The sequence below is a fragment of the Syngnathoides biaculeatus genome, chromosome 5 (genome assembly GCF_019802595.1).
Source record: "Syngnathoides biaculeatus isolate LvHL_M chromosome 5, ASM1980259v1, whole genome shotgun sequence".
Classification (NCBI taxonomy): Eukaryota; Metazoa; Chordata; class Actinopteri; order Syngnathiformes; family Syngnathidae; genus Syngnathoides; species Syngnathoides biaculeatus.
Genome location: NC_084644.1, coordinates 30,662,650 through 30,774,092, shown reverse-complemented (window position 1 = coordinate 30,774,092; position 111,443 = coordinate 30,662,650). Strand labels below are relative to the sequence as shown.

General features: G+C 41.6%; 1 protein-coding gene across 6 annotated transcripts; it reads left to right on the top strand.

The window, feature by feature from the left end:
• The first annotated feature begins 11,568 nt into the window (after positions 1 to 11,568).
• grik5 (glutamate receptor, ionotropic, kainate 5) lies at positions 11,569 to 110,611 on the top strand. 6 transcript variants are annotated; one of them, XR_009795042.1, is made up of 22 exons: positions 11,569 to 11,682; positions 45,069 to 45,230; positions 48,241 to 48,405; positions 55,858 to 55,955; positions 56,992 to 57,157; positions 69,816 to 69,994; positions 71,772 to 71,825; positions 76,515 to 76,673; positions 77,141 to 77,293; positions 78,836 to 78,919; positions 81,196 to 81,300; positions 85,076 to 85,183; positions 91,284 to 91,487; positions 93,519 to 93,632; positions 94,570 to 94,679; positions 94,791 to 94,964; positions 95,740 to 95,905; positions 98,239 to 98,464; positions 100,874 to 101,002; positions 101,583 to 101,749; positions 107,050 to 107,179; positions 107,274 to 110,611. XR_009795042.1 is itself a non-coding variant. In XM_061820028.1 (21 exons), exons 2-21 carry the CDS (start codon positions 45,119 to 45,121, stop codon positions 107,065 to 107,067), a joined length of 2,691 nt encoding a protein of 896 aa, XP_061676012.1. In that variant the 5' UTR covers positions 11,569 to 11,682; positions 45,069 to 45,118; the 3' UTR covers positions 107,068 to 110,611. The 6 variants fall into 6 exon arrangements, 5 of the variants coding, with proteins under 5 accessions (XP_061676012.1, XP_061676010.1, XP_061676008.1 ...); XM_061820028.1 differs by having other exon boundaries at positions 107,050 to 110,611; XM_061820026.1 differs by lacking the exons at positions 107,050 to 107,179; positions 107,274 to 110,611 and adding an exon at positions 105,799 to 107,036 and having other exon boundaries at positions 101,583 to 101,704.
• Positions 110,612 to 111,443: the final 832 nt, after the last annotated feature.

The following is a 111,443-nucleotide window of genomic DNA, read 5'->3' as shown; positions in this document are numbered from 1 at the left end:
TTTTGCTAATTTGCAGCCCCAAATATCATAAAATGTGATTGAACCACAAGCAGTTCATTTGCCAAGACAAATATTTCAACAGTCATTTGATGTTTTTGATCTATGAGAAAAGAATACAAAGTTGGGAGTATTTTATATTAAGATAGGAATTTTATTCCACTTTTATGAAAAACGTTTAGACTAAATTCAAGCCGATAGATGTGGTCTTGTCCGGTCCTCGGTCCTCCTGGGTATTTAGCCCCTGACTCCTGCCTTCTTTTTTGTGTCTGATCTTTCTTTCACCGGTGTTACTTTCTTCATGTAGTTTTGCCTACTTGTGTTACTCTATACATCCCTACATCCCATAGATATAATTAAATTCTAAATCTCACTCCTTGTTGTGTTTTGAGTTTAATAAGCCTCTGTATAAAAAACTCGTATTTTATAAAAGATAGCAACATTTCGATGATATGACTGAAAGGTTGATGCAAAATTTTATACTGCTATAAAAGGTGACGTGGTGGCCTTTAACAGACAAAATAATGTCAAATCACTCTAAACCGCAAGCAACGCATAGGTTGACGTTTTGACAAATTTATTTCTGAAATAAATGTTAGTGAAACGTCAATATAGTGCCACCTCTTTCTCACTGATAGATTTGTACAAGGAGGTCCTTTCAATGCTGTGGAAGCTCGCTGACCACAGTGACCTGAGCTAAAAAATGGGACTGTAAAATGAAAAGAAAAGCCTACTAGAACTTCTGAACTTTATTTGGAGGTGTCAGACACACTTAAAATTGTGGCTCATATGTTCTGATTAATTCTAAATACAGCACCACCCCAGTTATTAGAGGGTCTGCACAGTCAGGCAACTATACTCTCTGTTTTTTTTTTTTTACATTTTTTACATCTCCCTCCCTGAAACATTTCATTTTTTTCCAACTGAGTTGTACGGGTTATCAGTCACATTCATGATAGGAAACATTTTCATATGATTTATCTTGGTCTCAGCGGTTTTTATATTCCAACAGCATGGCATTTGAACAAGGGTGTGTTGACATTTTCCGGGCTGTACGGATATCCGCCGCATATCTCGGAGCACATGTGTTGGCCCCTGCCGACGGCCCCTGCTTTTTAAAACTCTCCTTCCCCCTGACGAGACTAACGTCTCCTTTCATGTCTCCTTGTTTGCTCCACGGTTCGAAGCCAGTCCTATAGTTTTGTCACGTTTGGACCTAGCTCACTCACCGGCATGTCTTTCAAGCCGTAGAGGAGTACAGTGCGGCTGTGTAGTAGCGTGGCTGCGGTAACGCGCTTGTTATGCTGCTCATGTCACAGGAGCAACAGTGAGAGAGGCTCCCTTGTTCTGAAGCACCGTGTCTCATTTAATGGCATAATTCAGGCGGGGAATGGAATCCATCGTGTGTGTATGTGTGTGTTAGAGCCATTGGTCAGTCATGGCAACCAGCATAGCAACAGGAACCTGTGAAGGACATCGGGAATAAATGAGTTAGATCATTGGTGGGGCTGTTTTGCGCTGATGGCATGCTGCAGTCCTGCCTGGATCACGACGCCATCTTTGTTTACTGAAATGAACGTGTCATTTCCTTACTGTGTTTATGTCACCCACTAAAAGCCTTTCCTAACTTTTATTGATCCAAAGCACCCATTTTTCACGAGAAAAACTCCATGCCACCAAACTGACATGGCAAATAAAGTATCAATACTGACATAATTGTCATTTTGTCTCATGCTTCTCATAAATTTATGAATTCAGTGTGCTATTTGGGATGGTGTAGTTTGTTGTATGAATGGCAACACCTACTGCACTTGCGACCAACCTTGAAGAAGCAGAAAAAAATTGAATGTTTTTCAAGATACCAGTCATTGTTCGGCCAATGTTTTTACATTGACTTGCAAGCAAAAATATGAGATGTGAGCGCTTTAAGGTGGCAGTGAACTTATCTTACGACAACGAGCACCAATTCGGCAGATAATGAACATTTCAAAATAGGGCTTCAAGCTCTTTATCGCCGTTGTTAATCTATCTGTAAAACAAAAACAATTACATGTTGAAAATGTCCAGATAGCTTTGAATTAGTCTGTTTAGCTTAATGCTAACAGACATTGAAAAATACCATAGAGGGGCTAAGGAATAGCATCAGTGTTACAGTATGATAGCACTTTAACAGTGTATATTGGCGTTTAGATAAAACCCGATTTATTTAAGAAATAAATTTAGAAGAAAGGGACCACAAAACTTTTATGAGTCTCATAATCTAAAATTTGTTACATTTTATGAAAGGAGCATTGTGGATGACAGAGGCTTACTTAAACTCAAAGCACACACAAAACGCAACAGAGTGGAATTTTATAGAATATTTAATTACATCTACAAGAGATCTGTAGGGAAACATAAAGAGGCTACCTTAAAAGAAAATAACACGAAATGGAAATCGAACACTGTGTTGCTGGAAAAAAATTGAAAATGTGAGTATTTAGTATGTTCAGAGAGGGAGAGAGAGTGAGAGAGAGAGAGATTTTGTGTCAAGCTAGTAATTTCCTTGATACTGTATATTAGGCACTAATATTATTCATTCGAGCAACAATTATTGTGTGGTAGTCACAACCGTAGAACAGATAGTTGGTGAGAATTGTATTTCTTCTGACATCTCAGGAAGAAAACGAAGCAGGTTTAGTTGTGCAAAAACGTGGAGAAAACTACAACAAAAACAAAAGTGGCAGAAGAAGAAAAACTGTTGAGGCGAGCTCAGTTCTTGTTCCCAGCTGTGTGCGTGACCTTTACAGGATGCAGGTAGTTTTCGACCAATCACCACTAGAAAAAAAAAATCAAATCCGCGTGACTGGGATCTTCGATCGAAAACACCTCCAGCTAAGTTGAGGAGGGCGTTGCCGCATGTGGTGGCGCTGTAGGCACCGGAGGACAAAAGAAAAGGAAGTGGCGAGGGGGGGTGGGACAGCCGAGTTGCTCTAAGGAAAAATGAGAGCAGGACAAAAAAGAAACGAGAGGCAGAAGTCAGAGGTTAAATACCAATGGCCGTGTCTAAGAGGATGAAGGACCGGACAAGAACATGCCCATTGATTCAAATTTTGTCTACAAACTTTACAATAAAAGTGGTGTAAAAATCACATTATAAAATACTCCCAACCTCGAACTCTTTACTGATAAATCGAGCCTATAGAATGATTGTTGAAATTTTAGTCTTGGAAAAATCAACTGTATATGTTTCAATCCCTTTTCATGGTCCTTGGCTTCAAACCAAGACAAATAGTTCTGAAAGTCTCGCAGCCGCACCTGTAAATCTGACACATTGAGACAGACATCTAGGCAAACATTTGGAATATTTCTGCAGAGTTCATGAAATACCAAAATGGACGTTTTATCTCAGTTTGACACAACTTTGAAAAGAAGTTTATTTGTTGCAATACTCGCAAACGCAAATGAGTGGTGCTTTGCGTACACATTTGCATATCAGGCAAATATTTCAATTTGTTGAACTGTCCTTTTTGGCTGCAAATTAGGTTAGCCTCTTTTGAGCAACTGTCAACAATTATAAAGTTAGTAAGGGTTTAAATATGGGGAAAGTTTCTATATATACTTTCAAACAAAGATTAAGGGTTTCAAGACAGGGTTGAGGTTTCAAGCAAGGGTTGAGGATTTCAATTACTGTTTGAAGATAGGATTGGGGTTTCAAGTCAGGGTTTGTGTTTGGAATTGTGGTTTCAAGCCAGGGTGTAGGGTTTTAAACAAGGGTTAGTGTTCAAGACTGGGGAGGGGTTCCGAGTGGCTGTTAGGGTTTCCGTGTAGTGTTGGAAACCAAGATGAAAATTGTCCCTTTTGGCTGTAAATTAGGTTAAGGTCCAGGTCTTCTATTGGTTGTCTCAAATACGATAATAAATAAATAATAAATAATATAAATAATGTATCAAGGAGTGACAGTTTATCAAGTTGGGGGATTGGCAGCTGGGTTAGAGTCGCTACACAATGGATATTTGAGGAAAACACATGTACACAGATAATACAAGAATACTCACAGATATATTACTGCGGCTTACTGAGGAGGAACTATCTCCATGTATGTCTGTATCATACGTGGGGCCAATGTGTGCACACCAGAAGGACCAGCAGAATGTCCAGTGAATTGAAGCAAAAACTGCAAAATTCTTTAATTACTTAGTTAAAGTTAAACTTGTATGTCAAGGCACCACTGAACTTGATGTTCATGCTCTCATTAAAAAAAAAAATCTCTCTCTCTCTCTCTCTCTCTCTCTCTCTCTCTATATATATATATATATATATATATATATATATATATATATATAAATCAAACGTTTTCTCACCAGTTAGTATTTAAGTATTTTCTTTCTTCGAGTACTTACCGACTCTTGCTTAAGTAATTGTTTAAAAGGACAAATTTCTACTTTTCCCTTATTTTGTAGTAACAGTAAGCAACTATTATTTGACTACATGTTTTGACTCCCCTACCCAGATCTGTTTGTCTCTATATGGTAATCCAGGCTGTTATTGGCTGGCATCCATTCCAGGGTGTACCCTGCCACTTGACCACATTCAACTGAGATAAGCTCCGGCCCACCTTTGACCCCAAGGAACGTAAACTCGATAGAAAAGGAACATTTAAAATGGAAAAAGACATTACAAATGAAGAGTCCTACCCAAGTAATTGGTGCCCCTATTATGTAAAAATGCCACCCCTGTTGTAGGTGTCCACTGGAGAGCCGCGAGGCCTTTGCTTGAGTCTCTTGCTCTCCACACATACAAATGTTGCGACTGGAGGTCGTTGACCTGAACGCATGGTGTGCTTATTACGCTTTGCACTTTCGCACATCCGAAGCCCGGAGTAGAACCTGAGGGGAAACTTCATCTAGTGTCAACCTGAGAATAAAAGTGTCACCAAAAAAAAACCAAAAAAAAAACTGTTTGAAAGAGATGCGCTTCTTCCCCTTTGATCGAATATGGCTCTTACTGTATCATCCAAGTTCCGCTGCAACCCATTAGAGAAAGTAGGACAGAGCTGATGACCATATTTGGCCGGGGGGCTCAGTACCCCCTGCAGCCATCTCGCCTGCCAGGCCACTGATGCTCTGCCGCTCTCGTTGCCATCGTTCGTGCCTCCTGCACAGCTCTCCTCAATCTCAAGTCCCATCTCCAATCTTCTCCTTCATTTCTTTAGATACCTCCGCCAAGCATAAACACCTTTTGTTGTTTTGGCCGCTGAGGTATTTAACCTATAACATTTGAATTCAAAGCATACTCAATGCAGCACTAATTATTTCCTTCAAACTGCTGGTCCCTACCTAGAAATCAAGTGGGATGGTCTACTTTGTGTATTCCCAATGTTTGACGTCATTTAACAAAGTAAGTTTGTGTAATTCATTTTCATGACTCAACCTCCCCTGCCTCTGAGTGCAAATGGTAGACCCCAGTTGATTCCCAAAGTGTTAGTTTGCCATCTCCATCAACAAGAATATAATCTGCTAACAAAGACACAAACCCAAATACCAAACGTGAAACAATCTTGAAACCCTAATTTGAGTCCCTAACCTCGTCTTGTAACCCTGATTTGAAGTGCCTCCCCTGGCTTGAGACCTTAACACTTGTTTGCATGAAGCACTGATTTGATCATTCCTTTAAAACCTTACCCAGGCTTTAAACGCAATTCTGTCATGAAAATATAATTTGAAAGTCTAACCCTTGTCCAAACCATATCCCCTTGCATAAAACCCTAACTTGTAACCATAATCTTTGTTTGAAACACTGTCTCCTTGCTTGAAAACCTAATCAAGCCTTGAAGCCCTACTTCAAACCCTTGTTTTGTAACCCAAACTCTTGAAAACGCTAACTGAAAACCTGAACACAGACTGGGAACCCTTCCCCAGTCTTGAAACCCTAATTCTAAACACAAACCCTGATTTCAAACACCCAATCCTATCTTCCATCCATCCATTATCTACCACTTTTCCAGGTCAGGTCACGGGGGAAGTAGCTTCAGCAGGGATACCCAGACTTCCCTTTCCCCAACCACTTCTTCCAGCTCTTCCGGAGGGATCCCGAGGCGTTCCCAAGCCAGCTGAGAGACATAGACAAGGACAATCCTATCTTGAAACAGTAATCTAAAACCCCAATCCTGTTTAAAAACCCCTAATCCTTGCTGGAAACCCTATCCCTGATCTTTAAACCCTTACGCTACAATCGTTGACAGTTGCTCAAAACAGGCTAAATCATGTCAGAAATGAGCCACATGCTGCTTCACCACTTCTCCTAACCTTTATTCCCTTTTGTGCTCCGTAATCAGTTCAGACTCATGACGTGTTTGCCAATTCACTAATGCGTGCACACCGTTCAATAAATGTTTTATTGTGCGCCCGGGTGGATGCGTTTTGTTCACCGACAAACACACACATATTAGCATAATTTGCTGGAGCCTGTTAAAGCTGGCGTGCACTCTCACTGCGTCCTGGCAGCAGGTTGGGTGAATTCTTAAATGGTGGGGGTAAAATGGCTGGCAGGGATCACCTGGCCCGCACGCCTGCCGATCTCCCAGTAGAGCGCTCGACTCGAATCCAGATCGAGTAAAGAGGTCGTGAAGGAATATAGAGTAATTGCCCCATTCTCCGGAAATTGAGGAGAGGAGAAAGGCTCCATCTTGTGCCCCGGCTGTAACATTCCCAGCGAGCCGGCCCCCGCCGTCTTCTTCAGACTGCAAGGAAATGGCACAAGGCCTCCACAATGCGGCACGTTCTGGCACAGACGGCAGCGTTTTGAATTTCCCTTCGCTGGGAATCAAAGGAATCTTGGGACCGGGCCATCTGGGAGCGTCTCTTCCTGAGGTGATTGGATTCCACGGAAGTTTTAATAATTACTTCCCTTGGAATGTATTCATCTTATCTTAATTAGCTAACTATGTTTAGCTCATTAGGTTTTATTTTATTTTTTTATTTTTTTTTGATGTTGTTGCTGACTACGGCTTCATAATTTTGTCACAAAAGTCAAACTGCTTGATGAAAAGCAGTAGGGATTTACTTTCCTTAATCTATCTCTTAATACTACCTGAACCCAACCGTGTCGAATTACTATAGATAACGTAACGTTTTTCAACATGTTTAGCCAATAAAGATGATTCTGATGATACGAGAATAACAAAACAACAATCTTTTGTTTGGTTTGGTTGTTCTGTTGTATTTCTGATACACGTCTTTTTTGTCTACAGTATACTTGTGATTATCTTTAAATAAAGTGTCCTTAGTGTTCACGAAAGCGTTCCTTTCCTTAGGATTCACGGAAAATAAATTTAACATTATGAGCAGAATCACATCGTTTTCAATTTAACAAGAAAGGAGTCTAGTGAAAGGCAATTAAAGAGTCAGTCATTTAAAGCCTTTGACCCGAGGTATGTGCTTCCAAGCCCAATATATTTTACAAAGATCACCTCACCTTTATTGCGCTGCCTGTAGATGAGAAAAGACATATGCCCGAGTTAAGCTCTAGAGTTTGATGACTCATTTTAGGATGTTAAATTGTTAAACGATTGAAAATATTAATCACAAAGGCTTGTGTTTACATAATTGTTTCAGTAAAAGTCATTCTTGTGTTCCCAAGAGAAAGCAGTGCTCTTCATATTATCTGCTAATATTATAATAATGAAAAAAAAAAGTATTTTTGGTGTAAAAGTTAACAGCAGGAAAAGAACCTGCGCCTGGAATGTTTGGAAAATTCAGTTTCCAAAACCAATTTCACTTAGGACTGTGAAATTTGGTAGGCATGTTTATCATGGTGTGCCCAGGAAAAACATCTCAAGAAGTCATGTCCAAAAGGGTACTGGTATTTGTCATTTATGTTTGAATGGGCCATTTTTGGGCCATTTTTCCATTCCATCTGTTCATTCTTTTAAACCAAAATTGTCCAACAGATTTTGTCTTGGGGTTCCAAAAGATTAACCTCATACGCTAGACAGATGGCTGAGTCAAAATTATGAAGAATTTTTCTTTCATTGTTTGATGACAGAATCGATACATACTTTGTAGTAATTTGTGCTTATCATTCTTCACACACCCGGAGTTCATGCTTTGATTAAATAAGATAACCTTGATTCCGCCGCAATGGGGGAATTTGCAGATACTAGAAAAAAGCATCAAATGAGAAAAAAGTCCGTTTTACAAAGTTTGGGTTGTTAGTCATGAAACCTGACCATGCAGCAGGGGTCGCCTCAAGGAAGTCCCTTTCATGCTGGTTAACAACGCAATGCTGTCAGCTGGTCCATCTTTTTGGCGAGAGGTCGAATAGGTCAATGATAACAGTCGGAAGGACGGGCTGATATGGTCTTCCCCTTGCTCGATAGCCCGTCCCGCTACCACATCCCCGTCTCGTCCTTTTTGAGCTCACGGGACCTGTCAGTTTACGCTCCGGGAGCCATCGTAGTGATAGCATGGCGTACCAACAGCTGATTCCAGCTGCAAAATACAAGAACCGTAGCTCTGAGCAAGCCCAAAGCGGGCATCCATGCTTAGAAATGTTCAAATAAACAAGGTCCAAATTATGGAAAAAAAAAAAAAGAATAGTGCAATAATAAGATCCAGCTTTCTTTATCACAGCACCATTCATCAAAATAACGCTGGCTGAAAAGAGGTCTAGTGAGGTGTACCGACGGCTCGGCTATCAGCATATTTGTGCACACGTTCGACAATCTGCCAAGGGACGTTTGAAATATTTGTCGACATTTGTATTCAGCGGAACATTTGTCCATGGAGAACATGCAGATCTTGGGAGCCTGCAAATTGCGGTGAAAAGCGAATATTTGTTCAGCCTGTTTGGGATTTGTGCATGTGTTTTGCCAGCTATTGCACACAAGTATTAGAAGCATATAGTGTCTGTATGAATTTCTGATGGCTGTTTGTGGGACCAGTTGATCCGGACAGCAGATGGTCTTGTGGCAGACAGGTCCTGACCACGATGTTGCTTTGTTTTAATCTGCTGTCTCCTGCCAGATTGGCATTGCAAATAAGAATCTCTTCTCAGTTGCATTACTTGTATGAATAAAGGTAAAGAAAAAAAAGTTTCAGGGTAATTTAATGTGCATCGGGGGTATGGGGTATGGGGTACCGAGCCCCCTGATACGGGCTGTTCGGTCCGTCTGCGACTGGTGTCAGAGTTTCGAGTCGGACTCGTTTCCAGTTATTAATAATAGTTAATCAGTAATTCATCATTAATACCAATTGGGAGGGTTTTAGTTTTATTGACGGAACGAGATACATGGTTAGATACATATTGGTGGTTACGCAGTGTTTGTGTACTAATATTTATTATTTTAAGGGATGTCTGTCAAGAGTTGAATACCAATTTTTGTTAGCTTGTCAATGGTGTTTTTCGTTCATTGCCTTTTAGCTTTGAGCTAACAACAAAGAAAGATGCTGTCTGTGATTTGAACATTCAGTGGGTATCATGTTATGTGTGTTTAGTTTTTCCAGTGAACTTAAACTGGAGTGTCATTAAATGACTTTAAGCAAGCGGCATTCACTGTTTCTCCTTGTTACTACGTGACGCATTTTAGCAAGCTAGTGTTGGGATCATGTGGGATCTGCATGTCATCCGAGTGCTGCTGGATTAAAGTGCCAGAAGGAATGGAGCATGGAATGGGTTGCTTGTAGAAGAGTGGTCAAATCTGAGATTTTTGATCCAGCCCAATCCCATTTAACAGTCGTTATTTTGCAGACGTCGGAACCGTTTCCATTCTCAAAGATCGGACTGGGACATTTTGTACCACCTGTTCTTAAACATTTTAATTTAAATGCCAACAAGTGCGAAAAGCAACATCTAAAGAGTGAAATGTATGTTGTGTTGGAGGGGGCGAGACGGTGGCTGGCATCCAACGGTGACGCTGCATGTGTTTTGATGTGATTATTACCCATCTTTTTATGTATTCCAGACGTTGTTTAAAGTGTTTGGCTTTTTGTGCGCATGTGCGTGTGTTGTTTGTTTGCCGTTATCACCGCAGCCCAGATGGACGAAGCCCTTTAGTGGCGCGTTAGCCGTGTTTAGCATGAAGATTGCCTGGCCCCGTGTGATCACCCCCCCACCCCCAACCCACCGCCACTTCGTTCTCCATGCCAATATGTTTTGCCATGTGTGAGTGCGTGTGTTTTGGTGCGTGTGCTTTCAGTCAGCAGGTGGATGCACTTGCGTTTGCAGACGTGAGCCGTTAGGTAATCACAAATCACTCTGATCTATTCCCGAACCTCTGCCATTATATATAGCATTATCCTCTCTGCCACCCACTCTCCATTCTTTCTCTCTTTCCTCATGCACTTACTCTATTTTCTACCTCCCCTCATCGCAGTCCTTCAGCTCCCGCACTCCCACACTCACTCCATCGGCCTGTTTGCTCATACAGTATATTTTACCGCTCCCCGTTGTTTGTCTCTGCTCTCTTGACATTTCATTGTCATCTCGCATCTCCTTCGCCGCTCTGTCACCCAAAATTACACCCCATCAGTGTTTTACAGAGCCCCCGCTGTCTTCGACATCCCATGTTTTCCTGCCCCTCTACACCCCTGTTTTGCCTTCCATCACATGTGTGCGAGCAGTATTGATTCCACGCTCCTTTGACAGGCACAGTAATGGACGACTTCAAGTGTGTCCAGATGTGTGTGTGTGGGGGGGTGTGTGTGAGGGATGGCAATAACTCCCCTGACCAGGCGGAGGGCCTGCGGGCACAGTTTTAAAAAAGAAAAAAAAAGAGAAAAAAAAGCAGGCAGCATGAAAGATAGCAAAGTTTGACAGGGCGCATTTTAAGGGCAGTGAGCCAAATGTAGGGCAACTTTCAAATCACAAGCCCCTCGCACCTCGGGGAAGTCGACCAGCCGTGGAGGAAAAAAAAAGAGAGACCCCCTCTGCACTGCACCGCTCGGGCGCCCTCCAGGCAATAAAACAAATGAGTAAACTCCTGATATAGCGACTGACGGTTGGCGTTTGTTGTTGCCAAATAGTGAGTTGCTCAATAATCAGCCACGAGTGGTGACGCGGCGCAGTTAAAATGCTAATTCAATTAAACCAATTGCTTTTCTATCACCCGCGACATTCAGTGCCTACCCAGATTTGTTTTGTACAGATTATTGTGGAAAAGTTGGGCAGTTCTCATGATTACTGCAACCACAGAATCCCCACTAGAAGTCTGATATTCATACTATTAGATTAAGTTGACCAAATGGCTGTTTGTAACTTCCACTTTTCTAATCTACAAAAAGCTACTTTCCTCTAATAATGGCCTCCACATATTGACAACACCCTCATAAATGAGTGCGTGCCACCCCTGCCATCACCCCCCTCCAGCCATGCCAAGCTTTGCTATAATTTAATCAAAGCGTCAATCGATTTATTTCATCCACTAACCGTGAGATAAATCTAAAAGAGAAATAAAAACAAGAAAAACTGTTGCTTATTTGCATTTAGCTGCGTCACTTCCTGTGAAAGTACCATATAGCCTACATACAAATGTGAAGTGAGCTGACTGCTTTCTAACTTATCATAGCATGTGACACCTCCCTGGCAATATCTGCAAAATTCATCCACTTTGTTTCCAGACCACAGGCACACAATGCTTCATACAAGGCTCCGTTGGTTCAGCTGGCATTTGAAGAATGTGACCCGAAATTGCGCAAGCGCTTGTAGGTAAAACAACGTTTGATTTAATATTTAATTTACTCAATGCCTCCCATTGAATGCTTGTTTTGAAATCCTTCATGTTGTGAGTGTATGCGTGTGAATGTGTGCGTGTACCTGTCGAAGTGAACTTTTTTACGGCACTTTTTGCTTGAGCTTTCCCTCTTTGGTCAAGTGCCCTTCAAATGTTTGCTCTAGCTCACAATTCAGCTTTATCATGATCTTTATCTCAGGGAAAAATCAAATCTTGCAATATTGTGGGAAAGCTTACAGTATTGGAGGAAGGTTGGCAGCACAGGTGGTGCAAAGAAGTGAAAAAGAGACTTCATAAAACATACCGTGAGCTTCTTAACCTGTTCTAGGTTTACATTTGTATACAATGTTTCCAAATTGCTATTATTACTACAACAATAATCATGCTATGCCCACAATAACATCATGCCCTGTGGGTCAGATGGTGGCATCATCAACAATCGTCTCTGTTTCACCGAGTGATTGTGACGCCACACTCTGACAAATTTAGGACATCATATAATGGACCTTTCCGACTGGCGAACTTCAGCTCCGCCCCCCTTAGCTACAGTTGCCATGCCCCACAATGAACATAACAGGTTTGAACTGGATCCTCTATCGTGTATTCCAGATAATATTGGGGTATGTTTTTTGCCAAATGCGTCGGACTTGTCCAAGAGAGTTCTACAGAGAGGTCTCAACTATTCCACGCAAGGATATGTACACGGAATTAAGATTTTGGACTGAGCAGGACGCAATGTCAGAGTTACAGGGAAACATTGGCGATCGATGCAAAAAGATTTGACGCCTCACAAACTTCATATTGAAATCTAACAGGATAAAATTGTGGAATGGTACTGAGTTTGTAAATCAGGGTGAGTACTTTTTATCTGGAAAGATCACAAGTAATATCATTGTAGTCTTTATAAGTGAGTGGGTGTATTCATTTCACTTGGCTTGTAATGGAACCACTTGCTCTATTTTTAAAGTCCGATGTGATACAAATGGGGCAATAGACATTTCTCTTGCGTCACACCACGCATTGACGTATTACGAACCCGGCATAAAACATTCCACACTTCATTCAGCAGGTCAGTGATACACTAACAAAGTGAAAGTTGTTTTCCTGCAAAGTATAAAGCACTAATAATAATTTAATCAAACTCAGAGAAGACACTTCTCCCTCACTTGCCTTCGAACATACAGCCTTGTGTTTGTTGATATTGTTCATATTTAGTTCTACGTGCGGTCTTCCGTGAGCCTCAATCCATCGTAGACACTTCGTCATCTGTGTTTTAGGCTTTGGAAAATGAATCAACCAGGGCACTTATAACTGAGCAGGATATCTTTCATCAGAATTGCACATTCTCCAAGTGCATCTGAGGACCATTCATTTGTAACATTAACTTTTCAAAGCGCACGCAACTGACAACCAGCATTGCTTGTGTGACAATACGGCGAGAGGGGTGTGTCAAGCCAGGGGTTATGACAATGTGGCTATCTGATTGGCTATTATTGTACGAGTGATTGACAGGTCGGAAAGGTCCATTGTTCCACTCCTTTCAACGCTGCGGTCACATGAGTGAGTCAGCCAATGAGTGTGTTTTTTTAGACGTACACACATTAGGCATTAACGGCAACAAATGGGAGTTTTTTTTTTTCCAGTAAATCATGGTGGATAGGTAAAACTTTGCGAGCAGGTGAAAATGCATCCCCTGTTTATAGTTCACTGAACAAAGACATCTTGGTACTAATTTTTGGGGGTGAATAAAAAGTGCCATCTTTCACTTGTCATTTCCATCATTCATACTGTAGTCCATTTAATAACCAATTAAATAGATTTAATCGTAATATTATATCGTCAACATATGCTCTCCATGTGTTAGCCATGCTGTTTGAATTCATCGGCAGTGTTCCAACAATTGTATTATTTCACGCAGTATGTGCACAAAGTGTTTTATTAATGGCGCATACTCTTAATGCCATCGTGTCACATCCTATTCGTCCCGCAGGCACTTGGTCGCCTATATCGCCCATAATTTCATCGTAATTTGCATGAAATCACGCTGCAAGGTCCGTTTTGTGCACGACTGTTCATCTTAACTTGTTTAATATGGAATGGAAAAAAAGTGGACCCGCAAGCAGGTGATCGTGCCCTACAAATAGTGATTAAACTAAAGCTGAACAAGCGATACTGATGCAAGATGCGCTTGTTTTGCTAATTTTCTGGATTAAGTCGTGCAAGGCCTCATGTACTGTAAGGCACGCTAACCAGCCGCATTATGCATGCGTTTGTTCAGCCAGGGCAAGTCGTTTACCCAACACTGGAGTAAATCAAATGCTAATCCCACATTAAAATATGGCCGCTGCCGCGTAAATGTTCAGACAGATGTTTTCTGTTTGCATGCGCTAGTGTCTATTAGCATAGAGTGAGAGCAGACTCACCATGAGAAAGCTGGAAGGAAACATAATTGACCCACTCAAGGTCACACACCATTAATGTAGATGTACACACATGGCCCAAAAAGTGCACCTGCACATAGAAATACATATTTAAATGCATGATGTTCACCGGGGATAGGGAGCACAAATAGCAGGTCGTAATTAAAGCTCCCAAAATTTTCTTTTTGAAATGCGCTCTAAATGCCTATGCACTGCTACCTTGAGTTATGAGTTCCACAATTTGGGTTAGGGGACAGGACCGCCAATCAGACACTCAAGTGCCCCAGATGGTACAAAAATGATTTGTAATTTTCAAATACAACACTTTGGATGATGTTGATGAGACATCCCCCGCCAACCATCGCCCATTTCCCGCTGACCTTGAACTAAATCTCATCACAGCAGAGATGACACTTGCGCTAGCAGCTCACAGCCTCAAAAATCAATAAGCACCCAAGCACAAAACAGCCGCTGTATTGACCTTTTTTGTTCATTATGATCAAAATACATCCCACAGGCATTTTCTTCAGTTCCGGCTTTAATGGATACAGTTAAACTTTAATTTCAGAACCACTTAAAACTAATTACTTATGAATGTTTTATGAGTATGTTAGCAATGATGTTATCAACAGTTAAAATAAGTTACAGTTACAATTCATTGGTTGAGCAACATCCATCCATCCATCCATCATCCATCCATCCATCATCCATCCATCCATCCATCCATCCATTTTTACCGCTTATCCGAGGTCAGGTCGCAGGGGCAGTACCTCGAGCAGGGATTCCCAGACTTCCCTTTCCCCAGCCGCTTCATCCGGCTCTTCCGGGGGGATCCCAGGCCAGCGGAGAGCATTCTGGAAGTCTTTCTTTATGGCCTCACCGAACTCCTCCCAAGCCTGAGTTTCTGCTTGGCCAGCTCGTACCCATCAGATGCTTCAGCAGTCCAGACATTCCCAGCAGATTTTCACAATACGCACTGGCTATGTCAGATTGGCATCACCACCATCTGAACCAACTCACTACGAGTTGGTGATCAGTGGACAGCTCTGCCTCTCTCTTTACCCGAGTCTCCAAGACATGTGTCCACAAGTCCAATGACATGACCACAACGTCAAACATCGAACCGCCACATAGGGTGTCCTGGTGCAGAATGCACTTGTAGACACCCTTATTCTTGAACATGGTGTTCGTTATGGACAATCCGTAATGCTTGAACATGGTGTTCGTTATGGACAATCCGTGATGAGGATGGAAATCCCAAAACGGGTTCTGATTGTGTTCTGATGTGTGGTGAGGAGGGGGCATTCCTCCCAATCGCACCCTTCCAGGTCTAACTATCATTGCCCACGTGACCATTGGAGTCCCCAACCTCTCACTGTGTGCAACTCCAGAGTTGAACAGAATCCATCCCCTCTCAACAAGACCGGTAGCAGAGCCCAAGGCTTGTGTGGAGAGGAGTCTGACTTTATCTAGTTAGAACTTCTTCCCCTCACACAGCAGCTCAGGCTCTGTCCCTGCCAAAGAGGTGACGTTCCAAGTCCCGAAAGTCAGCTTCTGCAGCCAGAGATCGGCTCGCCACCCACCTCACACAGCAACCGACAATTATTCCTCCTTCGACAGGTCATGGGCCTATGGGAAGGGGGGCCTGCATTACCCTTTCAGGCAGTGCCTGGCCACCAGGCGCCTGCCTTCCAGCCCTACCTCCAGTCCTGGCTCAAGATGTGGTCCCCGGTGATCGACATCCAGACAATGGAAACCTCAATCAATTTTTTTTTTTTTTTTTTTAATGAGTGTCTTATAGCTGTACTTTTCTGGTCCCTAACCCAGGACCCGTTTGTCATGGGTGACCCTATCAGGGTTGTGAAATCCCAGACAATTTAGCTTAGATCAAGTGATCTAGATAAATATATCAATGATCTAAATTAGATAGTGACAGCTTCCTGCAGGGGTGGTTGAGCAACAGCTATATTCATATGCCATAGTAATAATGCATTGTACATTTTCTGTACACACAACTCCAACTTAGTAATAATCACTGCGATGTTTGTTTCACGTTTTGTTCAAAGGAAGGAAATTGATCCTGTCTTGAATGACAAACATTTCTGCAATTCGCTGCCCTCCTTTTGCCCTTGACAGTCAACTTCTCTCAGCTTCATTCGTTTCGCGTCCCCACGGAACCAATTTTAGCAATATCTAGTAGTATTTTCACAGAAGCAAAACTGGGATAGAATTCTGACAAATATTGGTCGTAAACCACTCAGTGAAAAAAATCTAATTGTGAGACCAATTTGATCTCGTTTGATACACCGCTAGTTGAATTACTATAGTCAGTCGGCAATGGACAAATGATCACCAATGAATTCTATTCCCTTAAATTGCTGTGAATTCAACTTTTAATCCATTCTATACAATTACAATCTACAAGAGCCATAAAGCAGTGGAAGATATACTCTGCCTCGGGATTAGCATAATAAAATATGATCTTATAGAAGCACTATTTTTTTTCATTTAACATTCACCATAGTGTAATAGAGTTATGGCGGGTAGGCAGTTAAATTGAAAAACCACAGTTAAAACTGATGAAATCATTTCGCCTTAGCAGAAGCAGAAAAGTCATTTCCCGGTGCGCGGCCTCCTCAAGCAGTGTGACAAACTACACGTCTAAAAATAAAGTGCGCAGGAGAAAAGTCAGGAACGCACCAAGGTCATTAACCGCACGTTGTTTTGAACGTCTAACATTAATAGAATATCAATCAGTTTTCCGTCCAGACCACGACAGGCACCAATACGTTTCCTGCTAGTCAATAAGGTAGACTATTGCTGTCCAATTTGTTGCCATTCAACTTTGAGTATTTTGTAGTTGCAGTTGCAGGCGTACCAAATTTTCAGTCAGGTGAGACAGTGTATGCCCTCAGTGCCGGACACAATTGATTAAGTCATTGGTCTGCCTCACAGTTCTGAGAATCCGGGTTCAAATTTGGCCTTGCCTCAGTAGAGTGTCCGTGGTTTTTTTTTTCCAGTACTCCGTACTTTTCTCCCACATTAAAAAAAAAGCACTGCAGTTAATTCGAAGACTCTAAGTTGCCTGCATGTGTGAATGTGAGTGCGAGTGCTTATTTGTCCACGTCTGCCCTGCAATTGGCTGGCGACGAGTTCAAAGTGTAAACCGCCTCTCGCCCAGAGTCAGGTGGGATAGGTTCCAGCACGCCTGTGATCCTAGTAGGGATAGGCGGGACGTAAAATGGATAAATGTACATTGATTAATTCTAACTCTTTTTAAATAGTTTCCATTTTCTTTATAAACGTTAATTAAATTCACTTATAGCTAGATCGTCAGTGTATACAAACACACACCTGACCTCCCTTGACTGAGATATAAATTCTGAGAATTCCAGACCATTTTTCCACAAATGCATTTGTGAGGTTGCATACGGAGGCTGGTCTAATTCATTCAAAAGTGTTCTTTTGGGGTGAGGTCAGGATTGTGCAGGCCAGCCAAGGTAAGTACGGTAAATATTCAAAGACTTATCCATACAGTTGATAGAAACACAATTAGGGTGCGGCGCTGAGGGTATACATGCACTCACCAGGCGCAAAATTAGGTACGGCTGCAACTACAAAGCATCCAAATAAGATTGCTTCCCATCAAAGTGCCTCTACTCACCATATATTCAAAAGAGTGTCAACACAATGTCATGAAGTGGATAGGGTGTAATAAAATTGACTTGACTTTAACTTGAAAGTTCTAGGCTTCTTCTGCAGCAGCATCAAAAGAAAAAACTCTCCTTTTATCCTGAGGCACAATCCTCCAATCATGCCGGGACCAACCAAACATGCATTAGATGAGATAATTACAACATTTGCCTTGATTTCTCCAAATTGTTTTTTGTTTATTTTGCGCTGTAGCACTTTTAGCCACAAATGAAACCATTCTCCAAAAGCGAAAGGGGGATGAGTAGGGGGCACCACTTTGCAGAAGGGAAAGAAAATCAAAATTAAAACTGCACACTTATGCAAATCCGCCTTTTTGATCATTTCAATTAACGCTATTGAAGTTAAACTGGTGGAAAGCCATTCAGTGGAATGCGCTGAAAGCATTCCGTAATACCTGGAGAGTCGACTTAATCCAACACGGGCGTGATTAAAGGCTTCATTTGCTGTGCGTGCATGTGCGCGTTCCCCTAGCCCCCGCCATCGAGAGACAACATCAGCCACCGACTTCCTCCTCCAATCAACACGATGTAAGAGTTCATGTTAAAACGACTCTTCCCGCGCTCTACATTAATACTCTGCAAATTAACGCCGGGGAGCGCCGTCGCTGGCTCGGCTCGACGACGAGAGAACGTCTCGTCCTACTTATTGTGCCGACTTCGCGCCGCAGTCGCGATGGATTTTTCTTCGGCGAGCGCATTCGAGATGGATTTGTCTCTTGCTCGCGGCAGCCTGAAAACAAACCCGAAATGAACAGGCTGCTCTCCGCGCCGGCAAATTAGCGGAGATGAGAACATGACGCAGAAAGCCTGATTCTCACTCAGCACTGATACAAGCACAATCTAGGAAGTTTATCCCTTTGGAAGTTTTGTGTACATAAATAACACTGAAAATACTAGTATGCGTCAACTATTTTTGCTGTAGATTTTTCAGGTATCTGTACATATTTTTTTTCTTTGAACCTTTTCTTACATGATAACAAATTCCTTAATTTGTACTTCTTACTTGCTCAAAATAGGGTCGTGATATTTTTTCACCTACAACGGATGGCAACACGATGTCCAAAATACCAAATTGGAATTTTTTTTCCCCCACGCTACACTATTACTCGTTTTATTTGTTTTCTTTCCAGGCCAGGGCGCAAAATGTGAAATTAAGGCCGGTGGCCTGACGCGAGCATGTTGCTAAGCTAGCCAACAGGGACCACCCAGTTCCTTTTTTCCACTGATTCGTTGATAAAGTAGCTACAATGGGAATAAATATCTCTGCATATAATGAGCTGGAGGAGATGAAACATAGGTGCTGTGCTTTATTGTATTTTAAGATAACATTTTTGTTGCTAAAAATGCTAAAAATCACACGTTTCCACCACTTTGAACCAACCTGGTAAAGTCACCACAGGGTAGTACATTGCTCTACCTTCCTTTAGCATGTCACGGTGCATCATTTGTCTTGTGTCCTAAATGACTATTTCCTACATTTTGTCAGTCGTTTACTGTTCAACTCTCAGGAAATGTCTTCCTGCTGTCTTTCTGAAATCACTTGGCCACCGCATCTCGTCAATCTATCATCACATCGTGCTGGCGCGCGGATGGAATATTTTTCAATATGGGGGGCAGCAGAAGTTGTACAGGACTGTACACGGCAGCATGTACACGATGAATGCGTTGGTCGATGACGCAGTGTACTCTATTAAATGCAGTGTGAAAAGGCTTTTATAAGGCAGAAGAAAAACACAGACAGCGGAGATGTGCGGGAGCGTGAACCCGGGAGCATTCACGATGTCGACAACCCATTCCGAGAAACAAAATTTTTCCCGTTCAAGGCCTTATTTTTGAGAATATTTGATTTTATTTTATATTTTTATCTGTTCAAGGATTATTTCTGGTAAATGTTACATTTTGTGTCTACCTAAAATCCACCAGCATTTAACCTTCAACAATTCTCCATCTAATCTGAAAAAGCACATACAAGATGTATTTTTACTGTGATCATTATCTTATTTAGCTTTTTTTTTTTTTGGTTTTATCAGTTTTAGTGAGTTCACAACATTAACAAACCTGTGGAAACACCTTGGCATGACAGCCAGCCAATGCTAACCAGTTTATAAATAACAATGTGACATTTAGTAAGATTTTTCTTCTTCTTAGTACGAGCAATGTGCATTATATTTTTCTCAAAAGGGATCATGTATAATAGGAACAATACTTGAGTATGTTCTATCTGCGAATGGCAGATTGCAAGAGTTGAATAATGCAGTTTTATCCACTGGATATATATTAGAAGTAAATGAGTCATTAAGGTGCCTTTGAGACGTTCCCAGTTTACCAAAAGAAAAGAAACATTTTCCGGTGAACTTCATATTCAGTGTATGAAGTAGATGTGATCCTATTGGACATCTGTATTGGTCAGTCTCCCACACTTTTCCTTTAAATAAATCAACTGCAATAACGCCATGTACATGCAAAAAAACATATCTTTGATCTTGCTGACAAGGTGGACATTTTTTCTCATGCTAGCGTTTAATGTGCCTATGGTGGACCTTCACTTAACAAACAGACTGTGTAGTGTTTAACACAGGGGTGCCCAGACTTTTTTACCCCCAGATCTACTTTTCAAGCAGCCAGCCCCTCGCAAGCTACGGTGGCAGGGGGGGAGGGTGGTTAATGATAATGATGATGATGCTGCTGCTGCTCCCATACCATTTTAAGGTTAATGTTATGTTGCCTCCTATATTTAAAATACAGAATTTGCTTTTTGTGCACTCAATTGTCTGTTCTTTCATCCTGGATCAGGTGTGCGAAGGCGGAATTTTAACATTACACACCATCTCATCCCGGACTTTCTAACTTGGCTTTAGACCAGACTTTTCCCGCTTGGAAAAGAGAAAATCTCTTCCAGTTTAACCAGTTTTTCTTCAATTATTCACACACTGCAACAGTCATTGCATCTTAAAACGACAGCATTTCTTTTTTAACTTTCTCCATTAATGTCAAAAGTAAACATAAGCAGCATGTCTAGCTCATCTTTGCTCTACATTGCCCAGACTGTGATGCTAACTAAAGCAGTGGTGGTGGATGCTGTCATTATAGAACACATTGATGGGCTGCGTAAGTACTGTAACATTTGTAAATATGAGTGTACGTCCTTAAGAGTGGGGGGGGGGGGTGAAAGGTAAACTAGGAAAAAGAGAGTGTGGCGGAGGAGTAGTCGTTGTTATAGAAAGTTTTGTGTGCTGTCTAAAAGAAACCAGTTCATTTCATTTCTTACAGTACGTATGTGAATTGTGCCATTGAATGTAACAACCAGTCATCCCTCACTCATTGAATCACATTTCAAAATGCCAAAAACTGAATAGCTGTATGTTATACTTTCAATTTGCATTGGATTTTTTTTTTTTTTTTTGCACAACACAGAATATCTGCAAAGAGACTGCTTCCCTGGTGCACAATTGCGCACGTGCGCAGTTTAGAGAGAACATTGGCTGACATGTTTTTTTTGTTTTTTTTTTTTTTTTTTTTTTTGGACATGCCGTCCCGCGATCGACCAAGACTCCCATCAACGCATTGAGCACCACTGGTTTAACACATCGAATTCATAATTTCTGAAATGTGTTTATATTGCTTTTTTGAAATTTAACCATACCAGGGGCCACGTTAAGCTTGAGCAACGTCCAATTAGACGCAAAAATGATGAAAATGCAAAACATAAGATCACGTAAATATTTATTTAGACACTAGTCACTGTTTTAGCTTCAATTGAAGAAAGAAAAATGCTGGTCGTGTTATCAATGAAAATATCAGAGGGTTTCTTTAAGGGGCAGTTAAGCCATAATGGTGGTGAATGGACATACAAAATTTTGAATGTAATTGAAAATTACAAATTTCATCAAATCAAATCATTTAACCACTTATTACACACACTTTTAAAACTAAAATGAAGGAAATATATTTGAAGATACTGTTGTACTTGTGTGCAAAGTTATTTGGCCACTTATATTAGGAATTAAGAAATGCCACCGTTTGACTACATTTTCATGATGACCGAATGTTTCAAATTAACACCAATAATCAATTGTGTGCACCGTACTGAAGATGTTATAAGCACAAATAGAAAGAAAGCGACATTTTCTGTAGTAGTACGGCAATTTTTCCATTTATCTGTACCAGCAGCCTCCCGACCACCCTCAAACCCCTCCACCGCAGGCGCCACATCAATCCGTCATCCTCGACGCTGTTGCCACGGCAGCAAAAACATGACAACGAGAGTCGGACCAAATGTCATGTGAGTCATTGGGCGCACAATCTGTGTGTGTATCTGTGTTTGTGTGTGCGTAGGCAACGGTCCATGGCTGTGAGATGACAAAAAAAAAAGCCTCCCGCTGGGGGTCTCGCTTGTTTTCGCCGGCCACAGCAAAACTTCCAAATGTGCAGGATCTTGCACTTGTTGATGTCGATGTAGCCCCCTAGCGAAAGACATTCCCGCCATCAGTTGCCATTGTGTCCTTTAAAGGGACCCAGACGTCGTGTATACTGTAGGCCCTGCTGTGAATCCCGACCGCTCGCCATGTCGAGTGTCTGTTTCCCGTCCAAAGAAATTACTCGTTGAAATAAAGGCGATCAAGCAGTGAAAGGCTGCCGATTGATTGCGAGTTCAGAAAGTTTCCTCGACACCTGCCGTTCAGCTACGCTCCATTGGTTCATTTTCCCTGCTTCGTTCTCGTACCAAAACGGATGCATGAGTGTATGCTACAGTGTGTACTGGTACATCTCTCAAGGTTTGGCTGGACCAATCAGTGTCCCTTGAACGTCTTAGATTAACAATGACAGATTGTGAGGAAATGTGCACAGGTTTTGTCACTTAAAGCAGCTTTATCTGATATCAAAAGGTTAGTGAATGTTCCAAGTGATGTGAGCCAAACAATTTTCCCCCCGACAACTGCACTTGTTGACCGTGACCATGACAACAGGGACTCTGAAACGGCTCGGTCTGTCGCTATGGCTCAATGCTGAACAATTTACATCTGCACTTCGCCATGGCTATCTCTCTATACAACGATTTCAAGAGCAAAAGCCTAGGGGGGGAGAAAAGCCCAGCTAACTAGCAGACTGCTTATCATGGGGAAAAAAAAGCTACATTCAGTCTTCTTTGATCATGTACTAAAATATGAGAATAAAGTTCTCACCCTGAACATACTTGAACCAACCAGCCTGCCTCCATTCATGGCATTTCCCCGCATTACATGACTGTCCTTAAATTATTTATACAGCATGTGGGGATAAAATAATTTAGGTTTCTTCAATGTTATCCATCCATTCTCCAAGCCACTTATCCTCACAAGGGTCACAGGAGTGCTGGAGGCTGTCCCAGCTAACTACACCCTGAACTGGTTGCTAGTCAGTCGCACGGCACAAATGGACACCATCACTGAGCGGGAAACGCCCCACCCTCTAAATACTTGTCTCAACAAGTCTGTATTCCTTCTTGGCATTTTCCTGCATTTCCCAAAAAGTCATTTTATGTAAACATAAAAAACGATGAGTACATTTAGTCTACTCTGATGTGGTACTTCCGTGCAAAAAATAAAAAATAAATAAAGGTCTCACCCTCAATATACTTAACTTGTTCCAAACGGTCTGTATCTGTTTTGGCATTTTGTTGCATTTGTCCAAAATAAGCTTTTTATTTACATGTGAAAAATGAAAAAGGTACATATCTCCAATACTATACTAAAATGCAAAAATCAAGGTCTCAACGTTACTAATGCTGAATAGATTAAGTGAACACCCCCCTTACAGTCTTTGATATGAACCCTTCAAGCAAGATCAGTGCAGGAAAATTACCCTATATAAATAAAGTAGTTTGCATTAAAATTGTATCCAATAGGTAATGTGATATGTACTCTATCTTGACAATGTGATCATTTAATAGTGTTTTGAGACAATTTTTATCGACAATTATGAATTTTCAGGGGCGCTGCCATTTTCGCGAGTCACAATACTTACGTGGGCGTATGTGACGTGTTACGTGCTGTTCCAAATGCACCATTATGTGGGAAAGCATTATGCCCAGCACTGATTTCTCGGGTTTATCCTCATCTGATGAAGAAATAGCAGTATTGGTTGATCGGGAAGACGGAGGAATACTTCCATACAGAGCGGCGGAGTGAGCTCGTCGGACTCCACGCAAAGAACCATCTGAATAGTCAATATTATTTACAGCTGCGCGGCTTCGCCTCCCGAACGTTTGTCTCTGTGCCCTGCGATTGAGTGGCAACCAGTTCAGGGTGTACCCTGCCTCCTGCCCGTTGACAGCTGGGATAGGCTCCAGCACTCCTCGCGACCGTTGTTAGGATACCCGGCTAAGAAAATGGATGGATGGATGCATGGATGCATGGATGGATAAATACAGATGAACCTAATGGGTCGACACTCTCTTAGAAAAAATGCACGAGGCTCTCGAAGAAGACCCCTGCAAGCCTGTTTCTCCGAAGAGAAATAGAAAGTTGCAGAAACCTCAGGAGAGACTGTTCAAAATGAGGCGAAGAAAAAAAAAAATCTTCTCGCATGGCCGAGTTTTTGCGACGGGAGCCAGGTTTGCGGGGGGTTGGCATGAGCGGTGTAGGGGGGTTGAGACAAGTGCAAAGAAAGCAGAAAGTAATACTGTCGTGTAATATCCTGTAACAAGAATCACACCCTCCCGCGGAGAAAACATTCCGCATCCGCTGCGACAGGGCTCTCATCCCTCCTGCCACATTTCTTTTCTTTTATTGTTGTTGTTTTTTTTTCTTGTCACATTCGCTGCTCTTTGCTAACACAATGTAATTATAAGATTTTATGGATGCTCCCTATTTGAAACAAACAAATAAATAAATAATAAAAACATCGCACATGCACATATTTCCACACTGCAAAGAAGTCAAGGGGCGAGTGCGGGGTTTGAGGAGAGCCTCCGAGCTGTGATTAAACCACTTGAGCCTGAGCCCCCCTATTGGTGCTTACAGTAAAACAATCACTTCCTGGAATGCATCATCAGCATTTTGATTGGTTTTACTCAAATCCCCTCCTGTCTTCAAGGGCGAATTGCACTTTTGTTCAAAAGTCATTATGCCCTTTCGCATACAGTGCAACTTGTTCCGAAAAGTTGTGACGGACTCTTGGGTAGATTACTTTGGAAATGTTGGTTAACATCGCAAGTTACCCTGTTCAAAATGTAATAATCGTGTAACTATTTCAATTACATTTCCAAAGTAATTCAACTAAGTACATTCAATTGCATTTTGATTTTTCATTTGAAAATCCCATTCATCAATCGAGTCAATCGTTAAGAAACCTCCGCTCTTCTATTTGACCAAACTTGACAGTTGTGATTTCCCTCTCTTATTTACTTTTTTTTTTTTTTTAACTGTTGTCAGGGTATCTGAAAGGTGGAAGTTAAGGTGCCTGGAGTAAAGACTGTAGACAAGTGTCTTACTGTGACACACCGCCTCTCCCCTGACTTGCTGAATGGGTCAACTGCAAAACAAGAGCTTCATGTGGACGTCAATGCCAGGCTTTTATTTATAGTTTAAAAGTTCATTTTGAAGCAGCTTAATGAAGCTCGAACCATGCATTTCCCCCCTGATGGCACGCTAACTACATTGCGTGCACAGCTGCATATGAAGCATATTTCATATGCAGGAGTGCACGCATTTCAAATATAAAAAAAAATTCCCCAACGATTAGGCTCATTTAATTGTGGAAAAAAGGCACGGGACCATACCGGCTGCAGTTTTTTCATTAATAACATACTAAAAATCATGCATTTCATGACAGTGGCCCTTTAAAGAATGTTGGTTCATATGACAACCCAAATCAGTGAATGTTCAATGAAAAAAATGCAACAATTATAAAGGTGAAATCACAAATAACATAAAAGTAATTGTTTTTATTCCCCCCCCCGGCCATATTTTAACCCTTACCTTTTAAACTGATAGATGACTATAATAGGTAAAATAAAAAAAAATCTATATCCCAGCTGCATCGTTAAATATGCCGCAGGGTTGACAAAAAAGGAGCAGCTTGTCGTCGGGAAAATATGGTCATTTCATATATAATCATGGAGATTTCCAAAAGCAACTGTAATTGAATTATACGTTTGCTCCTAGTAATGTAATGGATTCCATTTCCATAGAATGTGTCATTAAATCACGCAATCCAATTACATGTAATTAAAAATGCCTTTACTCCCTAACACTGGTGGCGGACGGATAGCAACGTTTTGAAATTTTTCCACAAGTGTTTGTAATGTCTTATTGAAGCAGCACGGGGCTTGTTTCCCAAAGTAGTTTTTGAACATTCTGTTCCGAGTAACTGTAAACAATGGTATATTTGTGACCTGGAGGCGCTTCAGTGTTTTTTCTAATCTATTGGTGACAGCGTCTGAAAGACCGTGTATATTGCATTCTTTGTCTGCGCTGTGAAATTTCACCTCATTCTTGCAAGAAAAGACAACTCTCGATGTTTCCCAGTATTTTACAGTTATAGAAAAACTATGTTTTAAAAGATATAGTTGTGATGAGCAATTGACCTATGTGTGGTAGTGACTGCAAGATTGCTTAATAGCTTATTGCAATTTGGCCTCTTTTTGCAAGAAACATACATCCTGTTACATACTGTTAAAATATTCCTACTATTACAACAAAAGCAGCATGAACACTGGAGAAAAAAAAACATCTGAGCACAAAGGTAAACACAAACAGTTTTCTAAAGTTCCTTCGAGAGTCTGTGTGTGTATATGCGTGTAGTAGGTTGTGACAACGCCACAATGGTCCCATGGCCCCCGAAATGGACTGACTCAGGGGCTTGCTTTGTCATAGTCATTACCTGTGAGAGCCAAAATGGTGCCCGGAGGGGATCACCAAGGAGACTTGGCAGGCATGGGGATGAAAAGGAGACAAAGCGGAAGCTGACGGAAGAGAGGAAGGATGAAAGACAAGAGGGGTCAAAGAGGTCAGACGTGGGCAAGATGAAAAGAGAAAATGGGTGGGAGGAAGGCTTGGATACTATTAACATCTCCCGTACTTGTGTGGTAGCCACAGTGTGGTTGTAATATAGGCTGCGTCAAACGGATCCATGCCCTTTTTTTCCATTTGATCACATTTACAAGTATTTATTCAAATAGCAGTCATTAAAATCTATTTTGTCTTGTAAATTCTTCACAATATCCTTCGACACATTGACACAAAATTCTCATCTGCATCCGTTTCAATAAACGCTTCCCAGGCCAACTCTTTATTAGTTATAGTCGTATCAAGCAAAGGTTGGGGCTCCTAAAAAGGGTTTCAAGGCAAATGTTTGTGTTTCATGGAGGTTTTAACGTTTCAGAAGTCAGGCTTCAAAGAGGATTAGTGTTTCAAAAGACAGCAGTTTGTGTTTTTAGTCCATTTTATTACTGTTTACAATCAGGGTTAGGATTAGGGTTGAAGAACTCAGTTTCATTTCAGGATTTCAAAGTAGGGTTTCACTTTTGGGCTTCTAGCCAATGTTGGGGTTTCACTTTAAGGTTTCAAGACAGGGTTGGTGTTTGAAAGATAGTTTCAAGCCAAGGTTGAGGTTTTTGAGGCAAAAGGTTTCAAAGGAAGGTTTTAAAATAGGGTTTCTATAATGGTCTGGGTTGTGTAGTTTGGGTTTCAAATAGTGTAATAATTTCAAGCCAGGGTCACTGTTTGAAAAAAAAAAAAAAATGGGTTGAGTTTCAAATCTGGGTTTGAAGGCCAGCGTTAGTTTCTCATAAAAGGTTTCGGGTTTATCATTGTTTATAATTCAGTTTTGATGTTAAGGTTTCGAGTTTGGTTTACGGTTTGCACTTGGGATTTCAAATCATAGTTTTCAGCCAGGTTGTTAAACGTGTTGAGGTTTCAAAATGGAGTTTCAAGCACCTTCCTTTCCTCCTTCCTCTCAAAGTTAAGTTCAAAAGTGTCTTTTGTCTGCATCTTTTGTGACAGTTACGCAATCTTTTCCAAAGGCCCATTTTATAGATGGTTGTAGCACCTGCCAGAATAGTAATGGAATCATTTGAGTTGTAACTATAGCGGCCATTTATCTTGGGGGTACACAACTTGGGCAAAGGTTTTTGGATGCTACACTCCCAAAGAAATATAAACTTATGCTGCTGTGATAAGTCACTGACTTTTACTTTTATGGCATCCACTTTGGCTGGAGTATGAGTGACCAAACATGTTTCCTGGCCTTAGAGCAGTGGTTTCCAAACTTGGGCGTGGATTGTTTCAGGAAATAAACACTGCTCTATAGGCTCTTTTGGACCAAAAGGTGGCGTAAGCAGTTTAAATAATTAATGGTAATGTGCAAACATGCATTCAGCATCAAATTACCACTGATTACTAGTCTCTTATGAAATTACAGGCAATATTTTACCCCAATCAAAGTATTGCCTTCCAGTAATGTAGGTTTATAAAGACTCTTTCATTTTGTTGCCTTCCTGTAGAATAATCAAGTGTTGTTCGGTTATTGTGTTGTCTTCACATGATGCCGGAAAGAAACCATTCTCCATTTCTGGTGTTGCCTTCATCAAGAAAAGGAATAGAGATCATTAATCTCACTGTTAGCATTGTGTTACCTCTGTGCAGAATAGAAAAATAGTGTTTTCCTGTGTTCCTTTCATGTAGCGTGGTTGGAGAGTTTCCCTTTCATGTTACCTTCACATGGCAAAGGAAAAGAAAAGTGGGGAAAAAAATACGAGCCATAAATCTCAATCACAGTGTGTCTGTGTCAAAAAAAAGAGAAAGTTAATTGGCTAGCAAGCTAACAAGCCATCAAGCTTATCCGTACGGTGTTGGCTCATCCAAGAAGTACAACCTCACTTGTCGATGTTACTTGGACGCACACCCAACACAGAGACATCAGGGAAAGTTAACTGTTTAAACCTTTAAGTTAGGATGAATCACAAAATGATCACATTAGTCATGTATTATCGCATATAACTCTCACAGTTTATTATGAACCCGCACGCTCCTTCACCTTAACTGCGGAGGGATGTCTGAAATGTGTTGCTGGTTCCTTATAAGTTTTGTGATCTGAACCCTCTTTTTGTTGAAGCACAACACATTTAAAATACCGTATTCAAGCAAAATATGGCACTATGTGTGGTATAATTGCTGCCTGTGATTAATCGGCATTAATTACAATTCCAAAAGTGAATGATCAGTTTACATCACATTCTCACATGCAGACACCTTCAAAATATATGAATCAGCCATGTGACATGCACAAACTGACACAAACGTCACATTCTTTATCAAGATGGCGGTCAATCATCCATTTAGCAGAGTAGTTGTGATTGATTTTACACTTTTATCAAAGCAACAGCTTGATTAAAAACGTGTTGCAAGTAGATAAGATCAACGTTTCATACGAGCTCAAGTAGGAATCTGTCAAATTTACATGCAAACAATGACTTCACTTTAGAGAGAGGGAATTTACTTCTGATCATCTTGGCAAAAGGCATATTCCAACCCTGTGAAACTGAAAGAAATTCCATTCGGATTGGGCTTGTCTATTCTCCTTGAGGTATTTAAAGGGGAATTCCGGTGGTTTGCATTAACAATGTATCCAATAGGTCATGTAATATATATTCTATCTTGACAATGTGACGTGTTTTGAGGAGATTTTTATCAACAATTATGAATTTCATTTTCCCGAGTCACAATACTTATGTGGGGGGATGTGATGTGATACGGGCCGTTCCAAACGCTCGATTACATGGGACTTCCGTTATGCTCAGCGCTGATTTCTCGGATTTATCCTCATCTGATGAAGAAATAGCAGTATCTGTTGATCGGGAAGACCGAGGAAGTTAGGGTTAAGTTTAGGGTTTAGGGAGCGAGTCCCGGAGCTTGCTCGGCCAGGGAGCTCTTTCCAGGGCTCGCCGGGGAGCTCGCTCCCAGCCAAGCCCCGGAGCTCGCTCGGCCAGGTAGTGAGCTCACGGCGTCATTCCACCCAAAGAACCATCCGAATATTCAACATGATTTACAGCCGAGCGAGATCTGGGGCTCGGCGGGGAGCGAGCTCATGGCTTCTCTGCTCGGGGGAGCTCAGCTCATGGCTCCGCTGCTCGGTGGCATTATTTACAGCCACAGGTTCAAATCTGTATGAAAGTATTCCTCCGTTTTTCCAATCTGCTATTTCTTCATTATATGAGGATAAATCCGAGAAATCAGCGCTGACATAATAGTGTCCCATGGTATCGAGCGTTTGGAATGGCACGTAACACATTACATCCTCGCACGTAGGTCTTGTGATTCGTGAAAATGGCAGCACCCCTGAAAGTTCGTAATTGTCTAAAAATCTTCTCAAAACACTGTTAAATGAGAGAGGAGTTAACATCACATTGTCAAGATAGAGTACATATTACATGACCTATTGGATACATTGTTAATGCAAACCACCTGAATTTCCCTTTAAATGGAGCATTTTCATTCAGTTTGAGCTTCTAAACTGGTTGTAGTCCGAATATCTATGTAAACTCCTGTATAGATTAATCACAATTTGCACATCAAACATGCATATGTAAGATCTGTACTCATGCAGCATTAGTGTGGCCCATTGTTACTGTTGAATAAGCATGTCAGGATAGAAAAGCTTCCCCATCCAACAGTCAGTATTGTTTCCTTGGAGTCGCCGGAAGCACACTTTAGGGAGAATGAAAACATGATGACATTAAATGTTAACCATATCCCACTTAATGCAGTCTAGAGTTTCTGTTCGCTTGTCTTGTGATGTAAGAGCTTCTCAATTCAGCATTATCATTTCACGTAAATTTTTTTTCCCAGCTGCTGCGTAAGATGATAAAATATAAGGCGAGAGCTACGTTGCCAGACGTTCCTGCCCAGATTTCATCCGATTTGCATTGAAGCGTATAATCAACGTCACCGTTCATGCTATTAACGCGTCCGCCCTCCGTTTGAATCTGGTTTTGCATTTTCACGTTATGGTGATTTATTCTGTGCGTCCTAGCTGAGATGACATTATACCTCCGCTGCGCTCAAGTAAACATCAGCAAAAAAAAGTAATTCCAGGCATGCTGCGTGTACCAGCTTCCAGGTAGAGACCACATCAAATGAATAAATCAAGTTCTGCTCCAAATGTTCTCGCTCACCTTCAAGCCTCCGACGAAAAGGCTTCCAATGCCGGGCACGACCATGAGGAGAGATCGAGGATACAAATCTACCACAAAGTTAGACAAAAAGGGATGAAAAGGAACAAAGAGGCAGAAAATGTCAGAGCCAAGAGACAAGCGGCGATAGGGAGATTAGAAAAAGTGCGTGTCAAAAGGGGAGCTGGAGGATTAGGAGATGAAATTCGTGTGAGCAACACAACAGAAGAGAAATATATGCCAATAGTCAGAGAACAGGAAAGCGGTCCACACGTGACGTCTCGGTCCAGGCTGCTCGGCGCTGTCTGGCTTTTTAGGATAGGTTGACTCAAAAACGTATTTGTTCAATCGTAATTGATCCCTATGAGAAATTTAGCTGATTCATCCTTTCATCTATCAGCCATCCATCTCCTTTTCAACTATTCGTTATCCTTGCATCATTTCCATTCGGCACTCACCAGCTCTTCATCAGCCATCTTTCTATTCCTCTGTTATCCATCCACTTCTCTTTTTCCATTTACCTTTCATCCATACATCCTTCCACCATCATATCCATTAACCATCATCCATCCCTCTATCCACATAATCCTTCTATTTACTCTCAATTCATCCATTCAACGTATATCCAAACATCCCGTCCATTCATATTTTTATCCTACCGTTTCTTCATCTGTCATCCATCAATCAATCCATACTCCTATCACCACAGCATAATCATCAGGCCTCACCTCCATCCACCCAGCCGCCCATCCTTCCATCCATTCACCATCTCTCATCCTATCCATTCATCATCTATAATTTGATCGATTTATCCATCCCTCATTCATCATACCTCCACCATCACCAAAACGGCTATCCACCCAATACTTGTGCCACCTATCTAGGCGTACTTCTACCCTTCCATCATTCACACCTTCATTTGCCTAGCATCTTTCTATCAGCCAGCCTTATGTATTTGGGGTCCTGTGGGATTTGGAGTTTATTGCATTGGGCTACACCCTGGATTGGTCGCCAATCAGTCGCAGGGCATGTATCAAGACAGACAACCGATTGCACTCATATTGACATCGTCACTGTGTCGTTTGCGAGTGAATCGCTTTTATCGAGTGATCCCAAGCAGAAAGAAATGAACTAAAGTCACAGAACACATTGTGGTGGACTCGGAAGGTTTATCGTAGTCAGTCCTTCCAAAAAAAAAAAAAAAAAAAGGCCAAAGTCAGCCATGTTGTGACGAAGCCACACAAACGCAGTCGACTAATTGCACGACACGCGCACCGCCGTCACATAATGAACGACGTGGCGGCTTCTCTTTAAATCCAGCAGCCAGCCACTGAATCCGTTCCACTCGCAGATTCAATTACGGGAATGATTCATCCTGTCATTATGACGACTGTCACATTTTGTTGTGTCACACAATAAGGAAGAGAAGGCAAAACAAACGATTCGCCAGACCCCCACCCCCGCCCGACAACCTTCTTCATCCTCCTTATCATCCTCCTCGCCTGAAGCTGCCCTCCTCCATCTGACTTGTTTTTGTCTTTTTCTCTTCGCCCTCCATGCCTCCCTCATCCCATCCTTCGCCTTAGTCTTCATTCATCCTCTGCTCATCTCCTGTGGGTACAAGGCTAGATAGCCTCTCTGATTTTCTTAACCCCTCCCCGCCCTCACCCCTCTGCCGTCCACCTCCTCTTCCATCCTTCTCATCCTTCTCTTTCTCCTCATCCTTCGCCTACCACACTCCCACCTCTCCGTCTTTCTCTCTCTAGATAATTAGGATCTCTCATTTTACGCTTCTCTCTTTCATAATAGGCACTGCAGACGCAATATGCAGGCGGCCAAGTCCACACATACTAAGATGAATGTACCCTCTTTATTCTCTGCTGCATTCACAGACATTTAGGAAGTGGGAATATTTATGTGCTTTTGCCTTTTGTGTGCTTGTCAGTGGGTTGCAGGGTGACTTACTCCATGAAAGGACTGCTCTTGGTCCGCTGTAGAACAAGGGGCACGCAGTGAGCTGTGGGCGGTCATCACGCGCCATGGCCTTGAAACTCCCTGTAGACTGATAGCTGACACAAACAAATACACACGTGAATAAATGCAGCCACAGTCCAAAAAGACTTTTCTTTAAAAAAAAAAAAAATCATGGGTGCATTATACTGCACCTGTAGTGGTGATGGGTGATCCAGTAATTGATACCTTAAAGGTCCACTGTTATGAAATGCATGATTTTTAGTATTAGTTAATAATGAAAAAAAATGGCGACCTGTATGGACCCAGCCTTTTTCACCACAAAACATGATTTTGATGTATATGGCTTTTTGTCACTCGCGCCCTGAAAATCCTCTCAAGGATTTGTTTTCGAGAAGAAACAGGAAGTGACGTACAGGCCAGTAGCGCACTCAAACGGTCTCGTCTGTTTATACTAGTTTTACCTGCTGGAAGGTAGCTCTTTGTTCCTTCGTGTTAGCTAAAATGCAGGCTCGTTGTATTGCTGGATATTGCTCGAACACACGGGAGGATGGATTCGCTCTTCATACTTTTCCAAAAGACCTGGTTCGTTGTGAAAAATGGATTGCACAGGGGCAAAGGACGAGAGGTTTGTGGGTTTCAATTGACAGGTAGGTGTGTATGTATACAACTGCTAAAAAAATACAATACTTGTGGTCGGGACATAATCCGTAAGGGGTGCTAAATGTGTTGATGTGCGCATCGGAAGGGCTCCGTGCAGCAGCCGCTGAAGGACAGGCTCCGCAGGCCTTGTGAATCACCACCTGCCTTGTCGACAAAGGCCGGCTCGGCCTTTACGGCTTTGGTGGCTCGTTGCGGCGTTAAGTTAAGTTTTAAATGGTAAACTACATTAAATCCCAATTAATGTTCTTATCAATAGTGTTGATGATTCACTTGTTTAATAATCCTTCAGGAGGATCTTAAGGACTTTACATGGATTTTTTCTCAAATTACATTTTTATAGTTCATCCACGCATTTTCTGAGCCATTTATCCTCACGAGGGTCGGAGGAGTGCTGGAGCCAATCCCAGGAGGCACAGAAGCAGGAATCAGGGTACACCTTGAACTGGTTGCCAGCCAATCGCAGGGCACATGGAGACAGAAAACTATCACACTAATAATTACACTTGGGGGCAATTTGGAGTCACCTATTCATGCATGTTTTTTGGGAATGTGGGAAGAAATCGGAGTCCTCGGAGAAAACCCATGCAGGCACGGGGAGAACCTAACCTAACCCACACAAAATTCTGAGGAGAGGGATTTGAATAGAATTTTAAGGCAGATGTTCTAGTCAGTTGCCCCAGTGTGCACACACATGGCAAAGCGAGCGCGCTCACTTTAACTTTTATCAGGAATGGCTTTTGAGTTTCGATTCGCCAGTTTGGCGAATGTAAGCAACCTTCGCTTCACCATATCCAGTTAGCCACTGGCGTGGTGGCGAATGACCATTGTGGACCCTGGGTCCGTCCGTCCGTTCATCCATCCATCCATCCATCCATCCATCCATCCATCCATCCATCCATCCATCCATCCATCCATCCATCCATCCATCCATCCATCCATCCATCCATCCATCCATCCATCCATCCATCCAATCTCCCCTTCCTCCTGCATACATGAAGAGCACAATAATAAGAGTATTTGTCAGTGTTCCAGACTGCCACTATATAATTTCCTCTTTGGCTGAGAGGCTTGACGCAAGAAGTAATATATGAAATATAGTGTCATTCCTAATCTACTTTTATCAACATGAACTCACCAAAATCAACTCGTCTAATTTGGATACCTTGAATACATTAGAATAATACAAAGATAAAAGAAGTGGGGAGTGGAGATGCATAGATACACATTGTTTTCCTCCGTTGCAGCTTTTTATAAACGTCTGGTTGCAAGGTGACCTAGTTGTTACACAGTTCTGTGGTCCATGGCTCAAATCTCAGCTCGGATGGTCCTCCTCAGCCTCCCACGCTTGGTTCATTGAAGTTGATATATTGGCCAAAGGTGTAAATATGATTGTGAACGGTCTATATGCTTCATGTGATTGGCTGATGAACAGTGCAGCGTGTACACCACCTCGCTCCAAAATGTCACCTGGCATAGGCCCCAGCTCACCTGTCACGACAATGAAATGCTCCAGAAAATTGATGGATCATGTTGAATGTGAGGTTGAAAGAAAAACCTGAATTTTTATTATGACAATTTTGTATTTCTTTTGTACTTTTTATGTAGTGCAGTCATAATGATTATCATATTAATTTCAGGGAACGTATTGTCTTAGCAGAAACACATAAAAGATATCAAGCAGTACCTTAATAATAGACTCACCCGACAGCTCACTTAAAGACCTTGTCAAGGCATTGTGAAAAGTATTGAAAATGTGCAAAGACTGAAAACAGTTTGGTACCAAATTGCAGAGCTTTAGCATGAAATTTTTCACTTCAGTTGTGCAAATTTTATGGGCAGATCCAAAAAAGAGGCGCAGTGACTCACATCCTTCCCCCACCAGAATAAGTATTGAGAGCCTTCAGTAACTTTGCCCATTTGTACTACAACAGCGTAGCGTGCATTTGACCTTGAAGTTACGCCTACAACCCTAAAAAAATTACATCTTCTGTGAAATGTTATTTGTTATTTTGGCTACAATGTCCCTGCCGTGTTCCCCTATTTGCGGTGCTTGGAGCAAGGCAGAGGCAAACTTGAGGTTTCCACCGCCACATGCCATTCGGCCAGCACCGCTTGTTAGTAGTTACCTGCAGTCTCCGCCCAGCGTGGGCTCTCACAACGGAGAAACTTCAAGGAACGATAACTGTTTGTTACGTGAGCTAGCTCACAAGCTAAAAATCTACCCAGCTAGCAAACTAACAAGCCAGCCATTTTGCCGGTCTGCCGTCGGCTTGTCTAAGAAGTTACCGCCTCACTTGGTTTTGTGTTGTGTGTTTGTGTGTCCCCACAAAACAGCGACTCATCAGGGAAAGTTAACAGCGACATTCAGCTCGCGGCTGTGTGAACCACACACTTTTTAGAGCTTCAAGTTTTGTGGAGTTGTTAACAACACTCTTGTCTGTGGTGTGTCAAGTTTAAAAGGGATTTTTGTCATCCCTTTACAGGGTATTTAATGTCAGCTGGGATATGCACCTAACTTAGGGCATGCGCGACAGAAAAATGGATGGATATCAGAGTAAGAACATAACTCAAAATGCGTAAACGAATTGTAGGTCTCCTTGTTATTGCCGTGTGGGACTTTGAGTCGACATGGACGTGTCGTGAAGAAGCGTGCTTGAACGACTCAATACAGCAACCTGTAGCTGGAGAACCCGAGGATCTGAAATTACAACAATGCATCCTGCCGTCTCTCTTGATCACATCTCTGGGTGGCGTAAGTGGAAATTATGTAAACACGGCGGCACCCACGGAGTCTGTAAACGTGATCTTTTCTCGTACACCTCCTCCAACTCAATCCTCGCTCTCATTTCCACCCAAACACTTTCCAATCTCACCCAGCGCATTCAATTTTGCTTCTTCTATTCCCCGGCCGTCCTCAGTCAATTCCCCTGCTTTCACTTTTCTCTCTCATCTTCCTTGCTTCTCGATCCCCCCTCCCTCATTCTCCCTCCTCCTCCTCAGGGTACAGATGCTGTTATTTTCCCCATCTAATGCTGTCAATAGCCCTCAATAACAATAAAATAGTGAGCGGCTTTCATCCCCTTTAATTGATGAAGGCGTAGAGGCCTCACTCGTAGGGCTCTTATTCGTCATCAGCCTCTTGGTAATAACCAATAAGATGCCCCGGCTCAGACACAAGCTCTCTTTCATGATTGGTTCCTCTTGTCTTTTTGATTGAGTGCATCTGAGGGTTGGCCACTTCGGCCCCCTACTGAGCCACCGATCAATGCTCCATCACGCTTACACACCTTGCGTGCATTCAATGAACAAGTGTGGCCTGTTTGTGACCATTGGGTGTTTTGCGAGCGCAGGGGATGTTTTACATCAGAAAACTATCACAACAAACTAACAAATGAAAATGTAGCAAAAGGTATCTGCAGTGGTACCTAAACTTCTCAAGCCCTGACTCAATTTACTATACAGTATATTAAATCATTGATCCCTTTTAAAATTAATAGAAATAGCATTAATCCATACACTCCCCAAAAAAACACCACCATTTTTTGTTTGGGAGCAGGTTGGCCAGTTAATTCAGTACAAGTCTCTGCTTCTTGCGAGTTTTCTTGTTTTCTGTTTGTATGTTTGTCCTGGGAAAAAAAAAAAAAAAAAAAACAGCAGTAGTAGCTGTCTTTGCCCCGATGTGAGGGCATTACAGTATCTTAATGTTCTTTTTCACTTCACCTCGGCAACAGCATATCTGATATTCACTCTTTTCTCACATTTTGGCTTGCAACACAAAGCAAAGAAAAATATTCCAAGTTTGTAATAACTTTGTGCGTACGGCCAGAATACCACTCCATGGCCAGGATGCAGGAACTAGGCAGGGAGGGGAGGCAGAGTGATTGAGGATTCACATTTATCCAACAGATTCCAAATAAAACATCTAACATGTTCAAACAGGTTTGGACATTAACACGCAAGGGTATTTTAATGTATGTAAATTGAATGTAGGTAGTAAATGTGGGGCGGTATCTGTTGTTGTTTATGTACAGTGAAGAAAATAAGTATTTGAACACCCTGCTATATTGCAAGTTCTCCCACTTAGAAATCATGGAGGGGTCTGAAATTTTCATCATAGGTGCATGTCCACTGTGAGAGAGATGATCGTAAAAAAGAAAAATCCAGAAATCACAATGTATGATTTTTTTTTAACAACGTATTTGTGTGATAGAGCTGCAAATAAGTATTTGAACACCTGAGAAAACCAATGTTAATATTTGGTACAGTACCCTTTGCTTGCAATTACAGAGGTCAAACGTTTGCTGTAGTTGTTAACCAGGTTTGCACACTCTGCAGGAGGGATTTTGGCCCACTCCTCAACACAGATCTTCTCTAGATCAGACAAGTTTATGGACTGTTGCTGAGAAACACAGAGTTTCAGCTCCCTCCAAAGATTTTCTATTGAGTTTGGGTCTGGTGACTGGTTAGGCCACGCAAGAACCTTGATATGCTTCTTACAGAGCCACTCCTTGATTTTCCTGGCTGTGTGCTTCGGGTCGTTGTCATGTTGAAAGACCCAGCCATGACCCATCTTCAATGCTCTGACTGAGGGAAAGAGGTTGTTCCCCAAAATCTTATAATGCATGGCCGTGGTCATCCTCTCCTTAATACAGTGCAGCCGTCCTGTCCCATGTGCAGAAAAACACCCCAAAGCATGATGCTACCACCCTTATGTTTCACAGTAGGGATGGTGTTCTTGGGATGGAACTCATCATTCATCTTCCTCCAAACACGGTTAGTGGAATTATGACCAAAAAGTTCCATTTTGGTCTTTTTTGACCACGAAACTTTCTCCCATTATCCCCCGTTTCATCCAAATGGTCATTGGCAAACTTAAGACGGGCCTTGACATGTGCTATTTTAAGCAGGTGAATGTTTCGTGCCATGCATGATTTCAAACCCTGATGTCTTAGTGTATTACAAAGAGTCACTTTGGAAACGGTGGTCCCAGCTCTTTTCAGGTCATTGACCAAGTCCTGTCGTGTAGTCTGGGGTGATTCCTCACCTTTCTAAGGATCATTGAGACCCCACGAGGTGATATCTTGCATGGGGCTCCACTCTGATTGAGATTGACCGTCATGTTTAGCTACTTCCTTTTTCTAACGATTGCTCCAGTGGTGGACCTTTTTTCACCAAGCTGTTTGGCAATTTCTTTGTAGCCCTTTGCAGCCGTGTGCAGTTGTACAATTTTGTCTCGGGTGTCTTTGGACAGCTCTTTGGTCTTGGCCATGTTACAAGTCTGAATCTAACTGATTGTATGGGGTGGAGAGGTGTCTTTATGCAGCTAACGACCTCACACAGGTGCATCAGATTCAGGATAATACATGGAGTGGAGATGGACTTTTAAATGCGACTAACAGGTCTTTGAGGGTCAGAATTCTAGCTGTTAGACAGGTGTTCAAATACTTATTTGCAGCTGTATCACACAGATAAATCGTTAAAAAAAATCATACATTGTGATTTCTGGACCCCTCCATGAGTTCGAATTGGGAGAACTTCCAATATTGCAGGGTGTTCAAATACTTGTTTTCCTCACATTTGATTTATGTGTCTCTGCTTGTATATGTTGCACACGTGTGATCTCCAGAATAGAGAAACAAAGAGGATGTTACGAAACCACTAAAAGTCCATGTTAAAAAAAAAAAAAAAAATACAATTTGATTATTTTCTTCGTAATTTGACACACTGCAGAGCAAGCCTACCTAAACTGAATGAATTAAAAAATGCAAAGTATTGGCAAGTAGTCAAGACATTCACTCATATCCAGTGCTGTTGGTGTGTCTGCTGAATGTGCTGAAACCACACTCGGCTCGACCTTAACCTGTCAATCAAATACGTACGTCAAGCATTTACCGACACATTCCCATATATTTGAGCTGTAAAAATATAGCTGCTTATATCCTCTGGTGGCAGGATTACATCCCACCGAGTCCGAGTGACGCTTTTCCTAGCCGCGATGAGAGCTGGTATCTGCAGATTAGCTCACCGGCTATCCTGCAAGCTAACAGGTATCCGGATGCAGCAGACCAATGGCGGCGGTGTCTTGATTCACCAGTCCCTCTCTTCTTGTGACGTGTCGTTCCACTTAACATTGACATTTCAGGGAAAGTTTACCATTTATTAAACACAGTTGTACATATACTTCACAGCCTGTGGCTCACACTACAAGCATTCAAGCGTAATATATCCTGCTAGTTATAAACCATACAATGCTTTAAATTAAAAAACATTACGGTAGCCTGGATAACACAAACTATATAACACTTGTAACGTTAAATAACGACATCAAGCAGATCTGTAAATTGGGGCATCTCACGAAAGGGACTTTTTCGGGTTGTAGGCATTGCATGCCAGTTAACTGTGCAGTGGTAGAGGTAGAAGTAGTCGAAGTTGTTATGAATAAGCAACTCACAATTGTGCCGAGTAGCCGCTAATGGAATGAGGGCGCTCAGTTACAGTGTATAGGGTGGGGAACATGCACTCATTTCAGAAGCCCAAGTACATACCTGAGGTTCGCATAATGCCTTGATCAGATTACAAGACAAATTGTAATTCACGATGGTACTTTGTCAGACTACTGGCATAAAATCTTGCTATAGCTCGGTCAGACAGTGGCAACAGTCCACGAAATTTATTATGAAATCACCGTATCCCTTCTCTTACGGTCACTGTGATTTAGCTTGTAGAATCAAACGCTGTTGGGGAGGCAGGTCCAGCAACTGGCTATACCCAATAAAGGAATGGCCTGTCCATTCAAGGGTCGCTTAAAGGTCAAGTGTCATCCCTATAAAGATTCTAAAATAGATATTGAAATGAAAAATACATATAACATTATTCACTTCAATCTCTATACGAAAAAATAAATATGAGCGTCATCCATGCGCAAAGTTACGGAAGTGTCATTCGACATCCAACTGGTCGCCATAATGGCTGTATCGACTGTCCGTGATGTCACCCCGGACATTCGCCATGCTGTGGCCCCTACTATGGGACACGCTCCTTCAGACACGGAAGCTCGTTTCGAAGAAGAGAACATCTCACAATCGAGTGTGCGGGGCAATATTACCCAATTGTTTTGAGCCATATTTAGATGATGTGCAGAACATGGCCAAACCTCCTCCCCGCCACGCCACCTCCGCGTGGCAGTGATAAAACCAATGCCTCCCACGAGCAACGACGGCGCCGTGGCCATACCGCCTCCCCATCCGCAAGGGACGACAACGGTGCGGCCAAACCACCTCCCCGTCCGATCCACTTCGTTGCGGCCCTGCGCCGCGACGAGCCACCCCGGCCCAGCGCCGTGACGAGCCACCCTGGCCGACCGGCGGCCGGCTTGGCCTTGTCAAAAAGGCAGGTGGCGATTAACAAGGCCTGCGGAGGCCGTCTTTCAGCGGCTGTTCATGGATTATGCCCCCTCGCCCCAACTATTGTTTTTTTTAATAGCTGTATACGAACCTACCTGTCATTTGGAACCCACGAAGCTCTCGTCCTTTGCACTTGTGCAATTCATTTTTCACGACGAACCACATCTTTTGTAAAAGTATGAAGCGCAAATCCATCCTCCCGAGTGTTCGAGCAATAGCCAGCAATGCAACGAGCATTGGCCACCACAAAGGAACAACGAGCTACCTTCCCGCTGGTAAAACTAATAGAAACAAATGAGTCCGCTTGAGCGCGCTATTGCCTCCAACGTCACTTCCTGCTTCTTGTCAAAAACAAATCCCTTGAAGGTTTTCATGGCGGGAGTTACAAAAGCCATATATGTCAAAGTCATGTTTTGTGGTGAAAAAAAACGTATGGGTCCATACCGGGCTGTCGTTTTTTCATTAATAAAACACATACATACAAAATCATCAATTTCATTACAGTTGACATTTAAGGTATGTTCACATAGTTTTAGTGTAGCTCATGAGAAAAAACAGCTTAATTACACGTAGCCAGGCATTTGTAGCAGTAGCATTTACATTTCAAAATGTGAATAATGGTCTAAAGCTTTGGTAAACATTGGTTTGTGTACATTATTAAATGTTGACAAAGGCCAACAAGGGAGGCAAGGCGCTTGTCAAAATCCGCAGTCCTGTTGGTTGACGTCAGTGTGCAGTGTGGAAAGCTGTTATCGGAACGTCACACTACATGGAATATTTCCCAAAAAATCAAAACATGCTAGACTTTTCATTTTGGTGTCATCATGCAATTGTAAGGAAAATGGGTTTAACACTATATCTCAACATTTCAGTACTACATCGTTCTCAGTCTTTGAATGTCCGTCATTATCATCAAACATCCATAACGTGTTTACAAACTAATCTCTGAATGCACCTAACGGGGTCTTTAGGTGAAATTGGCTAATTTGTCACACCACACTAATGGGAATTACTGCTCGAGTGACGTGCACGTACACACAGCCATCTTGCAATGTGGTCAAGCTAATCAGCAGTTGTGTAACTCCTGTTGTTTTCCCGCATGTCCATCCCCCCCCAGACCCCCATAAATGTGACACCGGAATTGCACTTAGCTTCACAGTCATTACGTGTGTATGTTTACACACGCACACACTGCATCGATCCAAAACAATGGCTCCCACAGCGTGGCCATTATTTGAAGACGTGTCACGTGCGCGTGCAGATGACGCGCGGGCTCGGTCCTCCGTTCTCTTTGAGCAGGGCTAAGCGTAATGAGGCCACTGCGGCCATCTGCACAGTATGGTGCGCAGCTATTAGCATTACTGCCATGTTTGTGCACATGCTCTTTTTTTTCTTCTTTCCCCCCCCCACACTCTTTGACACAGGACACACATGGAGAAGGAAGGAATGGAATTTGATTTAAAAAAAAAAGGCTCAGCGATTACAACGAAAAATGCAGAGAAATAAAACAAAAACATAAAAATAAAAAAAATGTTACAATTTTGTTGATTGACAGATTTTACAGGGTCTTTCAAAGTGGCCACTGGCACCTAAGGATAATTTATCTTGTAAATTAGTGAATAATGGTAAAGACATACGCACTGAGTTTCATTTGGAACATTTGTTAATTTTACCGATATGATTATTTGAATAAGTCATTCAAAAGGTAACAAGTGTTTCTAAAAAAAAAAAAAAGTGGTTAATGGAGAGAGAGGGGCGGCAGGGTGACCGACTGTTTCGAGCGTCTGCCTCATAGTTCTGAGGGCCAGGGTTCAAATCCATGTCCTCGCCGTGCCTACATGGGTTTTCTCCGGGTGCTCCGATTTCCTCCCACATCCCCAAAACATGCACGGTATGTTATTGAGGACTCTAATTTGCCCGTAGGTGTGAATGTGAGTGCGAATGGTTTGTTTCTATGTGCCCTGTGATTGGCTGGCGACCAGTTCAGGGTGTTATCAGCTTACTGCCCGAAGATAGCTGGGACTGGCTCCAGGACTCCTGGGACTTTGTGAGGATAAGCTCAGATAATGGACGGATGGATGTTTTGATTACATTTGCATTTAACTGCCTTTAAAGAAGTGTATCTCTTACTACTGTGACCTAAAATTTTAAATTAATAACTATTTTAACGTAGGACTTTTAGCATTCTTGTGTGGCACACACTCATAAAACCAAGGTAGTAACGGGGAAAAAAATTGCTAAATTGGGAAAACTTCTTTTTTCTCTTGACTTCTTCGTCATGATAAATCGCGCCGTAAATAAAAATGAGCTGCGTGTCGAAAATGGACACCCTCAGTCCACAGGCAGCGATGGGCAGCTTTCATTCTTTCACCACCCCCACATTCATTTGTCAGGGTCCCACACTGCCCCCGTACCGCTCTTCTGGGGTCAATTGGTGGCTGTGATGCAACTCTTTCAGCTCGTCCATCTGCACTTCCTCTTCTACCTGCCTCCCTCCATCCTTTCTTGTCATGTCGTCAGTCAGGGCCAGACTGTGTCACCCTGTCTGAAGGCCGCTTAGGTGCTCTTGTGTTGTAATTGGTGTTGGAGATGAACCGAGGATTTAACTGTAGCCCTGCAGCAAACGCAGCCTGGGACGACCGAGGAGGTTGTCTTCGAGAGCCTTTTTTGCGTGCGCTTTTATGCGGTGTTGTCTTTGAACTGCCTCGGGAGAGCTCTTCAAGGCTGAGGCCTGTCACTTCCAAAAGACTGACTCTCCGCAGGAGACCCGGCAAGGGAACACGCGTAGCGTATTTCACCGCCAGACAGCCGGCATGCATGCAACTCGTTTGCCTCACTGGCACTACAGTAAATCTCTCCTTCATGGCGCCACAATGAAAGTCAAGTGCAGTCAGAGCGAGGCACTACTTGTTAAACGGCAAACGATTGAAATCAGCGATGGGTAGCCGTTTTCTCCCTTGAGACCGTTTGTGTTAACTCTGAGGGCTATACCACTCCTGCTTGTGAATAAAAATGTAACAACCATCCATTTTCCGAGCTGCTTATCCTTACAAGGTTCGCAGGATTGCTGGAGCCTATCCCAGCTATCTTCTGGGACGAGGCGAAGAACATCCTGAACCGGTTTCCAGCCAATAACACTTAGATTTAAATCTATGTATCGCCTGTTGATATGAAGACTCTTACCTTAAAGTCAGTTACACACAAAATGATTCAATCACAATGTTACAAAGGAATTCACATTGTATTTTTAAGTATTGCATATGATGTTTTTACATGATATTTCAAGAAGTCAGCCAGCACGGTGGCACAGCTGCAGAGGTAGAGGCCTCACAGTTCTGAGGACGAGGGTGCAAATCCTCGCCACACCTGTGTGGAGTTTGCATGTTCTCCCCGTGCTGACATGGGTTTTCTCCCAGGACTCCGGTTTCCTCCCACATCCCACAAATGTGCATTAAATGGAGACTCTAAATTCTTCCTAAGTGTGTTTGTGAATGAGTGAGTGAGTGGTTGTTCTTTTCCATGTGCCCTGTGATTGGGTGGCAACCGATTCAGGGTGTACCCTGCCTCCAGCCCGTTGACAGCCGGGATAGCCTCTGCCACTTCTGCGACTCTCGTGAGGATAAGTGGCTAAGAAGATGGATGGATGTTTACAATGTGTATAAAAAGTGTTATTTTTCAATAAGTTTAGACAGCTTTGAAGTGAGTGAGAGGGGTGAAACGGTCAAAAACCTTTTTATATGGGGTCTCTATTGTGGATTTTCACCTATTCTTTGATTCTTTGGATTTAAAACATGCAGAACATCATTCAGTTTTCTTGGTTTGTTGCTGAACTGCTAATAGTGTTTTCGCTTAAAAGCCTGTTATATACTAATTCAATATGAAGGGTAAAAATGCCCAAAATACTCCGGGTATATATATATATATATATATATATATATATATATATATTTTATTACCTGCTACGCTAGTGAGAATAAGTCTTACATGAGAATGATGATTTATGAAAGAAAACACCAGCCAGTTTGTCCTCCGTATCTGCAGGTGGTGGTACAGGCAGCCAGCAGAACATTCTCCATGAGGAGCAGTAGAAAATGCCGGCTCTGCCAGCACTGTTGCTGTCAATACACATCCTGTTCTTCCTCCTGCTAGACATGCCGCTACGCTCACTCTGTCAGACTCCCGTACTTTCTGCCGTTCGCATGGGTGAGTTACCGCCTTCAATCTTTTCACTTATGTTTTCATGACAGATGTCACCATTGCTGGGCTCTCTCCGTTAAATCAGAGTACTTTTTATTTTTTGTCAGTGGATAGTTTCTGAACTTCTGAACTTGAACTTTATTGTTGACTATGGCCAGGACAGAGAGAAGTGTGGTATTCTCCGGTGGCTGGAATATATCCCACGTTGTTGCAGGGTTTTTCCAAACTCTGACAACGAGGCGCTCTAAAGCAGCCGTATTAGTCCAAGGCCCTGGTCCAAACGCTGAGCATAAAGGCAAACTTTTTCCCCCCTCGTTGCTATTCTGCTTTCTTTGTGTGAAGTGCATGCACTCAAGACCAACAACGAGGCGCTCTAAAGCAGCCACGCCAGCTGTATTTTTGAATGGAAGGTGTAGGCATAACGAGCTGGCTTACTCCATGTTGGAATTGTGCCAGATAACCGCTGATGCTAATGAAGGGGCTCAAGTTCTTCTTTAGTGTCAGAAAGGCAACTCATGCCAGGGCTCAAGTGCGTCATCTGGTTTTAGCCAGGCCCAAAAGTAATCAGGAAAACTTGAAATGGTGAAAAACAGTTCAATGCAGTATTCCCACAATGAAGTAATAAATAATTCAGTCTTTGAAGATATTCAGCATTTATCTTCAAACATGCATAATGTACTTGAAAATCTGCGGGATTCAATTTACCGATAAGCAAAGTATTCAATTGCAGAGGTTCCCATGAGTACCCGCAACCCATGTTTTTGTTGTTTTTTCTTTTTTTGAAAGAAATCCATCAGTAAAATTCTTATTTTGACTCAGGACCATGTTGAAATTCGGCAAGTTCAAATTTGGGTCCTTGCGGAGCACTTAAGACTAAATTTTGCTGCTGCGAGAGCGTTTAAAAAAAGGGCATGTAATCATTTGACCTTTGACTTAAACGACAATGCCTCATCTTGTGTCATTATTTACATTCAGTAACGTTTGTGCTTTGATAAAGGACATTAATGAAAATTGGACGGTTGGAAATTAATCCCTGGCAGTGCTCTCAGAGTAAACTATCCGACTGCTCGAGCGCCGTAAAGAAGCATGTAATTATTTCACCTTTGACTTGACCTACAATCCGTCATTTTGTGTCATTATATAAAATCAGCGAAGTTCACGCTAGTAAGCAATCGCAATCATCACTCCACTTTCCTTGTGACAAAACAATCTCCACAAATGTTTTGGGGAAAATTTGTGGCTGCTTGTGAAGGGGAGTGAAATGATTTATCGTCTCCTGTCTTTATTTAAAATTAGCAAGGTTTGTCTTTTGATAGATGAAAATTGGCCCGTGGCAAAGAGATAAAAATTAAATTTGTGGTTGTTTGAGCGCCATAAAATAACAAAATAATGGGGTCATTACGACCGAAGCTACTGCATAGGGAGGGGGGCGAAATAAAAAAATGTCTACTAATACCCCGCAGGTGTAGTAGTCACTTTTTAGTTTATAGACTTGTTCGTGAGAGATATGATAGGTTCTATATCTGAATCAGCTTGAATAACAGACCTGCTATCTTTAACAGACCTGCTGGTGTTTAAACTACTCTTGTTTAATCACCCTTGCAAAATGTCAGCGCACACAGGAGGGGAGAGGAGAGTTACTTCAGGTCCTCGGTGCTATTTCAGGCGATCAGTATCATTCTTAAATCTGGTTGGGGGAACGGATCAGTGCCTGAAGCAACTCCCCCCCCCCAAAAAAACAACAACAAGGCAACATTGGTAGCGAAAAAATAAAAGCAAAGTTCAAGCAGGAGGCAAGACTGAGCATGAAATATAAATCAAACAAACGAGTCCACAAAGACAGTGAAGTAAAACGCGAGGGTTAATTACAAGCATGGCACAAAAAGTGGTCAGAAAAAATGCAGAATGCATTGTAATACACACAAATATAAAATGGCAACACTCACAAGGAGCCCCTGGAGGCCACAACTCATGCCCGGATGCTAACCTGGCCAAGCAACAGTCTTGAAAAATATTGATCGAGAGACAGCTGCAGATTTTGTGTATCGATTAGTATTTAATAATTACAATACTTCATGTATGCAAATCTTATTGGCATATTTACATATTTTCTATTATGTATGTGTGTGTTTGTATATAATATATGTGTGTGTGTGTTTGCATTATTTAAGACAAATGTGTCAAACCCATTTTTGTCGCAGGCCACAGTGTTGTTCCGGTTTCCCTCAGAGGGCCGTTATGACTGTGAAACCATAAAAATCGTTTATCGCCACATCATATTGACACATGAAATTTATGAATTGCTTTTGGAATCAGAAATCAAGGGTAATGGGCTTTTCAACTATTGTTGATATTTGGTAACGTAAAAACGCTTGCAATACCTCAACATTATGATTTATGATATGGCAATTTGAAATTTTGGTATAGATTTGAACAAGAATCACAGAAGTTGACATACATGATTTGTCTTCGCGGGCCACATAAAATCCCTTGTTGGGCCGGATCTGGCCCCCGGGCCTTGAGTTTGACACCTGTGATTTAAGCTTTACATCACTTATTGGAATTATATTGCCATTAGTGCGGCACGGTAATTCAGCTGTTAAGTGTTGGTCCAGGGTTGGATCCCGTCACCGCCTGTGTGGACTTTGGACATTCTCCCCGTGCCTGCATGGGTTTTCTCTGGGCACTCCGGTTTCCGCCCACATCCCAAAAACATGTAACATTAATTGGAGACTTTAAATTGCCCCTAGGTGTGATTACGAGTGCGGCTGTTTGTCTCTATGTGCCCTGTGATTGGCCGGCAACCAGTTCAGGGTGTACCCCGCCTCCTGCCCGGTGACGGCTGGGATTGGTTCCAGCACTCCCGCGACTCTCGTGAGGATAAGCGGCTAAGAAAATTGATGGATGAATATTACCATTGGTTATTTCCACATAATTTATTCTACATTTGATGCATTTTTAAGTGCAGCCATCCTTCACTGTGTATCTTTTTATCCTTGGCTCTTCCTGGCTCTAGCGGCCATTTTGGACGACCAGTCGGTGTGTGGGCGCGGCGAGCGTCTGGCTCTGTCGTTGGCCAGGGAAAACATCAACAGCCTGATGGAGGGCCCGGCCCGAACTCGAGTGGAGGTGGACATCTACGAGCTGCAGAAAGACTCCCAGTATGACACCACTGACACCAGTGAGTCAATCCCTCGTTCCGCTAAAGAAACACTCAAACGACACAAAATGCATCTTGAAAGTGATTAATTTTGGTGGGGCGAATGCCGTCTCGGGACGTGTACTGGTTTGACATTTGGCCACACCTACATACCATCCTCTTGCTCCATTATACAAAATTAGTCAGGGTTACATTAATTTTCTTGGGTTGAAAATTGGGCTCTGGCAGAAAGCCTGTAATAAAATTTGGTGGCTACTCAAGCGCTGCAAAGAGAGATGTAAGGACTTGACATTTCACTTAATCTACATCATCTCCTGCCATTGTTTAAAATTTTACGTTGATAGAGGAGCATAATGAAAGTCATCAAGTTGAAAGTTGTTCCTGTCAGAGGACCGAGGATAACATTTATGGCTCGTCGGCCGACGCAAAGGGGCATGTAGTGATTTGAAGTACCTCGTGTTGTTGCACCATAATCGCTACCTTAAGCCTAAAAGCAATTCGTAAGGGTTTTGGAAAACATTGCGGATAAAATTGCGGCCGCTCGAGATACAATAATTTCATCTTTGGCCACATCTTACACTCATTGGAAAAATACTGTAGTGTGTTTTTACCTTTGATAAAGGAATAGCAATAAAAATTGCAGTTGAAAAGGACATTTGTGACTATTTTATCCTTTACAACTTCTGCATTATCCCTTGTCATTATATAAACCCAGTACTGTAGTTTCCTTTCTTTGATCAAGGGTAATGATCAAGTTGGGCTTGAGGCCTAAGCGTACAATTTGCGGGTGCCATAAAGGCGCATCTAAGGTTTTATTTCATCTTGTGTATTCATTTAAAATCAGTAACGTTCTTGCTTTCTTAAACAACAATAAGCTTGAGCTAAAAGAATTGGGCACATTTCGAGAGGAAATTTATAATGAAGATTTGTGGCCGCTCGAGGGTCACAAAGAGGTTCACAACATCTTGTGATCATTTGAAATTATTAAGTTTCTTGCTTTTTCAAAGGAGAATTACCCCTAAATTTAACTTCTGCTAAAACTTCAAGTTTTGGGAAAAATTGAGAATAAACTGGTTGGGATGGAATGGGATAGAACAGTACATTATCGTGTGTTGTGATAAAGGATAATAATGACATTTGGAATGTTTCGATGCTATGGCGACCCACCTTAACATTTTGCAGCTACACTGGAAATGTGTTTAGATATGTGGAATTGAGTTTTGCCAAGCGATAAAGAACATTTCAAATATTCATAACTACATTCATCCCTATCCCCAATTGGCATTTAAGATGTCTTCGATGGCCAGCTAAAGATATCTTCACTTCCTCTCCATTAAAGATATCGACATAGGATATCGTGAATCAAGTTCTAACCAGCCAAAATGAAGTTGTTGATGTGTGTAACTGGAATTATAACTCGTCAGAAACTAATTGTAGATGTCTTTAATGAGAAACCCCATATAGTGTACATGAATGTCAACAGTGACATTTGCTCTACACCAATTTACTTTTGTAAAATGCCCCCCCCCCCTTTCTTTTTTTAACCCGGTAAGGGAATTGGAAACACTTTCTCATTTACTTTACTGACCTCGAATCAATTTAGTCTTCAGCGTCTTGCCCAAGAACATTTCTACAGTGGACCGTCTGAACTGGCAGAATTTCAACCACCGACCCTTTGGTCAGCGGATGTCCCATCCTAAACAACTGAGCCACAGCAGTTGCAACTAGGTGAAAGTGAATTACAGATATCCCTCTGTTGTTTCAACTTGTCACGAAGGTACAGATGTCTTTAATGAAAATTCCAACTCGTCAGAATGTAATTAGGAGTAATCCGAAAGACGGTGATATCTACAATGCTAGTTCAGCACAGTCAAACTTAGTTTTTGAATAATGAATCTCCTTAACATGGAGTGTTGTGAAATTAATTTGTGGCTGCTCGAGCGCCGTAAAGGGCCATGTAAAAATTGACATCATCTTGTGACTTCATTTAAAATGAGTTTTTGCTCTGTTAATTGTGTGCCTTATAATTACATGTTAATTACCCTGAGCTAAAAGAAAATACACACATGCACACACACACACACACACACACTTTACAAGTTTGGGAAGGAAAATCTTGAATAAGATTTGTTGCCACACGAGCGCCGTAAGAGATTGTGTCATGATTTGACCTGTGAGCTTGGCTAGCTCAGTCATTGTGTGTCATACATCAGATCAAATCAATTGTGTAATGATAACGCCCAACATTTATACATGATGAAACGTGATCTCAGCTGAAGCCGATGAGGCAGCCGAGGCTATGGGAAGTGGCCAAAAACAATAGAATCCTTGTTATTTCTGCTTCTTTTACTACAGATTCTCTTTGTCTTAAAAAAAAAAAAAGAAAAAAAGAAACCAAGGCTGAAGATGACACTTGAAGCAATAAAAGCGCACCACTTTTTTTTCCCGTATGAGCTCATGCTGATGAGTTTACATGTTCGGAGGAGATCGCAAATGACCTGCCGAGCTGGTCTCATTAAAAGCAATGGACCAGTGCCCCCCAGTAACAGCTGCTCCTGTCTACTAGTGTGCCCAGGGTGGCTCGATAAAATGCTTTTTGATACACTAGATAAAAACAAACCAAAAAAAAATCTGTGCAGGCCCGAGACTGCCTTGCTCTGATTCTGTTACTGTAGGTCCCTGACCCTGCCAACAGCTACTGGCAAAATATCTAGTTGAGCATGAGAAGGCCTGCGTACATATGTGCATGCGTCTGTGTGTTTGTATTTGTGTGTATTTGTGTGTCCTTGAACGATGGACAGGAGACTCTGACAAGCTTGTTTGCTCAAAGCAATTTTTTCTTTTTTTTTTGTGGGTTCTTTGGATCAGAGAAGTTGTCTTACAGCTGCGGCTGTCTGTCGTGCACATAGACACAGATGCTTCAAACAAATACAGTACAGAATATACATTTTCATGTTGCGTGGTGACTGACATTCTGATCGGCACTAGTCTGAATGCACTAAAACAGCGATTCTCATGAGTAAAGAAAATGACACGTAATAAACCTGCAGGTAAGATTTGTTAAGTTGCATAAAGCTGGCACGTGTTAAAATAGAATCTTTAAAAGCCTCATCAATCCTTGGTTAAACACCTGGTACTTTACCAAGGAGCGGCCATCTCATAATGATGACTGCCAAGACTGCCGAATGCGACAAAGAATCTTAGAGTGTCGGCCAAAGACCTACAAAGATCCCTTGCACATTCTAATTGCTCTGTCGACAAATCTACAATGAGTAAATCATTAAACAAGGAGAAAGCTAATGCTGCCTTAAAAAAAAAAGAAAGAGCATTGTCGCACATTTAAAGTTTGCAAAAGTTCACCTAAAGGTTCTGCAGCACAAGTGACAAACTGTTGTATATTTTGTTGCATCATGGTTTCAGACTGCTTTGCTCCTTCAGGCCCTGGATGCCTTATGCGATCATTAACTGAAAAATTAGTTCCAAATTTTATCCAGACATTTTGTCTGAGATCTTCAGACCATCTGTCTGAAGACTGAAGCTAAAAAAAACAACAACAACAACAACAAAAAAAGGATGGGTGATGCAAATGGACAACACCAGAAATAGATCAACAACAGAAGAAAATATGACTTCTAGTAGTCGGAGTCCTTACCTCAGTTCGATTGAGATGCTTTGCCCTGACCTCAGCAGAGAGATTCCCACTAGACAGCCAAATAATTTTGTTGAACTAAAGCAACTTTTTTTTTTTTTAAGGGAAATACTTCTAAATTCCTCCTGACTATTGTGCAGGTCTCTTCTGCAAACAGGTACCATTTGGTGAAGGTTATTGCTGCCAAAAGAAAGTCAACGAGTAACCGTTCTGTGCTGTGCGCTGTCATCTATACAGGACTGCAAATCCTAGTGCTGAACTCATTTATTTATTTATTGACATTCTTTCTTGCCATGGATTGATGAACGCTAAAGCTTTTTGACATATCGTACTTTTTAACCCTTTCCAGCTTCATTGGCTGGGAACCAGTTCCGCGTGTACCTTACTTCATATCCAATGACAGCTGAGATTGGCTCCAGCACTCTCGTGACCCTTGTGAGGATAAGCGGTTAAGACAAAAGATGGATCGATATATTTAGGGCAAGGTATCTTGAACCAAGACCTCCTATATTATCGCACTCTCGATTGGCCGTCTCCTAACTTCAACAAGGTCTTGAAGAAGTCGTCAATCTTGGCTGGGATTAACATACTTAACCTACCCCACATTGTGAATATACCACAAAAACATACAAATATATACTGCAATTGTTTTTGATTCAGCTGACTGTGTTTGTCTATTGCGATTTAGATCAGATCCGGCTCCATTCACGCGAAGGAAAAAGTCCTCTTTTTAAGCTTTACTTAAACTTTCACCCTGCTCTTTTGACTCTAATTACAGCATTCTTTGCCTCATCTTATGAGATAAGAGCGCTTGTTGACCTACAGGCTTCTGTGATCAAATTCAAGCGTGTGCACAATTTGTGCCGCTGAGAAGCTTGCAAGCTTATTGTTGTTCCCCGCCACCTCAACTCTTATTTTCACAGAACTGGACAGGACAATTTGTCTCGGATTGATTTTTCTTTTTTGTTGTTGTTGTTGTTGTTGGTTTTTGTTTGTTTTGCTCTTTATTCTCTCATCCCGCCCGGGGTTAGACCAGGCAGGTCAGAAAGGGATCTCCAAGTAAGAAGATAATCTGTTTTGGATGGGGAAATTGTTTCCTACTGTAAACCCGACGCGGAACTGCGTTACGTGCGCGTGTCTGTTTTCCAACATCTGCTTGTTAAGGCTAGCAGCCAACAGCAGATGTTGGACTTTTTACACATATCCGTGTTTCGTTTAATTGCATTTGTCAGGTGAGCGTGTGAGTAAGTGTGCTACTGCTAGTAATCGATGGACACACACATGCACTTTTTTGTTCACTGCCAATTGTTCAACTTCTCATGGTGGGAAAATGAAAGGGTGCAGACGTTGGGAGTGTGGAGACATTGTTGGGTTGTTAAATTCTTCAATTGAAGCCGGACATGTTAGTCCCTCAAGTAAAATCCAAGGGAGTTTGTATTTATTCAACTGCAAAGACTTCCAGGGTTCGATTAAAGGTTGGGTGGTCATTCCATAAAATGTTTAAAATATTATTGCAAATTTTAAAATAAATCAAAGTAATACTACATCATACATTGTTCCCTTGTTTAACGGGGTGGTTATGTTCCAAAAAATACCCAATACCCAATATATATATATATATATATATATGTGTGTGTGTGTGTGTGGGGGGGGGGGGTCTATAAATGTATATATGTTCAGTTACAGGATGTTTTTTCAGTTACATGTTGTTTTTGTTTATTTTCATTTACAGTGTTTTTTTTCTTTCTATTATGTTTTAAGGCTGTAAAACTCATTTAAACACTAAAAGTTCAAACCTTTGTAGATTAAAAAAAATAAAGTTCACTACTGTATTCTAGACTGAAGCCAAAGTTCAAAACATCTTATTGTGTAAAACGTTTATTTGAGAAACAAATATATAAACATTCCTCCTTCCATTTTCTTCCGCTTTATCCAGGACCGGGTATAAACATTTTCCTATAAAAAGAAAAATACGATAGCTTTTAGAAATTACATATTTAATGATCAGCCTATGAGATTGGCCAGACAAGAAAGGATCAATCGCAACTCAGGCATATTTTAAAATTCCTCTGGCCAGTTGCATCTTGATGCAGGTGTCTTTTTTGTGAGGAAAAGATATAGCAGTGGGAAGTTATTGGTGCCCTTTTTTTTCTTTAGGGTGAGAATATTCTTATAAACAGACATGCCTCCTTCGGCTATGTTTGAGAACTGTAATGAAGGAAACATCAAAGGGCCCCACTCTTGAGCAGCTCACTGAAGTTCATTGGCCATGGTTGTCAAGCGAGCAAGTGTTAGTCCGTCCTCCTCATCTTTCTCAACACTTGTGTCGTCGTCGTCTCCTTCTCCCTCATCCTCGCTTGGTGGCTTTGTCATCTCTGCCTGTCTTCATCAGTCAGCGACATTTTGAGATTGACTGGGAGAAAACGTTTAAACATACAGCATTAAAGAACGACACACCTAGCATTGGACAGTTATGTAAATTAAGCAAGATGAATACATTCTGTACTTAACATGACACTTGGCATGGAGGAGATTGATTGATAATAGTCTACACTCCATTAGTCAATTAGGACGCACAACACAATGCGGGTTTTCCCTTAGCAAATCTGGATGCAGAACACAACATGCATTCATAGGATGTTAAAAATGAAACCCTGGTACACACACAAAAAAATTACACAACACACGAAGAAAAAAAAAGTCAGTTGTAACAGCGAGGCCGTGTTAAGTGAACCGCGTTGGAGCGAGGGAACACTGTCTTGCAAAAATATACAATGAGGTGAGGTACGATGCCTATTGAAAGGAGTTTTGAGTTATATTTTCAGTTTCAACACAATGAAAGGTTTCAGATATTATATACAATGAATACTCGGTTCTCAAACGTCTCTATTTTCGAACACAATCGGTTTTCAAATAAAAATTTTGAGATTATTTTGCTTGTTTTCAAACAAAAATTGGAACTCAGAACTCCCCCGACAAAACCCGAAAATAACATAATGCGCACGGCCAGACCAGCTGACCCACGACGCGCTTTGTTATGAATTCCCCGCTGCCAAAAGGGACAAGCCGAATGGAAAAGAAGAAGATTTAAACCATACATGCATACTATGCCGTTTATTATCAGGAAAAGCAAAAAAAAAAAAAAAACTGCTTTAAAACGCCAGCATTTTTAGGCTTGGAACGCTTTATTTCTTTTTCCATTCATTGTCATGGGAAATATCAATTCAGTTTTCGAACAAATCGCTTCTCGAACCGCCTTGTGGAACAGATTGTGGTCGAGAACCGAGGCTGTACTGTATTTATATGAAAGATCTTTTAAAACAACAATCATTAATTAACTGAGCCAAGGCATCGATTGGAGAGGAGGGAGTTATTAGAGGATATAAGAAATTTGATATCCTAGATTGACTTCACCCAAGCTGCATCTTGCTGAGAGGTTACCCCTCTCGTGTAGCTTAATTGAGGACACGATTCAGTACGATGCAGTGCAATAATAGCTACATTGTTAATTAAAAAGAGACTTTTTGATACACCTCTCGTGTCGGATGTCGTTGTGGGTGTGTTCAATCAGCGTGTTTTTCTTCTCTTGTCTGATTTATAATAGTGCAAATCATTTCAAACAGCAGGCAACACTTGAGCTGGCTGCTGTTGTCCTCAGGGGCCAACCTCCCCTCAAATAAATCAGATTTCAGCAAGTCGGATTCCGCTGCTACAGTGGGATCAAAGGGATGGTCTTAAAAACATGCACTCCATCTGAATGAAAGCATCTGCATATGTATGTCTCTTACTGTTCTGCTTTCTTTTTTTCTTGATTTTTCTCTCAGTGTGTCAGATTCTACCCAAAGGCGTCGTGTCGGTGATAGGTCCCGCGTCCAGTCCCGCCTCTGGCTCCACTGTCAGTCACATATGCGGCGAGAAAGAGGTGAGCAAGTTTGTCACGTCACAGGTCCTTTCCTCTTCGCTATAACTGCGGATTTCGGGCTTGGAGTTGAAATTTCAGGATTGATCCTAAAATGTGCGATAAGCTTTTCAGGTAAACTTAAATTTGACCTTCTGGAAAACTTTTGAAAGTCCAACTGTTGCAGTCTCAGCACATTTTGCACAAGTTGCTGTCTATCTAAAAGAAGCTGAATGGCAAAATTTACAACAGGTGTTTAAGTCATGAGAATTTACGGGAGTATCTTCTTCTTTGCCTTTCTGTGACTCTTCCAGTCTCTCTGTATCGCCGCATTGTTAGATATTGCATTTCCCCACCCTGAAAAACCAAACAAATCCCATGGAAAGACACAAGTTTTTATTCCAGAAAGCGACAAACGCCATACACATATTGCTGCAACTAGAAATTGCCCGAATGTGCGACATCATCACATACTTGTACCTTGTTAAGAACGTCCTCAAACATCTGCGCCAATGAGTTCTCATTAACTCGCTCCAAAGAAACCTTTGATTTTGCTTGAAAGTAAGCGTAGAATGTTGTCTTACAACTGTATTTCCTTTGATAATTTGCATGAAACGGTCCAAGAGATGACGTGAAGAAGCTTTTCATTGAGATCGGTGTTAGGGATTGGGTCTGCAGATTCTACAAGTACGCCTTCACCGATGTTATGTTAGTCGTTTAAGCGAAGGTCACCTGTAGGGATTGTGGTACATTTTAGGTTCATTCAAAATGTTATCCAATGGCCCAGTATTCCTCATTTTTTGTGACTAGAGAATTGTCAGTATTATCCCCTTCCTTCCTTCCTTCCATCCAACCATCCATTCTCTGCACCGCATAACGCACCGCATAGGGCTACGGGCGTGCTGGAGCCTATCCTAGCTATTTTCGGGTGTGATTGCCAGCCTATCTCAGAATATCATCATTGTCATTACTTCGTTATGTCTCTTTTCATTGTAATGCCTCTTAAATGTTTCTTCACGATCGATGACATATTACTGTACGCTCCTCCTCGTCCTTGCAGATACCGCATGTGAAGATCGGCCCGGAGGAGACGCCCCGCCTGCCATACCTCCGCTTCGCCTCCGTCACCTTGTACCCCAGCAACGAGGACCTGAGCCTGGCCATTGGCGCCATCCTGCGCTCCTTCAGCTACCCATCGGCCAGCCTGGTTTGCGCCAAGGCCGAATGTGAGTAAAGCGTTCCACCTCACTCGTGGCACACAGGATATTGTCGAGCTACTGAGCCCATTTGAACGCTGATGCTTACAAAAACAGCAACACCCACCAATGTTTGCAAATGATCTAATTAATTTATTTGAATGATAGGCTAAAATGTTTGAAGAATGACTGTCTTTAAGACAGATTCCCATACTCATAAACATTTCAAATTAGGGCTGGGGCTATTGAATATTTTTAGATTGTTTTTAATTCTTCTGATCACCCCACCGATTATTCTTATCACATGGAAAATCGCATAATACCAATAAGGCATATCCACTTGCACTGTAGGTAATTTTTATTTTCTTACATGGAGTCACCATCCTCACGTTCTACACTACCTGTGAATTTGAATGTGTGTGGCTTTAAAAGGAGGGTTTGAGTGATGTGGGGTTCATCAAATGAGAGTTTAGAGTTTTGTCAGTCTTCATATTGTGTGCCTGCATATTAAGCTGTGACCGTACAGTATGAATGTGCTTGTTAGTTACTACGCGTTTGTTTTGTTACTGTTTGGTCAATGACGTGATTGAAAGTGCACCACTGGCTCTGCACGTTCTTGAGCAGCTTCTGGAAGGATTACAATTCATTCTCTCTAGACTCTTGAAATCAATTCGTTAATAATGCATGAACGCAAAGTCCCTTTAACGCCACATATTTTTTTTAGTGCTCGATTAACACATAACCCTTAATTGTCCTGTGCCTGATGTATGTGTTTTTTGTTGAGTGTGCTGCTCCTACTGTGCAAACTTGCATGCATGGTAATAACACACTTACAATACTTTAGTTAAATGACCAGAAGAAGGTCGCGTTAAACTTGATTAGTATTTCTCATTACAGAATAGGAAAGATACATGGTTGTATTGTAATATCTGTGTCCCTACAAAATCTGTGCATGAATTTAAGGTGAAATGACACCTGTGATATTGATGCAAATTTTTTGTTGGACTTCACTGGAGTTTGAAACCATATGTTAACATTAAACTGGTGATTTAAGAAGGTGTTATATTTAAATGTACAATCATACATTCTGTGATACTTAAGGTTTACAGTAGCAGAAACAGAGTACAGTTCACTCAGAGTTTTGCAGTGTATCCTCATCTTGTTTCTTTTCTGGCTTGAATTTGAAATGTTGCAATAAGCTCTCCATTGAAAATGGGATGCAGTTCTTCTCCAAGTCAGATGAGTCCCTATGGCTGGTATTGGCCAGCATTTTTTTTTTTTTAATGTATGCACAGCAAGCTACGTAGAGGTGCTACGTGGCACAGTGCGTAGGTCATGTGATGCAATATGGGCGTTGTCAACTGCGCTACCGCAGGAGTATAAAATGGCCATAAGAGTTCATGTGGAAAAATGATCACCTTAAAGCCCAAGTGCCATCCCTATAAACATTCTAAAATAGATATTGTAATGAAAAAAAACATATAACATTATTCACTTCAATGTCTATACGAAAAAATAAATATGAGCGGAGAGTGCATCATCTATGTGCAAAGTTGCGGAAGTGTCTATCGTTTCGAGCCATATTTAAATGATACGAGGATCACGGCCAAACCACCTCCCCGCTCAATCCACCTCCGCACAGAATTGATAAAAACAATGCCGCCCGCGAGCAACGACGGCGCCGTGGCCAAACCGCCTCTCAATCCGCAAGCGACGACGACACTGCGGCCAAACCGCCTCCTCGTCTGATCAAAAAAACAAAAAAAAACAAAACACCGCCCGTGAGCGACGACAACGACGCGCCAAACCACGCGAAGCCATGTTGATAAGGCCGGCGGCCGGCTCGGCCTAGTCGACAAGGTCGGTGGCGATCCACAAGGCCTGCGGAGGCCGTTCTTCAGCGCCTGCTGTACGGAAGCTTTCCGATGCGCACATCGACACATTTAGGACCCCTGATTTACGGATTACGCCCCACACCCCAAACTATTTATTTTTTTTTTAGTAAGTGTATACACACCTACCTGTCATTTGGAACCCACGAAACTCTTGTCCTTTGCACTTTTGCAATCCATTTTTCGCGACGAACCTGATCTTTTGGAAAAGTATGAAGAGCGAATCCATCCTCCCGAGATTTTGAGCAATAGTCAGCTATACATCAAGTCGGCATTTTGGCTAACACGAAGGAACAACGAGCTACCTTCCAGCAGGTAAAAGTAATAGAAACAAACGAGTCCACTTGAGGGCGGTCCTGCCATGTACGTCACTTCCTGCTTCTTCTCGAAAACAAATCCCTCGAGAGGATTTTCATGGTGGTAGTTACAAAAAGTCATATACGTCAAAATCATGTCTTGTGGTGAAAACAGCTGGGTCCCGACCGTCTGACGTTTTTTCACTAACAACATACAAAAAATAATCCATTTCATGACAATGGCACTTTAAAAATCTTAAAATCTCACGATAGCAAAAAAATCAGCAAAATAAAATTAGATATCTACGTGCGAGAGACCACGAAAAGTGAACATAGATTTGGTGAGGGACAACTGCAATTCAATATCAATGACGGAGGTTAACACGGTTTTAACTTGTATGACAGTTCAGAATCTAAAAATATTACTTAAAATATCAGTTGTGCAGTTACAAAAGGCTTAATAATTGAATGGAATCCCTGGAATGAATTATTTTCTCTCTTTAAAAACCCGGCAGGTAAGATTTTGGGTGCCGTCCTGTCGTGCAGTTGTTGTGTTGATGTATTATTGTGTCATTTTTTAAAAACACGTATGTTTTGGCTGCTTTTCATGGCTTGGACAGCAATCATAAAGTTGCACTCATGCTGCAGGCTTTTTTCCCCCTTTTATTTATTATTCTCGTGTGTGTATCCTCCTTGGAGACTTGTAAGAATGTGCTCTGCTCATAATAAAAATTATTTTGGAACGCTTTCCAGTTTTTCTGAGGAAACAAAATTGTGAGGCATTCAGACTGCTTCGGAGTGTCAGGGGCAGTCGTGCGGGGGGAATGCGCAGTTTCTGGTAAAACAGTTTCTGGTGTGACCACCATTTGCTTCACGCAGTGCAACATCTCCTTTGCATAAAGTTGATCAGGTTGTTGATTTCGGCCTGTGAAATGTTGGTCCACTCCTCTTCATTGGGTATGCAAGAAATGCAGCATTTTTAGCTTCCAGGGATTGTGTACAAATCTTTGCAACATCGGGGTGTGCATTATAATGCTGCAACATGAGGTGATGGTTGTGAATGAATTGCACAACAATGTTCCACAGGATCGGTACATTCAAAATGCCACCAACAAAAATAATGTGTTCCTTATGGCACACCTGCCCATACCATAACCCCAACACCACCATGGGCCACTCGATCCACAACGTTGACATCTGCAAACCTCTCACCCATATGACACCACACACACACTGTCTGCCATCTGGCCTAAACAGTGAGAACTGAATTTCAGACTTAAAGAGAACACCTCTCCAACTTGCCAGACACCATCAAATGTGAACATTCGCCCACTCGAGTCGGTTACGACGGCTAACTGCAGTCAGGTCGAGACCCCGATGAGGACGACTGAATGCAGATGAGCTTCCCTGAGATGGTTGCTGCCAATTTGTGCAAAAATTTTTTCATTATGCAAACCGATTGTAGGAGCAGCTGTCCAGGTGCCTGGTCTCAGACGATCTTGGAGGTGAGCATGCTGGATGTAGAGGTCCTGGACTGGTGAGGGTAGGCACACGGGGTCTGCGGTTATGACGCCGGTTTTATGTAATGCCAAATTCTCTGAAACTCCTTTTTAGACTGCATATTGTAACAAAATGATGCTGATTCGATTCATGGACATTCCTGCAGTCCGCGTGCCGATGGACCTTTCTGACCTGTCAATCACTCGTACAATAGTAGCCATTGAGATAGCCACATTGTCTTAACCCCTGGCTTGACACGACTCTGCCGCCATGTTGTCCCACAAGCAATACTGGTTGTCAGTAGCGTGCACTTGGAAAAGTTAATGTTAGGAAGAAAATGGTCCTCAGATGCGCTTGGGGAAGGTGCAATTCTGATGAAAGATATCCTGCTAGGTTACAAGGGCGCCACTTGATGCATTTTCCAAAGGCTAAAACACAGTTGACGAAGCGTCTACGATGGATTAAGGCTTGCGGAAGAGCACGCGTACAACTAAGTGTGGACAATATCAATAAACACAAGGCTGTATGTTCGAAGGTAAGTGTGGGAGAAGTATCTTCTCTGAGTTCGATTTCATTATTATCAGTGCTTTATAGATTGCAGGAGCACAACTTTGACTTTGTTAGTGTATCACTGACTTGCTGAATGAAGTGTGGAATGTTTTATCCCAAAGAGTCGGATTCGTGATACGTAAATGCGCCATGTCATGCAAGAGAAATATCTATTTGCCCATTTGTGTCTCATTAGACTTGTAAGACAGAGCACTGGGTTCCATTACGAGCCAAGTCAAACTTTTTCATATGGTGACTACGATACTGACTGAGTTAATCACCATTGTTTTAACGCACTTGTAGAAAATCGATCCTGACTCACTTATAAAGACTACAATGATATTACTCATGATCTTTCCAAGTAAAAGGTACTTACCCTGCTTTTCATGTGTAGTACGGTTCCACTATTTTATCCTATTCTATTTCAATATGAAGTTTGTGAGGCGTCAAACTTTTTTGCATCGATCGCCAACATTTCGCTACAGCTCTATTGCATCCTGCTCCGTCCAAAACCTTAATTCCGTGTACATATCCTTGCGTGAAATAGTTGAGACCTCTCTGTAGAACTATCTTGGACAAGTCTGCCGCATTTGGCAAAAACCATACTCCGATATTATCTGGAATACGCAATAGAGAATCGACTTCAAACCTGTTCTGTTCTGTCGCCGTTTTGGAAGCTTGTGGGACATGGCACCCGTAACTAAGGGGTGGGGCTTAAGAACTTGCATGAACATCTATGGCGTTGTGCTGTGTGATTAAACTGCAGATTTCAGAGGGCCTTTTATTGTGGCCAGCCTATGGCACACCTGTGCAATCATCGTGCTGCCTAATTAGCATCTTGATATGCCACACCGGTGAAGTGGGAAGGATTATCTCTACCTAGGAGAAATGCTCACTAACACATCGTTAGATAGATTGGTGAACAATGTTTGGAAAAAAAGTTTTAGATCTTCAGGTCCAGCTCATAAAAAATGGGAGCAAAAACAAAAGTGTAACGTTGATATTTTTGTTTATTGTGCGTGATTCTGTGTGTGTATGTGTGTGTTTTAAAGCAATTATAAGCAGCTTGGAAAATGGAATGGAATTATTCAATCATGATTTCATTGTTTGATGGAGGTTGGGTGTATGGTGCACTCTGTGGTGCTAAAACTTGGAGTCCACTGAAATCTACAGAGGCCTTTGAAAAGGCACAAACAAAAGCGTCACTAAGATCCGGTCATTATCCTCTGGCTTGAATAGAAGGCCTCCCTATGGCTTTTTTTTTTGGAGCCCGATTCCTAAATGACCCGTCGTTTCATTTACTTCCAAAAAGCTTTTCTTGTGATGTCTTTTAAACGTCAGATGTTTTTAGATTAATGCTAAAGATAAGAAACGCTGATCCACTCAGCCTAGTGGGTTCCGAACCAATGGGGTGGGGTGGGGGGGCGGGGGGGCATTACCCGTTGTGTGGTAAAAGTCATGTAAAATAAAAGTCTTGCAGCGTGTTGGTGTTGTGGTCAGCAGGTCCGCCTCTCAGTTTTGAGATTCTGGGGTTGAATATCACTTTGCATGTTTTCCCATCCTTGCCAGGGTTTTCTTTGGGTTTCCTGGCTTCCTCTCACACTCCCAAAGTATAGAATTCGCCAAAAAAGTAAAATGAGGGAAAAAAAAGCAAAATTCTACATTTTTGTGAAAATTTTTCATTTTTTGTAAAATAGTTATTTTTCAATGTGAATTTTTGGAATTTTTGGAGCAAGGACAAGGAAATTTTATACCCAACACCATTCATATAGTTTTTTTTAAATAAAAAGCTTTTAAGAACGTTTAATATCAGAGGTCTTGAAACGGGGCAGAGCAACTTTGAAGTAAATTGGATGAAACCTCTGGAGGAAGTTCCCAAAAGTATGACTTGACAATGCTTAGATAAAAAAACAAATTGGCCTAATGTGACTAACGGGGCACACATTGCCCACCCCTTCCTTAGCTGCTTGCTGAACTGAGGGATCGTTCCCTTCTTGTTTAACATAGATATGGCGACGTATTTTTTTTTTTTTTTACCAGCCTTGAATATCCCGTAATGTCTGTGCCGAGATCACCTTAATTGAATTCTACCCCAGGGTTCTTTTCTCAATTTTACATTGATTTATTAATTTTTTTAAAACAAGGTTATCACACTGGAAGACTCTGACCCACTTGGCTGCGCTATCTTATCGCCATGGAGCCGGTTGCCATGGCTGCGGGAAAGGTGCTAACTGCCACTCAGCCAGCTTGTTCCACACTCTCGCAATAACGGTGTGGGCGTACGTGCGGCTGCCGCTCGCGCATTTGATTGTCCTGCTACTTGCTGCACTCCTTTTTTTGTCTCTGTGTTTGTTGCTCACTTTGCCCAGCATGCTTCGGGACACAGTTTTTTTCTGTCTGCGTGTGTGTATGTGTGTGTGTGTGTGTGTCTTTTTGAGTTAGACAACCACTTGTCATCTCCCTGATGTGATTTGGGTTAGGCTCCAGTTCACCCTAATGAGGACACGTGCTATAGAAAAAGGATTAAATAAAAACGTGGCATGGTTCACTAGGGGTTAACACTTCTGCCTTGCTGTCAAATGTTCTCGGTTTGAATCGCCGATGTGTGGTGTTTCAAACTGCTGGTCTGCATGTGCCTTGTGGTTGGCTGATGACCAGTCCAGGGTGAGTACTGCCTCCCTCCTTTTGTCAGCTGGGATAGACTCCAGTTCACCTGCCGCCCTAATGAGAAGCACGAGAGAAAGTTGAGGGATTAAAACTAGGATGGAACGGTGTGAAAGTGTTTACAATAGGTGTCTAATGCTCAAATGTTCTGGTTCTGAATTCTGTTTGCCGAGATTTCTTTTTTTTTTGTACCTTTCCCCATCCATCCATTTTTCCAAGCCGCTTATCCTCACATGGGTCGCGGGAGTGCTGGAGTCTATTCCAGCTAACTTCGGGCGGAAAGCGGACTACACCCAGAACAGGGTCGCAAGTCAGTCGCAGTGCACATATCGACACCATCACTGAGCGGGAATTGATCTTCCAACATTAGAAAAGCATGTCTTAAATACATTGAGGACTTAAGGTTCACCATTGGTCTGAATTTGAATCTGATTGGTTGTTTGTCTATATGGGGGCCAAGCAGTCCAAAGTCCACATTTTGCCCAAGTTGCTGCTTTCATTTTTTTTTTTTGTCTTGTGTGTGTGTGTGACTTGGCTCATATACCTGTTTTAGTTTGTATGTGTTTCAGTCTTACTATGTGCGTTTTAGTGCATGTGCATATGTGAATGGATTTCTTTTAGTATTCATTTTAATCTGTTTGTGTGTATGTGTTTTAGTACCGGTGTTGTACTTTATGTATATTTTAATGCAGGCGTTTGTGTGCGTGCGTGCGTGTGCATGTCTAGCAGACGACAACTTGTCTTCATCTGTTTACATCCACTGGAGTCTCACTTTTAATTCGAGTCGCTTCACCCATTTGTTAGGATGACAGCATCCAATTTTTTTCCCCCCTATTAATGCAGACAAAGACCATTCGTCCTCTCTCACTGACAACTGAGAGTGAACGTCTTAGTGTGAGGACCAAACGACATCTGAATTTTGGGATGTTTTATTCCAATGAGCTTGGACAGAGAGACAGTACGTGTGTTTGTGTGGGTTCATATGGTGACTTATGAACAATATCTTTCACATTTCCCTTCTGCTGATCGAATGAACACGGCACTCACCATAATGTGTAAGACATTTCATTACACATTTGTTGTTTCGTCTTTCAGGTGTGCCATTTTAGCCATCATACCATGAAGACAAGGAAAGATGCAACCAGTAAATAGACAAACCAATAATAGGACATTGAGAATCGAGCATCGTCCAGACATAAACCAAGAAAAGGGATTTGTGTTTGAGCTTCTCTCACATCTTTGATTATGTTTATGGCGGAAGCTACTTGTCCATCAGCATTGTCAGGAATAAATCTACACAAACTCCTTGGGCCGCAGTCTAAAACCATTCTATTTTGCAATACCATCAATCACATGCTTGATATTTCTTCATTTGCGCCTTCCCAAGCTTTTATACTCGTATTCATAAACAACCTCAACTGATCATTAATAGTACTGAATCTACTCTTCACATTATTCTAACCATAGCAACAATGACAATACCATTTAGTTTCAAGTGCTCAAGAGTTTTGTGGTCATCTAGAAGATTGGAACCCCGTATTGCCTCATATGGTTTCATTTCTGGTGTTTTCTTTTTTGCCACATTTTGTAAAATAATCTGAGAAAATAAAGTACTATTTGTTAATCTTTTTAAACCAAATTCTGTCAAGTGGAAATGCATCAAGGTTAGGGTGTGATGATGATGATGATGATGATGATGATGACACAGCAATTTTAGTAGATAATAGCTCACACTTTGTCCAGTTTCTAACTCGGGCAATCATGGTGTCATATCTCTACCAGGCATTGTGTGGCTTATGTGTGTATTGTTCCATTCTCCTTGGAGTGTCCCAAAATGTTCTTGCACCACGAATCGTCATCTTTCATGCATCGTCGGACCGCTGCTGCTCGACTGTGACCGTAACAAGGGTAGATTGGTTAGAAAGGTTATTCCTGCACAAATGATGCACATTACCATTTGTCTTTTTTGTTGTTATCCTCATGCTCCTCAGTGTTCAGCGTTCAGGAGTCTTTAGGCTGTCGAGAAGAAGCTCTGTCTTTCCATTTGTCACGAACTGTGTGCTGAGAGCATATTTGGGCTCCTCAACCAGCATAGAGGCAGTCTATGGCACTTCCTCCGCTGGAGGTCAAGTCCTGCAGCTTCATAGGTCTTAAACAGCTGGGAGAGGACTAGTAAGCAAGCTTTCTCTTCCGACATTGAGACCAATAGGCTCTACAAGATGTTCATACTGCATGTTGCTGTTTTGGCTTTTCCCTTTGATCTGTCAACATTACCCATTTTCTGTTGCTTAGTTATCATTTTTGACCTTCACCATTCCATATTCTGTGGTTATCATCAAATTTCCCCTCTCCAGCATCCATCCCGCCTGTTTTCTGTTCTATTTTTATCACATTTTCCACTTTGCCACTTCCTGTTCTCTGGTTTTCTTCCCATGTTTCCTCTGAGAATTTCCTGCTGGGTGTCTATCATCGCATTTTCCATTTTTCAATTTTCTGTCCTATGGTTATCATCACATTTGAAGCGGTGCTATTTTCGTGTCGTATGTTTTCATCACCCCTTTTCTTTGTCTTATTTCATGTTCTGTGGGTATCATGACATTTCCCCTCCCGGCCATCACTTATTCCCTTTTTTTTTTTAATTATTTTTTTTATTCTGTGGTTATCCACAAATGTCGACTCAAAACTACGCTTCTTGTTTGTTGAAGACGTTCAAATTGAAGACATGGATTACCATGACCAGGATGACTAAGAATCTACACATACGTATGTTCTTCATCATATTTTTCCTCTTGGCCATCACCAGTGTCCATTTCCTGCTGTACAGTTATCATCTCATTATCAGTCATTACAGTCATTTGAGCTATTGTCCTCCTTTTTAGCGCACCCACGACCGGCAGTAAATTAATCGCTGCCCGCTTTGTCAGACGTGAGCGAGAGCCGCTAAGAATTTTCGGGTAATTTCCGACGCATCCTTTTCTCTCGCTGTGGCCGGGTAACAACGCGCTATCGTGAGACTAATTCCATTAGGCAGTCGTCACTGGATGGATGAGGTGGAGGATGGCGAGAGGGCGAGCTGTTGCATGCAAAAAAGAAAGATGGGAAATAATAGGATGGAGAGGCTAAAAGATGGCAGGGAAAAATATGTGACATAAGCAGGGTGAGGGAAGAGGAAGCTGTAAAGTGCATTGATTTTTCTCCCCTCCCTGCTCAAACTAATTAAAGTTTTGGCCTGCTTCAGTGATTACCCCTCTGCTTACAGAGGCTTTCTCCCGCTGAAGGGCTCAATCCGCCACCTCTCTATCCAGATGCATGATGACGCGGCCTCCTCTCCTTCCTTTTTGACTCCCTCCCGTCCCACTTATTTACATAGCCGGGGGGGGCGCTTTACTATAGCGTTACAATTAGGCAACGGCACAGTAGACTTTTCAGCCGAGTCTCACTCCGCAGACAGTGTCGAGTGAGTCTTGACTGCCACTGGTTATGCTCATTACCCAAACCAAGAAGTTCCCATGAAGAAAGAGAGGTAATAAGCTTCAGCGCACAAATTTCGGTCTTTCTGCTCCTTTCTTATACACGACTTTCATTTTACCATTCAGCTTTCAAGCATACTAATCAGAGTGACGCTCAGAGGACTGAAAAACAATGATTGAGCTTTGACACAAACGCTGAATTGAAGTAAGCCTGAAGTCATACCTCCTCAAAGATTGTTTTTTTTTTCCTCCCATTGGAAATAATGGAAATGGGAAGTGTTGCCAGGATATAATCTTTGTTTACTATGCAGGTATTCATTCAAGTCAGCGCTTGAAAAAGCATAAATGGTCATTTATTCTTGGTTGACTCAAATTTGTAGAGCTCCAGTATTGGTTTGCTTTGACCTGTGAGTAATTTTTGAGATACAAGCAGGAAATTCAACTCGACGCACTTCACAACCAGCAGCAGTTTAGCAGATAGAGAACAAATCTTTAAAAGTAAATGAACTCCTATCAGATTTATTTTTTAAATTTTATGTATTTATTGATGGCTGTTCCTGCCATTTTTTAAATTAATGCTAATTAATGAACCAATTATTAAACAACATTAAATTTCTAGCACTGGTTTTGGTCCTACACCTGGTATTTCCAAATTTAATATTTTTTCACGAGTCTACACTATTGGTTAGTCCCTGCATGGGACTGATATTTTTACTATTGTTGATGGTTTTAGTGATGCAGACTATGTCTGACACAGCATGTTTTCTTTTATTTGCAATACAGCAATTAATATTTGAGATTTAAGAATAGAAGTGACTTTTGCTTTACAAAATCACAAAAATATTTTTTTGATTTTAAATAACCAATTCTGAGGGTATCAAATTGCTAAATAAATGCAACAAATGTTATAGGACTCTCAAAAATAATCTCCCCAAAATAAGGCTCTTGGCACTTAGTTTTGAAAATAGATGTACAAACTAGGTCTTGTAGTAATACAAGTCTCATCATTTTTATTTTACAAGAAATAGTCAACGCTTCTGCAATACATGTTGTAGTAGCCACTTTTTCCATTCTCCCAAAAAATGATTAAATAAAATGCACGTTTTCGTATGCATTTCAAGTACTAATACGGGATGCAATAACTGAACTTCCATTTGGAAAATTAGAACTGTGTCATGGTTCAGACTTGAGCAAGGCAAGGCAAAATGGAGAGAACCCAAGTCCAGGAATCCAGGAGTCTCAAAAAGTATTTGATATCCCAAAAGGGCAAACTAAACAGAGTCCAACAATCAACGTAACAAAGAAGACCTTAAATAAACCTAAACCGGAAACAGGACATGACATGGCACAGAGAGACAATGGCATGGGCATGCACAAACATGACAACAATGGACCGATAAAAACTGTAAGACACTGAGAATGATGACACAATGAGGAATACCTGGACAAGTCACAAGTGCCAGGAGAGAGCTGATTGGTTGACACAAGCTAGAGAGTAAACGGGAACTGGTAGACATGACAAGATATGAAAGACATGGAACATGGGAAAACATGAAACCAAAACACACCATGAAAAACTACATTGAACAAAAACATGGGAATGTGAAGATACATAGACTGGTTTTAAGAGATACATTAGTGTGCATACAGTAGCTTTAAGATTTAAGGGCTCAGGTTCAGGAGCTGGAGTCACGTTGTCCACTTGGTGTACTGTATGTGTGAGTGTTTGGATGTGAGTTGTGGCATACAGCAGCGAGGTTTCTCATTTTATATGTGTGCGTGTGTGTGTATATTGTGAAGAAATGGCTGAAAAAGCATCGGCGACTGGCTTTCCTTCCCGGGCGTTACAGTACCACAAGTTCACTACTAATTCCTCCAAGCAAAAAAATCAAGCAAGCGACGGCGCATACAGTTGCTCAAATAACTTCAAAGTTAGTGCACTTGTAAGCCAAGATACCACCTAACTTACTACTAGCATCCCTGTTGTTCCCATTGTGACTACAAATCACTCCTGTTTCACATTGTGACAACAAGCAACAAAAAAATAAAACAATGAATCGTAGATCACGGTCTGAAATAAATACTTCACGAGGAATAAAATAGCGACTATTCTTCACAGCAGCTCACAAATAAGATTCTTGAGCCGACACAAACAATTACTTTTACTCAAAGCATAACTCAGCAGAGGTTTGAACACACATAAACCCTCAGCCCAGTGATGTATAACCAGTCCCTGCAAGGCAGCCACAAGTCTGCCTGGCGTGTGCTGATAGAGACATTGATATGCAGCCTGACACACCACGTCGCTCTGCCTCAGGCCTGCTGAGATTGGAGGAACTGGTGCGCCGCTTCCTCATCTCCCGCGAGACGCTGTCAGTCAGGATGCTGGATGACAACCTGGACCCGACCCCGCTGCTCAAGGAGATCCGCGACGACAAAGTCGCCACCATCATCATCGACGCCAACGCTTCAGTCTCCTACCTCATCCTAAAGAAGGTCAGAGATCACAGAAACTGGACATTATTGAGACTTTTTAATGCACGTTCTTTATCTATGCTTGGTTTTGACCTTCAATATATGACCGAGGGGGGGGGGGGGGATCATGCCACGTTGAACACATCGGTTGTCATGACACTACACTATCCAAGAGGAGAATAAGGGCTGCTGGAGGAAAGATGAGATTGCACAGTATGATAGTGCCTTTGCTATTTTTAGTCATGTGTCCTGTGGTTTAGCATTTGCAAATTTGATTTTTGTTTGGTTATTCGCTAAAGACTTTAGGCACTCAGGTCATGTCACAGCCCATCGGAACGGAGGTAGGACACAAATGCAGGAGTCGGGAGACGCAGGTGTAATTCGCAAAAAAACGTTAATTATTCCAAGGTCGGGGATTCGGCAGGCAGTCAGGTGTAGCAGCGGTAGTCGGGAAGTCGGGCGTAGAGAGCAGGTCAGCGGGCAAGCAGGAGTCGGTACACGGCAGAACGATCAAAGCAGGCAGGAGTATCAAGGGAGTCAGGCTTACGGGGTCGGCCGGAGAACGGGTGGTGGTCGGTACACACAGGTTGTCGATCAGACATACGGGAGTGCAGGACCGGGGCATGAGTTGCGACAATCTGGCGCCGGACCAGTCGTCTCCATGGTCCTATATACACCGGGGCCAATCAGCCAGGATGAGGCGCAGGTGTGCGGCTCCCAATCAGCGCGGCCACCCGCCCAGCCAGGGCTGGACCAGCAGGACCATGACAGGTCAAAACAAAAGTTTTGCTTTGTCCCGATCCTGTGTCATCTTTGTGGCAAATAGCTATGTTGAATTTAGGTGAGGAGCTTCACATAGTGTTATGGTGCCATCATATGACATTTTAGTGCCAGGGCACAATGTTAGTATGAGTTGAGGCGCTTTGTGTTGGGCTTTGCCACAATCTTGCAGCATCTTGGTGCCAATTAGTAATGTTAGTGAGTTGAAGAGTTTCATGTTGTGCTTCGTCCCAGTCTTGGTGCCAAGGAACTATGTTGAAATGCATTGAGGAGCTTCATGTAATGCTTTGCTGCTATCTTGTTGGCATCAAGGAACTGTCTTGATGGAAATTGAGATTCAACTGGTGCTAATTTGTCTTTTCACTCCCTCTGGGTTTACACATACTTTTGTGTTGATAGTGTAAGCACTTAGCCTGATTTAAGGTTTTTATTCGTGACATTTTATGCACAATTTTCAATGCATGTGGAATGGAATATCCTGTTGGTCTCCATATAGTGTGTCAAGCTAATCTGGTATACACAACAACACCGTGGAAGCAGTTTTACTTCTGTGTGTGTGTCTGTGTGTTTGTTTCCCCAGTAGGAATGCCAGAACCTCAAGTGATCTTATTATCCATAGAATAGTCAAACTTTATAATTCCCCACACAATTCCACAGGCTACAGGCTTCCTCCTGTAAGTCGACGGATGTCTATTTTTACCTTCCCAAGGCCCCCGCGGGGCATGTGTAAGGGACAATAATGACAACGGGACATGTTCGCGTGGCCGCACAAAGTTTCTGAGCGGGCATTGTTCGGGATCTCAATGAGGACTCACTCCGGGTGCACGGGAAATCCGTTTCGCCCCCAGGGTGCTGGATGTTTCTCATGATGTAAAATAATGATTAACGTACTCTCCGTACTCCTCATATCTCCTGTCGTGTCCCCCAGCATCAATTTGTTTTACCCCGGTCTGCGCTTTCTCCTCTTCTCACCCACCTGTCTTTTTGTGATTGTCTTTTTTTCCCATTTGTCCTGCAGGCGTCCGAGTTGGGGATGACGTCACCATTCTACAAGTACATCCTCACTACCATGGTAAGAGTGTGCAGCCTTTGTCACTCTCATGCATCCCGCCATTTTCTATTTCGCTTGTCCTTACGTGGCTCCCTTTTGGGAGAGTTGGAGCCTGTCCCAGCCTAAACCTGAGGCCAACTGAATCAATTTTTTCTACTATTTAATGCATAGGTCAAAATGAGTCTGTGACATGGCTTAAGCAAGACATCTCTGCACTTTGTCGACTGAATGTAAAAAGGCAGTAAACGGCATAAAGCTTTCAAAATGGGTGGCTCACAGCGTGATGCAGTTTTGTCAATTAATATTCAAGTACTGCGGCGTGGTGACCGACTTGTTAGCACATCTCCCTCACAGTTCTGAGGACCCGGGTTCAAATGGGGCCTCGCCTTTGCAGGGTTAGCATTTGCTCGCCATCATCCCGTGGGTTTTCTCTGGGTACTCAGATTTCCTCCCACATCCCAAAAACATGCACGGGATGAGAACGTTGCAGTCCTCAGTTTTGGAGCTATACTGTAGCGTAAAACAGTTTTTCATCATATCAGTATTCCTGATTTTTGGGCATGGCTAAAATGATGCTACGTGACATACTTTGGAGACTAGTATAGCCTCATCTCCTCCACTACGAAAGAACTAGCGCAATCGTAATGTGTCGTTAGCTAGCCCCACCCTGAAAATCCATCTTCCCTTCAGGTATTACGCTGGTGTAGCTGATTTAGCCGAAGCTGCCTCGTTGTTAGAGAGAGGGGGATTAAAAAAAAAAAAAAATCTGACTTGACAACCAGTGTCCGTAAAGGGACTTTGGGCTGGAATAGCCTATGTAGAGCGCCTTGTTATTGTGGTGGGATATATTCCAGCCATCGGAGGCTTTGAGCAGAGATATTTTTACTTTTTTTCATATTTTAGTACACCACTTATTTGTAGTCATAGAATATATATATATATATTATATATATATATATATTATATATATATATATATATAATATATATATAATTTTTATTTATTTTTTTTATTTTTAAGATGGCGTAGAATTTTTCGTGCCAGAGTAATTGTGGTTTCAGCACTTTCAAGACACAGCATTTGAGAGTGGAGAGATTTTGAATCCTCATGTTACATACTTGCTGAGTTTGCTTTTTTAAGCATTTAAATTTGGCAGGGTTGTTAGTCACACTCGTCTCCGTGCTGTGTCAAACATAACAAGCATTGATTTTAACTTTAAACTCAAGTGCAATAATTCCGAAGCGCAATATTCATATCAGTAATATTACCTCAAATCATGTTGCAAGTGCAATAACCCAAGTGTAATTTTGACATGTACTATACAATTACACATGGGTAATATTACCATCATGTTTTTTATATTCAGGATCGCTCAGTCGGGAATCCAAATTGTTTACAAGAGGATTGCTGATTGCTCTGAGCTGCACCATCTTACTTTATTGTATTGCATCCTCGACATTGTTTACCATCATTTAAATTGCTCATACTGCATTTTGGACATTATTTTATAATTTTTAATTTGCACATTATCTTTCTTTGTGTTTTCCCACCACAGAGTAGCATTCCAATTTCATTGCGCAGTCCAATCTCGAAAAAGGCTACTGCATTCTAACACTAACTATGACCCTTTACGAAGGTGCTTAAGAGACAGAGTGATGCAAAGCACGAAAGCAAAAAAGGGAGAGATGGGGGAAAGTGCAGAGGACGAGCAAAGTGATGCTGACGCCTCGCCCCCTTTTTTAGCATTTCGATTAATGTGTCACAGCCTTCGCTCCGCCGCCTGTTTTTATTCGTTCCCTCATCCGCCCTCCGTACGTGCCTCACATGCTATTGAGATGTTTACATGCAGTGCTGTGCAAAGTCCCCATTAAGATGCAAAGCTATGATAACAATGCGCTATGAAGCCTACAAAGATGAAATTCAAAAGGCAGATCGGTTACAGGTGCTGGTCAACCTCTAGATGCTGGTCACCCTTTCTTCATGTTAAGATCTGATCTAAGGTTGCTAAACTAATTGTTGTGAAAATGTATAAACAATGTTTTAAGGCAGATTTGAACCAATACTGTTGTTCTGATGAGTTGGAGTGTTCCATTAATGTAACAGCTACTCCAATTTTGAAATTTAAATTCCAGGTTGCGTGCCTTTATCCAGATTCTAAGCCACATTTATGGCGTCTAACCAGTCTTGTATAAAGTACTGGAAAGTGATACATGGGTAAAAGAAGTGCCTATAAACTTAAACCATACTACCTCATATTCCTAACCTTAATCATTAAAGGTAACATCTAACCCTAAAAAAAGAACAAATAAAAACTCGTAATCTGAAACATTAATTCCATCTCTAACTCCAAACCCTAAACCGAATCCTGAATCCTGCTGCACACGGGCATCACATTTGAACACGGTTGGACTGTCGTGGGATTACAATCTTGGAGCTGTAACGGTCGTTCAAAAATGACCATAAGATTTCATGACAAAAATATGTTTCAGGTACTAAGCAGTAGTCAGGCTGTACAAATACAATGTGTACAGTTTATAAATATTGTGCTTTACGTAATTAGCCAATCCATTTTCAGTCCTGCTAATTGAGAGAGTGCTGGTGTCTATTTTTATAATCATCCATTCATCCATTCATTCATCTTATTTTGCTTATCGGGAGGCAGGTCGCAGAGTCGGCACCTTTACGAGTAAACCTCAGCATCAATGTCAGCATTTTACAGTAATATTCAACTATACGTAAACGTACCTTTGGCTAGAAAGCATTGTATGGAGAGTCTGTTGCCAGATTGCAGGGGTCCATTCAGTGAATAGGGTGATCGACTCCCTCTCAAAATATTCACATTCTTTCTTTTATTCACGCATCTTCCCGCCTATTGTGCTTCCTTGACAATCGTACCATGTTTTTATAGTTCAACAAAATCCAATACGACACTGTATCTGGAGCTTCAGAACCCAATACAGTTCCAGTTTTACCACTGGAGTGTTTCATGCTCAATTGGTTTGTATGCAAGTGCGAGTCTCCAACTATCAATTTTTTCACAATGATCCACTTCAATGTGTGCAACGGGCCTTACTGCTTAGCCCATTAACTCAAATTCTTTTCGAGTAAACCCAACCTCTCATCCCTAACCACCGAATCTTAACCCAAACCCCTAAATGTAACTTCTAAATCTTAACCCAAATCTTGAACCATACTCCTGCCTCTGACCCTAAACTCAACACCTACTCGTAAATCCAACACTAATACTAATATTTACTTTAAGATCTTACATACCTGTCAACGTTTCGGAGCGCCATCCTGTATAAACTACAAAAAAAAATCCTTATAACATACCGAAGCAAATTATATGTCGAAATAACCGAGGGAAAAAACACGTTTTTCAATGATTTTTATTGTAGATTTCCATAATGATAATATCTGAACTTAATATCTAATTCTACTTAGTAGAATGATCAAAAAGATGGCTATTTTTCTCCAGGCTACAATACCTCAGATATTTGAAAGAGAGAGTCACCAAAGAGAATCAGTGATGGGAAAAGAAAAATGTTTTGAAAGATTACATATCCACTGAATGCTGATGATCAATTCCTTATTTTTAGTGAATAAGGAAGGAGCTGATCTGTATGAAAAGGCTAACAATAAACTATAGATGAACTCACTGGCATTAGCTATTGTTCCTATGAAGCCATTCTCAATCTTAGTAATTGGAACGTCTATCTTGACATACATATGACACCCTTGTGGTGAAAACATCATATTCAATTATATCATTGTCAGCTGGTATAAAAACACGGCCATGAGCTAGAACTAGCAAGAGAGCTACAATATCAGCTACAAAAATCCCATGTATTTGTAATGAGGCCCAGGCGGCTAACTAGCGAGCATGCACACTACATCAAATTAATTTCAGCCACAAATGATCAAAGTCAAGATAAAAAATGACACTCACTTTTTGTTGCAGTCAAGTAATATCCCCGTATAGCTCCTATCTCGATAGGTCAGCGTCACCAATAGCATATCGTTAATGATTTGATCGATTGTGACAGGTAGCCGAGATCCGGCCAGCAGCTCCTCGGCCGCAGCCTCCACGTTTCCCGTGGTGAGGTGTCCGTCTCGGCGGTGCTCGATCCGGGCCAAGGATTTACTGGAAAGTTACCCGAAATGAAAGTATTTTGCTAATCTAAATCAACATTTACTGCTGCGCTAAACATCATGCCTGCTGCGACAAAAATATTTGATGCAGGCTATGTTTGGAATTCCCCAGCTTTGGGTTTTCCCCACAATAGAGTCGACTAGCGCCATTCTGGGCAAAAGCAAATTTTCATAATCTGTATGATTTGTGATATACGGCCGTCTACGTAAGATTCACCACAAAATCCATATGAATTACGCCTAAACCGTACGGGTTGACAGGTGTGAGCTTAACTGTATTTGCCTGACTAATAGCAGAGTGACGAGGCCATTCAAATAGCAACCGGTGGTGGTCTAGCCTATAATAACGCAGTGCTAAGGAAGTGGAGTAAGCTACTGGAGCTGTTGTCTCACACTTGCTCCTCTCCTTCTCTCCTTGTTGTCAATCTTCTTGGAAGATTAAATGTTGTCAGAGCCTCACTTCCCCGCCACACTTCACTCTGCACTGTATTTTTCTCCTCCGCTGCGACGGCATCCGCTGTCAACACCATCACTTAAACTGTCGCTGGCTTCTCGTAGGACTTCCCACTCATGAGGCTGGATGACATCGTGGATGAGCAGTCCAACGTCGTGGGCTTCTCCATGTTCAACACCACCCATCCCTTCTATCTAGAGTTCATCCGCAGCCTCAACCTGTCATGGAACGAGGGCTGCGACCTGTCCTACCCGGGCCCAGCGGTCGGTCAATTTCTACAAAGTTTTTGCATTAAAGAAAAAAAAAATGATTCAGACGAAGTTCCAACTTTCGGTACCCCCACCCCCATCTCAGATCTACTTAGACACCTGTTCAATTTCTAAAATCAAGTTATGAACCATTAAACTCACAGACCACTCATTTCAAAATCACACACCTTAAACACTGTTGGTACACCCCTCCCACATTAAGAATGGAGGGGGAGGGGTGTGATCTTACTCCTTTTCCCTGGTTTATTTGGAACTGAAACCAGGAAAACCCAATATTAACCATTAAGGTCATTACGTTTCACAATGATGTAAATATGCTACGTAATGTCATTTACCCGTATGTAATGACTATTGACCCTATCCATCCTTCTTCCCCCCCGACGTCGTGCCTTTTCCTCTCCATCCTCCAATTCCCATCCCTCTTTTTTCCCTTTCCCGCACTCCCATTCTTGCTTCCGCAGCTGTCGTCGGCGCTGATGTTTGATGCGGTGCACGTGGTGGTGGGGGCGGTGAGGGAACTGAACCGCAGTCAAGAAATCGGAGTGAAGCCGCTCAGCTGCACCTCGCCTCAGATATGGCAACATGGGACCAGTCTTATGAACTACCTGCGCATGGTAGGAATGCCGCTGTGCTATGTGAACATGGATTGTCATAAATTGATTCATGTGGATCATGCCAAAGAGCACGTTCTCCTGGGATTTGATCAGTAGTAGAATGTGATATGAAACCTATCAACCTTTCTCAAAATGACCTGGCTACATCTTTGCTTCCCAACCTTACCCCAAATGTCCATGTCTACTGCACTTGTTCTCGACCTTTCGCATACTGACCCAAGTCGTTTTTTTAGTGGTTCCCAACCTTTTCCATAATGTGCCAATCTGTCTGTTGCACTGGTTCCTGATTTTTCTGAAAATGACCATATTCTAACATAGATGACTTTATCCCAACCTTTCCCAAAATGACCCCAACTCTATTCCCCGTCCTTTTGCAAAGTGACCCTCACCCCCAACGTCAGTTTCATTGGTCCTTAACCTTACCAAAATGACCCCATCTGTCTATTTCAGTGGTTCACAATCTTTCTCAAATGAACCCAGTCTGTCTGTTTTACTGCATCCACATCTTTCCCAAAATTCGTTCTTCAAAATCCCTTCCCAACCTTTTCCAAAACGACCTCGTCTGTCTATTTCATTGGTTCCTAACCTTACCAAAATGACCCTGTCTGCCCATTTTAGTGCTTCCCAACCTTTCCCAAATGACCCCGTCTGTCTATTTCATTGGTTTCCAACCTTTCCTAAAATGGCCCAATCTGTTTAATTCACTGCGTCTCAACCTTTCCCAATATCGCACCGTCTGTCCGTTTATTGTTTTTCAACCCCTCCCAAAATGAGCCTTTCTAAATACTTGCCTGGCTCCCAACGTATCCAAATTGATCCTGTCTGTGTAGTTTAGTGATTCCCAAAGTTTCCGAAAATTAAGTGATTACGTATTTTAGTGGTTCCTAACCTTATCTAAAATGCCACCATCTGTCTACTCCAGTTTTTCCCAACTGTGCGCAAAATGACCTTGTTTACATATGTAATTTGTTTTGAACGCTGACCAAAATTACCGTCAGTCTGTTCCAGTGTTTCTGCACTTTGCCCAAAATGGCCCTGACTTTTTATTTCACTGGTTCCCAACCGTTCCCATGCATCCTGGCCCCAGAATTTTTTTTCCCTCACATTCACTGCAAAATTGAATTTCACGATGATTATTTGACCAATTTTAGAAAAACAAAAGGGTACCAATAGTAATGATTGAATAAAAGGTTCATACTGGAGTAAAAAAAAACAGTTGATAACCAAAAAAGCAGCACATAAACAGTCTCTCGAGCAAATTACAGTGTAGAATCTCACAGTATGCTTTGGATGAGTAGCATTCAGTTGGACTCCAGATGGAAAATAGCACAACATTGCCTTTCTTTTATGTACTTTTGAGACTAGAATCCCAGTGAGCACGTTGCATCCTGTCATGATTAAGATGATTTGTGACCGCTTGTCACTGACTGGCCGATTAATGAAAATGAATGGCAGCTTCATTATCATCTTCATCTCATGTTGCATGTGGCCTTGGCCTTGTGTGTTTGTGTGTGTGTGTCTGTGTGTGTGAGAGATCGGCAGCGTGCTGCCAAAGCATCCGGGGTGCCATCCCTCATTGCCTCTCCCCCACCGGCCAGACATCTGTCCGTGTTAGTCAACATCACGGTGAGCTCCATCTTCAGCGTTCCTCATACATTTCCTGTACACTGGAGTTCATACACAGCAGGCGCGCCGCTCTATCTAATCTTGCAGTCTCTCCTCGTTGAATTGAACCAACCAATCCATGCCTATCCCCCTCCACCCCCTCCCTGCGTTCACTCTTTGCTTTTTCACTCTCAAAGGACAGGACAAAATATCGATACTCCATCATGATAATTCTTCCCGTGATAAGCTATCGATGTACTGGAGCCAAATATTGACGCTTGTATTAAGCTGCCATTACGAACACATTGCCTTGTTTACCCGAGTGAATTCAACACTGATAGTCATGGTGATGTCTGCATTTGCAGCTATTTGTCCTGTTTATCCAGAATGGAGAAAATATGAAATCATACAAGGGACAAAAAAAACAACAACATTTTTTCACATGCAGCATAGCAACTGAAATACAATTGTAGCTATCTCGCTAGCAGGTTGCTGCTGTAGATCAAGTTAAGTCACATTTGAGCTCTTGTTGCATTTAATTTGTGCCCCATGAAAAAACGTTCCAGGGGAATTGGATAAACCATGTCAAATAATTTACATTTCAGTTTAATATATTTTATTTTGTACATTTCAATTTTACTCAACTGAACATATATATATATATATGTATATATATATATATATATATATATATATACATATATATATATATTGGCGGCACATTGGCTCAGATGGTAAAGCGTTGGCCTCACAGTTCTCAGGTGCCAGGTTCAGTCCCGGACCCGCTGAGTGCGGCTGTTTGTCTTTATGTGCCCTGCGATTGGCTGGCAACCAGTTCAGGGTGTTCCCTGCCTCCTGCTCATTGACAGCTAGGATAGGCTCCATGACTACCCGCAACCCTCGTGAGGATAAGTGGTGAAGAAAATGGATGGATGATTATATATTTATTTTTATATGTTATAAAGTGGTGGCACGGTGGGTCAGCTGGTACAGCGTTGGCCTCACAGTTCTGAGGTCCCGGGTTCAATCCTGGACCCGCCTGTTTGGACTTTGCATGTTCTCCTCGTGCCTGCGTGGGTTTTCTCTGGGTACTCCGGTTTCCTCCCACATCCCAAAAACATACAACATTAATTGGACACACGAAATTTCCCCTCGGTGTGATTGTGAGTGCGACTGTTTGTCTCCATGTGCCCTGCGATTGGCTGGCAACCAGTTCAGGGTGTACCCTGCCTCCTGCCCATTGACAGCTGGGATAGGTTCCAGCACTCCTGTGACACTCATGAGGATAAACGGCTCAGAAAATGGATAGATGGATGTTACGAAGTCCCTCTTAGAATCTTTTTTTTTATTCAAGATTGACTTAATTTATATCAACACTTGTGAGGATAAGTAGGAGAGAATATGGATAGATGGATGGTTTTTTTTTTTTTTTGTTTTATGTATTTTCTTTTTTTATTTTCTTTTTTCTTGCATACAACAGTCACCCCAAAAAAAAGTCTAGGATTTTTGCAGTAAAATTATTTTAAAAGATTAAAATGACCATATTAGATGAAAATCAAGAGGAAAGGAATTTGAATAATATAATTTATGAAAATATATATTATGTAATTTGGGGCGTTCAATCATTTCTACGATGGTGGTCAAATGAAAAATGAAAAATATGACAGCAAATAGCTGCTTTTTATTAGACCTAACAAAAATATACAGTGTGTACATACATCCTTTTTCTTAGCCGCTTATCCTCACAACGGCCGCGAGTCCTGGAGCCTATCCCAGCTGTCAACAGGCAGGAGGCAGGGAACACCCTGAAGTGGTTGCCAGCCAATTGCAGGGCACATTGAGACAAACAGTCACACTCACAATCACACCTAGGGACAATTTAGAGTGTCCAATTAATGTTGCATGTTTTGGGGATGTGGGAGGAAACAGGACTGGCGGGAGAAAACCCAGGCAGGCGGTCCAGGATTGAACCCGGGACCTCAGAACTGAGAGGCCAATGCTTTTCCTGGTTGCATTAAATGTTTATCCACTTGTTAGGCAGAATTGGAGTACAATCAAGTACAATGCTCCAGTGATAAAAGGAAAACATATTAAGAAAAAGTGATTCACCATTTGTGGGCTCCTATCGTTGATTTCCATTCATTTTTCAATAAAATCAATGCTCTTTATTAAATATAAAATTGAAAAAGAGCACCCTCTTCCCATAATAGTGTACAGCATCTTGACTGGCTGAACGAATGAATGACATGAACTTGGTTTTTGTACCATTCGCTACATCACGGTCTTGTCTCTGCCAGGTGGAGTATGACGGCTTAACGGGCCACGTGGAGTTCAACAGCAAAGGTCAGAGGACCAACTACACCCTGAGGATCCTGGAGAAACACCGAGGAGGCCATAAAGAGGTCAGATTTCGACTGCTTTTTTTTTTCATCAGTTCACTGTGCCCCGCTGGCTTTTTGAAGGAATTTGCAGGTTACTTATTACAAAATTTATGTAGATTTTTATCAAAGGATACATAGAGCTAATAATAATGAAGACTAAAAATACATGTAGAAAAGTCAGTAAACCGGTTATAAATCTCGATGTTGGCTTTTTCCACAAGAAATAATCTTCAGTAATTTCTTCCAGGGTTTTTGGAAAAAGTTTAAGCAGAAAAAGCAACAAAAGTCCTTCAAGTGACATTTTAGCCAATTAGCAAACCATTTCAGCTGTTAGCTTTAACTTCACTTTGCTCCCAGTTAGCTTATAAGTCAAATTAGCAACAGTGCGCTAAGATAACAGCATAATGAAACATTAACATTTCAGCAATATCAGCGTGGCTGTTATAAGCTGTGGTAACAAACAAGTCACTAAACTACTAAATGTCAATTTAGCGAACAGCTGTCATGGCATTGTAGGAATTTTCTGGGTCTACTCATAATTTACATGCCTAACAAATACAGTATCATATCCCTACTAGAAAATTGTTCAGGGAACTGAATTTTCCAAACATTTCCTAGGACACCAGCCCAACCCACCTAGGATTGTTTGCCTTCCTGCCATGTTTCACCCAAAACGCACAGTGGGGGAAAAAAAAATAGCATTTTTGCAATTTAGCATCCCCCCTCCTTCTAATGAATTCTGTGGACAGTGCTGACTTGAAATATGAGTTTAATTTTTTCTGTGACGATCCTTGTTACCTAAAACACTCGTATCTATAATTATCGTTCCCTAGTATAATCAGTGGAAATGCCATTAATCTACCCCTGCCACTGAAAGAAACCAAAGATAATGAAAGAAATACAGACCTCTACACATTAAAATGTAAAAAAAAATAAATAAATCTTCAATTTCAAGGCACATTATGCTGCTTTTGCTGGTTTGTCCACCTTGGCAACCGGGTACAGTATAATACACTAGTACAGATATACTTCGTACAAAAACACATTCCTCAGTTATCCACAGGAGTATTATTTCTGCCTCGCAGACAATGAAAAATATAGGTCTGTGAGTTTTGTTATCTGTATTTGTGTTCGAGCATTTGTTCAAATACTCATTGCTTTAAGGTTCTAACAGTGTGACACCAATGATAATGGTTAGCCCATCTATGGCATTTCCCATTTTGTATGATCATTTGGCTAGGAGATTTTAAGGCAATGTTATTACAATGTGTAATTGTTTTTGTATTGTGTTTAGTAGCTAAAAATTGCAAGTTGGTCATCCAAAATCTAGTTTGTCTTTGAGGGACACTTGCACATAGCTAATAATGACCATAAAATACTCAAATGTCAGAATTCCTGAGTCTATTCGGTCATGGCTTCTTGAGACTTTTCGACTAATAATAAACTTGTCTCCTAAATGTCATGTTAGTAAGTGTGACTGGCTTCAGGGCTAGTGTTCCCAAATTTTGCAGGTGGCTCCTACCAGACAAAAATATCCACCAGGATGATCGCGCCTGTGAGATTTTGTGATATATTTAGACTAGGAATAATAACTGGGAGTAAAAGAAGCAATTTTAGGGTTCCCTTTGAACCAGCTCACTTGTCTGAACAAAGGGCCATTGCAGCGACTATTTCATTACATCCAGGCATTTTTTATCATGAAACTCTTTTGTAACAAATCCCAGCAGTTTCTTCATTTCACTAATGACTTTAGGGAGCGGAGCATGAGCTTGAGGTGCATTCAGGGCTGGGTAATAAATCAGAATAATCATTATCATCCCCTCTCTTACTTGTTGTTTATTTTTGTATTTTGTGTGTGTGCCTGTGTGTGTGTGTGTGTGTTCTTTATGGATAAAGCCCATGACCTTCAGTAAAAGTGTATTTTTTTATGCTTGAAATGTTGGTCAGGAGCCAAAAATGTATTTGTCAAGCCACTCTGCAGCGAACTGACCAGCCGTGTCCTTTCAAAGGCGGGATTAAATGAAGCCCTAGCGCACACCCGGGTGAGTGGCTCATTGACTGGAAGAGGCCACTCCCCCCCACCCCTACCCCCCGATAGAGCCGCTCATTTACAAGGCGCCCCCGCGTTTAGCGCCAAATGCCAGCCGATAAAACCGCGCTGTTCTTTAATTCGTCGTCTCAGTTGTTGTAATTAACGTTTTAGCTCGGCGCCGGGATAAAATGTCATTGGGATGGAGGAAAGGATTTATTTATTTCTTTTTTGCAGTTGATATATTGCAAAACGAAACAGGTTTGTTCACCGCCATTGCACCGCTGTAAAGCCTGTTAGATCGTAATGGCACACTTATGTACTTAAGTGACTTTAGTGTCACATAAAAGTGAAATATGAAGAAAGACGCTAGTGGAGAAAAATAGATTCCCACCCTCGAATTGATTTGTTTATAATGAAACAATGTGGCGCATGCTTGGCGGAGATCCCCAATGGGGTCAATTAAGGCAACGCGTGTGTACTCTGTATGACGGCTAATAAAGTGCTTCGCAGAGCACTGAAATAGCAACGATTGCCAAGGTCCTCTGTTTAATAGCCCAAGAGTCGTGTGCGACATCTCATGATGTTAAGGTTTCTACCAAATTTACACCATAGTTCACCTTTTATTTTCGAGACATTTACCTTGTTTACAAAAATGCTGTTGTTCCACATCGTACAGTTGTGGCAAGTCAGGGCCAACGAGACCTTCTCTTCTGGTTCCAAAGACTAGCAGAACCACTGGCCTCCATTCATAACCTAAATTCGTTCAATGAAAAAGCTATTAAATTATTGCCAACGGTCTATTATGTTATTTTGGAGGCCCTTGTATAGGCTGGAGTCATTCCAGTATGTGTATGTTGATTTTTTTGTCGAATCACACGTAACCTTCTATTGGTTTGGTAAATCATACATCTGAACTCCTGTTGTTGTTGGTTTCGTCCACTTTGATGGTTTCTATAATTCCAAACTACAGTTTGAAATGTACTTAAGTTTTATTTTCAATTCTATATAATACACATTTTGTTACCACAACACAACAACCCTATTTCATTAAAATATGTACTGCTTGGATTGGGAAAAAAAAAAATCATGCCACATTGCATGTTATTTCAGAGATAGATAGCTTTGGTCCATTTAAATGAGTGACAAAAAGGCCAAATTAGCTACTGATAATTCCCCCCCTACCCGCAAAAAATAATACATATATTTTTGATTGCTGGAAGCTGTTGGTTTATCATCTGGCACAAGATACGGCAGCCATAAATTATTTTGCCTAGAACATCAACCCGTTTTCTGAAATAAGTTCATGGATAGGTAATCTCTTCCTTTGCCGAATGTTTTGCCTTTGTCATTCAAGGATGGATTTATAGAGTAAAAGGTCATGAAAAGAATAAACACTCTAGCAAAGAGCGGATTCCCCACAAAATGTACTTAAGCACAGTACAGTAACTCACTATTTGTAATTTTTTTTTATTTTTCACGCCGCTGGCTGCAATTTTTGGAAAGGCCTATTTCTAAAATGTTAGCGTTCTGAGAGCACCACGCAGCTTTTTCACAACGATTCTGCACCTTAAATATGATTATCCTCTGTCTGGGATCTATTTGTGTTTGTGCCCCTTTATTTGTTTTGCATTCTTTGTGTAACATTGAGAATCTGGGTGTAACCTTCTAAAATTGGATCATACTTCTCCTGGGGTAACATCGTTTCGGTTGCGGAAGCTTGACGGACATTTTCTCTCCCCCCCCCCCCCCATTTCCTCTGATTAGATTGGGATCTGGTACTCCAACAACACCCTGGCGATGAACTCCACCAGCCTGGATATCAATGTGTCGGAGACGCTCGCCAACAAGACCCTCATTGTCACTACCATTCTGGTAACGTAACCAAACCACACAAGTCACAAAACTTTGGGCGCAGCAGCTCTATAGAGTTCACACTTTGTGTCTTTAGGGTCCTGCTTTCTTTCACCTATTGCTTGACTTGGTGTGACAGTATTGACACCATTGACCTGCCTCGCGACCGCGATCGACACATTGAGCGCCCTGACTTAGTGTATCCAATTTGACCAGAAATTTTGACTTGGAGTATTGAACAAAGGTTATCTACAAATATTTGGTTGTCACTATTTTTTATTAAATTTACATTTCAAATCCAGTTCCAAATGCAAGCTCACTTGTGTATATAGTTAGTATCAATATGATGAGGTTATTATACAATTACATAATTTTCATTCATAACAGTCTTCTGAGAGAAACCATAGCGTTGTCTCCCACGACAAAAATGTTTGACACTCCTGATATCCATACGAAAATCAAAATGTTTTGAGGAGGCCGTCCTATCACATGTAAATGAGTGACTTTTCACCGATGAGCCCATACCTGAATTCAGCTTTGATTAAAATGACATGTGGTGCTGTAACTACAGGGTTCCGAGGAAGCTACAACTAGTTTGGAGTATGGAGAAATATGCGAGTCCCCATCTGGACTACGTGCATTGCATTTGCAGCACTGATTGACCTTGGCGCTGAATTACACTTGTCACTTCGTGCAGCTCTGTCCATGTGGTAGAGGACCCACAAAAAACAAGTACTCACTGCCACCCATGTCGACAACAACAATATTTGAGTGTGTAATGCTTATAAAGCTGTTTGCGAGGACTAATCTGTGCTAAAACCACAGGTCTGCTTACCTTGTGAATTAGACCTGACATTTCGCATAGCTCGTTAGCTGGGCTTGAAAGTGGCTCTGGATCTTCACATAGTCCTGGCTGCCATTTAATGCACATAGCTCTATTACAGGGGTCATCAACTTGGTGCCCGTGGGCGCATGGTTTCCCACGAGGACCGCTTAAGGCGCCCGCGAGGCATGTTCTAAAAATAGCGCAGGTACAAATTGTTACGATTATTATTTTTATTTGTGCTTTAACTTTTGAATCTGACTTTGTTACTATGGAAATTAAAAAAAAAGTTGTCATATAATATAAAGTCATTATATATTTCTAAAGTATAAGGAGTTTTGTTATTTTGGAAGCTTGCCCCTAACAGGTCACGTAGCCCTTCATATGACAGCTGCTCACGAAGTAGCCCTCAGCCTCAAAAAGGTTGGTGACCCCCGCTCTATTATATTATGTAAATTAGTCCCACTCTTAAATCACAGCCATCAAAATTCACACACAAACATTTTTTGGATTGACTCGGTTGTGAAGAAAAAAAAAACTCCATAGCCAAACTATTTATCCATAATTTCCATCAATTCTGTCAATTTTTACATAATTTATCTGATGTAATTTGATTTGGTGGACATCTTTTCACTGCACCCTAAAACAAAAACATGTGTGCATTTTTTTAAAATCATGTTCATAACTGCTACTGTTTCTTTATTGTCCACCACTGTTGTATGTTATGACAGCCTCAGAAATGTCAGTTCAGCCAATTCAAAATACTACAAAATGTTAACACAGTAATTGAATAGAATGGAATGACGATATGTTCAGCACCGCAGTACACCCACATAGCAAGACACCCACCTAGTGTCAAGTAGAACGGATAGAAAAAGTCAAGAGCCCACACAAACGTGTAGCCTACTAGCTATCATTGTACAAGCAGGTGTCCTCCATGTATAGAAAATGTGGAAGTGTTTTTAGCTTACAAAAAAATGTACATACCGTTGGAAAGCCTCTGTATTTCCCTCAGAAACGATGGCCCATTCGTAAGTAACGTACTTGTTCGACGAGCAGCACAAATGCAAACGTGCCAAATCTTTGCTGCCTTTGCCAGCTTATTCTGCTGTTGCTATGGTCTTTCATTTGACGTTCTTGGATGCTTAAAGTGTTGTGATTACCAAGAAAGAAACTGATTTGCAATTAACAGTCATGAGTCTCAGTAGCGTGTATAAGAAGCATAAACAGCCACAGGAGCCAGATCAGAGAGTGTTGTGGGATGACAATCCACTCAAGGAGTTGTCGGAAGTTGACCGAAATACCCTTGTTGGTCACTTTAGTACACACAGAACACAAAAGCCAATCCTAGATGTGTTCCGGTGGGTTGGAACCAGGATTTCATTTCGTCTACTCACAAATCTGGAGGTAGTCTTTCACACAACTTTTGTTAAGTTGTTAAGTTTCTTGAAACTTTAGAGAATGGGATGTTTAAATTATTTTCACTGGCAAGGAAGAAACAAGACATATTGGCTATTTCCTGGTCAGGAGCGTCAGTAATGTGAAAGTACCACACACGGTTGTAACATAGGCTATTGTTCAAGACTGTGGTAACACAGACATGAAGTGGCATTCCACTCCCGGAGTGGTCACGAGTCGACCAACATGATTGAGTTGGTCACTCTACCGCTAAAAGCATTTCCAAGTTGATATCACAAAAATGAAATCAACGGCGTCTTCCCAGATGACAATGCTTTTGACCAACAGTGTTATGTTCATCAAACACTACCTCCACAACTTGAGAGTAGAAATGACACGCGGCATGACAATGTTCATCTGACATCAGCGAGTTCCTCCATAATTTGCAATTAGAACAAATGGAAAAGTTCTTGCCTTGATGCTATTAAACCCATCCTCCCACTCCCTTCAAATGGTTCCTAGAATACAATGCAAAATTATTCCTTCTTTATGGCTGTTAAAACTCCATTCATGCAACGCAGCAAAAAAAGAATTGTCTAACAAATTTGCAAGGGCACATACTCAGTTGTTGATTATGAATGGTGCATTGTACTGTAATAAAGCGAAATAATCTTCCCTAATTTGAAGTGGCGATGCATTAAAACATGTCTTGTTGCTGTATTAAACAAAATACTCCCTGGAACGCTTTGACTTGCACTTGTGATGCGAAGCAGACATAGTGCTTTGATAGGGTATTTTGTAAGGTGCTTACGAAGCACTGTGATCACTGTAACCACGCTTGCAACTCCTCTCGCTGGGGAGCCTCGATTTTGACGGGATGCAGCTACCCCTGTGACGTTTGCCACTGCAGTGTGCGTCCTCTACGGACTGCGTTTGTTTCTCCGGCAGCGCTCGTTCAGATGAGTTTCGAGCATTCCCAGGGGTACCTCTTCCCCACAATGTTGAGTGCAAAGTAGGCTGCGTGCTGGGAATCCATCCATCAATTTTGCCCTCTGCTTATCCTCACTATGGTCTTGGGCATGCTGCAGTCTATTCAAGATGACTCTGGGCGAACGGCGGGGACACCCGGAACTGGTCGCTCGTAAATCGCAGGGCACATACACTTCAGGCAAACAACCACTCACACTCAAATTCACATCTCTGGGCAATTTAGAGTTTTCAAATAACCTACCATGCATGTTTTGGGAATGTTGGTGTTGTGAAAACTGGAATACCCAGGTAAAACCCATACAAGCATGGAGAGAACAAACTCCACACAGGCGGGGGCAGATTTGAACCCGGGTCCTTTGATTTGTGAGGCAGACGTACTAAGCAGTCAATGACTGCGCCAATCATGCTGAGAATGTTGTACTGATAAAACATTTAAAAACACTCATTTAATTAAAACAATGCTAGCATTTTGTCCTTGCTATCCGTCATGTTCTCACACAGCTTGTCCTCCAACTGTGGAAACGCTTATTTTGAAAACTGAAGGTCTACCTTTTTGGAATGCACCCTTTTTTTTAGTTTGGACTTGTATCTACAGCCAGAATGAATCAGCCATTTCATTTTCTTTCCTTTTAAAAAAAAAAAAAAACAAAGGCTAATTGGCTATTGGAGTTGAGTCGGCTCGGGGGATCTCATGGGAAAGAGAGACCCGGCAAGCACCAGGCATAACATGCAAATGCACAACGCATCATCAGATTAATTGGCCCTACATCCTTAAAACTTTTGTTGGGGGTAACTGGAGGACTGCTCAGCAATATTCACCACAACAATAGGGACAGGGCCACAAAAGCTATTTCAAAAATGCTGCCTTCACAAAACTAGATACAAACACTCTATGATGGCAGTGAATCCAACTCACTTCACAACAAGTCGTGAGCAATCATTCCAAAAGGAAGCTTCAAGCTATGTGTCGGGACTCCCAGTTGAAGTTTGCTATCACATTCAACAAACAGAGAAAAATATTTAAAACAACGTAACTTTGCTTTCAGTGCATCCTTTTAGCTTCATCCTGACAAACAATGCCAAATGCCATCAACAGGCTAACGTATAGCGTCAGTGATGTTGTATTGTAACTCTTTGAGTAATGGATATTGGATGGATAAACACAAACACCACTTTTTGTGATATCCACAACACAAGTAGATTGATCATTATGAGAATAAAGTTGAACTATGAGAAGAATAAATTCATAACATAAGGAGGAAAAAGTCTTTCGCAATGACTAGCCTTTCAGAATATTCGACTGTGCATGATTTATTAATTCCACCCAGCTTGACAGTACCACAAGCAACACAAGCCTTGAAAATAACTTTTGGGGGCAGGGGGAGGGGTCAGATATACAACAAAAATGTGTGATTTTTGTATTTGGCAGAGACAGTAATGCGATATGTGAGCTTCCACACGCTCTCTTCTCTGTCTCTCAGGAGGATTACACAAAACTGTTCCCAAGTGGGAGTCTAACAGAGAGATAACCTGCCAAGAAACCTGCAGTCATTCAAAACAAGAGGGGTGGGGGGGTGGGGGTGGGGGGGGCAAGCCTAAAGGAGTTTGACGTGATGAGACACAGGCGACACTCAACAGAGAATTCGTGTGCAACTATAAAAGTTGCAACCTTTCCCATTTTATTTTAGTCTGGGAATCAAATATACATAAACTAACATTGATTTGACTTCATTCTGCATACAATCTGACAAACTGCACAAGTGTGGGACCTGTCAGACATGGTACTAGTGGTGTGGTGAGTACAGCTGTGAGGGAGTTTGAGATAAAAGGCAATATCAGTAACTGCAAAGAAAGAGCGCTAAACGGTCATGTGGTACATTGTATCCTGTAGCTGCAAATTCTGAGACCCAATAGAAGAGCCGGTACCCCGTTTTCAAGCAGAACGTTTTTTAAGTGTAATTGCCTCAGTTGATAAATAATGTCATGGGAATCAGCAGAGCAGGCTGCTCCGTGTAATTAGATAAGTCTTGGTGAAGCAGCATGTGGCTTGCTATATTAAACATGATCTCACATATGTTGACAGTGTTCTCCCTCAACGACTTCAAAGAACAAAAGTTCACGAACCTATGCATATTTTGGGCAGATGGGAACTGGACTTAGTTTATTTCTGACAACTGTTATTGCGAACATGTCCATTCTGGTGCGGGTGAAATTTTTTTTTTAACATTTTTGTGAGTGTGCCAGGTTTGGTTTGGAGTAGATAACCCAATTGACAAACTATTATATGAGCCTTCATGTTGGGGGGATAAACATCATATTTGACAACAATTCTGTGGGGACGCCATTAATGTTGACAGTACTGTTATATATTGTCTGTCTACGTGTCCATGTCCATTGTCCAAGCTGCTTATCCTCACAAGGGTGTCGCAGGTGTGCCGGAGCCTATCCCAGCTAACATTGGGCAAACAGCGGAATACACTATGAACTGGTCGTCAATGTTGTTTAGATATCCTTGATAATAGCACAACGTAAATCCTAATCATTGCTTATAGTGTAAGACCGTGTAATAAAATCTTTATGTGGTTGTTTAAAATATCCAATATTTAATCATCTTCGTTTTATGTTTTGTTTGAGAGGAAACTTGAAATGGGTGTGACAAACAGTTTGAAGCCTCGTTTTTGAAGAGTATTTACCAAGAAAAACTGCTTGTTGTGGAATGAAATGAGTCAATTCTACCATATATCAAAATTGCTCTTGAAAGCCAAAGCAAAAAAAAAATCGTCTGAATAACTTGTATCTTTGAAATAACTCATAAATCAGGTCAGTCATGTGTCAAGGCACGACTGGATTTGCCATGTGACAGTTGCACGTGACCCCTTAATGTTTGCCTGCCTGTTGATTTATATTCAGGAAAACCCGTACGTGATGCGCAAGGACAACTACCAGGACTTCCAAGGCAACGACCAGTACGAGGGCTTCTGCGTCGACATGCTGAGGGAGCTGGCGGACATTCTGAAGTTTTCATTCAAGATCAAGTTGGTGGACGACGGGCTGTACGGTGCTCCCGAGCCCAACGGCTCCTGGACGGGCATGGTCGGAGAGCTTATCAATAGGGTGAGTCCGCCAAACAAATCTACGCAACCTCTAAACACAATGTTCAGCTTCGACTTGGATTTCAAAATTTTACAATGCCCAGCCGCTGTCTGGCTATAAATAATGCAGTGCAACTAGCTATAAATTTTAGGAGCAGCTTCATTGTTATGCAGTGCAGCTAGTGGAGACTTGCAGGAAACTGGCTAACAAACACAAACGTGTCTGTGCTCGAACTGTCAAGCAAAGTTTTGAAATAAGTGTAACACCATAACTAGACGGGGCAGTGAACATCTTGTGGAACACGCTGTATCTCATCATTGATTGCCCATAGTTAGCTGAAATGGACAGATATATATTAATACACAATTATTTATATTATTATTAATATATATTACATACTATTAATTGTTTGATAGTGTCATTTGAAATTGTTAACCAAAATATTGAATAAAATATTATCTGCATTACTATTGAAATAATTCATTCTCAATTTACATTATTTTAATGTAATTACAGTTAGTAATTTACAGTAATTACAGTCAGTACAGTTAAGTATCAACTAATTTTCATAAAGTTAATGTTAAATACATATATAAAATTATTTTTACTATTTAAGCAACCCATCCTCATTTTGAATTCCATTGTGTGGCTTTTGTGTCCTTTGTCATTCATTGTTCATGTCGATGTTATGACGATTACAAAGAAGTAGTAGGATGGGCACAAATATGGAAAGTAAGGTATATAAGAATATAATTGTAATTTTGTATTATAATTTCACTTTTTAAAGAAAGTAGTAGGGTGGCACAAATGTGGAAAAAAGGCATATAAGAATATAATTGCGATTTTGTATTATAATTTCACTGATTTAAACATGTATTTAATCAAATGTTAAGTGTGTGTGTAGGAATATTTATGTTGAGAAATCATTACATTAAATTATATATTTATATTATATATGTTCATGTCAATGTAATTGATGATGATTACAAAGAAATAGTGGGGGGGGGCGCAAATGTGGAAAAAGGGTATATAAGAATATAGTTGTGCTTTTGTATTATTATTTCACTTATTTAATGTATTGCATGTACATTGTCAGTGGGACGGATTAGAGAACAGAGTGGGCTGCATATGGCCCGTGGGCCTTACTTTACCTTATGCTGTTAAAAAAAAAAAAAAAATCGCACTTGGAAACCTAAACGGTCCTGTCTCTGAATGTTTCACAGCATAGGTTCAATCATTCCCCCCTCCGCCCACTGTTTGCATAAGGAGTTGAATACACACTTGGATGCAAAAAAGCATTCACACAGATACACACACGCACACACACACACACACGCACCAAGTGAAACCCGAGTGTGCTGTTACTTCTCATTTCCTCAACGGGGGGTCTTATCTGGTGCAGACGCTGACTTGATAGTTCCTTCTAAGCGGGAGCTTACATGGCCCAAAATTGCCCATGTCGTCCCCTTTTTACGTTCCGTCCAGGCCTTGGGTGCATGTGACAGCCATGTTTTGGTGGGTGCTAAGCGAAACTAATGAGACCCCACCCCCCACCCCCTTTGCTCTGCTTAATCACCACACGCTACACTTCAATTATTAGATTGGTCCCCTTGTGGAGTCTGCCCCTCTGCACACTCTGCCTCCCAACTCCCCCTCCCACCAACCACCACCACGATTGCATGATCACTCGGCTCTAATTAGCAGTCCATGTTCATCAATTAGCTTCTAATGGAGAATATGAAGGAAGGGGGGCGGGGGCAGGCATGCAAGAGGAGGGGGGTTTACACAGGTGGAAAGACCTGCCAAGTCTGTGCTTCGCCACAATTAGCCTCATTTATTTGATGGATAGAATTGGGAGGGGGAAGAATTTATTTGTATGTTTTTGGTTTTCTTTTCAAGTGCATTTCAGCTCTCGCTGTGCCACTACGCCGCTACAATCGAGAGCGCGCTACTCTATTTTGTGTTGCTTTTATTTGTGTTCTTCTTTTCATCTCCTCCACCCGCTGCTCACCATCCTCCGTTTTTGTAACTTATAACAATCGGTTCCCGCAGAAAGCCGACCTGGCCGTGGCGGGCTTCACCATCACGTCGGAGCGGGAAAAAGTCATCGACTTCTCCAAGCCCTTCATGACCCTGGGGATCAGCATCCTGTACAGGGTTCATCTGGTAAGGATGTTTTCAAGGGCACATTCCGTCCTGGATTTCATTTAGTCTTTTTTTTTTTTTTGTCTTTTGAAAGATTACAGGCCATGACAGAACAAAAGACCTTGCTTTTAAAACAGTGCACAGAACACAGATCACGGTTTTATACGGATCAGGTTCAGACTTCCTGTTTTGGAAGCATTACTTGAAAGCTCAACACGGGTCAAAATTGGCGTCTCTTCAGTCAGTATGAACTACGTCACGACATTTTTTCATCAGAAATTATTGGAGGGACACCCCCGTAAGAAACGTTGTGGTCTTTTTATACCATGCAGTTCTGGCAATTTGGTCAAGAATTGCATCGTGTGGCTTTTGTGTCCTTTGTCGTTAAATGTGTGTGTAAAACATGTCGATGTTATGACGAAGTAGTGTGGGGGGGCACAAATGTGGGGAAAAAAAGGCATATGTGAATATAATTGTGATATTGTGAATTTGAGAAAAATCTCAATTTACACCGTTTTCCTTGCAGTATATTCTAGTAAAAGCATATGTTTGTATATTGAGAAGACAATCTGACTTTATTCTCATTGAATTGATGTTCATTCTTATAATACGAATAGGATTTTAGTTGCATTTTTATGACCTTATGATGGTGGTAATTTATTCTTATTTGACCAAGTGTCACACAATGAGTTCTTTTGATTCACGACTTCATTCTAGTGCTAGTAAAATCTGTCCTAAAAAGCCACATGCTATGCAACGTGCTGACTTTGCAGATTTACATTGCTAATGAGTTTTTTGGCAATAGCTAGTGTGAAACGGAGGACGTATGGATGGAAGCGTAAGACGCAGTTATGCTCCGCTGTGCCGCACGCTGGGAGTTTCCTCCCAAACTGCTGAGACGTGACCTCTTTTTGCACCTTCCCTTCTGTCTAACGCTGATCCATTTCCTCCATTTCAGGGTCGAAAGCCGGGGTACTTCTCCTTCCTGGACCCTTTCTCGCCGGCCGTCTGGCTCTTCATGCTGCTCGCCTACCTGGCTGTGAGCTGCGTGCTCTTCCTGGCCGCAAGGTCACTGACTGCATTACTTTAGCGCGGGTCACTCGCTTGTGCATTTGCCCCGATTGCCTCTATCGATCAAATGCCAGTCTTCTGTAGTGACTCTTGTGCCCCCCCTCCTAGGCTGAGCCCCTACGAGTGGTACAACCCTCACCCGTGTTTGCGAGAACGACGGGATATGCTGGAGAACCAGTACACGCTGGGCAACAGTTTGTGGTTCCCCGTCGGCGGTTTTATGCAGCAGGGATCCGAAATAATGCCCAGGGCCTTGTCCACCAGATGTGTCAGTGGAGTGTGGTGAGTCATCCCACTAAACACCATACAAAGGGAAGGTTTGGTCTGGGATCCAGTCCAATGAAAAGCTTTGTGTCTGTGAGCTGTGAGATGTATTGTTAGATCGCATGACGATAAATGTGGTATTATTTGTTAGCTGCCTTCTTGTTGTGAGCTTTTTGGTAGGAGTTACCGTGAAGCCTGAACTGAATTCAAAACCTCCTCCCTGTACATTGATCTGCTCCTGCACCTAAAATCCAATAAGTTATTTCTTGGTCCAAACCATTTACTGTACAAAGTATTATGTAAGTTAACATTATAGGGCTGGTGTTAACTTTCTAACTAGCTAACACAGCTCCTCATTCTAGCGTCAACTACAGTGCATATCATGAGCTCTCAAACCTGCATTTTGATTGTATGTAAATTACAGAGCAAGTGTAAAAATCAAATTTCCCCTTGTGCGATGTCAAAGGATTGTGACACTTCCTGCAACGTGAATTATTAATCTACAAATCCTTCAAACAAACTCCAGGACCTGGATTAGTTTGTAAGTGCAGATCATATAGATTTAATCGTCCAGCTGACATGCCGCTGACTTCCTTTCCCTTGCCACAAGATTCGAGGCTAGCAGTTGAATAAATGTGCGGAGAAACACTCGTCCTTGGGGATTCCTGAGGCTGTAGAAAGACTGGAAGTTATGTGCTGAGCTCATCAATGCTCAGAGCCAAACAGATACTTAAGGCAAAGACAGGGGATGGTAATTTCCCATCCTGACAACTGTTCCTCCTGCATGGCACAGGTGGGCATTCACCCTCATAATCATCTCGTCATACACGGCCAACCTGGCGGCTTTCCTGACCGTGCAGAGGATGGAGGTACCCATCGAGTCCCCGGATGACTTGGCCGACCAGACCAACATCGAATACGGGACCATCCACGGAGGCAGCACCATGACGTTCTTCATGGTACTGTCTTTTTCTATTTCTCCTGTTTTGTTTTTAATATCTTTTTTGTACTCTTGACAGTTTGTGTAATGTGCTGTGACGCATTTATCTTAATGTTTTATCCTCACATTTGCCAATTTACCTCCACCAGCTGTGGCGTACACTTAGGTGGTGGGATGACTGTTTTTGTTTACTTACAAGAGCGCCTCGGGGCATCTGTGTTTGCACTACAAGTGCGCACGTGTGAGTGTGTGTGTGTGTGTGTATGTATGTATGTATCTGCGCGTGTTTATGTTGTCTTTTTGCATGTAGGTGTGTTTACATATGGGAATGTGAGTAGGTGAGTGTGTTTGTTTATTTGTGAGTGTATGGCCACACGCCAGTTTGTGTTTGCATCCCTTTGGTGTTGTTCATCATACGCTTGCATTAAGAGTACAAGTTGCCGGTGTGTTTAAAAAGTAAAGCTCAAAATCCTTTTAGTTTTTGGGCAGGATGTGCAACACTGACGTAAAGCAGTTGGCCATTATTCCATAAACCGTTACTGTATAGGGAACATTACTCATTCTACTCCAAATTAAAACATGACCAAAATAATATAGATATGGATCATATGTGTTGTTTTTGTGAACACAGTTTGAGGCAGTCTTTACTAACTAGTTAGTTTGGTTATTTTAATTACAACATGGAAGAACACCACAATAACAAGGACAACCCGTTGCATTGTTACTTTCATGTTGTGATTTTGAATATAACGTGCAGTGTTCTTGATACATTTGCATGAACGTATGTCAAAATACTTCTAAGGATTCAGAGCTTAACTTGTTTTTTTTTTTTTAGACATGGGAACCCATTATTCCCATAACAACCGCATAAGTAATAGTTTGGCTCTGCTACACAATACCCACAGTGTCCTCTTGTTCAGAGGGCACCCAGATAAAATATGTAATGGCACACTCCAGACACTTAATCCTGTTGCCGTGTTTTTGGTAAATGCTGAGCCACCTCGCGCGTGCTCTCCGAGCCCAGCCCGCAGCGGAGATGATGATACATCGGCCCGACGCCACCGGCAAATAATGCGTTCCCTCGAGTCACCTCGCTTTTTCTTGCCTACTCCTGACTCGTCTTTGGCACTGATCTCTCTTCGTCATTATTCACACCGGATTTTCATCTTCTCACACACACTAACACTCATTGTATCCTCTCCCAGTTTATCTGCCGTGCATCTTTTTCCTCTTATCACTCGAGTCTTTCCCTATCGCCCGAATGTCTTTCAACCGTTTTCAAGATTTACGATCCTTTATTGTAATACGCAACGTTATTTTGCGACTAAAGGCGCTGATGATGCCTTGGTAAGTCACAGACCGTGCCATGATTCAGGAAATATGCAGGAATTAAGCAAAGGCAAGGAACAAACAGACACCAAAGACATCTTAGAAGTCTGTCCACTCTTTTCTGCACATGCTGTGCAGGGTCACTGGGAAGATGGAGTCTAATTTACATTCAAATCCCACGGGGCCTTCAGTAAAAGTGAGCACAACTTTATTTAAAAAGAAGATTGTTGAATAAAGTGGGGGGAAAAAAAAGTTCAGAATCTATATTGTTAAAAAACATTATCCATGTTTTTTTTTTTGGTGGGGGAGGTAATTAAATCATTGTTCAAACTTAAAAGTTCACATTCATGAAAATTCAGTAGAGTGAGGAATGTTCTTTATTGGCAAAAAAAAAAATGGAAAGAAAAAATGTCAAAGGCCTACGAGAAAATCTATACTGAGCATTTTAAATGATGGCAACTCTGGGCTAACACCTGTTTAACACGTTTGAATGTTGTTGATTTAATTCTGAACACAGCCACATCCCAGTTATGGGGGTGTGCGCACTTGTGCAACCACATTGTTTGTGTTGCTTTTATTCCCTCAATCAAAAGATGAAAACGTTGTACACGTTAGACTACATTAAAGATAGAAAAACATTTTCAAATAATTTATCACATCATTGCTGTCACAAAACGTTTTAGATTTTGTGTTAGACTTCTGATATCATTGACTCCACCCAAAAATCCCAAGATACTGTACTGTACATTTCTATTTTTTTTCCTCCACAGGAAATGTGATTTTTCAGTTCACTTATGCATTTTGTAAGTGACAGTTTTGAGATGACGTATTTATGTATTCTTTTTTTTTTCTACATCATAAAAAGTTGTTATTTCAACAGTGTCCATGTTCACTTTCTGTAATCAGTCTCATCTCACTACCCCCCTGGGTGCACATGTTCGCGTTTGCTCCGATTTTGATTTTCTTATTTTTAAATATAATTTTTCCCCACCCCCTTCCAATCTGCCCTTGTTCACCGCGCAGAACTCTCGCTACCAGACGTACCAGCGCATGTGGAACTACATGAACTCCAAGCAGCCCAGCGTGTTTGTCAAAAGCACTGAGGAGGGGATCGCCCGCGTGGTCAATTCCAAGTACGCCTTCCTGATGGAGAGCACCATGAACGAGTACCACCGCGGCCTCAACTGCAACCTTACGCAGATCGGAGGCCTGCTGGACACCAAGGGATACGGCATCGGGATGCCGCTGGGTACGTGCCGCTGACGGTCTCCATAGCGCTGCGCTTGTTACGGAGTCGTGAGGAAAGTAGGTCATCTTATCGCCTGCGCGCTCGAGATCCGTTTATCTACACTCTGAAATCTTAATCGACAAAAAGAATCGTCACGTATTCCAACATCCAGAATAGACACTCGTGGTTTTAATTAACACCGCATCACCAATCTAGTTTTTTTTTCCATCTCGTGTTTGATCGTAGTTAATTGAGCCACTAAGAATCAAAGTGGTTAGCTCCATTTTTGGCATTTTGCAGGAGAGTGATCGAACGTTTCGTGACTGCAAAAAGAATCTGGGGGATTTATGTCTTGGTGATTTATGTGGTAATTATTACTTCTTCTAGATAATTGGGGTTTTCCACCCATATTTTGGGAGGGGGGGGCATATTAGTTATTCATAGTCAACCTGATCAACCTGGTAAGTATCAACTAGGTTGCCTGAAAACATGAACTAACCGGGATCAAAAAGAAAAATACCGTAGTCCAGTTGTAAGTCCAAGCATATGTCCAATTTTTCCGTATTTCATGAAGAATACAAAACATTTGTGGAAAACACGTCTTTTGGGTATATCCCCACTTATTTCATTGCAACTTTTATTGAGAATCTAATATTAGCAGATTTTCATTTGTGGTCTGGTGTTGTCCTATCCCCCTGCGACTAGTGGCAGTCCACTGTATGATGTGTTTAAATCTGTTTGTATTGTGTTAAAAGTGTGTTTAAAGACTTCAAAAATAAGTAATGTCATGAATGCTATATTAAAAAAAAAAAGGTGCCTGGGGTGTAATGTCTATTCATTACCCCGGTGAATGGCGTTTTTCATTTTGTTAGCATTATGCTAGTGGACTTTCAGGCAAAGTTGTGTGCTTGCTTTAAATACACTAAGTGTAATTATTTCTTTTGTTGACCGAGAATAAACCTCAGACAGGAGTGGCAATACACTTTTTGATTTTTTTTTTTTTCTAGAATTGTTCAGTCTCTGCTCAAACAGCTGCTTTTTAAGTGAGCCCAAAGTTTGCCGAACAACAGCAACAACAATTCTTGAAAAATTAGAATGAAGATGCAGCACATACTGCGTCATCTTTGGATCTCTGAGCATCACCTTCTGGGATGCTTTTGTGGGAGTTGAAGTGTCGTTTCATGGCTGCACATCTGTCCAGCTTGCAAATGTAAGCTGTTTCACTAATGCTGAGTGAAATAAAGGACTGCCGCCTACATGTCAAAATTGGAACCAAACCTTGACTTTGACCAGTACTCATCTCGAATATGATGCTTTTAAGTTGGCAGCTTGCGAAAAGGAGCCCCGCTATTTTTTTTCCTCCAAAAATCATTAATTCTCATAAAATCCTGTAAGCCGCCACCTTATCGTGGTGGAAGGGTTTGTGTGCGCCATTGATCCGAGCAGCTCAGTTGTCTGGGCCTTCGCATCCCTGGTCGGATCAGCCATGGAAAACAAATCCGCGGTGAAGAAGAAATAACATATTGTCATTACAACTTATTATAGATGTATTTTTATCATCAATTTTAAAACCTTTTGACAAAAATATTGACAGTCAAGACTTGCAAGTATTTCATCATAAAATTACATTTTTTTGCTCTAAAATTTTGAATGTATTGAGTGCACTGCACTATACTTGTATTCCTTACCATATGACAACCTTTTCCTCCAAAAATACAATGTACTTCATAAAAGTAAAGTCCTCCTAAAATGTTCTCATAAAAATGTGCGTGTGTGTGTGTGTGTGTGTGTGTGTGTGTATCCCATGAATCAAGTTTTTTTTTCCCCTCCAAAAAAAGCCATAAAATGTTCTCAGGACTTTCCCCCCTGATTTAATCAAAGCTGTTTTCATGAGAAAATTTTTAAAATCATGAATTGTAACCCCGCCCCCCCTCATCAAATATAAAAAAATTCAAAATTTTGGCTTCTACACACTTGTATTACTTTTTTTTTCTTGGAAAGCTTTGTAAAAGCAGATCTTGTAAAATTAAGATGCGTTTGTTTCTCATCAAATTCAGACGTCATTAACATTGTCATGTCAGTACACACACACACACAGAAATACAGTGGCAAAAGTTTTCGGAAGAAATGTACATTTCGGACCTTCATCTCAATTGGGGAAAAAAAAACAATTAAAAATTAATTATTGAAAGTTAAAAGTGGCTTTCTTAAAGAGATACCTCACCTAAGATGGATAAAAGCTTCAGCCATTTTCTATTTCATTCAGTCTTGAGGCGATCTTCATGTCTTTATTCCTGATGTAATCTTCTCCTTAATCTGCCATCTGTCTTTTTTTTTTAAATTCTCACCATATGACAAAGATAAACAATCCCCCTTCCTCTTCTCTTCACTCATCACGCGTCTGCCCCCCACCCCTTATTCGTCCCACAGGCTCGCCGTTTCGAGATGAGATCACGCTGGCCATTCTCCAGCTGCAGGAGAACAACAGGTTGGAGATCCTGAAGAGGAGGTGGTGGGAGGGAGGCCAGTGTCCCAAAGAGGAGGACCATCGGGCCAAAGGTCAGTCCACTGAAGAAGTCAGAATATTTTCCAAAAAATCTCCATGTGTGTATGGTTTATAAGAAATACCCAGTAGTAAACTAGTAGTAAAATCACAACTTTTTAAAACATTCTTATTTTCTAGAAAAATTACAGCTTAGCGTTTCATCATATTTTTCTTAATTCTTAAAATGTTAACCTTTTCTTCATAGATATTTTTTCTCCTTATTCTGTATTGTAATATCACGTTTTCTCATAGAATTCATGCAAAGAAAGTTTTTTGTTCTAAACTTCCTCAAAATGTTGTCTTGTGTAAATTGTGGCCTTTTTCTATGAAGTGTTTTTTTTTTTTAATTTCACATCAGTTCAAACACAAGCTGTACATGCATATTGTGACTTCTGCTAACATGACCAATGTATTCTGTTGTCACAACTTTTTCTCTTCATATTCTGACTCTATTTTAAACTTTTGTCATTCCACTTGTGTTTTCGTTTTTAACTGGAAATTTCAATTGGTCGCCTGCAAAAATTCTTGAGCAGTTGAAGGAAACCTCGCCATTGGTTTGACACTGAGCCATTTTGTGGGCCTTCTCAATCGCAGGTCTGGGAATGGAGAACATTGGGGGCATCTTTGTGGTACTCATCTGCGGCCTCATCATTGCTGTGTTTGTGGCCATTATGGAATTTGTATGGTCAACACGCCGCTCGGCAGAGACCGATGAGGTATGCCCCCATACCTGCCCTCGCCGAACCCACAGACACACCCCAGTAGGTTCCAATGGCGCCCTGCCAAATCTTTTTTCAGTTTTTCTTGTGTGTGTGCTTGTACGTGAGAGCAATTTGATTATTTTCTGGATTTGTCTTATTTGTGCCTGCTGTGTTTGTTTGCGGGTTCAGTTTTGTTATGTGCATGTGAGATACGTTTGTGTACTTTGCAGGCATTTATTTTCCCTTCTGATGCATGGAAAAAATAGAGGAAACTATTTTTGTTTTGCGTTGCTATACATGTAAACAAAAAGCAGAAAACAAGTCATTGGTTGTTTCTTGTTTGGAAACTGAAAAACTGTATAGGAGCCTTTATCTCATGTTCTAGTATGTCTTGCTTTAACACGAGTCAGGAAGTAAAATATGACTATAATTCTTTTTCTCAGGCTTTCTTTGTGTGGTTTTGACATGGTGTTCTTTCTTTTGCTGCTTCTTGCTCTGAGATCCACCTTCAGAAATTTCACCAATAGTTCCGTTGTTGATTTTCATCTACGATATCGAGTTGCCATGGCTTAAAGCAAGCCGTGTATAGATGTCCTTTAGAACAGAGGCTTTGAAATGAAATGAAAGACATGAGCTAATTAATATCAACATATTTATTAACACGAGCTTCGGTAGATCCCCGCTCACTGATGTGCCTATGTTGAGGCCATTTTGGTGAGGTCATCGTTAGAAGCCAACACGTACACAACATTGACCTCCCTAGCTTAGTGTTGCAATCGGGACGGAGCCACACCTCTTTTCAGGGTGAAGGCAAAGCAGCATAAAGAATATTTGAGGTAAAAAAAAATTATGGTCGTATCTTAATTGAAGACTTCTTACATAAACACGCATTGGAACATCAGATAAAAGCTCGTATTCCGTTTTTCAGTTTCCAGATTTTGAACCAAAAACATCCGATAGAGCTCCTTTTCAGAGCTCCTTTTCAGTTGTTCAATTTACAACTTTCAAACAAGAAACGGGAGACTCGTTTCCTATTTCTTGTTTACATACATCGAAGCAACAACAAAAATGGGGTCGTTTCCCGTGTTCCGTTTCCTGATTTCAGAAGGAAAAACGAATGCGCGACATGTACACGGACTGAGATCAGCTATTCAAAGAGCACAACCCAGTGGTGTGGTGAAGGATGGAGAACTAAAATCTAAAATGTTTGAAATTCAAGCACACTTCTAAAAAAAATGCTTGGGCAAATCAGTAAATAGTTTACAAGGAACTAACGTGCTGACAACTTGTATGCCAACAAGTACACTTGGTAAGATTGCTTGGGATTTTACATCTTGCCCTGTTGTCCTGGGACTACAATATTTTGAAAGCCTACTAAAACTGAATAAAATGTTGAGATGTTACTAATTGGTGTTTTGGGGGACGTTCAGATTGCAATTTTTTAGGCAGATGTATAATAAACTTACTGTAGTCAGGTTTTATTTGTATTATTTGATCAATTCTCACACTCAAGATCTAGATGGCCGAAGACACCAGCCATCAAGGTTTATTTTTATTTTATTCCAAGTTTGGTTTCATTCATATCACCCTCCCATTGTTCTTATTTGCGGCATACCCCCTAAACGGTTTTGCGGGTTTGGTCACGTTCCGCTCCGCGAACAACGGTTTGGTTCACTAACGTGAATCCTTTAATACGGAACACATTTAGTCAGATTGTTAAAGATTTGACATCATATCTTGGCATCAAATTTAAGATCGAATAACATTAAATGAAATGTTAAAATGCTAACTCAGACGGAAAACGCTAAGGTAACAATTGTTATTCCACCATACAAATAGCAACTTGAATGTAGAACGTCTTTGCAGATGACATCTTATCATTTAGTAATTTAAGTACTAACACTAACTAACTGAGACACATAGTTCAGGATTCTCGATCTTACACGGGGATAATTTTAGCATGTAGCCAGATTAACTATTTAATACTTTTACGCGTGGACCATTTGAGAAGGATTTTAAATCATGTCCTGTGAAGTCAGATTTGATTTCTAATAAGAATAGATAGAATGACATCATGCTAAGAGATTGAATGCTAATATATAGCAAGATAAAACCTCAATACACATTGATCATTGTGCCCAGCATTACTGTGCCCAGGTACTACTTCAGAATCTTAAACTGGATAAAATGCTAAAATAAATCTATGTAGCCACTTTAATCCACGATCAATTCTAAAGATTGATAAGTATTTTACATCAAGCTAATTTGATAAAATAACACGCTATCATCTGGTAACCTATACCCCATATATATAGCAACTTTAATTGACCGCAAATTGGGTGGATTGATAGATTTTAAATTTGGAAACATACGATTTCAAAATGCTGATAAGACTGGATAAAAGACACGCTAACAAAAGCATCTACTCCACTGACAACAACCCAAAAACAGTTTGAATCCATTTTGCATGTCCTGCCTGCTTCTAAGGTCAGTGTCCACCTCTGTGTGTTGAGCGTAAATGTCAGTCTTGTGGTGTTTGTGAGCTCAATGTGACGGTACAGAGAAGCAATATTAAATGCCAATATTTGCTTGCTTAATGCTGCGTTGTGATGCGACATTAAATGTCATGATGTATCTCCTTTTACACGTCTCATATCAAGGGTTCTCAAACTGGGGTCCGAGGACCCCCAGCGGGTCTCCTAGCTGTAGCTTCGGCGTATAGAAAATAATTAGCAATAAGTTATGTTATATTTATTTTAAAAATGTATACCTTTACCTACAGCCCGTTTGAGGAATGAAACAAAAGTACTAATGCAATCGCCCCTCAGCTATGGGCCATTACTGCCTTATTTCAAGAATAATGTCCTGTTGTTTTCAAAATGTATCTTTTCCAGAAAAAAATGGTAGTTGTGTTTAGGTGGCGTTACGATTATTAGGTTTCCTTGAAAAATAAATTCTCCCCTATAAGATGTGCCTACATCCCAAATGAAGTTTGAGAACCCCTGCCTCACTTGTTATTCTAGTATTCTTCGTCTTCCATCTTTTGGATTACTTCTTGCTCTTCTTCTTTCCCCCATCTCACCGTTGCTGTCTCTCTTTCTCTCTCTCTCTTGTCATCCGTCTATCAGTCTGTGTTCTCTGACAAAGAGTACTGTTTCTGTTTATGTGAGTCCCTGACTTTTTCTTTTGAATGCTGTTTGTAGTGTAGTAATTTGGGTCAAAAGCGTGTGTTGCCAGCTTGGCTGAGCCTCCATGTTGCCATAATGAAGTGTCCATGAGCTAAACCAACGGTCCCCAGCCACTGAGCCACGGACCGGGACCGTTTGGTACCAGGCCACACAGAGAGACTGGAAAAAAAAAATGTAGTCGATAAAAGAAGTATTATTAAATTATTTAAATTCAGGTCCGTCCGCCTTTCCATCTGTACACATCAAAAGCTGTATTTATAATAATCAATATGTAAAACAAATATTCTTAGAGCCCTTCTTTAGAAACGGGAAAATAATAAAAAAAAAAGACTTCCAAGGAAAAGAAAAGTGCATTTGAGAAACATTTCAGTGGGATTTTCCCTTACGAGTGCTAAAGTTTGCTAGTTTTGAGTGTTACGAGCTGTCGCTCAGATGATTTTTTTTTTTTTTTGCTTTATGTTGCGGGCCAGAATTTGACTGATCGTGCTTCACTGCCACAAGAGGGTGACAGCGAATAAAATCCGCCTGCATCCTGTGTAGCTCTATTAAATTGAGTGAAACCGGTCCGTGTTTCACAAAATGTTGGGGACTGTTGAACTAAACGACATTGGGTGTTGCCGTGTCTCTGGATTGTAATAACTCTCTCTGCTTTTTGGAAACTCTTCCCATCCCGAAATCCATTTCCCCCTCATTTCTGTCTTCCAAACGTCACCAAATCCACTGCTCTTGCACCCTTTTTTTTGGTTCTGGATTGTGTCCATTGTTTTGGCCCTTGTTTCCACCCTTTCTGTTGTTTTTGGTATTCATGTGCCGTCCCATTCCGCCACCTGCCTACTCTTTGTCTTTCTTTCCCTCCCTTTCGTCTTTACTTTCCCGCCTTCCCCAACTACTCCTCGCTCCCCTTCCTGGTCATCCTTGTAGGTGTCTGTCTGTCAGGAGATGATCACCGAGTTCCGAAACGCCGTCTCCTGTAAGAAGAGTGCCCGTTTGCGCCGCCGCCGCCCATTCAGTAGCTCGGCAGCGGCCCTGCGCCACCCGAACCGGATTGCCCTAGGGGCCCCTCGGCCTTTGCGATTGGTCCGAGAGATGCGGCTTAGCAACGGCAAACTTTACAGCGGTGCCGGCCCCCTTACCGGCGGGGCTGGAGGAGGAGCCGCGGGGCCACCTGATCTGGGCCCAGGTCCCCAGCGGCTCCTCGAAGAGCCACTCGGAGGTAACGCAACCCCTCCTCCGCCGGCTCCCACCCCAGTGCTGCTGCCCAGCCGCAGTTGCACCCACGTGAGGATCTGCCAGGAGTGCCGTCGCATCCAGAGCCTGAGATCGGACAGCAGTTTGGGTTCGACAATCTCGAGGATACCGCCGTCGTCGGCGCCGCTGCCCCGGCTGCCCCCACCGCCTCCCCCGTCCTCATCCAACACGGACAGCGAGGGTGGAGGGGGTCCCAGCCCTATGCGGCTGCACAGTCCCCCTCATCACACCGCCCGTCCCATTCCCGTTCAACAGAACCTCAACAAAGCGGACCTATTGGTGGACCAGGCCTGAGAGCAGAAGCACGGTACTGCTTCATCCCAAATCGGGTGGAGAGACTGGCAGATGAAGCAATGAAGAAAAATTAACCAGCGGATACAAAAACATGGAGAATTGAACCCGTTGTCTGGGTGACCTTGAAGGCTGCCGAAACAGCAGTGGCTTGCTCGCATGCGCTTCTTAACACTCCCATTTGGTCAAAAACCGAGGGAAGTGTTCATGGCCAGACCGTGCTTTTGATTTTTTTACCTTTCTCCATTCGAGTGTTGCATTTTTTTCTTTTTTTTTCTTCCGAAGACCCATTCCGGAAGCTAACAATACACTCGCTGGAGGACAAGTTGTACCTGTTTGCTGTTTTAAATTGAACAGAATGACTTCCTGAGGATTACTCTGTTTTATTCATTCTTTGTCTTGTTTTGTTACCATTTGTTCTAAGTGGAAGTTCAATAAAAAGCCTTCAATGTGACAATTGCAGTGGATTACAACGATTACAAGAAACATGGCTGTGGCTAATTGTGTTTGAGAGTTTGTGTCCCTCCCTTTGTCGCCGCCACTATTGAAAGGATGCAATTCAACATGGAGTTGCTGGTTTGTAGTTCATTTTTACTGGTGTGTGTGTGTGTGTGTGTGTGTTTGTATTTAAAGTGTGAGGATTTAAACTGAGCAGAACCTGCGGCGAGCAGCACAGCACCCTTCTATTAAAGTCTCACAGGGGGGTTGAAAACAGGAAATGTATGTCCCACGTTAAGCTGTTCCCTTACCCCGAAGATATAAGGTAAGACAGAAAGACACTACAAAAAGCAGCAAAGACTTCATCCTCTGTTATTAGACAGGTCCTGATCCTTTTAATTCTGGGCATATTTTTAAAGGAGTTTGTTATTGCGCCAGCAAGCTGTGACTGCAGCTACAGACTTGGCTGTCCGACACGAAGGCCTTCTGCCAGAATGATAGACTCAACACAGCCTCGTCAATACTGTTTCAAGCTTTTGATTGCCTAATTACTCCTCTCGCCTGGCCAGCGAAGTTCTTGGGGATTGAGCACATTGATGGGATACTGATGACTGGATTGAGAAGAAATATGTTTTTCGGTTGGGTAAAACGACTTTTTGTTTTTTAAATTGCAAGTTGTTAACATTACGATGCCCTGTCGTTTAGAGAAATGCTCAAACAGAACCAGGACTGGTTTAAAACTGTGGTAAATGGACTGCACTTATATCGCGCTTTATCTACACCATCACAGTACTCAAAGCATTTTACAACAGCTCACATTCACACACCAATGGACGGCTGCTGCCTTGCAAGGCACTGCCAGGCTCACAGTCAGAGCCGGGATTCGAACCAGCTACCCTTCGATCACTGGAGGACCCTTCTCTACCTTCTGATCCACAGCCACCAGGGCTGAACTGACATTAGACTGTAACAGCTAATGGTCTGAACCCTAGCTCCCTCACACCTCTAAATATAAATCTAAACCTTTACCCTTAAAACCTAAACCACGAACTCATTGACTCTGAACTGACCCCTAAAACACCTGACTGTCAGCACCAACTCAAGGAGATAACCCTAAACCACAAGCACTAACCACCCTGAGAATCACCTAAAATTTTCCCCCAAAGCACCTCACTGCTAACTCTGTTAAATACCGCTCTCTAACCAAAGCACTACCCCTTTTTATTAAAGCCCATGACAAAATACCACTAGCTCATATAAACCTTACAGACCTGATCACCCCCCATTAAACTTTTTCCCATTCCACACTTTAAAGCATAATCCATTTCCCTTATCCTTTAACCCAAACTTATAACTGTATCCTTCAACTTCCTAAACCACCAGTACAGCACAGCCTTTAAACCTTTTTGCCATTCCACAAACCCATTAACAATAAACCCAATCCGTGTCTCTTACTCTTTAGCCCTAAACCACAACACATCATGAAGTTCACTAACTTTAACCCATGTCACGTACCTTGAACCATTAGCGTTTTATCCCCACTAAGCCTCCAAACACCTGACTCTTACAAGTTGATTGTAAAGTCCTTTTTGGCTCAACTTTAACCACCTAACATCTAAACATTATTCATAAAACTTAATCCATATCTCTGAGCCTTCACCCGGAACCACTAACACCCTGGTCACCAAACACCTTGACCTTTACAGTAAACCTAGACCCCCTGAGCGCCAGCATGACACCCTTGAAATTTAGCCCCTAAACCTTTATCCATAATCATTCCCTTTCAAACCAAGTCACCAAACCCCATAATCACTAGCGTCCTTGTTTTCCTAATCTTTAACCATAAATTTAAACCTTATACCCCTTGTTCTAAACTCTTATTCATGAATCCCCTTGACCGCGACCCCTCAGCTGCTAAACCCGCAATCTGAACACTAAACCACCCATGCACCAAAGGCTAAGAGATAGTGCCTCATTAACAACCTGACCACCACCACCCAACCCCCCTTAAACTTGTTCTTGAAGCCTCCTCATTGCAACTCGGAGCCTTAACACCCTTCCACCATCCCTTCACTGCCTGTGACAGCAAGGGTTTCATCTAAAATTTAGCTGGAATACAGGACGTGTGCCCCTCTGTTTGGAATCTTATAGCAGTCAGGAATGTGACTAGAATGTTTAAGTCTGATCATGTTGGAGTTGGTTGAAACAACATCGTCTGTTCCGTCCTACAGCTCAGTCCCTAATTAGCTGCTCAGATATTCCCCGCATGTTGCCCAGAGGAAACTCAATGAAGGGAATTGTTAAATGTTGTAAAGTTCCCATCTCACTTGTTTTATGTTCATGTTCATTTGGCTCTTGTCTTTGAAGTTGCTGATGCTAAACCGCCACCAGTTTCCATGTTTTTTTTTTTAAATTCCCTCCACTTACGGCTGAGCACTTTCGTAGACTATGACCATAATGATTTCTCAAAAGTGAGTTCCACCTTAACTGTCGATCAAACCAAATTTGAGCATTTTCCATCCTTTATGATCACAGCAGATGTCTCTGAAAGATTATCCTGAGTGATTATCCTGTGACGTAGTGTGTGTGATTTTTATTTTCTCCCTAATCTCAACAATGGCTGTAACGGAGTAGGAACATACCAATAATAGGAGCCGTAAGCCTTTTTTCCCACCCTTCTTTGTGATCCAAGTCAGTGAAAGAATAATTCTCAGATGTCTCTGAAAGATTATTCTTCAGTTATTTCGTGACATTTTAAGAATATTGTTTTCCTCCCCAATTAGGCGATCAACTATTGTCACACACAGCAACAATCTGGCCAGATTTAAACATCCTCCTTGCGTCTGACTAGTCTTAGTAAAATCCCCATTATGGGATACCTCGGAAAGGAGTGGAGTGATTTTTGCTCCCTGTTATTCTCAGAAAACGGTTGAGGCAGACAATTATAAAGTGTTGTAAAGACTTGCAGATGATCGGGTCAAATTTGACCTTTTCCCCTCCTTGCGATTATCCTGACAGTTTCATTATTCTGTGGTGTCTGCTTTGTTCGGGTGGACTTTTTTTTCCTCTCCAGTCTGCTGGGGAAACGGTAACATCTCACAGTTGAAATTGTTAAACCTGTTCAATACTTACGATCTCAGATCCTTACGAGTTCAATTAAAACGTTGTCAGACCCAGCCACCAACTCTATGTTCGTGAGATGGTAAGAGTGAGGCTACCTTCTTCTGTTTTTGTTTTACTACTGCCGTGACTTTTCAACAACTACTCTCTTCGTTATATTATTTTGGTTGCCCTGAGGCATTATGCTGACTCTTGCAGGTCGGGTTTAGTACTTTAAGCAGAAAAAAAATGGATGGACTGATGATAGATGTGTGGGCTTGCTCACATCTTAAAATGTGAGAGGTTAAAAATCTGTATTTGTGAAATCCCCGCTTGAACAGTAGACTCCATCCGAGCTCCTTTCAATTTCCTTTTCAAGATCAGTAGATGATGTTTGAAAAAAAAAAAAAAAAAAAAAAAAAAAAACCATGACCGGAACTCACAGCAGTCTGCAATCAAGCCTGTTGTCCAGAAGCGGTTTGTCCAAATGTTTTCTTTGTGTATGTTCCCCCTTCCATTTTCTATGCCAGCATCAAATAAACACAATGTTGAGATAGGCAAGAAGAAAAGCAAGCATATATCAACTCAGTATGAAAATCAAGGGGAAGGGAGGGTCACAAAACCAATACGATGTCTCAAGTGGTAACTCATGCAAAAAGCGGGGGGGGGGTCTTTTGATTGTTATTTTGAATTTAATTATTTTTCATATTTCTATTAGTGCTAAATGGATTATTGAAATAGAGTCATGAATATTCTGATTACATTGTGGATATTAATCCTGTTGATGAACTAGAGGATTTTATTGTGAGTGCAGTGATGGGAGCAGGAGGGAAGAGGGACTACATTCAACTTGTTGTGCAAAACTCATACACAAATAAAACTTGTTTTGGAATAAAATAATTAAAACAGACGACACTGTGGTACATTTTTTTCATTTGTAACATTATATTTTTCTCATGGCATGCACATTCAGAACGATCCCTGACATGTCCTGTGTGAATAGCTCTCTTTTAGTTCTAGTTCTTTGTCTTAATGTATTAACTTATATAAAGCTGGAAAAGGTTACAAAAGTGTCTAAAATGTTTTGTTCACCAATTCAAGGTTAGACAAATTGTCTTTGAATGGAAAGTTCAGCACTGTTGCTTCTCTTCCAAGGAGAGGCTGTCCTGTGAATATGGCGGCAAGAGCACAGCATAGAATGCTCAATAGGTAAAAAAAAAAAAAACAAAGAAAAAAAATGAACTGTTTGTTGAAGACTTATACAAAAAAATCACTGGCATATAAGAATAGGGTTAATTGGAGAGCACTGAGGAAGCCCTTTCTGTCTTTAAAAAAAAAACAACAAAAAAAACAGCTACACTTTTGATGTTTACTGAAAAGCACTTGGATGTTCAACCCCGCAACTGCCAATATAGTCTGTGGACAGATGAAACCAAAGTTGAGTTGTTTGAGAGGAACACACAACGCCATGTGTGGAGGAAAAATGGTGC

Coding starts and splice junctions, on each gene's coding strand:
- grik5 (XM_061820024.1), top strand. CDS start 45,119: ATGCCGGCTCTGCCAGCACTGTTGCTGTCAATACACATCCTGTTCTTC. Junction 69,995..71,771: donor CCTACCTCATCCTAAAGAAG/GTCAGAGATCAC, acceptor TTTGTCCTGCAG/GCGTCCGAGTTGGGGATGAC. Junction 98,465..100,873: donor CGGCATCGGGATGCCGCTGG/GTACGTGCCGCT, acceptor TTCGTCCCACAG/GCTCGCCGTTTCGAGATGAG.